Here is a 144179-nt window from a genome sequence, read left to right as displayed (position 1 = left end):
TAAACTCTGAAGACTTTAACACCTGAGACGACAGTCTTGATACTGTTGTGAACAAACTCACAACTGTTTAGGTCACAATCTAAAGCCCAAGATTTGTAATTGTATCCAAAAACACATTCATCTGAACCTGATCTGCTGATGTTCTTGTACGTCACTGCTACAGAAACTCCTCTTCCTGTCCACTCCACCTCCCAGTAACAACGTCCAGTCAGACTCTCTTCACTCAGGACCTGATAAACATCAGTGAATCCGTCTGCGTGATGAGGATAAGACTGAGGTTCATTCATTAATGTCACTTTTCTGTTTCCCTCAGATAATAACAGCTCTGTGTGAGCTGTGTTTGGATCCAGTTTGATTTCCTGTGAATATCTGAAGAACTAAGCTCTAGTCTTTGGTTCTGGTTCTGTCAGTGAAACATCTACTTCAGCCACAGCCAGTGAGATGTCTGTCACGTCTTGGTCAGGACGTCCTGCAGTTGACCTCTGACCTTTGCCACAGCCGCTGTCACGTCCTCAAAGTGTCTCAGAGGACAGATGTGGATGGTGGACAATGATGGACTGAGTGCTGACAGTGAGCGGTAGTTGAGGAGAAACTGGTTGTGGTCGTGTGCGAGTGAGAGCTGCTTCTTCAGCTCAGTGATCTCCTGCTGAAACTTCTCCTCTGCGTCACTGACTCGTCTCAGTTTCAGTTTCCAGCTTGGATCTGATCTGCTGCTTCACGTCTGCTACTTCTGCAGAAGACGCATCATCTCAGTGAAGCTCTCGTCTGTGTCCTTCACGGTTTTATCAGCAGAGAGAGTGAGAGTCTTCCTCTCCTGTTGAAGCACCTTCACATCTCTGTCTATGTCCTAGAGTCTCTGCTGGACTTCTTCTCGACTCAGATCCAGCTCTCTCTGCTTGTGCGTCCTTTCTGCTGCAGCTGAGACCATGTCGTGGTCTTTATGTTGGTCCACAGAACAGAGAGAACAGATGCACTGCTGATCAGTGCGGCAGAACAAGTCCATCATCTTATCATGACAAGGGCAGATGTTCTCCTGGAGGTTCTTGGACGGCTCCACCAGCTTGTGTTTCTTTAATGCAGGTGCTTGAAGATGAGGCTGGAGATGTTCCTTGGTTAGGCCAAACAAACCAAACAGGACTTGAGAGCTTTCAGTTTCCTGCCAGTGCAGACATCACAGGCCACATCTTCAGCTCCAGCATAGCAGTGATGAGCAGGAGCAGCGTGGAGTCCAATTTTCTTCAGCTCCTTCACGAAATCTAAATCTTTCTTCAGTTCAGGCCTCAGTGTGAAGATCTCTCTACACTGAGGGCAGCTCCTCTTCTGCTCCTCTGAGTCCCAGTGGTCTTTAATACAGTTCTTACAGAAGCTGTGTCCACAGGTAAGAGTCAACGGATCCTTCAGAAGATCCAAACACGACAGTTTCTCTTCCTCAGAATTCTAACAGGTTTGAAACAGGTTTGAGCTCTGATCTCAACAACATGTGACACGGCAGTGGGTGGAGTCTGACGGTTCTGACTATTCTCCACCTGTTGGCTGGTGTGTGGGGGAGGGAACCAGGAACCACTCCCACTCTGACATCAAAGTCAAAGTCAGCTTTATTGTCAATTCTGAAAACAGTTAAAGTGCACAGGCACAACAGACGTTTCCTAATACTAAAACTAAAATACAAAAAATTACAAAAATGTAAACAATACAAATAGTGCAAAAAAAAGGCAGATAGTGATAGTGATAATGATAGTAGATGTGTATAGTAGTAGAAAAAATATATAAACAGTACAAACAGGGTAGTAAATAACAGCCGGTATCCGAATCCGAATCAGAATCAGAAGAGCTTTATTGCCAAGTATGATTTGCACATACAAGGAATTTGTTCTGGTGTCATAGGTGAATAACAAGCATACAAAATTAAAAAAAAAAGTTAAGTGAAACAGTAAGAAGTTAAGTGAAACAATAAAAGTTAAGTGAAACAGTAAAAAGTTAAGTGAAACAGTAACGTATATATACACAGTATATAAATGTTTTTTGTTTGTTTTTTTCAAAAAAGATGAAAAAGTGTATGAACAGTGTAACAGTATAGTGTGTGTGTGTGTGTGTGTGTGTGTGTGTGTGTGTGTGTGAGTGTGTGTGTGTGTGGGGGGGGTGTTCAGCTTCCACCCCCCCTCTGTTCTAACCAACTTTGAATGGATTGCCTGATTTGAACAATGTTCAGGTCATTGTCACTTGAAAGTCTTTTCCCTGTTGGCTTTTTATTATATGTTTTGTTGTTAAATCCTTTTTCTACATTTTCTAATGAAGCATGACACGGTTTAAAGTTTTAGAAAAAACTTTTGTAAAAAAAGGTTTGTATTGTATTTGTATTTTATGTATTTAGGTGGTCTTATAAATGAAGGGATACATACTGTGAAGCAGCACTGTAATAAGCGACGGCCAGTTGATGAACCCATAAAAATATGAAATATGTCTTATTAAAGGGGACATATTATGCAAAATCAACTTTTTGACCATTTTAATACTTATATTTGGGACTCTGGAGGCCCTACCAGTCGCCAAAGTGTGGAAAAAGAATACTCAGTCATGTTTAGTGGTCCCCCTTAGTGTAAGTATAGGCGATAAAACACTCCATGTTGAATTCCCTGCGCTTATGACGGCAGCATGCGCATTTCACCGCGAATGTTACCGCCCACCAGTAAGTTTACTTCGAGAGCTCCACCTTAGCTCCACCTTAGCTCCACCATAGCTCCACCTTAGCTCCACCTTAGCTCCACCTTTGCTCCACCTTGTCCCTATAAAATGCGAGTGTGCATGTGAGGGAGGAAGAGCGGTATTATGTCAACGCGGAGGGACAAGTGTGCTGTTGGTGGCTGCACAGTGGAGCACAGTGTTTTACAGAGGATTTTATATATGAAGCTAATGTGCCGGATAAAGTCAGCAAACGTGTGTTTGTGTGTTCGCACCACTTAACATCAGACTGTGGCCAGCGGTCGCCGTATTTAGTCAGGGGATGTACAAACACACACATTGTTAAGAAAAGGTCACATAGAGGTCATAACTGACCATTCTGTACGTCCTAATTAAACATATTTGTTCAGTACGTCCTCCATGACCGGAGCACAGACTCAGTCTGATACAATCACATACAGCAGCTGTTTATGCAGCGATCAGCGGTGGATCAATGGTGCTGTCCCTAAGTGTTTTTAACTGATTTACAGTTGGACAGTGTTCGGCTCCATCCTTATGTAGGACGTCTCTTCCTGTGACGACACTCTCGCTGTTTTCTGCGTATGCTGCCATGTTGATATTGTCAGAGAACTAGTGGAGGGAGGGGGAGAGGAATGAGGGGAGGGAACAGGAGCTGAGCGAGTGAGCGCTGTAAAGAGGACAAATTAAAAAAAAAAGTGGGTGTGTGTTTGCCTGTGTCTCATTTGCATATAAACTGACCATGCACAAAACCGAGTGTTCTGAAAGGGGCGGTTTTGGCAGGGTTATTGAACTACTATGGTGTTTCATCCTTATGGTATTTTGAACAAAGCATATCACTGACATGTTCATTAGGACACCAGGGAACTATTTTAATGGGGGAAATAGGGTATAATATGTCCCCTTTAACTTTTGATAGGATGTGGAATTTGAGACACAGCCTCATGACAGAATGAGCCGGTTATTGTCTTTTTATTTTTTATTTCCCTTTTCATTGCTTAAGCAGGAATGCTGTTGTGACCTATGGCCTTTGTGGACCAAGTGAGGGTGGACCATGGAGGAGAATTTTATCTCTCACTGTAAGTGCAAGAAAAACTGTCAGGATACACAGAGACAGCATTAACAAGGGTATTTAAAAGTGTTTCTAAACATTATTTCTCTCAACACCATATGTGATGTGTGTGTGGGTATGTATTTTTCAGTACTTGGACAGTGGAGTGTCTGGGTGGTTGTGTATATAGCTTCTGTGTGTCTATATTGATACATGTTACTAGATTATATCAGACAGTGGTCATGAAATTATTAGCATTTCTTTTTCCCACAAATCTTTTCTGAGTTATATGGCATGTGAAAAGTAAAAGATAATCTTGAAATAACATTAATATTTCCTAAAATGTGTTCCATTGACTGGGCTTGAAACCAAAAAGCAACAGAAAACTTTTTTTTATTCCCTTCTGCTCTGCATTTTTACAGAACCACAGGAAGTGAACTGCACTTCCACTGAAGGCCGCCTTGGTTCAACTGGTGGACCAAGAGCTTCTTGATATGGAGGACACCACAGTCCGATACTGTGTGTCAAACCTGAGCTGCCAGCATCGGAATCCAACGGTTTATTGATGCTTGGAATTCTCACACAGTTTCATGTATCTGATCCATTTGAGCAGTTGTATCCCCAACACAAAAATGAATTTCACTTAGCAGGGAGCCTGCTGTGAGGATTACTTCCCCCTTGGCAACACCTCAGGTCCACTTCCTCAGGTCCCACTGAGCATTTTCAAATTCAAAAAGTGTGAAGAAAATCAGTCAATACAGTGCATCTGAAGAGCCCTTAATTTATTACACTTTTTGTTGTGTTAGAGACTTGATTTAAATAAATAGCATAGCATTAATTTTTTTTGTCATAAGAAAAATCCCATTTAAAAATTTAGACGTTATATAAGAACTGATCAACTAGCTCATGTATTGTTTTTAAGCTGTATATCCTTTGTTCCTTCACTGTGACACATTCACATGGATCAGATATTACATAACTTAGGCAGCTGACAACACAATACTGTGGAATTACAGTTGCCTCATGGCCAAATCAGACATATACACCAACACAGACGGCTTATGTCAGTGTAAGTAGGCTTTAACAATACTGACACTGTGATATTGGCAGTTAGTTGCAGTACAATAGAATGTGTCTCAACACCAAGAGAAAAATGAACCGATTCAACATTCCCTTTGTCTTTCATAAGGAAGACGGACCCCAAATGTCCTGGCCAAGGGCGCGAGTCAGGTGACGTTGCCGGAAGAACTTCTGCCAGGTTCAGCAGAGGCTGCTGATCTCTACCTGCAAGAGAGGGGGGCAAACCTGACCAGGGAGTCAGCATTTGGCACCAATCCCTTTCAGTCTCTGGAGGAGCAGCAAAATGCAGAACAACAGTTCAACACAGCATACCCAGACTTTGTGTGTGTGACAGTGCTGTGAACCAACAGCCTCGGCACTTCCAGGTTGCTGTGATGGAGCTGATCTCTGTTTCGCGGAGATAGCAAATCTAGAGGGAGAGATGTGAACCGTACACAAAAGTAAAAATATTCAAGTTTTTAACAATGTTTGTCATTTTGGAGTTTAAACTGTGACCATGTTTATTGACAAGTACATAAATTAATTTTATTTCATTTGACTAGATTTGCTTATTTTAGCTGGGAAAACTATTTGCGTTGTAACAGTGTTTTAATCAGTTTAGTTTGACTTGGACTGAGAATTTAAACACTATTTTTGATCAGATCCTCTTTCTCGTAAGATCTATTCACTAAAATAAAACCCAAACAAAACAATGCTAACAAGAGTGATGGGTAATTTATGTGTGTTGGAGTGATCAGTAGTTTGCTATTAATTCCAGAAAATGTACCACTAACCTTACACTGGCATTAGCTTGTTTAAACAAGCTTGTGAAAACATTATTGTTTACTGCAGAGTTAGATATTGCCAATTTGAACCACTTTATCTTTCATATCTGCTGGTTTAATGATCTTAATTACATTCCAGTGTTTTATTAATTTTCAGTTGACAGGTGCTTTATCTGTTTGGTGTTTCTCTGACTAAAAGGGGGACTGATCAGATGAGAAGAGCAGGTAAAAGAGCAAAAGAACACAGACTGGAGCTGAGTGGGAGTGTAAGCCCTGTGACTTATTTCATTTTCACATCAGAGACAAATAAGGGAGAGCAAACACAGAACAGATGATTTTTGTCTGCTTGATTTTAAGTTGTTTAATATTTGAAATTGTTTTAATTTCCATAGTTTATTTTTAATTTATTTTGTTTTATTTTCCAATGTAATGCCATGACTTATATTTCTACTTGTGCATTTTGAGGAAGGTTTTTGGCTCCTGGGTCATGTGATCTGTGAGCTCCGCTGTGAGCGCCCGTGATGCTCTGGTGTCATAGGTGTTCTTCATTCCTTCAGAAGACAATTGTCTACAAATTGTCCTTGTTGAGTCATATGGTAGAGAACAGATGGCTAAAAAGGGCTGATGTTATGATCTCTGATGATTACAATGTTTAAGTTATTTGTATTAGTCTTATGATTATGTTTATGATTGATTGTGTATTTTATATATATAGGGGCATTTTTTACATTCATGCCAAGTGAACTCCCTGGGTTAAGGGTATTTGATTCATGGTTAAGTGTTAGGTATTTGACTGGTTTATTTGTCAGGTGTAATTGATTGGTTTATTAAGGTTCTGTGCTTTATAGTTTGTTTATTGATTGTAGAAATCAATAAAAGAGAAAAAAAGTAAGAGAAAAAAACGAATTATTCTCTAAAATGAGCTGATTACATTCCTGAGCACATCAACTCAGGACGATGTCAGCCGCAACTCTCTAATCACCAAGGCCTCGGTGTAGCACAGGCACCAGTCATTTATCTACAAAATCTGCCTCTTTATGTTTTTGCTGTGTCTGGCCTGACTGAGACAGAAGACTGATAACTCAACTGTGCAGTCCTCCCAAAGGTCAAAGGTCAGCTCTGTGACCTTTGGCCTCCAAAACCCTTTAAACATCTTAACTCAGAGAATGCCCAACTGTTAACATCTACTTGTTCATGTTCATTGAAAAAAATATTGTCCTCTATGGGGGGCATGACAGAAAATAATTGAGGACCACTGCACTAACTGAACAGATCAACTGTATCAAAGCTATTGCATAACTTTAAGGTTAAACCATTGTCGCTATGGTGATGGCAGCTTGCACAAACTTCAACTAGAATAAAGTGCACAAGCTTTATGCACAAATGAACCAATGAGGTTGGTAATTATAAAAAAGAAACTTGACGGGAAACATTCTCCTTCAGAAATGGTATTCAACTGTAATTGCAGGAGGATGAGTAACTGTTTAAAATAATACCACTATGTAAAGTAAATTAAATTATTACTGTTCACAACATGATTTTATTTGCATAAATCGATGAGATGTATTTTTAAATGAATAAACGAATACCTGCTTGACTGATACTCCCTGGAATTCTCACCTACGTACACACCCAAAAAAAACCATTAAAATGAATACAAGATATCTGTTATTGCAAAATCACATTTAAAATCCATCCATCTTCTACCGGTGTATCCTCCACATGAGGGTTGTGTCAATCTCAACCTGACATAGGGTGACAGACGGGGTACACCCCGTACAGGTGACATCACAGGGACTTCTGCCATAGAGACAAACAACCATCCACTCTCACCTACGGTCAATTTACCTAATTTAAGAACCTGCAGAAAACCCACGCACACACAGAGAACATGCTAACTCCATGCAGAAAGGCTCTTGTTCCTACTGGAACATGGCCATAATTATTTACACCAGTGATTTTTCTTTTATTAAAATGGCTTCCACAAAAAAGGGTCCATACCCTCTCATTCAAAGATCTCTAAAACCAGTAGATGGTGCTATGAGACCAAGCAAAATGTTAAGTTCTCCGGGATTTAGAGGGCTAGATTTAAGTGGAAAGAAATAACTCTAATCTCCCATGCCAGCTTAGGTCCACTACTTCTCTTCATAGTTTCAAAGCATCACTTTTAATCCACTTGCAAACTCCTGGTTCTTGTTTCTGATTTTTCATTTATTTATTCCAGATTAACTGTGTGTGCGTGTGTGTGTGTGAGTGTGCACGTGCGTGTGTGTGTGTGTGCATGTATAAGCCCTGTAATTTGTTTTACTGTATATCGTATTATGTGTATCATTATGTTGAAGAACCCCCTCGAAAATGAGATGATTCATCTCAAAGGGCTATCCTGACTAAATAAATCTCCTGATTGAATTATGTTATTTTATCTCTCTCCAAATTTGGTCAAATTTCCTTAGGTACCCTATAAGGAACTGTAGTGAAAAGGCTACACGGACAAAGCTGATTAATGCTAATAAATTACTTTTATAATTGCCATCTTTGCCCATTTATTAATTAATTCACCATCTACCGCTTCATTCTCTCCATCAGGATCTCAAGGGGCATTGGAGTCTGCGTAAAATAATACATTAAATATATTTATTTCTGGATTAATAAATCAATTTGTGAAGCAATTTGCATATTAATTTACAAATGTATTGTTGTTGTACAATGAATAGTAATTGATGAATAGTTATTAACTTTTTTATTGACGAGTAAGACATCAAAATCAAAGTTAGAATATGGGAACATAACACATGTGGTATACATACAATAACAGAACAAAAAGAAGAAAAAATATACAAAGATAATGCAGGGGGTTACAATAAGATATTACAACGGGAAAACATACCAATTGTTTTCAAAGCCTTCTTGTTGTTAGGCTTGAATTCGCGTGTGGAGTTTAATGTCCTTAAAAAAAAACAAGAAACACAGGTTTTATTATTGCCAAATTTGCATTTAAGTATGAAAAAAAAAACAGAATACCACATTGTCTCATACATGCAAAGTCTTTCAATTCATGCACATTGATGAAAGTCTTGCCAGATTGTTTTGGCTTGGTTGGTATGGTCAATAGTAGTAGTTTCCTTTGCGCTCAACTTCTGTCTTCGGTAGGACACTGAAGTCAGCCTCCGATTAAGGGGAAAGTAAAGGGGAAATGAACTGAATGTGCAGTGCGACTGTTTGTCTGTTTTTTGTGACACTTCTTGATGACACTTTAGGCATAGGTAAGATATTAACTTACACCCACTATTGTATTTGTGAAACTTTCATTTTATTTGTGAAAATGCTAAAGGGGAGATTTCAACTTTTTTGTAGACCTCATTAGACCAGATCCAGACTTCTCAAATCTGGACTGGATTATCCTACACACCCTGAAGATTCATAAAAACACAGTGTCTAATTTGTGAAACTTTTATTCTGTTTGTGAAAATGACAGAAACGGGACATTTCCACTTTTTAAACATCTTTATTTTTACATCAAACACCTGATGGATATGAAGAAGTAGTCATTCTCAATTCAAAACAATAAAACATTTTTAAAAAGTTATGTTTATCTCTTGAGAAACATTAAACACATCTTCATCGACTGGTCAATTGGGAAATATCCTATAAAAGTGAGGGTTATCTAAGGAGCAATCTCGCCTATAGGTCACCACATTGGGTAGAGCTTGGCCTGCAATAGATCCACCTACTTACCACCTTTTATTATATTTTCATGTAAACATGTGTTAAATTCCAAAATACTTGGATTTTTGTATGATTTTTTTCATGGGGGATATAGCCCTTTTGTACGGAAGTACATTGCATTCATTTGAAAAAAACAAACAAAGTCGACAAACTAATGGTAATACCATCTATGTGACTTAAGGACAGGACTAGCTCCCAGTGGAGCTAGTCCTGTGGACTAGCTCTAAATACAGAAAAACAATTATTCAGTAAATCCGAAAAAAAATACTCAAAAAAAACAACCATGAAAAAAAAATTCTGTAAAAATGTACATTTATGAATATGTAATTTTGCCAATAGAATTAGTAAATTTAAAATGAAGTACATATTTTCTCTATACCATATTCTCCCATAATAAGACAAAGTCTTTATAAATATGGTCAATGATGATTTTTTTTTTTCTTTATTGCAAAAATGATGAATCTGCTGAAGTTTTGCTCTCTGTGACGCTTTAAAGGTAGGCGCCTTTTGAAACACAACATTGAGCGGGTGGGCGGTGTTCTTCCTGTTCACAACGACAAGCAGCGTGATGTGCGGTGAACCAGGCCATAGGAATCTAACGCACCCACAGTAGAAAGACGTGAGTGTCGGATAAAAGACGTTTGGCTCGGCTGCTAGACGAAAGACAGAGAAGTGCCTGGGAGACTCGTCACGTAGCCGGCTTCACTCTAGTATTGTCTCCTGGAAAACGGACAAGGAGAAAGAAGGACGTTTCTACATATTTTTACAAAATAATCGGAACTACGCAACTACGATTTTCCTTCATTCTCCGAGTTAGCCGTGTATTCGAAGGCTTGCCCTGCGCAGGCAGACGGAAATCCGTTGAAAATGCCTCCTGTCGAAAATGACACCGGGAAGAATGAACTAAAATCCCGGATTCAGCAGCTTATTGACTCAAATCAAGTGATGGTTTTCAGCAAAAGCTACTGCCCGTATTGTACGAAGGTAAGGTGTCTGTGTTGTAATAGGGACGAAGAGTGACTCACTTCACGGCGCTCAGAAACTTCCGTCTTATTCCGCCAAGTATCGGGCTTGGTCTAATTACTGGATTGTCCTTGCTAAGCTAATAGTCTCGTTTTATTGCTACAAAGCCTTCACCGCTGTTCATCGATAACGTCCCAGTTCGTTCGAGAGTTTATGTTGAGTCGACATCTGGTTTATTTACAGTGTTGTAATGTTACATGTTCGTTACATACGTACAACATTTACGTATCCGTACTTGATTTCTACCCGTAGCAAAAAGTGGTATACTTGAAGTATATTTTAAGTATAGCAAGTATACTACGGACCATGCACTTGTAGTGTACTAGAAAGTATACTAATTCAAAACTTATTCGGACCAAATTGGAACATTTTTAAGTTTATAAAAGTATCCTTTAAGTATACTTTTATAAACCTTGTTTTTGAGCACGTAACTTAAAAGCTCAAAAACGTAGGTGCTGGTCGAAGAGGAGACCTTTGTATCTGCGCTCGATTGCTCTTCCTTTACTGAATTTGAATTGTGAGAACTGAATGTGAAAATATATAGAATTTTTTCCAATGCAATGACTCAAATTACACAATACAAATTGAAAAAAAAACTGAATTCAAATTCAGTTTTTTAATGCAATTATCAAGTTTAGCTATTTAAAATAAAATATGAATGATTCAAATTCAGTTTCTGGTGGCACACATTTCAGCCCATATTAATGTCTTGACCTTATTTAGTACTTGTATCAAGATATACTAAGTATTAGTACTTTGTGGCAGAAAGAAGTAAAAAGTATAATAAAGGCCAAGTAAAAGCTTTAGTATTAAAGAGGCCACAGCCAGAAGTGCCAATTAACGCTGCATTTGGATGTGTATCTGCGTCGTTACCTCGTCTATGAAGCCCTAAATGTCCATAACAATCAGTTCAGCCACTGCTGAGAGCGCAGGGTTTCATTGTTTTCCGGAGCGCTACAAAGCGGCAAGGCACTACGTTGACTAAATACGTCACTGGCGAATTTCACCACTCCTGTAAACAGCAGTGTCTCTTAGTCCGGGCACTAGAGTCCGGGCACATCGGGGACATGCTTTCAACCGTAGAAGAACAAGAAGAAGAACTACTCTCGTTGTCGGTAGAGAACATGTGGAAAAAAGCAAAACAAAACCAGATGCTCCACAAGCTCCCTGCCAATGAGCAAAGAACAGCTCAGTTGATATCTTTCATATTTGATGGGAATATCCCTGCTACATTTCCCAAATACCTCCTTGTATGCAGCAACCACTTCAAGGAGGATTGTTACACAAACTATATAAAGCATGACACAGCACCAAACTTAACCTAAAACAATACGTATATTACAATATGGTGTCTTCTGATTCTGGGTCAGACTCCGGAACAAATGAGTAAGGGATTACGGTGAGGGGTCGGAACAATGGCATTATTAGTTCATTGTTAGTTTAACAATCAAATCAAATTTTTATTGAAATTACAATACAGCTTACTGCAATTTTCAAATCGCAGGAGATGCAATATTTGTTCAAGCCAAAATCTTTTTCTACAGACTGAAGAGAACATCTTTGCTTCTCTGCACAAATATCACACATTAGTCCTTCTAAATGAGAATAATGGTGTAAAAATGACCATTTCCTCTGATATCACGAATCATATTGCAATCACATTTCCTGTCAAAAAAATTGCAATTAGGTATTTATTCAAAATTGTTCAGCCCTAATTCCAGTTGAAATGCAACTCGTCCACGAGCCACCGTTGTGCAATCCTTCACTTTTTTTAATAGTTTTAATTCTAAAACCTAAGTACATTTTACATCAGAAAATTACTTTTGATACTCAAGTACAGTAAATGTCATATACTTTAAAACCTTTACTGAAGTAATATTATAAAACAAAGTATCCCCTTTAGATACTTAATAGAAGACTGTTTATTTATCTCAGGCAATTTATTGACCACATACAGCAAGTCCAAAAAGGTTCTTGACTGACAAGGTAAAAGTTAAGCAAATGAATAGAATAGCAACAAATAAAATATTTCCAATTTTCTAGTATCCACTCTGTTTTGTTAGCTGTTAAGTTTAAAACATTTGTGTCTAAATCAAATGTCCCATAATTGCTATAAGGTGTCAAAATTGTTACCTCCACAGTAACACTGTTTACCCTTATGCCACTAGACGTTGCAGAACATGGAATGACAAAAGCCACTTGCCAAATGATGAAATTTATACTTCAACATACAGTGTATTGCAGGTAATTTACTGGCCATTTTATCTTGAATGACAAAGTTAAAGTTAAGCAAGTGACATATATGTTGCTCACAAAATGTACTGCTTTTCTTCTGAAAGATTGTAGTTTTGACAGCCCATCAAATCTCCCCTTGCTGCAGTGCCACATTGTTTTCTTAGTAATGTCAAACTATGAGGAAAAACTGAGCTTGTCTTATATATACATATTGGAAGAATATTTATATTTATGTCACAAAAAGTCAACAGTGTAATTTACAGACCAGCTTTTGAAAAAGTTGCATGGTACTGTCAGGCTTGCGTTTCGACTGAGAAACGTACCTTTACTTGGTAGGCGTTGTGTAACTTGACACGGCAGACAACAACACAACAGCCAAAATTAAGGACATTTGTCAAGCTTTGTATGAGAATAGACGCAAGAAACACAAAAAAAATCCACTCCCACTTGGTGGATCTACAGCTTTACGTACTGTTTCTGAAGCAGAAAAAGTGCTTGCTTTGCAATGCATTTATGTGATATTCAGGGTTTGCGGGTTATGTCGGATTTTATGTTTCTTTTCTGATATCCGATCCAGTGATTCTGATCAGTATCTGACTAGTCCTGATACTGAGTATATCGGCTCACCTCTAGTAATGATTACCATATTGTGTCTTCCAGGTGAAAGACCTGTTCACAGAGTTGAATGTCAAGTGTAACGTGGAGGAGTTGGACCTCATAGGTAAGACTTGGATGTCTCATCATGTTTGCAGAAGGGCTCAACAATTATACTTATTCAAATCATAAAAGTGAACTGAGACAACACAGGTAGCAAATTGCAAAGGCTGCACTTTTGTGTATTATGAATGAATGATGTTTTAACAGAAAGATTCTATTATTTAATTTTTATTACTGTACTATTAATAGTTGCAGCATTTTTGGTGATTTTTCTGTTAGTTAAAATAATGTAACTGACTAGTTTACAGTTGAAGTAAAATTGGTATGCTGTTTCTCTTTTGCCTGGTTTATAAATGTTCCTTAAATTAATATTTAATATTTATTATACTCTATATATTTATTATATAATGTTTTAGAGTTTCTGGTCTTCCAAATTCTGTCGAGTCACTCTGCAATTTAATCTTGGCCCCAGGCCAGATCTCGATACTCCAACCGTTCAGCTTTGCGTAATTTACGCCCCGCCTCAGCTGTTAAGTGACCCTAGTGTGTAGGGATGTATGAAGTGGTAAATGAATTAACCATTTAGAATATAATGTATTGGGAAAAACAATCAAATGGGATGTTAGAGATTTTCTGTTCAAATCACTACTGACCATGTTACATTACATGTAAACAGCAGAGGCTGAATGATTTGTGGAAGTTATCCTGACAGACACCTGAGACACCATCAAAATATAAACTTTTATAATGTAATACAAGCGTAAGAGTTTTAAAGACATTTTCAGATTTAATAACGATTAAATGTTCAGCCCTAATACCAACAACATTGATTCTTCCAGAGGATGGAACCAGTTACCAGGAGATGCTGCTTGAGATGACTGGACAGAAAACAGTTCCTTATGTCTTCATCAACAAGACACACCTTGGTGGTTGTGACAACACAATGCAGGTAAAGAGCAAATGGGTGTAACTGTTTCCTCAGATGAGTAACCCATTAGTATGGGTTACTCATCCGCAGTGCTGGGTGTTACTGTGTTACCTACAAATAAAATAAAATAAATTAAGACCTACATTTAAAGTGATTCAGAGTAATATAAACAACTGTATGGGTTTAAACTGAATGTTAATTAAGAATAGCCTTTTCTTCTTATAGAGTCTATTTGTATGTTGAATATCTGACATGGAAGTGATTTGTAAGCATGTTAATTTATGTGTGGTCAGCCTAAATGACAAACCAAAAAGTCATCGAAAATGGGATCATTTTCCCCTGGGACTCATCTAAAAGACCACCCTTGGGTCCCGGGTCACATTACATTGAGAACATCACTGTCTCGGTTTCTGTCAGGCTCATAAAAATGGCAGCCTGCAGCAGCTACTGGGTTGTGACAGTGAATCATACGACTACGACCTTATCGTCATCGGAGGAGGATCTGGAGGCCTGGCCTGCTCAAAGGTGACAAGATAAGCTGTAACACATTCACTATGGTACCTGTTAAAACCTGCATGGCTGTTGATCTGTGGTGATATTTTGTTGTTTTGTCAGAGAATCAGAGTGAGGTTGTGATGAGTAACTGGTTCAAATTTACTGATTTTAAAAGAAAAAAACATGCGGATCAAACAAATCCTTTCACATAGACACAGAAAGCTAGCTGAAGCTGCTGGTACACCCCCTAGTAATGAGCTCCTAACACCATCATGTCACACTTTGCATGTGTTTTTTTTTATTATTCTTTGGGCTATCATTAACATCAAGCCCTATAGGGCTCCAGTAGCTGATGTCACACCCACTGGCATTACCATGATTTCAATGTGGTTTTAATTGTCTGAGTTATAACTCCTTGATTGCTTAGATGCATTATTAAAGGAAACAACTCCTATTTAATATTCGCTTATTTATATGAATTGTTTTAAAAAATAGAAAGAGTTTGAAACAAATGTCATTAATATAAACAAATAGACATAGAACAGAATACTATTATTATACTGTATAGACATATTAGGACTATCAGCTTTTTCCAAAATTAATTTGGAACTCATTTATAATGACCTGTAAATCATGAAATAAATTCTAACCCGCCCCCACCACCGTCACCACTCAAATGTAATGTTACATCCAGTAGCTGTAAATAAACAAATAATTATATTTCTGATCTTATTTGATAAAAAAACACAAGTCGAGTGACCTATTTGTACACCAGTGTTTATATTATGCAACACTTTTCTTCTGAATGATACAGTGTGGGTTTGAAGAGTGTGCTGTGCAGGTTTACCGGCTACCCTGAGTGGAAAGCGCTTGCAAGTCTTCTAGTGGTCATATGACCCTAGCGCTCACTGCTGCAGCGAGGCGGACTTTTCTGCACACATTACATGTGTGTTACATTGGCTTTCAGTCATTTACATACTAGATATTGGTAATTTGCACATCATTAAAAATGAAATGATGATACTATCGCAGACGATATATACCACCTCTACTAGACGGCACGTGAATCAGGCGGCTGTCTTTATCATAAATGTCAAGATGGTGGATAGCGGTTGAGCCCTAGGATGCTAAAACAGACGGAGACAGGCTAATGGGAGAGCATTTTACCAGATCCCCAAAGACCCAGAGGTAACTGTTAACATGTTTTAAGTCACTGATTTTGGTGCATTAACACAAGTTCCTTCAGTTTGTCTTTTGAACACTGATCTTTTCAGAAAATAAAGGAAACGCAGCTTCATTTATTTTTTATAATTTGATAAATATTTGAAATGAAGCATCATTAACACATTAGTAACCACAGTTGTTTGTACTTATTGTACGTACTGGTTTACAGAGGTAGGAATGTTGCAGTAACTCTGGTTCTGTTGAAAACAGGAAGCTGCCCTGTTGGGGAAGAAGGTCATGGTGCTGGACTTTGTCGTGCCCACACCTAAAGGGACTACCTGGGGTAAGATGCTTCCAGATTGGGCATAAATGAACATAGAGTTGAAGCAGTATTTGTTTGCTGACAGTTTTCTTGTGGTGGTACTGTTCAGGCCTTGGAGGAACTTGTGTGAATGTGGGCTGCATTCCCAAGAAGCTGATGCACCAGACGGCTCTGTTGGGCACAGCCATGCAGGATGCACGCAAGTATGGCTGGGAGTTCGATCAGACAGGTGAGATCATGAATCCAATGCTGACTTGCTATCAGTGGTCACGTATCCTTCTCAGTAGTCACGTGTGCATGTGTGTCTTCAGAGAAACACAACTGGGAGACGATGAGGACGGCAGTGAACGACTACATTGGCTCATTGAACTGGGGTTACAGGTTGTCACTGAGAGACAAGCATGTCAACTATGTCAATGCCTACGCAGAGTTCATTGAACCACACAAAATCAAGGTAAGTGAGTAGTTTTGATATGAGAAGGTCTGTGTGGTTCAACACTTAAATGTGTAGCATTAAGAACAATTTATTTTGCAGAACTTGAACATGATGTTTTTTGTACACGTGTGTAATTGCTTTTATTTGAGTGCGCAGATGGTGTAGACGTGCTTTGCGAGTGCTACCGTGAACACTTAACTTTTTCAATCATTCAGCCTTTCAACTTCCACGCCAAAACAAATCCCCTTTCCCTTTACTGCCTCTCTCTCGAAAGGTGGAAAGTTGGGGGGAGGGAAGATGCTAACGATAGCTTAACACAATTGTGTTTTTTTTTGTTCGATTGATGTTATTGTTATCTGTTCATTTATTTATTTTTTCTTTTCCTTTTGCATCCTTGTCATTTTTCTGCCACCCTCCATCTTAACTTATACCCATTAACTCCATGTTTGGTACATCAATTCATGCTGGAATTGATTTATTCACATGTTCATTTCATATCTTTGTAATGACCATTCAGCAAAAAAGAAAAATCAATGAAAAGATCTTGAATTCAAAAACTGTAATGTTTTCATATCCTTAGAATAAGCCTTTTTTTAATGAATTTAAAATAAAGGCCTTTCTTTATGGTGGCTGAAATATTGCATCATAATGCTCTACAGTCCTCATCAGTTACAATCTGCTGTCTTAACACACATTTCTAAACACTTAACCTAAAAATGGTTAGTGTGTCAAAACGGAAGTGAAAGGTTGTGGTATTATTACGAAAGGCTCAAAAGCTCACGTGTTATTCGCACATTTCAAACTTGACAGGTGTTTTGATAGAGGCACGAGTAAGTGCAGTGCCGAGTTTCGTGTTGTTTGAGTAAGTAATGCAAAAGATATTGTTAAATGTATCGCTAAAAGAAGCACACAGTGACTTTCACCACTCTACTGTAGCCACTGTAGCCTCCTCCCCTCCGGGATGCGTTACAGGTCTCTCTGCACCCGAACCAGCAGGTTCAGAGGAAGCTTCTTTCCTGCAGCTGTCACCCTACTGAACTCGGTGACAACCAACCAGTTTTCCATATTTATTGTATGCCTTTATGTCACGTTTCCACTTAAGCTCACATTATCGCAACCAAATTATACAAATGTTTCACAACATCCTGCACATCTGTGACATCAATCCTAACCTTAATGTTTCTGTTTGAAATGCATGTTTTATCTCTGCTTCAACAGTGTCTGAGAGCTTCTCTTTGTGTTTTTTAACAGGCGACAAACAAACGAGGGAAGGAGACATTTTACACCGCAGCTAATTTTGTCTTGGCTACGGGCGAGAGACCACGCTACCTGGGCGTTCCTGGAGACAAGGAGTACTGCATCACCAGGTGAGAGCCGACATGGTGACTTCACAGTAAAAGCCAATTCTGCAAAATCTCCCCGACATCTCCGGGTGGCTACGCCTCAAGGTAGCAGTTCATGTCCCAGCTGTTTAAGTGTTATGCAAGATTGTTCTCAGGTGTTTCATTTGGTGTTGCTGTCTCAGCAACCTACAAATGGTCTCATCCTGCTCACTTAGTCCCACAAAGCAAAGGCTTCCTGTCTTTTCCTCAGTGCCACTGTCTCTAGTCTCAATCACTGATTAACTGATTAACATAAGGCTACTGACTGCTATGCTAATAAATAAAAAAAATAAAAATCTCTCTGTTTCATGTCTGTTTCTTATTCCACAAGTGACGACCTTTTCTCGTTGCCTTACTGCCCTGGAAAGACCCTGGTGATCGGGGCGTCGTATGTGGCTTTGGAGTGTGGTGGCTTCCTAGCTGGCTTGGGTCTTGATGTCACCATAATGGTCCGATCCATCCTGCTGAGGGGCTTTGACCAAGAAATGGCCAACCGTGCCGGAGAGCACATGGAGGAACATGGTGTTAAATTCCTCCGGAGATTCGTCCCTGTCAAAGTGGGTCTTCACTAGACTGAAGCACAGCCTCTAATGGGAATGATGTCCATTAAAGTCAATGTGTGTTTCAGTATGACTACTCTATGAGCAGTGGAAATGAATATTGAGAAACAGTGTGATTACAGAAATTACGACAGATGTGTATTTTAAACAGGTGTTGTGACTAAATGTATTGCTTCATAAATGTTATCATACAACTCAATTAGTTAAACGTATGATAAAAGGTCAAAGGTTTTTTCCTCCCTTCTGACTCTCTTGTGTCTGTATGCGTCAGATAGAGGAGCTGGAAGCAGGTGCTCCTGGAAAGCTAAAGGTGACGGCTAAGTCCACAGAAACTGATGAGATCATCGAGGGAGAATACAACACTGTATGTACTCCTCATTCCTCTCTTTATGCCCATGCTTTACCTAAGTTTCAATGTATTTAATCATAAATAAATGAGGTATAACAACATCAGTAAGTTGAAGTGTGGCCGTGTGAGGTTCTTATGAACGATCAGGGCTGACTGAAGCGTGCCAACACATAATGCAAAAACATATGTTCTAGTTAAGAAGTTATTGAGAAACATTAACGGTCTAATTTTATCTTTGTACTGCGGTGTATTTACATACTTTCAATAAAAGTAATGTATAAACTAAATATTAAATGCAATTTAAAACAAAGCATTCATAATACTTAATCAGAAGACTACTTTTGGATGAAAACATTTTTTGTCACTTGGCATGATTTATCAAATCTCTATGAATGTGCAATAATTGGACAATATATAAATAAACAATGGTCATTTTATTTTAAAAAGTACTGAAAATATATTTTAGGAAAGTGAAACACTGCTTTGTTTTATAAATTTATATTTATGAATGACATTAATATATGTAGTGTTCTTTTTTTTTTCCTTTCAATCTTGAGCTGAAGTACAGAAACACCACTGTCTTTACTGACTTTTTCCTTCTTTATACTAATAAAAAGCTACCGCTTTGTTCCTCAGGTGTTGATAGCTGTGGGCCGTGACGCATGCACTGACAAGCTTGGTCTGGACAAGACAGGGGTCATGGTCAACCCTAAGTAAGTGTATTTTGTTTCTCTATAGAGTCTTCCTGATTAGTCATGGTGGCCTGTCCCTTTAAGACTCATGATTGAGTCACAGTGATTCAGCAGTTATTGCCGCCCCGTAGATCTCTGTAGGGGAGGCATGTTGGAGCACTGTGGGAATTGAACAAGATATGGTACAGCTGTCTTAGTAACAGGAACGCCCGTGTACTGGCTCACCAGCTTTTCAGTTTGAAAGAATATGATGACTCCGGTAGTGTATAAATGATGGATATTAACATTAAAATAATGTTATGAAATACTGCAGTTAATGATATGTTTCCCCCATAATATTGTAGTTGTTGCATGTAATCACGTCTTTAAGAATGACTTTCCACTCGTCGCAGTTGAAAATGAAATGAAGGTTCAGACTGAGGCCAGCAGGGATTAAGACAGCATGAGTTCACCTTAAGAGTGCAGTGAGTCATGTGATCCCCCCTCCCCATGCTGCCCAACACAAGCTTAGACCCAATTACTTTGAACTCTGTCAAAGTCAAAGAACTCTGTCAAAGGTCAAGTTAATTTAGCCAGATCACAACACAAGTCACACAACAAAGAAAACAGCCCAAGTACCTTTCTGTTGCCCGAGTGCTTTTAAGCTCCTAAATGATTAATCTGATTTTGATTTAGTGTGTTTTATTCTTCCACTAAATTCTCAATATCTATCCTCAGGAATGGCAAGATTCCAGTGAATGATGAAGAGCAGACCAATGTGCCTCACATCTACGCCATTGGAGACATTCTGGAGGGCAAGTGGGAGCTGACACCTGTTGCAATCCAGGCTGGCAAACTGTTGGCACGACGCCTCTATGCAGGATCAAGCCTCAAGGTGTGGGTGGGTGTGTGTGTGTGTGTGTGTGTGTGTGTGTGTGTGTGTGTGTGTGTGTGTGTGTGTGTGTGTGTGTGTGTGTGTGTGTGTGTGTGTGTGTGTGTGTGTGTGTGTGTGTGTGTGTGTGTGTGTGTGTGTGTAACTTGGAAGATAGTATACGTAATGATTAATTGTCCATGTTTTTTAGTGTGACTACATCAATGTGCCCACAACTGTTTTCACTCCACTGGAGTATGGTGCCTGCGGACTGTCGGAGGAGAAAGCTACGGAGCTCTACGGACAGGGCAACATTGAGGTAACACACATACACGGTCAGACACCGTAAATCTGTATAATTTATATTGTAAAGAGCCTAAGTCAAGTTTTTATTTTGTTAGTGGGTTTTCCTTACAACAGAAATGATGATAACATAGCAAATGGAAATGTAGAAATAAAAGTATAAAACCAAATGGCTCAAACAGGACACAACCACTAAAAGTAAAAAAAACAAAACAAATGGAATATAATGAGAAACTACACAGAATACTCCACTCTGCAGAGCAGGTCACATTTAATACTAAAGTCATACACTCAAGGTAAGAGAAGCAATTAAGTGTTTTATTCTTCATTATTATTATTATTATTATTATTGTTAATAATGAATTTTATTTGTAAGCACCTTTCAAAACACTCAAGGTCACTTTACATATAAGAAAATAAATCAAACACACAAAAGTTAAGATTAAAGTTCAACACAGTAGAAGTCTGCTCACAGTAACTCATCTAACATGATTGCCCATTTAAGCCAGCATCACACAGGCATTTCCTGGACTCTGTCTGTTCACTTTCCCACAAATTCAGACACAACCCAAAGAAATAACAAAAAAGTGTTCAAAGATTTAAAGGGGACATATTATACCCTATTTCCCCCATTAAAATAGTTCCCTGGTGTCCTAATGAACATGTCAGTGACATGCTTTGGTCAAAATACCATAAGGATGAAGAATCATAGTAATTCAATAACCCTGCTAAACCCGCCCCTTTCAGTACGCTCGGTTTTCGTGCGTGGTCCCTTTTATATGCAAATGAGACGCAGGCAAACACACACCCACTTCTTCCAGGAGGTTTCTGATTTGTCCTCTTTACAGCGCTCACTCGCTCAGCTCCTGTTCCCTCCCCTCATTCCTCTCCCCCTTCCTCCACTAGTTCTCTGACAATATCAACATGGCAGCGTGCGCAGAAAACCGCGAGAGTGCCGTCACAGGAAGAGACGTCCTACATAAGGATCGAGCCGAAATGTAAATCAGTTAAAAACACTTAGGAACAGCACCGCTGATCGCCACCGGCGTGCGGCGAGCTGAATAAACTGCATGTTGCTGTATCAGACCGGAGACTGTGCTCCGGAGACCTCACCACCGCTGATCACCACTGTGCTCCGGAGACCTCGCCACCGTTGATCGCCAGCGGCGAGCTGCATAAACAGCTGCTTTATGTGATTGTATCAGACTGAGTCTGTGCTCCGGTCATGGAGGACGTACTGAACAAATATTTTTAATTAGGACGTGTCAGAATGGTCAGTTATGAGCTGTGATGAAATACGTCCCCTGACTAAATACGGCGACCGCTGGCCACAGTCTGATGTGAAGTGGTGCGAACACACGAACACACGTTTGCTGACTTTATCCGGCACATTAGCTTCATATATAAAATACTCTGTAAAACACTGCTCCACTGTGCAGCCACCAACAGCACACTTGTCCCTCCGCGTTGACATAATACCGCTCTTCCTCCCTCGCCTGCACTCTCGCAGGGACAAGGTGGAGCTAAGGTGGAGCTCTCCAAGTAAACTTACTGGTGGGCAGTAACATTCGCGGTGAAATGCGCATGCTGCCGTCATAAGCGCAGGGAATTCAACATGGTGTGTTTTATTGCCTATACTTACACTAAGGGGGACCACAAAAACATGACTGAGTATTCTTTTTCCACCCTTTGGCGACTGGTAGGGCCTCCAGAGTCCCAAATATAAGTACTGAAATGGTTAAAAAGTTGATTTTGCATAATATGCTCCCTTTAAGGAGATTAGTAGCGTTGCAATTTCATATACAGATCCAAGTAAAGCCATTAAAGACGGAAATGCACAGTGAATTGTAAAAAAATTTTCCGTACTGGAAGTATTTTGTTTGGTATGAATCAATGTGACTTTTATTTGCATGTAATGCCACTACTGGCTGTATTTGTTGAGCTCTTTTTGTTTTGAAATCTGGAAGTATTCCCCTGGCTGAATACAACATATTGTTTTATACAAAACAAAATACTGAACATTTTAAATGTTTTTCTTCTCCTTGTATACAAGAAATAAAAACTGACCTGAAAACTGTGACCCAGAACGACAATACAAGCCGAACCATGGGTTTGTGACTGGTTGTGTTCATTGTCTTCATTCAGGTGTTCCACACTCTGTTCTGGCCTCTGGAGTTCACTGTGCCCGGCAGGGACAACAACAAGTGCTATGCCAAGATCATCTGCAACAAACTTGACAATGTGAGATTAGTACTGTGACACATTTGTAAAAACTGCACTCATAACATTCAATGAATGTGTCACATGAACAGTAATGGTTTTGTTTTTTGTAGGATCGAGTCATTGGGTTTCACTACTTGGGTCCCAATGCAGGAGAGGTGACCCAGGGTTTTGGTGTAGCCATGAAATGTCGTGTCACCAAAGAACAGCTGGACGGCACCATCGGCATCCACCCAACCTGTGCTGAGGTAACACAGTGGGCAATGTTTATCTGTCTGATAGAAAATTGTCTGAACCCAACGGTACTATCACGATTTTTAACAACCGATTTTTTTTCCTCATATTTCTCTTATTATGAAATATGAGAAAGTTACTGAACAGTGAACAGACCAAACTATTTCCCTACGTAAAACATAGCCCTGAGAATATACTGTATATCTCTATAACAGAGCATTTAAGCCATGGGTGCCCAACCTTTTTTGACCCAAGTTACGAAATGAACGGCCAAATATTTACTATATAATGACTATACTTACTATATGTAATACTACTATTATAAATATAGTGTGAATATCAGTGCAGTCAGTAGTGTAAGGTGTGCATGAGGGATAATGTGTGTGTGACTGACCTTAATATCAACAAAACACAATAATACAACACATACAAAACAGGTAGATATAATATACAGGGACTGTCTGTCCCTTTCTCTCTCGCTCTGTTTCTCTGTCTCTGCCTGTTTCTGTCTCTGCTTCTGCCTGTCTCTCTTTCACTGTCTCTGCTTCTCTGCCTGTCTCTCTTTCACTGTCTCTGCTTCTCTGCCTGTCTCTCTTTCACTGTCTCTGCTTCTCTGTCAGTCTCTCTGTCTCTGCTTCTCTGCCTGTCTCTCTGTCTCTGCTTCTCTGCCTGTCGGGAGAGCTGCACTTCTTCTTGTGCACTTAGCAAGGACGTGACTGATGCGATAGGAAGCAGTAGTTGTGGCCTTACCCTGGGTCTTCGGCTTGGTGAAGATTGACTGCCGTGCGGCAAGCTGTGCTTTCAAGTCCCGGAATTTTGTGGCGCGTAAAGGTGTTTTTGTAGGGAAATCCCTCTCGTAGCTCCTGTGTACTGTTTTAAAATGCCGCTCCAGGTTCCCTTTCATTGCCAACGCCACATAACACACATACACCCAAAAATAAATACTTTTTTTTAAATTTATTCCAACACCCCTCGCCTTGGGATCAGTCCGCAATCTACCAGTAGACCGCGATCGACTGGTTGAGCACTCCTGGTTTAAGCCAAAGTATATTCCTGAACAGATTGGAATCAGTTGCCGACATGTATCATGCATGGCTGTGCTCTATTCATCAGTTCTGCTTTATTAACTCTTGTTTATCTGTAACCACTGATAACTGTTTACATCATCCTACCATTGTTGTGGAGGAAAAGGATAACATCCACCGTGGATGGCTTGAATGGCCTGTGTGTTGCGTTCAGTGAGCTGTTGTAAATTGGAAGCCGTAGGTCTGAACAGACAAGACGAATCACTTATCAGTTTCTATTTATTGAGATACAAGCACACACAGTGTGAGGACGTTACAGTGTAACGGTACGGTTCATAGTTACGGGGGAAAATAAGAAATCTGCTTGTTTGTCAGAACGAACATAATTAATTTAGTTTATTTATTCAGTATGAAACATACAAATAAAATGTATAATGTGCTGCACTTCGGAGTTCTGCCTTTTCATACCATTTATTTTATGTTACGTAACGTTTAAATAATCAGAATTTGAACATTTGTGAATCAATTCAGAATGTTTTTCCCCTCTACTACACGTGCATAAAATGGTTTACACACTGTGGTTTTCTTGTCGACAAATGCGAACGTTGTTGACAAAATTCAGTTGATCAATCAAAAACAATTTTCCCCCGGGGATTAATAAATATTCTGATTCTGACATCGTACGGTTCCCTGACAGCAGCCGTTCCCGAGACATCACATGACCGCACTTTGCTGTGACGTCACTCTTGGAAATAAGACTGTTCTGGGCTTTTTATGGTCTTTAGCAAATTTTTACAAATATGAAACGCCACAAATAAAAAATATAGAATATAAAGAATGTCTTGAGGTGTCCTGTGGACACTTTTACAGGCGTCTCTTTTACTATTGTTTTGGATGAATTGAGACAGGGATCGATTGCTTCTCCCTGGTGTCCCGGATGTTGTCTCTGGCTCTCTTTACTGAATTTTTTGACACTGAATTTATTTATTTTTAAAAAATGAAAGCCAAAAAGAAAATCAGTGCTTGAAATTTGAAGTCTAATTTGATGCCAAAAAATTCAATGTTAGAAATTCAAATTTAAACTCTGATGGCACAGATTTACTTCCATAACATGCATTCACATGTTACGGAAGTTTGACACTATTTTCTGGCCCATATCACTCCACCGTGTAGCTGCGTGTCCCAAACTCTGTCCATGTTTGGGAACTCTGTTCAAAAATCCGAGCTATCCCACAAGTGAACTTCCTTCCATCATTATACATAGTCTTTCTTTTTTTTGAGACGTTTGATTCCAGTGTTGTTACTTGTGTGTTTGTGAACGTTGCAGAGGGCATGACAAAGCTGCTCTGCCTGACTGACGTGTGTCCTCATCCTTCCAGGTCTTCACCACTTTGGAAGTGACCAAGAGATCTGGTGGAGACATCACCACTGCAGGCTGCTGAGGTTAAACCCTGCTAGTTTAGCAGGCTGCTCTCATCCAGATCCTCACTTTACTCAGCACTTGTTTCTCAGGACAAACCAAACAACACAGCAAGTGTCTGAAGCAGTGATCGTGAAGAATGTAGAGCCCAGACTGTGGATATCTGCAGCTCAGGCTCTGTAAGTGTGATATGAGAGCAGCCCGCTGAACAGTGGGGTTACTTCGCTGCTGTTTTTTTTGTTTTTTTACCACTAGCCTCCTGTGTGATGTTCTCAGAGGAGCTCCAACACCAGTCTGTGTGTGTTTGGGCTGTTTGTGACGTCCTGGCCCGCAACCGCCAATGAGGTGGGCAAGGATCGATGTCCCTCTGCAGCAGCACCTGATGGCTAACCTACCCCCCCCACGCACGCACGCACGCACGCACGCACGCACGCACGCACGCACGCATGCACAAACACAACCCCAAACCCGCCGCCCCTTTGTCCTAACCCCAAATGTAAAACACTTGGGCTTAAATTGACTTAAATGAACACACAGAGGGTTGGAATGGATGCTTGGCTCTGAGGTTATTGTAACCTCATTATTTAAGTGAGTGGTTGTGTGGGTGGGGGTGTGTGGATTAAATGTAGGGATGAATTGATACCAATATCACAAACTTGAGTATCTACTGATATGGGATATCAGTCTGATAGTCTTTATCTCAAACATGAAGCTTCAACAGCAGACACGTTCAGCTCTCTTATTCTGGTCACATGGTGGCACATGTCTCTGCCTCGGCCTCCATACAAACTCACTCACTCACTCACTTTTGCCATCCCCAGCTGACAAAGGCCCATTAGGTCTGAGCAATTTATCGAAACTATTGATTTTTCTGCCATATTTGCTTTAAGTCTATAATGTGTTATTATAGATTTAAAACAAGATGAAGCCTTATCACATCAAATTATTAACAGCTAATGCAAGAATGAGAACTCTTGTTTCTAACGTGTATGTAATGTTAAAAAACACTAATTGTAGTTCTGATTTGAAAATGAGAAATTGTTCAGTTCCGATGTTCTCTGTGCTCAGTGAAGCATTTTTGTGATAATTGTGCTTTCATATCAGATCCAGTGATTTTTGACCAGTACCAGGCAGATACTAATATTTAATATTGGATCCACTCGTCCCTAATTATATGCCATCTTGTCTCATTATTTCACACATTCCTCTTCCTGGGTCTTTATATAAAGCTTTGCTGTCTTCATGTGTCAATATCCAAGTCATGGAGAACATATATGTCTTGATTTAAAAAAAAAATAATAATCTGCACAGATTAGGAGCCAGCGCATACAACACCTCAAACCCTCTGCTGTATAAAAACATATGCCTTCATTTCAAAGCTTATTTGTTGAATCTTGCTGTCTGCCTCTGCACTATCTGTATGTTAATGATGTATTCAGTCTTCTAGAGGATACTATTCTGACGGGTCATCTGTATAAACAACTTGTTTGTTGGTGTGGAGCCACTGGAGCTTATGTTTCTCTCAAGATTTAATAAAGGAATAGTTCACCATCACTTCTCTCAGGCTTGTTATCTGTAGAAAACCGTCACATGTGAACTCAAAGCCACAAATCTAATACTGACCCACAGTTCTCAATGTGTTTCACAAAGTAGAAACACACATGCAGACACGTCCTCACTGTATGATCACTCACCACACACACATGCAGACACGTCCTCACTGTATGATCACTCACCACACACACACACATGCAGACACGTCCTCACTGTATGATCACTCACCACACACACATGCAGACATCCTCACTGTATGATCACTCACCACACACACACACATGCAACCGACTATGATCACTCACCACACACATGCAGACCGTCCTCACTGTAGACACGACCGTCCTCACTGTATGATCACTCACACATGCACACACATCACTCACCACACACACATGCAGACCGTCCTCATGTACACACACACACCTCCTCACTGTATGATCACTCACCACACACACACATGCAGACACACTGTATGGTCACTCACACACACACATGCAGACACTGTATGGTCACTCACCACACACACATGCAGACCTGTATGATCACTCACACACACACACATGCAGACACTGTATGATCACTCACACACACACATGCAGAACACGTCCTCACTGTATGATCACTCACCACACACACACACACACACACACATGCAGACCACGTCCTCACTGTATGATCATTCACCACACACACACACACACACACACGAGACCGTCCTCACTGTATGATCACTACCACACACACACACACACACACACACACGCCTCACTGTATGATCACTCACCACACACACACACACACACACATGCAGACCGCCCTCACTGTATGATCACCACACACACACACACACACACATGCAGACGTCCTCACTGTATGATCACTCACCACACACACACACACACACATGTAGACATGTCCTCACTGTATGATCACTCACCACACACACACGCAGGGACAACATAGTGCCAGACCATGTTGTTAGTACACTACACCACCTGTGTGCCGTCTGTGTTTCATATGTTGTAACTGCATGGTAAAGAAGTATTATCTTGAATCACAAGTCTCATACTTTAGGTAAAATTTAAACTACTTAAAACACCCTTAATTGGTTCATCGGTTCCGTAGCAGTTTTTTGGGTTTTGAAGTATTATTTTTATGCTTCTGCCTCCGCAGCTGTTACGCCCCATTAACAGCTGTGCATTTCGTTAACTGTCAAATCCGTCGCACACATTGAAGTCGGCCTGGAAAACTTCAACTCTAGTCACTTTGAAGACTGAATTTGAATTTGAGCCGCCTTGACCCGCCTCTCATCTCCTCAATCTCAACTGCACTTCACCAGGCCATAGGTGGTGACGGGCCATATTGTGTTGTTTCCTAAATCAAACAGTCCAAACCAAGCAGTCCTATTTCCGGTTTTCAAGATAAAGTTCTAGCGAAACCGAACACAATGTCCTGAAAAAGAAAGAGGTTCAATTACATGTCAGAAATAATTATGTCAAGTAAGACATTGGCCGTATTGTATATAGTGGAGCTATAGTCTTTCATCGTGTTTTAATATTTTCTATATTCATGTTACATTAACAAATACCTCGGTTACCTCTGAAGATTAATATAGTTTTGAATGAGGAAAGCACAGTGATTAAATATTAAGAGAGAAATAAATTGTCAAATCAGGAAATCTTTAAATAATGAATGAATTAAAACTTCTAATTTAATGATGGCACTTGTCACCACCTCCTCCCCTCACAGCCAATCACAACTCTTCACATTTTAAATATAGAATGACAGTGAAAAAGGAGCATTGTGAAGTTGTATCATTAGATAAGGAAATGAATTTTCTTCATTGCTTATGTATTTGGATGCTTTACAGTGCAGCAGAGCTTACAGAACATGGAGATGAGAAGGACCAATATTTAGTGTTGCTCATACACAGGTAGGGTGGATCAAAAATGCAGCCTATTCACATCAGAGACATCAGAGACAACATTTATTTCCTCTGTGTGTGTGTGTGTGTGTGTGTGGGACCATTCAGCCTCCATATTAAGTGTTCCTCTTGATCAGGAGCATCTGTGCTGGTGTGAAGCCTTTTGTCACCTGTGCACTCTGCCATGACAACCACAGCTTTGATAGATTTCATTATCTGGCTGATTGAGGACGATGTTTTGTATTAGGTAGGTGATTCACCTATTAAAATCTAATGCTACTGACACAGCTAACAATATTCCCTTAGTAAGGAAGTGAAGGAGAATACAAGAAAATTAGATTAAATCAATGTGACATGTTTTATCTTCCATGTACTTTCACAGCTATTTTCATTAAACACAATTAGGTTCAGTTTGGCCCCAATTTAATACAACAGAACCCCAAAATGACATTAGCAACATAAGAACTGTTCTTCTCAACAAACATGTGAACGTCTCCATGACACACAGTGCTACTGCAGGTGCTGCTGAAAACGACTGACTCATTCTGTGTTCCACCAAAATGGTGAAAATGTCCACATGTGAGCAGAGGGTTCATGTTAATATTCTGCTCACTGCACCTCTGTAGATGAAGTAGTTCTGGATAAAGTGTCTTGATGACTGTGGAAGTCAAAAGAAAGAAACTCAAGCCTGCACACTTAGAAGTGTCACTATGACTTGCTGATTTATCGTATGTCTCACACACATCGTAATCGTAAAAACCCCAGGTTTACGAAACCAAATCTTTAGTAGTGGATCTATATTGGCATGAAACTGTCTGCCAATGTTTAAAACGTGAAAACAATTTAACCTGAAGCCGTCCAGTGAAGTTCACTGTCAGTGAACTGATGTGCTATTTAAGGTGTTTATTGATGAATAGGATACTAACAGTCCATGTGATACAGATACAGTCAGGAAATGGTTCTACCAGGAAATCCATAACCTGAAATGATAGACAAGAGGTTGATAAGATAAGACGGTCCTTTATTTGTCCCACAGTGGGGACATCTTCATTGTCACAGCAGCAAAGACAGTAATGATAATAAATAATTAACATGCATTTCCAAGAAAGTACAATATATAAAGATATTAATCATATGACTATAAAACGTTAAAAAACATAATGTACATTATAAACATTTTGCAGAATATAAACAGTATGAGCTTAATAACTACATTATAAACAAAGATTGAACATGAGATATTATATATGTATATTTGAGCCTGGTCATGTGAGGTTCCTCCCTGCAGTCTAACAGCTGCAGCAGGAACCACCTGTGATAACGTTCCTTCAGACATTTGACGCTGCTTTGTATCATAGAGGGTGGATAATGTAGACTAATTTACCTTAAACACAACAGTATTCATACAATCCAGGAAGTTCATGACCTAAATGAATCACACACCTCAAACTATTTAAAAGACTTATTCTAAGCACAATAATACAAATTAAAACTAGCACCACCTCTCTTCTGTCCCCCATTTTTCCTTTCACCCCAACCGGTCGAGGCAGATGCTGTACATGTGTGAGCCTGGTTCTGTCACAGATTTCTTCTTCTGTTTTCTCTCCACTGATGCCTAGTGCTTGCTCATTGTGTGAACTGCTGTGTTTCTCTGCTCTCCATGATGTTGTCTATGTACAGACCTGAGATCATGTATGTTGTGATTTGGTGCTATACAAATACAATTGAAGTGAATAAATAACTGAAACCTAATTTGTAATTTCATAATAGAGTAGTAGATTAGTCGTTAGCGCTCTTGCTACAGTAGTGGTTACGCTCAGATTGCCACAGCACCCCCACGACCCTCTGGTGGAGGATAAAGTGGTAGATGATGGACAGAGTCTGCACAACTTTGTCAAAGAAACAACACCGTATGTGAATCTATGTGAAAGATAGAGTTTAAGCAAAAGTAGTGGGTGATAGTATTAACCAATTTAACAAAACGAGTACTTGTTCAGTTAATCGATCGTTACAGTATTAGCATGAGTGGTATTATGATTTGGGATATCTTAAAAAAATGTTGTTCACATATGAAAGGGGGTCACACGGCAGTGTAGTGATTAGCACTCTTGCCTTGCAGCGAGAAGACCTGGGTTCGAGCCCCAGTTGGAACAAGGTTCCAGTTTAGCATGTTCTCCCCGTGTGTGCGTGGGTTTTCTCCGGGTTGTCCGGCTTCCTCCCACAGTCCAAAAACATTCAATGTGGGGATTAGATAAATTGGACACCCTAAATTGACCGTGTGTGAGTGTGAGAGTGAATTGTGAAACATTGTTTTTCTCTATGTGTGTGTGGCCCTGCGATGGACTGGCAAACTGTCCAGGGTGTACCCCACCTATCGCCCGATGTAGCTGAGATTGGCACAGCCCCCCCCGTGACCCTCTGGTGGAGGATAAAGCGGTAGATGATGACTGAGTGACATATGAAAGGTTTAGTAAACACTGCTCCACTGAAATGATGTTACTAACTAGATTTGGACCAGTGAACATGTCATGTTTTGACCTTTTATTGATTACTGATCCACAGCAGTCCCAGAAATTGATGAATATTTATTTCCTTTGCAGTGAGTGACAGTAGTGGTTTGTCTGTACCATTCTTGAGTGAGATTGTATTGTCCACATGTAACAATTCACAGTTTCTGACAGATATATATATAACCTGCAGCTACTCTCACTCACTTTGGGCCTCATTCACAAATGCACAAATCTGTGCTTAAACCATAAGTACAAACATCTGACAGAAATCTGGGATTCATCGATGTTCTTGCCTATACTTCAGAACAGAACTTCCTCAGACCATGTAAGCTCAAACAATGAAGGCTCGACTTTTTTATCGTATAGAATATTAACACAGGAATGCAATTTTCCTTTAAATAAAAATTGTTCTCATTGAAACTAATTTTATTTTCATTTTTTATTATGATTATTTATTTCACACACATACATACAAGAAAATAATAACTAAAATATTGATGACTAAGGGTGCAGTACTATACAAACCTATAGTTTATAATTGTTTAAACTAATGGACACACATGTCATTTACTTTAATTTAATTACATTTAATTACATTTAATTAATAACTGATGTCCATTGTCTTCATGTTTAATTTCTCGCGTTTGGTCCTTTTACTGCTGCAGACAGTGTTTGGTCTTTAGATGGCAGCACAGTCTCACTCATGTCTGTCTGTAACAGTATGTTCCACTGATTTATTCCACCTTTAAAAAGTACAGTCAGACACAGTTTCTGCTGTCACCAAGAAGATTGATGAAATTATTCACATTCATTTCACATTTCACACAAATGACATGGCAACAAGGCATCATGCTGAACATGTTGAACATGATGTCCTCTATAAAGCTGCAGAGAATGTCTTTGCAAAGTGTCTATTCCGGCTGGGAGTAGAATCTTCTGCTCTCACTGTTTCAACCAGCGGCGCATTTTTTAGTTCAACATGCAACAAGAAGTCAGAAAACAATTCAATATTAACTCTAATTAACTATGCAAACATTAATGTGTTGAGCAAAGGGGGTTCTGTTTTAGTGGCCATGCTGGCAGTTGCGTTTGAGTACCGTAGGAAAAGCCAAACCTTCACATCTATCACTAAGTATAGTCTCTTGAAATGTGTTTTCCTGTCTGATATCAATGCTGGACTCACCTTTTGTACACCAGAAAAGAACTAAAGCATGTCGACCAACCTGTTAAATAAATAAACAAAAACATGACCTGTCAACGCTGCCTAAATGCATTTATTTGGTATCATTAACATTTTATTTTAATTAATTAATTAATTAATTAATTAATTAACATCTTTCAGTGTTTTCAATAAGACGTTCATAAAAGCCATTTGTGATCTCTCTGGGAAATGTCAGGATTATTTGTTCAGATTAAAGTGGCAGTAAACACAGCCAGTCATTTTATATTGATTGTCATCACTTTGTATTGCCCACATGGCAGACAGGTGGATGTGGTCCCATATCTGTGTCGTATGAACAGACATGCATGTTTGAACCACAAAGAATACCTTTAAAATGTTTTTCTACCTTCACTGGGGTCTCAAACACTTCAAGCCTTTCAGGGTTTATAGCAATGAAGTGCATTCAAATTCATAAACACACATCAGTGCTCCAACACTGTGTTGAGAAATGAAAATCTCTCATTATTCTGAAAATACCTCTGGTGCCTCCCTGACCACCAACCTTGTGACCCCTTCCCTAAGCTCTCATTGGCTTTAGCTACATCCTGTTGTAAAGAACGTTGTGTTTAAATGTGAAGAAAGGAGCAGTGAAAGGCTACGTCCAACCGGTCACTGATGTTGCTGGTGTTTGGACAAATGTTGTTCCATTTCATTTATATTGTTATTTAGAGTAATTTATTCACTTCAAAATAAATGTTATTTGTATAATTGTATTGGTATTTTTAATCTGGGCCGAATACAGTACATTTCAATGTAATTCAATTTTATTTGTATACCGCCAAATCATAAAATTCATGATCTCATGGAGAGCAGAGAAACACAACAGTTCACACAATGAGCGAACACTAGACATCAGTGGAGAGAAAACAGAACCAGACTCACACATGTGAAGCATCTGCCTCGACCGGTTGGGGTGAAAGGAAAATGGGGGACAGAGGAGAGGTGGGGCACAGAAAGGACAAGAGGGAGATGAGGTAGAGACAGAAGAGAGAGAGAGACCAGGAGCAGATACACAATAACTGTATCAAGTTACAAGTTTATACAGTCAATGATGGCATGTTTATACAACTATGATGTCATTTGTATAAGCAGCAGCAGAGAGTGTTGATAAAAATGATACTGATATCGACTTACACAATAATAATGGTGATGATATGTATGATAAGCATAGCCTCGAAAACTGGATCTGGATCCTTCAACCTGCAAGATGAGAATACAGAGAGAGAGAGAGGGAAAGGAGGAAAGACACAAACTAGGGAGAGAAAGAGACAAGGTTAATGACATATAAAAAGTCATAATCATACCCTGAGGGTGAGAGAGTAAATGTGAGAGAGTGAGTGTGACAGAGTGCAGTCTAGGTCTATAGCAGCATAACTAAGAGCTGGTCCAGGTTTCCCTGAACCAGCTCTAACTATAAGCTTTATCAAAAAGGAAACTTTTAAGTCTAACTTTAAATACAGAGAACTATAATTGAGAGCTGGTTCCACAGGAGAGGAGGAGGAGCCTGGTAACTGAAGACTCTGCCTCCCATTCTGTTCTTACAGACTCTTACATGTTGTAATTACATAGCTTGATTAAGTTATACATTAGCGTGACATCTGGTGCCAGTCCAACACAGGACCACCAGTGTGTGTGCAGCTGGCCTCATGCTGGCTCATGTGTGACAGGCCACAAACCACAAATTTATGACATTATTGATCAATAATAATAATAATAATAATAATGAAAAAACATACTTTAAATATAAAGTAAATGAAGTACTACAAGACAACTGTGCCTTCTTGAGGCTCTAGAAGGCTCCCTGTTCTGCAGAAGACCTCCTGTGTGGTTCTCGGTTCTAAGACTGCAAACACTAAGGAAAACCAAACCACTACAGACCTGTCTTACACTTTGGATTTCACATACAACACCAGCAGTTCTCTGGTGACTCAGCCATTGTTTGCCGTGTATCTGAGGGGAATGAGCTGGAGTGCAGGTCAGTCATCATGGACTTTGTGGACTGGGTTTGTGAGCGCAACCACTTGTGCTTAAACACCAGAGGCCTCATGTATGAACTGTGTTCGCACAAAAAAACGGCGTATGCTTGCTTTGGCGCAGATGTTGTTTTTATGGTCATAAACCTCCTCGTCGCTACACACGAGTCGATGTAAATGTCTCATCACTGACGCTCTCATCAGCCGCGCTGTTTCAGACCAAAACCACACCCACAGAACACGGACTGTCTTGTGATTGGTGGAAGCACCGCTAGCAATTATCAAAACATTGAGTAATTCCGTAATCCCTTATGCTTTTGATCCAGAGTCTGAGTCAGAGTCGGAAGACACTGTGACAGTGACACCTGGAGCTTGGATAACGTTGATGATAAACACACATACATGCAAATGAAACACAAGCGTAGCGTGTAGCTTAGCCTGTAGCCGAGTATCGCTAATGCTAAACGACAGAACAAGCACACAAAGACAGTTTTACAGTTTGTAAATATTGTAATATATGTATTGTTTTAGGTGAAGTTTAGTGCTGTGTCCTGCTTTATATTGCCCCAAGTTTGTGGAACAATCCTCCGTGAAGTGGTTGCAGCATACATGGAGGTATTTGGGAAATGTAGCTGGAATATTCCCATCAAATATGAAAGATATCCACTGAGCTTCTCTTTGCTCGTTAGCGGGGAGTGTGTGGAGCGTCTGCTATTGTTTATCACAAACACTCGCTGAACCTTTTTTCCACATGTTCTCAACCGAAAACGAGAGTAGTTCTTCTTCTTCTATGGTTCATCTAAGATGAAAAGATGGCGCCCGTGTGTGTGGCCTGCCGTCTGTCGCTCCCAATGCTGTGTGTGTTTGTGCTGTTTGTGTCACTTTTAGCTCTGAATGTCAACTCTCTGCTGGTGTACGATCACCAAACTCTACTAAATTTTCGACTACAAACGAAAGATTTAGTAAATTTCGATCATCATGGTCATAAAACCTTGCCTCCGCTCCTATCGGGGATCCCAACTTACCTCTGCAGCGCCCCTGCTTCACCTCCGCGGCGTAAGCGCACTCGCCGCCAGGGAAAACGCAGCGGTCGGCTGGTAAGGCTGAAGGCCTGTCTGCGTCTTTCGTCAGCTTGTACGATCAACTTTTCCCGGCGCTCTCCCTGGCTCCACTTGCCTACGGACGCCAGTGTGATTCCTGTCATCGGCCCGATCCAAGTGTCTCAGCTCCGTGGTCGCTGCGCTCCTCGTCCCTGCTGGCGCGGGGTGAATCTCCGCAACCTGCAGCCTCTGTGTCGGGCTCCCCGGACAGCTGACGTCGTTGACTCGCCGGTTCCTACCAGGATTGGCCTGGCAAATGCTAGATCGCTAGCGAACAAGGCTTTTATCTTGAAGGATTTCTTTTCATCCCGAAGTTTGGATTTTCTTTGTGTGACTGAGACTTGGCTGAGTGTTGGTGAGTCCAGTGCTTTCGCGGATCTTTTACCCCACGATTGCGGCTATTTTAACTCCCCGCGGATGTCGGGCCGAGGAGGAGGAATAGCGACTGTTTTTAAAAGTCATTTTAAATGTAAACAGATTTTACCATCAGCCTGGTTTACCAGCTTTGAACTGAGTTTATTTGAGCTGGGTCGCTCTCACACAGTGTTGTGTGCTGTGGTCTATCGGCCTCCCAGATACAATAAGGACTTTTTAAATGACTTTGCTGATTTCTTGGCTGAAATAATGCCTAAATATGACCGTGTCCTTATTGTCGGAGATTTTAATGTTCATATGTGTTGTCCTGAAAAGCCAATGGCTAGGGAATTCCTGCACCTCATCGACTCTTTTAATCTTGTACACACTTGATGTTGTTTTGTCATATGGTTTGCCTGTTTTTAACCTTGAGATTTGTGATGCAGTGTTTTCTGATCACATGCCTGTGTTATTCGAGGTTGCTCTTGCCTGTAACACAGTTAAATCTGGCGGTATTTCTAACCCTTCCACTACTGTTCAGTTCTCGGCTGCTTTTAATCAGAAGTGTGTTTCTCCTGGGTCTGTGTGCGATACAGAGGAGCTGAGCTCATGGTTTCACTCTACCTGTGGCTTCACTAAAAACCAGGCAGCCTAAAACTAAGTCAGAGCTGGCTGAACGAAAGGACTCATGCTGTCAGACGCCGTAGAGTAGAGCGCAAGTGGAAGAAGGACAAACTCCATGTTTCGTTCCAAACATTAAGGGACTGCTGGCGTCACTATCAGACAACCGTGAAAGATGCTAAAAGAAACCATTTCTCTGACATTATCCTGTCAAACAGTCACAAGCCCCGTGTTTTATTTGACACCATTAACTTGGTTCTCAATGCCCCACAGACTGCCTGTATGGAGGCCTCCACCACTGTTTGTGAGAACTTTATGCACTTTTTTATTGACAAAGTCTCTCCTGTTAGGGCGCTTATCTCACCTCCTGCATATGACCCCTCTGTCTCTGTTCCCTGCACTGCTGTTTTTAACCAGTTTGAACCCGTGACATTGTCTTTTTTACAGGAGGTTGTTGGTCGGCTGAAGCCCTCAGGTTCTCCAAATGATGCTGTCCCTCCTCGACTATTTAAAGAGGTTTTCCACACTATAGGGCCATCTATTATTCTGGTTTTAAATAGCAGTCGGTCCACAGGTGTGGTCCCCAGAAATTTTAAACATGCAGTAGTGCAACCTCTTATCAAAAAACCTGGTCTAGACCCTGCAGTTCCTGCAAATTTCAGGCCCATCTCCAAACTGCCTTTTATCTCAAAAATCCTTGAGAAGTTAGTCCATGGTCAAGTAATGGTCTTTTTAGAGAAAAATAATATCCTTGAGGTTTTCTAGTCCGGTTTTAACTCACTGCACAGCACCAAATCAGCACTTTTAAGAGTTTTTAATGATATCTTTTTAGCTACTGACTCCGGTGACTGTGTAGTTCTTGTGCTTTTAGACTTAACTGCTGCTTTTGATACAGTGGACCACGAGATCCTGATCTCACGTCTGGAGGAGCAGGTCGGCATCAGGGGCACAGCTTTGGAGTGGTTCAGGTCATACTTGGCTGATCGAACTTTCTGTGTCAGCCTCGGTGACTCGACATCCTCCTCAGCTCCTCTCACCTGCGGGGTCCCACAGGGCCCAGTTCTGGGCCCCCTTCTTTTCTCTCTATATCTGCTCCCACTTGGATGACAGTCAAATCTACATGCCTATTAAAAAGAACGATGAATACTCTTTTAAAATTTTACTTCAGTGTCTTGATGACATAAAGGCCTGGATGGCTCTGAACTTTTTAAATTTTAATGACAAAAAGACAGAAGTGATGGTGTTTGGTGGCACCACCGGGACCCCCCCAAGTAGATCTGGGCTGCTTGGCACCGTTTTTAAAACACACTACCACAAACCTGGGGGTTAAAATCGACTCTGATCTGAAGCTTGACAACCAGATCAGGTCCGTTGTTAAATCGAGCTTTTTTCAATTGAGGCAGCTGGCCAAAATAAAGCCAATTCTCTCGAGGCAACATTTTGAAATAGTCATTCATGCCTTTGTCACCACTCGGCTGGACTACTGCAATTCTCTTTATGTGGGGGTTAGTGCGTCCTCCATTGCTCGTCTTCAGATGGTACAAAACGCTGCCGCACGTCTTTTAACTGGCACGCGTAAATTTGAGCACATTTCCCCCAATTTAGCTTCACTCCACTGGCTGCCCATACACTTCAGGATCGATTTTAAAATGATTTTTTTTGTTTTTAAATCCCTGAATGGTCTTGCCCCGCCCTACCTCTCTGAGCTTCTACATCCATACTCACCCGCTCGCTCTCTCAGGTCAGCTGATCAGCTGCTCCTGAGTGTGCCTAAAACCAAGCGGAAGGTCAGAGGGGATCATGCCTTCGCTGTCGCAGCTCCAAAACTTTGGAATGCTCTGCCTCTGCACATAAGACAGGCCTCGTCCTTGTCTGTTTTTAAATCCCTTCTTAAAACCCACCTTGTGTTAGTTTGACATCGAAAATGACCCTGGAATTCTCATCACTACCAAAAATGACAAAAATCTACGGTAGACACGCTCCGTCCTCCTCCGTCCAGACATCTCCAGTGAGCCTAGCTTCCCCTAGCAGGGTTTGATCATTGTGTTAAATAAATGTCTGCCTGCATTTGGATCCTTCCCTGACTCATAACATTTAAGGGTTTTTGACCAGTGGGAATGGGGTATTAGTCTTAATAATCCGTATTCTCCGTCAGATTTCTTTAACAAACCTGCCTTTGTGACCTTTGCCCTTGCACAACTGTTTGGTCAGTTGCTTTTGGAATGTTCACTGACTCTTGGCCTTGGTCTTAATCTACCAATGATTAGCCCTCATTCCACTCTGACTGTAATCATCACACCATCTTACCATCAGGCCTGTGGTTTGATCAGTCGCATAGCGGCTAACACGCAGGGACTTCTCCCAGGGATTTGATCCCATGACGTCTGAGAAGGACGATTGGAATGCGGGGAACATCAGAAGCAGAGCAGCAGGATGTCGGCCCTGCTCTAATTAGCTGAACCCAAAATTGTTCCAGTCACATGAAGTCTTCTGTGGAGGTTAAACTCCCTGATGCTCTCATCAGATATTGTGTGTGCCAAATGCATCCTTTCATTATGAGGTTTTTTTTACTCAAATTTTGACACAGTGTGCAAGAGCCAACGTTCCAAAGTGGATCAAGAGTTTATGATGGTTGAACTTATTCCCATTAGACTAATCTTGTCAAGTGATTTTCTGTCTTTAAACTAGCAGAGTTAAGTCAAGAGTTTTATAATCTCTGACTGACAGAAGTTATAATCGTCACTGAGGCCTCACATTCTGCTTCAGGCAAAAAATGTCCTGCGTATAACTGAGTAGAATTGATGTGAATTGCAGGATAAGTATGTCGTTAAAATGTATTCACATTTAAGAATGTTTTTTTGAGTATTTAAAAAAATAGTTTCGTGAATATGTACCTTATGCAAGTTTCATATTTGAACTCATAGCGTGGTTCTTTGTTTTACTCATGACTGCAGTATCCAGTCTCTACCAGTGGAATGTGCTGTGCTGTCCAAGGAACTGTCTTAAAGTTACAGTTTGTAGTATTCTGGGGTTATATGAGCAAAAATTTAATTTAGTGTCCATAAAAAAGACACCTATAATATTACAGGAGCCTATGCAGACAAACACACTGAATGTCACACTGGGAACGCCAACTCCAGCCACGAAGAAGAAATGACGTCAAGTAACAGGAGGAAGTTGTGGAGTTAATGTAGAGGGAGAGTCCGCTGAGAGAAGTTAAATACGGCATGTTTTCAGCGTTTTTGAGGATGCAGGGTCATATCTGTTGTGTTGCCGAAGAAAGAGCACCAGCGCCTGAATCTGCGTCATCAAAGAAAAGGAAACATGCAACGAAAAACGTGCTCACGGCAGGAGATGACAAGAGTAAACCGCTGTTACCCAGCGGAGTCACTGATGAGGGACACACATTTATGTTTTCTGCTGAACAGGTCATTTCACATACTTATCTAAAAGTTCTGTGTAGTTCTATATCTGTAACTAGAAAACAGCGGTGTTGGTGTTTATTTCATGGCTATAGTTACTAATGCACATAACGTTTGAATGGAAACATTGGAAACTCCTCAAATATTCTACTGTGACATAATAACAATGATTAGTCTTGTTGTCCCAGTGGGTCTGTGTTTGTGTCGGTGAGCAGCAGACCCTCCCCCACTTTAGCAGGCAACACATTAGCTGCTTACTTTAGCGGGCAACACATTAGCTGCTTACTTTAGCGGGCAACACATTAGCTGCTAACTTTAGCAGGCAACTCATTAGCTGCTAACTTTAACAGGCAACACATTAGCTGCTAAACTGTAGCGGGCGACACATTAGCTGCTAAACTTTAGCAGGCAACACGTAAGCTGCTACGTTGCTAACTTGGCAGGCAAAAGCTGCTACTTTGGCAGGCAACATGTAAGCTGCTAACTTAGCAGGCAACACATTAGCTGCTAAAAAGCGGGTGGCACGCTGAGCTGCAACATGCTTAGCGGGCAACACAAGCTGCTAAGCTTTGGCAACACATTGGCTGCTAACTTTGGCAGGCAACACATTAGCTGCTAAACTGTGGCGGGCAACACATTAGCTGCTAAACTTTTGGCGGGCAACACGTAAGCTGCTAAAATTTGGCGGCAACACATTAGCTGCTAAACTTTAGCGGGCAACACATTAGCTGCTAAACTGTAGCGGGCAACATTAGCTCTAAACACATTTAGCAGGCAGGCATAAACTGCTAACTTTAGCAGGCAACACATAAGCTGCTAAACTTTAGCAGGTAACACATTAGCTGCTAACTTTAGCAGGCAACACATTAGCTGCTAAACTGTAGTGGGCAACACATTAGCTGCTAAACTTTAGCAGGGAACATATTAGCTGCTAACCTTAGCAGGCAACACATAAGCTGCTAAACATTTAGCTGCTAACTTTAGCAGGCAAGACATAAGCTGCTAAACGTTTAGCCGCTAACTTTAGCAGGCAACACATAAGCTGCTAAACTTAAGCAGGCAACACGTAAGCTGCTAACTTTAGCAGGCAACACGTAAGCTGCTAACTTTAGCAGGCAACACATTAGCTGCTAAACTTAAGCAGGTAACACATAAGCTGATAAATGTTAGCAGGCAACACATAAGCTGCTAAACTTAAGCTGGTAACATATTAGCTGCAAAACTTTAGCAGGCAACTCATTGCTGCTAAACTTTAGCAGGAAACACATTAGCAGCTAACACTTTAACGGGTAAAACATTAGCTGCTAAACTATAGCGGGCAACACATTAGCTGCTAAACTTTAGCAGGAAACACATTAGCTCCTAAACTGTTTTGAAATAGGTTTGAAATATTGTTTCATACAGCTGTGAGAGAAGTCCCTGTCAAAGAGACAATGTCTTCATGTCACAGGACCAGCACTGTCCAGCAAAAATGGGACAGACAGTTACTGAATGTATGCAGTAGTGTTTTATAATTGTTCACAGTGTTTTATATGAAAGTTAATTCATATTCAGCTGGAGTGCACCACACTTTTGTTACACAACAATAAACCATGAATCATGTTTTTTTTTCTGTTACAGTATAGATATGTATGTGATAGTATTGAAGTAAATACAGCACATATAACTGTTTATCTTTTTAGCCGCTAACTTTAGCAGGCAACACATAAGCTGCTAAACTTAAGCAGGCAACACGTAAGCTGCTAACTTTAGCAGGCAACACATTAGCTGCTAAACTTAAGCAGGTAACACATAAGCTGATAAATGTTAGCAGGCAACACATAAGCTGCTAAACTTAAGCTGGTAACATATTAGCTGCAAAACTTTAGCAGGCAACTCATTGCTGCTAAACTTTAGCAGGAAACACATTAGCAGCTAACACTTTAACGGGTAAAACATTAGCTGCTAAACTATAGCGGGCAACACATTAGCTGCTAAACTTTAGCAGGCAACACATTAGCTCCTAAACTGTTTTGAAATAGTTTTGAAATATTGTTTCATACAGCTGTGAGAGAAGTCCCTGTCAAAGAGACAATGTCTTCATGTCACAGGACCAGCACTGTCCAGCAAAAATGGGACAGACAGTTACTGAATGTATGCAGTAGTGTTTTATAATTGTTCACAGTGTTTTATATGAAAGTTAATTCATATTCAGCTGGAGTGCACCACACTTTTGTTACACAACAATAAACCATGAATCATGTTTTTTTTTCTGTTACAGTATAGATATGTATGTGATAGTATTGAAGTAAATACAGCACATATAACTGTTTATCTTTTATTATTTATTTCCTCTTCAGTTTGAACCAGAAAAACTATACAGGTATAAATATAAGTAAATTAGTGTAAAATTAGTATTCTCTCCTCTAGATGTTACCAGCAACTACCTTTAAGGAATTTTTTTTTCCTATTTTAGTTATTTCGTTAAGTTTTCATTAATTATAATAACTGCGGTTGCCAACCGTCCCGTAAAATACGGAATTGTCCTTTATTTCCCCAATATGGGACACGATGTTCCGTATTTCCATAAATGTCCAATACATATGTCTGTCACAACAATCACGATCAAAATAGACGTCTGTGCTGAACTGCGGAACAACTGCCGAAAAAGTGTGGGTGTTCCCACGGGTGCGACGCGCTTGAGTGCATGGTCATATTTTTTATTTAATTTTATTTAATTTTATTTTAGTAAACTATTGTGGTTTATAGTTCTCAACGGGTAAGGCCGGCCAGTTAGGTCAGAAAAAAACTGCAAATGGGTTGGGTCGGGCCTCTGGCTTCCTTTGTTCCACTCATAAAACACTTTCTTGCAGGTTGTAAATGATTTGTTGTTTGTTTGCAGCAGCAGCAACAACAGCAGCAGCAGCAACAATAACAGCAGCAGCAGCAACAATAACAGCAGCAGCAGCAACAATAACAGCAGCAGCAGCAACAAATAAAACTATTGTGGTTTGATTGATTGTTTAGGATGTTGAGTTTTTAAAGTCTAATGAACAATAATTTATTTAATGTACAGTACTAATGGATTAACAGTTAATACATTAGAATAAATGTTTATTCTTTAATATAAATACATTTCCTAGATTAGTCGGCCTTTATTTTCATTTGTGATAGGTGGAAACCCTCATAATAACTGTGATTGTGACCAGTCCAAGACTCACCTGTGCAATCATCATGCTCTTTAATCAACATCGTCACATAACTCACCTTTCAGGTGGTACATTGTACCTAGTGTGTAGTGCTTTTAAACAACATTTGTAAACCGAATTTAAGAGAAATAAGGCTTTTGTTAGCATAAGGGAAATCTGCCATATTTTACTTTAATTCATGGAATACAGTCATCAAATACAGAAGATTACCGTAACCTGATGTAGCCTATATTGTGGGCATTTTATTTTGAAAGGTCAGACCGGAAACTTGACACGTGTTCTCTGGCTCAGTTAACGAGCCTCTGTTGAGTTCCAGACCGAGGGCGTTCAATGATTAAACCAAGCGGCTGCTTGACCCCCACATTGTCCCCTGACAGTGGAACAGAGAGGCGGATAACGGTCCTCGGTCTGTCGCTCTGCGTGCGACCGTCGACGGCCTCGTTTCCCCGACAAAGCGGCAGCGGCAGCGGGAGAAGGAGAAGCGCCCGGCTCCGTGGTTGCTCTGTCTTCGCTCCGTCCCTTTTCACTGCAGCGACTCCCGGGCTGGACTATGCCAGGATGTACTGGAAGATAAGGAGCAGCAGAGGTCAGCGAGCCCGGTCACTGCTGCTGCTGCTGCTGCTGCCCGTCATTAAGTAGACACCGCCGGCCAACGTCCGAACACACAACGCATCCTTCCCTCTCTCCTCGCATGAACACCGGCTGGGTTTGGCTTCTCGGTCGCGACCTAAGACTCAGGATGTGGAAACCTAAAGTGACTCGTATGATTTTTGCCTTTTCTCTGGCCTTTTTCATGATGGCCGTCTTCTACTTTAACAGCAACCTGAAGCCAGGTGAGAAAATACTATAATAATAATTCTTAATATTTATATTAAAATGTCAATCGATTAAAACAAACAAACATACAATTCATCGCACAGTTTTCTGCAATTAATCGCGATTAATCATGAAAATAAACCTGAAGCTTAAAACAGATACTTATTATATAACATCATGGAATGAATGTAGAATCAACACAAAAAAATATTTGAATTCAAAGACTTTCTTTAAACTTTAAACGGAGTTTCTCTCATGTGAAGTATAAATTTAGCACAAATATCTTTCTTATATTCTCAAATAGAAATAATAACAGAACTCAGGCCCATGTTAAAGGCCAAGACCAATAAAATTAGACATCAGCTGAAATGGCAATTATATTCTTATATTATTAACTAGTAATATAAATGATAACAACAAAATACAGTATGTTCCATCTTTGTGCCAGTTCCATTTGAAAAAGGTGCACGTATGCAGCCAGTGACTGAGGCAGACCAGTTTGTTTACATTATCAGGGACAAAGAAGCTCACTTCTGTTGAATGATGTGGTCTAAGAGTGAGAAGAGTTAAGTGGGCCGTGCAAGACACCAGGGCCACTACTAAGCTTTTGGAGGCCCTAATCATAATTGGTCAGAATGGATTCCTGCTTTCGCACACTTTGCATGACTTTTGTCGTCGCCTCATTCACGCAGAGGTCATCAGTTATCAGATGCGAGCTGTGTGGTGTTGCAGCGCTTCTTTTGTGCAAACCTTTGCCCAAGGATTGCACCGAGAGAGTCCGAGAGCCGGGCTGAGTTTCGGTCAGCCGTGCGGCGTGCACACCTGATGTTGACTGACATGTCAACATCAGTCCGGCAGACTTACCAGCAAGGCACGCATGGGTGTCATCCTGCAGTTTTCAATCACCACAGTCATGTGTCTTACCCGCCATTATGCCAGCTTCACCATTCAAAAACAACTTGATAAAGAAATATGGCAAACTTCAGGCTACTACAAGAGAACTGGCGCTAACTCGATACTACGATAATTTTGAAGACTGTACCATTTCGGGTAAAAACAACTAATTTGCCCGAAGTGAGGGATAGGGTCCATAATTACAAAAAAAACAATGTTGGACCTGTTCATAACTAATTTATATATGTGTTTCATGTAATAATGTAATTATTATCATGACATTTTTTTATCAACCTTAATTTTGGGGACCCCCAGCAGGTACTCAGAGCCGCTGCTCTCATTAAAGGGCCAGTTAATGGCCTTTAATGAAGGCCATTACAATGATGGAGAAGATAGTTTTATGTTTCATATTTGAACTCATAGCATGGTTCTTTGTTTTACTCACAGTTAGTGCAAACGACTGCAGGGTCCAGTCTTTATCAATGAAATGCACAGTGGCTGTTGACAGAAGTCCAGTTGTCTCCTGTGAGAATGGTCTCTTCTGGTTTTGGAAGATACTTGCTGAATGTACAAGCACGCCCACAGCATATGCATCCTATAGAACATTTGTTGGCTTACAGGAATCTTTGTAGCGCTGTCCTATTGCGTGCAGAGAGATTTTGAAAGACAAGCGTCTATCCGACCCCTCAGATTGAGCCCAGACCAAACATCTTGATGTAGATCTGGTTTTCCAGGCTTTGAAGCACACACACACACACACACTCATGACTCAATCTGTCGTTTAACTTCCTCTAGAGCTGGAGAAAGCCGAAGAGAGTCTGACTTGGAACTGTTAAGCTTAACGCTTTGTGAGTTAGTCCTCCTGTTATGGCCAAGCCAAATCTGAATCAGTAATCCACCGGAGCTGAATCTGATCCACCATTATAGCGATCACATGCTAACAGGATATGAACAAAAATAACAATAAGTTTCGCTATCATACACGTCTATGATCGATACAATATATGATGATACGGTCACAGATCACGAGGACGACATTTGAACGGTAGAGGCCACCGTAGCTCTCAGGGAAGGGAGGGGATGAGCAGAGGAACATTTCTTCTCTAAACTAACAGTTAATGTTTATTTTCAGTACAATTTAATATTTACTAAATGATACTTTACATGATTCTATGAGATTGAGGTTATTGATTTTATTTTACCCACCTTTACTTCATGGAATTGTGCAGTCCAGTTTTCCATTACCATGGTACCTCTGCAGTGACATTGTTTTACATGTGACACACAAACTAGTGACTTGTAAAGCAGTCGTTTTCGGGGCTGAATCATTCGGCTCAGTTAATTCAAAAGATTTGTTCACAGAATGGTTCAGTACTTTCTGTATGACCGGAGCACAGACACTGCAGTACTGTCACTAAATACACCAGACTCCACTGTTAAATGTGGACATGTTTAGACATTTCCTTTGGATATCTATGGCCCTAACTCCTTATCTTTGTGTTGTCATTGAGTCAGTACAGCAGCTGCATTTGATGACCCGCTGGAAAAGCTAGACCCTGTGAATAAATATACTGTATTCAAATATTGTCATTTACTCTGTTCACGAGTCCTTTTGAACTCCCCCATCATATTCATGAATAAGTGTTGAGCTCAGGATTATGACTATGGCAGATGTGTTGCTTTCCTCCCTCAGGGAATATTAAACATTTTTATACAACTTTAGTCTGCAAATGGACTGGTATGTCCTGGCTGGAACATGGAGACATGTGACGGAGATATGTGACGGAGACATGTGATAGGCACTCAAGTTTCAAGATAATGATAATTTTAGTATTGGAAAGGATCCAGCAGAGCAAAGGACACAACAGATTACAGCTGCTGCAAAAATGTGATTTGCTCTCGTGTTTTTACCTTCACCCTTTGCAGAGTGACATATTCAACAGTGTCAGAGGTTGCAAGTGGAACATTTTAGTTAGAAATGATGATTCTCCCCACATCTGCAGGTATTCTCTTCAAAGGCTCAAGAAACAGACACTACACCACCATGACATACCACTTTTGCACTGAAACCCCTTAGACACACATGTGTAACCTAAAAGGATTGGGGTTTCTCTTGTACAGTGTGTCTCTTAATTAAACTGCTCTGTGGCAGAGAGGCCAAGAAGGTGTGGGCGGGGGGGTACCGGGGTTCCCAGTGGGACCTAAACAGAGCTCTGTTTATGTCTTGGACTGGAGGAACACATATCACCCTTTCTATATTTTCTACATTTTCTCAGGCTTCATTCCTGTAGGAGCTGACAGGAATGGTGGAGAGTTTTGGGTTAAACCAACAAAAGTAGTGCTTCCTTTGAATAGTCCTTAGGTAAGGTTGGTGAATCTCTTTAGTGGAGGTATTTCAGCTAACAGTTGAGACAGTGTTGCTCAGAATAGCACATGTATATATATATATATATATATATTAGGGATGCACCGATATGACTATTTCTGCCGATACCGATATCCGATATTAATATTGCTGCTATGGCCGATAACCGATATCTACCGATATCGATATATGTTTTAAAAAAAAAGTTTCTGAGATGATAAAAGTTTGTACAGAATGAAAATCATGCAAGCTGAATTTTTTAATGTCTTCCTTTATTTTCAAAACATGTTTTACCTCCAAATAACAAGGTCACATAAGACACAAGTAACCAACTACAAGTAAAGGTTTTTAGAAACCTTTACCACTTGTAGCAAGTGTGTAGCTAAATTAAAGTACAGTTTAACGCCCTCAACTCACTAAACTCCTGTGAGAAAGTTTGGATCATAAATTACAAACATGAATATAAATAAAAATAATACCCTGCCAAAGTTACTGTAACCGAGATAAGGGCGTCTATACTGGGTACGTAAATAAAGTCAACAACCCTTCCTCCCAGCAACAACAACCGCACCACTTCCCTTAACAATAAAACTACACAACAGATATGAGAAACAATACCTGACAAGACAAAATACCTGCCATAATAAAACATGTTAAAATACTTTATCAAACTTGCCAGTATTCATGGCAACCAGATATTTATTCAATTGCAAAACATCGGAAAAGTAGCGCCGACTTGGCAGGTTGTTGCGGGGTTCAATATGCGCTATCAACCGTCGGAACCCTTGGCTGGTCGTCAAGAGCAATCATTTCCATTACCTTGATCGTTATTGCCCTGGCCAATGTCTTCCTTTGGTCGAGTCCCAGCTGCGCTGCTCTCTTTTTTGTCTGCTGCCTAATGTTACTAGCGTTAGCTTCCTGCCGTTGTTTTTGTACTTCTGCGTGGCGGTTTTTCAAATGACATAATCAAATTTGTGGTATTGAATGACTTGACGCGGAACCCTCCGCGCATTACCTTGACTTTGCAAGTGTTGCATAATGCTTTTCGCGTATCTTCTATTGACACCCTGAAAAATCGCCCACACCGCTAATATTCTCTCTCCTCAACACACACACACACACACACACATCTTGTGCTGCGCTTGCATCACTGACGCTGTCCCCTTCCCGACACACATACACAAACAGCAATTAGACGGGTATAAACATCGGTTGTTAAAATCGGCGCAGTTTTACTCATTGGACCGATGCCGATATGTTAAAAAATGACGAACATCGACCGATAACAATATTAATGCCGATATATCGTGCATCCCTACTATATATATATATATATATATATATATATATATGCTCTGTATATGTAAACAGTCCTTGTTTTCTGCTTCCCCTTAGCTCAACAATTTAATTAGCTAATTCCCTGACATTTTCATCAGCTTCTTTGTTGAATACCTTCTGAAAAATGTAGATTGTACTTTTCTTGTCTAGTTGAGTGATGCCACGTTAACAGGGCAGTAATGACACACTGTATTCCTTCACTGAATTTTGAAACCTGCAGTCTGCTGGGCATTTGTTAGTGATCTCTGCGGACTGGTGTGTCATGTAAGATGGGGAAAGACGGCTTTGGGAGTGGTCCTGTTGGGAAATATGTTACTCAGTTGCTGGTAATTTCCATTAGGAAGTGGCGATGTGTTTAGACAACTGGCCAAATTAAGAGTGGACTGTAGCGAGGACAGGGAGGACAAACTCTCTTTGGCAGCTGCATCACTGACTGTTAGTTCCTGTAATTAGGTAAAAGTAAATGTTCTATTAAGAAGATTATGCTTGTGCCGTGAAAATGTACCATAATTACTATGACTGGCTCCCTGTGCAAGTCAAATGAGCATCACTACATTCTACAGTTTTATCTGTTATTATGAACCAGGCTGGTTGTGAATCAGTGGTAGATTGTATCCTCGCTGTGCTGTGAAGACACTTAACCCCAAGTAGCTCCTGATGGCTGTGCTGGCAACGTGTGAATGGGTGTGTAATAGAATGCGTAGTTGTGCTCTATGAATGTGTGTGCATGGAAAAACTGTAAAGTGATATAAAACCATTTGATATCATAAGACATCTTATTTACATCTACATTTTATTTTATTATACCACCATAATCCACTTTTCTATGAGATAAGACGTGGACTGAGCAGTGATACCAAGTTCATTTAAAGATTACAGAACCAACATCATAAAAATAACCACAATCATTGGATTAAGAGTTTGAGCCCCAAGTGTGTAGTATGTTGTCACTGCTGTTGGTGCTGTCCCAACAAAACACCTGGAAATCTTATCTTGACGACTGATTAGTGACTGTCTGATTACTTATTTGTTATTGGCTTTCCAGGATGGGCCTGTGCCTGTGGCCTTCCATTTCCTGACAACATTACTTCCAGTTGAAATTGACCGTTGAAACCTTTGTGAAAGCTTCTTGTAGCTTTCCCCTAAACCATGATAATGAACTATCTTTGTTTTCAGATGGTTTGAGAGCTGCTTTGATTCTTTCTCACTTCAATGCATTTTCTCATGATTGGACACACCTGTCTAAGATGTCCAACGAGCTAATCCAACCCATTTGGTGTTTCATGTCATCAGTTTTACATGCTGTTACATCAAATCATATCACATTTAAATTCATACAACTAAATACTGCTTTACTAAAAATCTTTGTTTGGAAAACACCCCAGTACTTAGATGTTCCTCGTAAATGAAAAACATACCACTTCACCACATATCATATCATCACCGCTTTCATCACTGAGCATGTTGCTGTGTTCAGAACAAGAACACTGGTTTTAGAGCCACATGTGTCTCCATGCAGTAAGAAAGGTTTAGTTTAGCCAATTTCCAGCCAGATGGAATGTGACAGTGTCCATGCAGCCACACATACTGCCTTAAAGAATGTGCCGATGTATAGTGCAGAGGGGCATTACCCTTTCATAAAGATGGAGAGGAATACTACATGCCTGTTGATTTGAGATCAGTCAATAAAAAAAAACCTTTGTTAGAAAAGAGGACATAATCTGTGAAGTCACAAAGGTCTTTTGAGGATTTAAAGTCCTCTTCATAACACATTGGCTCAAACAAAACCAAAGACATGAGAGGAAAAACTACATTTTCTTGATAAAAATATCAATATCAACAACACAAGAGCAGAGCCAGAAGGTATTCAGTTAAAATATGAACTGTCTGACCATCGTTATGGAATGGAATCTCAAAGAAAGCACTCATGGCCACCTGGAAATGAAAGCTTTACACTGTGTGGAGTTTATAAGTCAGCCAAATCCAGCTGAAACTATCATGCTATTAATATTCTGCAGCCTAATTTTACTTTATCTGGTTAAATATATCTTAATGCATGACACATAAATAAAAATAATCTATACTTTAGGATCCAGGATCCTCATTATCCTCATCATCAATCATCAGTTGCTTTTGCTATATATGATTTGTAGTTATTGTACCACTGCATCAAATTACAGGTACAGTCTTTGAAATTTGTTATGAAATGTCACTTATAAGATCTGCATGTCGTCATATATTACAGAGGGGGTAGAATGGAAACTTGAATTAACGTTACGTCCTCTGAACAGCAGCTCCTCCTCCTGCTCCGGAGCTGCACAAACCAACACTAGACACTTGATAAGCTGCTAAACGTCTTCTTAAGGACTCAGCACCAAACTCAGTCTGAAGGTAGTAGTGTCAGCTCTCCATGATGGATTCTTGATGACAGAGATAACTATTTCAAACATTAAATAATTATACGTGTGTGTATTAGGGCTGAACAATTAATTGAAATTTTGTCGAAATCGGCGTACTGCAGTTTTCAAATTGCAGGAGGCGCAATATCTGTTAAAGCCGAAATATGTGTCAAAATATAAGATATCAGATGAGACAAAAACGTGCCAAGAGCTTTGGGTAGGAGGTAAATGAGGACTGTCTGAAGCTGAGAACTGCCAGCCAATGAGAACACCACACTCTCAAATATGGTGGTAATAGGCATGGAGACCCCTTTTATCAGGATGTTGGCATGGTGGATAACAGCCAGTCCCCCACCACCAGTGCAAGGCTTCTGTAGGTAAACACAGCCTGGAGGAGTGGCTTGATTTAATCAAAAAAGTCCAGTTCTTTCTGCCAAGTCTCTGTCAAACAGAGGATGTCAGTCCTTTGCTCCAAAATTATGTCATGGAGGCGAGTTCAGGAATTGACAAAGTGGAGCTATATTTGAGTAGACTGATTTACTATCATTCAAAATGACCACTTACAGTTTTGGCCAATCACAAGAGAGTGGGAATGCTCTTAGTAGCTGACCGATCACAAGACAGAAATCGCTCTGCTGAGCAGGAGAAGTAGACTGACAGAAACTTTTTTTGATCATAAAAAAGGCTAATGATTGTAAGTAGACTCACATTTTAGTTTGAAAAGACCATTCTTCTCTGTTTTTAGTAGATTTTTTTCAAACCATACAAAAAAGCCATAAAGGTGTTACCATTAGTTTTACCACTCGTCAGAGGCTGTATTGCAAGGTGATCCAGGGAATAGCTGCCAAATATACTGTCATCAGTGATCAGTTGATGCAAGATGATCAGTCATCATGTATCCAAGTTTCTCCACGTGTAATATGCCAGTAAGCTCAGTTAACCGGGTCTTACATTTCCAATTTTCAGCAGGGAGGGAGTTGAGCCTCCTGACCGTCTGGTGGATAAAACTGTCCTTAAGCCTGTTGGTTTTGGCCCGGAAACTCCACTTCTACTTAAATATCCATAAGTGAAGGAAGAGAGACACCAATAATCCTTTCAGCTGCTCTCACGGTGCGCTGCTGAGTCTAGCGGCAGGACATGGTGCAGGCATCGCACCACGCGTTGATGCAGCTGGTCAGGATGCTCTCGATAGTGCCTCTGTAGAAGGTGTGCATGATGGGGGCCGGGACTCTTGCTCTTCTCAGTTTGCGGAGGAAGTACAGGTGTTGTTGGGATTTTTTGGCCAGAGATGAGGCATTGTTGCTACAGGACAGGAATTATTTGGAGTTTGACAAAAGAACACAGTGGAATGTAAATGGCTGCATCTGTTCAAGTTTGTTAAAACAATAAATTACTTTATAAAACCACTTTTTGTTATATATCAATCTTTTGATCTGCTGTAATAATGAATTTAAATGAAAATACATCAAGTAAAGGGCTTTTCTCAGCAAGTTGCAAGTTGTGAATAAAAAAGAGATTAATTTGATTCATTAATTACAGATCATAATTAATTAATCTCTCACTTTTGTTAATCGCTTGATAGCACTAAATAGGACACACCGGGGCGATGGTAGCTCAGTGGTGGAGCGAGACGTCTTTCAACGCAAAGGTTGTAGGTTTAATTCCCGGCTCCGCTAGTCTACATGCCGATGTGTGAGTCACATGTTCCAATACTTTGTTCACATGAAAAATGTGTGGGTTCAAACTAAAGGTGCTATCTTCTTTGTTGTCTATCAGACCCAGATGTAAAAGCTGAAATGTTCATCTTTTGTCTCATATTTATCTTTTGATGTCAAACCCAAATGTTTTCATTTTATGGCAAAAGTAAAGGAATTGGCTCAGCATTGCTCAGCCATTGCTTTAGGGCTCAGTTAGAGATGTTCCGATACCATTTTTTCCCTCCTGATACCGATTCCAATACTTGTACTGTGGGTATCGGCCGATACAGAGTACCAATACCGATACCAGTGTGTTATAAAAAAATATATATCATATATAGACTGTGATATGATTATCATTGGTGGTAAGGTTTGGCTCAGGTTAAACTCTCTGTAAAACATGAACAAATACAGCAAATGGACACCATTTATTTTTACCAGTGATATGTTATTTCAGCTTGTACGTTTGTTTTCACTCTGGTCCAAACACCGCAGCACTGGCAGAGCTTCATGTTTCCATGACAACTGACATGGAAAGGATGCGCGTGACATCATTTTTACATGACTCCAGATTGTTAAAATGAGTCTCTGAAGTAACGCTAAACTTTAAAAACAGAGGCATACATACGCAGGACTAGAGATGTAACGATATGAAAATTTCATATCACGGTTATTGTGACCAAAATTATCACCGGTTATCAATATTATCACGGTATTGTTAGATGTGTTCAAAATGTTCAAAAAGTACTGAGCACACACACTGAAATCTTTTAACAAAGTTTTATTTTAGAAAATATATTTTATATTATATGATGATTATTATTATTAATTATCATCTGACTGACTGACACGCGCGCACACACACACAGGTCCTCACTCTGTTGTATAATAATTAAGTAGCAGCGGTCGTACACAGCATGAAAATAAAAAAAAAAACACAGAAACAAACATTTTGCTCTGCTACGGTACGTGTCGTCTGCACACACTACTCGCTTTTGCTGATAGCGCCCAATAACATGTATTTTTACAGGAGTAACGTTAGGTAACACTTCACTTAGATTTCCTTTATTGAGAAAATAGGAACGTTTTACAGACAAACCATGACATTTCCCACTATTCCGAAATCCCGTTTTCGTTGACTTACTTTACACTCGCTGAAAGGTTGTGGGTGGTGGTCACGGAAGTGTTACCCCCCTTCGCGGAGTTTTTTTTTTGTCTTCAATTATTTTACCGTCAACATCATTTAAAAATGCAAAATATGCCCAGACTTCTGATCTTGTTTTTTTACTGGGGGGAAATCTCTGGAGCGCAGGTGGCTTCAGCCGTGTTGTCACAGGACAGTGGAAACTGCGCATGCGCGCCGGCTTCTGAGCGAGTGTCGTTCAGGTGCCGCTGCTTCTTCAGGAAATGAGCAGTATCACTGAGTTTTTCGGTAATCAGTTGCGGTAATCAATCACGGTTTTATTAAAAATTAAAATTTGAAACGGTAGTACTAACCGTCGGGAATATTACCGCGGTTTATCGTCATACCGATAAACGTTACATCCCTACGCATGACACAGGTACGCTGCTTAGTTGTCGCGCTGCTCTTTACGTTTAATAATCGGCTGCTCCAGTTTGACTGTAGGCGCGCTAACGGAGCTAACTGGTAAATGCTGCCAAACATATGATGAGCTAACGTTAGCTCCTTGTCTACAGGTGTCGGGTGATCAGTTCTTCTTCACACCTCTAAAACAGCGCAGCGCAACTGTTTCAAGAGCGGCGAAGAGGAACCGTGTCAGAGCTAACGGAGCTCTAATAAATTATGCGGTATCGGATCGGTGCATGGACTCCAGTACTTTACCGGTCTTTACAGTATTTGGAAAACAGTTTGTTTCTCAGTGAGTCTGAGACCCATCGATTGTCTCTTTGTGAGCTCAGCTCATGTCAGCGTGACAGCTCCTAAAAATATAATACCACAGCAGAAAATGTAAGAAAACAATTACAGAGAAAAAAAATAATTTAAGTAATAAATCACAGACTCACACACATGTGGAAATGTGATGCTATACAGACAAGAGACAGCTTTACTTCACACATTAAAAAAACCCACAGTTCACTGTTTGCCCTACATTCATTCAACAGTGATGTACCACCACTAAAAACAACTGGGATAATTCATGATTATCACTCATAACCTGCAAAACCATGGGGAGACTAAGGGGTTTGCTGCTGCTGCACAAGCTAGACTCGTCTCTTATTTTTTTACAGCAAATACTTTACTTTGTGTTTTAATAACTGGTTGGGCCACCGTTTGCAGCAACAACTGCAATCAAGTGTTTGCGATAACTTGTGTTGAGTCTTTTACAAACGCTGTGGAGGAATTTTGGCCCACTAATTTTTGCAGAATTGTTGTCATTCAACCACATTAGAGGGTTTTTGGGCATGAACCGCCTTTTTAAGGTCATGCCACAGCATCTCTAAAGGATTCAGGTCAGGTCTTTGACTAGGCCACTCCAAAGTCTTCATTTTGTTTTTCTTTAGCCATTCAGAAGTGGACTTGCTGGTGTGCTTCAGATCATTGTCCTTCTGCAGACCCCAAGTTCACTTCAAAGATTGTTGCCAGCAGGGATTTGTGATGAGATGAGAGAGAAAAAACAAGTTTCACATCACTAGCCATTATTAATGGTGCAGAATGAAATATTGCTGGTTTTAATGTTTGATGATGTATGATGAAACCTTTTGAAACCATTGTTCAGGTAGTTTGTGAGATTATAACTTTATGAATCCTTGTTATTCAGAGTGATGGTTAATGAAGTCAGTTTGTCAGTGTATGACACACTTGGTAGTTTTTTATTTGTTCAATTGAAATTGTCTGTTTTTCCTCAGCCTCAGAGTCTGTTGGTGAAAGAAGCAGTGGTCAGAAGTCCAGGAGAAGTCCACTACAGACACTTCTTGATGACCAGGTCAGTACACTTTGAAATATTTTTTTCCATCACCTTCAACAGCCTTTTCCGACCAAAATTCGTAGAGAAAATCAACATTTGTCGTTCGCAGGGTAGCTACTGTTAGGATCCAGTTTTCGAGGCTATCCATATCATACATATCATCACCATTATTATTGTGCTATAATTAAAAGTCGATATCATTAACTGTATAAACTTGTAACCTGATACAGTTGTTGTGTATCTGCTCCTGGTCTCTCTCTCTCTTCTGTCTCTACCTCATCTCCCTCTTGTCCTTTCTCTCCCCCCTTTCTGTCCCCCACCTCTCCTCTGTCCCCCATTTTTCCTTTCACCCCAACCGAGGCAGATGACCGCACATCTCTGAGTCTGGTTCTGTCAGAGATTTCTTCCTGTTAAGAGGGAGTTTTTTCTCTCCACTGATGCCTAGTGTTTGCTCATTGTGTGAACTGTTGTGTTTCTCTGCTCTCCTTGATGTTGTCTATGTACAGTGCCTTGAGATAATGTATGTTATGATTTGGCGCTATACAAATAACATTGAATTGAATTGAATTGAAATTGAATGTTTATACAACTATGATGTCCTTTATATAAGCAGCAGCAGAGACTGTTGATAAAAATTATACTGATATTGACTTTTAATTATAGCACAATAATAATGGTGATGATATGTATAATAATAATAAGAACCAGCTCTAACTATAAGCTTTATCAAAAAGGAAAGTTTTAAGTCTAACTTTAAATACAGAGAGAGGCTCCGCCTCCTGAACTGTCATTGGAAGCTGGTTCCACAGGAGAGGAGGAGCCTGGTAACTGAAGGATCTGCCTCCCATTCTACTCTTACAGACTCTGGGAACCACAAGTAAACCTGTATTTTGTGACCTAAGTGGTCTATTAGGGTGATAGGGTAAGACTAGGTCTTTCAGGTATGAAGGGGCCTGACCATTAAGTGCTTTGTACGTGAGGAGGAGGATTTTAAATTGAATTCTAAACTGTATGGGGAGCCAGTGTAGAGAAGCTAACACTGGAGTTATATGGTCTCTCTTTCTCGTTCCTGTCAGAACTCGTGCTGCAGCATTTTGAATTAACTGAAGGGTTCTAACAGACTTGTTGGTAAATGGCAAAAAAGTGTTGAATACAGCAGTTGTGAGTGGTCATCAGGACTAGAAAACCACTATATAAATGCAGACCATTTACTGGTGCTGTTTATTAGCACTCGCCCAAATTCACAGACAAAAACCAGTAGAAGACAGAGATGGGGCGGGGCTTCACCTCCTGCATGGTGCACACAGGAGGTGAAGCACCATGGTGTGTGTGTGTGTGTGTGTGTGTGCAGCCGACATGAAGGTTCACAGCAGTGGTTTATTCTGAACGAGGTTCACAGCAGTGGTTCATTCTGAACGAGGATCACAGCAGTGGTTTATTCTGAACAAGGTTCACAGCAGTGGTTTATTCTGAGCGAGGTTCACAGCAGTGGTTTATTCTGAACGAGGATCACAGCAATGGTTTATTCTGAATGAGGTTCACAGCAGTGGTTTATTCTGAACGAGGATCACAGCAATGGTTTATTCTGAATGAGGTTCACAGCAGTGGTTTATTCTGAACGAGGTTCACAGCAGTGGTTTATTCTACAGCATCCATTGCAAAAGGGCCAGGTGTAAGGTTTTATTTCACCAGTTTTTCCTTCACTTGTTAAATATTTTTTGTCTCCCTGCAGATTGAATCAGCAGCACAGGGGATCCATCATGGCCGACGGGAGCTGTTAGAGGAAGCTTGCCACTCTTACACCCGCAAACGCAGAGTCCTTATCCCAGAGGACCTGAAGCACATAATTGTTGATGATCAGCACGGTTTGTTGTACTGTTACGTGCCCAAAGTGGCCTGCACCAACTGGAAGCGGGTTCTTATGGTACTGACAAGTGTTGCTGGGTCCCAAAGAGATCCATTGGCTATTCCAGCCAATGAGGCCCACATCCCAGGAAACCTCCGCACCCTGTCAGAGTACTCCACCTCCCAGATCAACCAACGGCTGCGCTCCTACCTGAAATTCGTCTTCGTACGGGAGCCCTTTGAGAGGTTGGTGTCTGCCTATCGCAACAAATTCACGCGAAGTTACAACACAGCTTTTCATAAACGATATGGAACAAAAATAGTGCAGCGGCACAGAGCAGACCCTCAGCCGGAGGCTCTGGAAAGGGGAAATGATGTCTCCTTTGAGGAGTTTGTGTATTATCTTGTGGACCCTACCACTCAGCGAGAGGAGCCCTTTAACGAGCACTGGGAGAGGGTGCACTCACTGTGCCATCCATGCCTCATTCACTATGATGTGGTGGGGAAATACGAGACGCTGGAGCAGGACTCCCGCTATGTGCTGCAGCTGGCCGGGGTGGAGGACCAGGTCAGCTTCCCTGCCTCATCCAAGAGCACCAGGACTACAGGAGACATGGCAGCACAGTTCTTCCACAACATCAGCCCTTTTTACCAGAAAAAACTCTACGACCTCTATCGTATGGACTTCCTGCTTTTCAACTATTCCAAACCATCCTACCTCAAGCTCAGATGAGGCTGGGACGTTGACCAGCCACAGATTCCACTGGACTTATGAAGCCAGGAAGAGTCCAGTTCTGTTGTCTTATTACTGACACTGTTTTCCAAGAAAGCTGCTCCAGAAAAGACGAGGGGAGGGGCTTCTATCATGAGATGAAAGCTTCAGCCTTACACAGTATTTTTCACTGAACAGTGACCAAGTAGAAGTTGGTCATTTCCTCTGAATGTGTGAAATGCTATTGGCCTTTTAATTGTATTAGTTTTCTGTTTCAAGTGTGTGTACAATGTGCAGTAACACAATGAAAGTATTAAAACAGTGAACAGGTGCCTTTAACAGTGGGCCTTGTTTTGATCCCAAACGATGGCAACTGTGAACTCTTGTTAGCTTGTTTTTGTGTGTGTGTGTCTGTGATAATGTCTGTATTTATTGGAATTTTGGACTCATTCAAACTTTAATAGGTATATAGTTCTCACAGTTTTCAAATAAATGCATTTCAGCAAGAATGTGTTGTTTTGAATATTTGACTTTTTAAGCTTTTGCTTATTTAGTGACATGGAAACATTGTGACGTTTGGCTAATGTAATGTAAGACAGCTGGCAGCACATGAGACATAACATGGCAGTTCAGTATTACTGGGTCTGATGATCGGATAGGCACTTAGAGTACATGTGTCTTTGGTGTGAACATGGTAAGAGACACCATATTGGTCAGTAATGTGTCCTCAGGCTAGCTTGTGTAGAGAGAATAAGACTGATCCTTGCAGCACACCATACAGGAAAATGAAAATGAAAAACCACATTTCCAGTCCAAGGCTGTACTTGATATCCCTGTGTAGTACCTCTGTCTTTCCACAAAGATAATGTGAGTGACAACATAGAAAGCTGTACTAGTTCTATTCTATTCCATTTTCTACCACCTCATAGGGCGATAAGGTGGGGTGGAGGATGAAGCGGTAGAAAATGGATGGATTTTTAAAACATGTTGTTTTTTAATGACACAACAAACCATTTAATAAACAAGACTCATTAGATTCTTTGAAGTGTTTCAAGAAAAACAAGCTAAAAGTAGCACATACACAGTGCATTTAGTTGACCTACTTACCTACAGACTCTATCAGTTTACCTCCATAATTATGGGTGCAGGTACTGCTTTTGTGTGTTCACTAATAAGGATGTTTTAATGCACAAGACAAACTCACTATCACTAATTGGTGTGTGCAAAAATGACTTATTCTCATGGCAGTCATGGCTGCAACGAGGTGATGGTACCACAGAGTTAACAATAATGCTGTGTCATAGATGATCTTTCTACAGAGCTCAATAAATACACACAGTCTACAATTTTAATATTAGGTCTATAAATCTAGTTTAACGTTCTGTACCAAAGTCCATAGAGAAAGACAGATTTTACATCAGAGCACACTGGAGATGTTCATCCACTCAACCCTAACCCATTCACCTGCAAGTACAAATGTGTTATTTTGTGACTGTGGGCTTTTGAAATTCTATCTTCAGATTTAGCTATAGGCTATAATCTGCTGAAATGCAAGGAAAGCAAACATATTCCTAAAATATCCAGGCAGCCATGTTTTGAGTAACGAGATTAGCATCATGATTGAATTTGAGGAAAGAAGTTTTAATTTTAAGTTTTAATAGATGTCAACTTAATTTGTGAGGTTTATATTGTGGGACAGTAGAAACTCCAGAAAAATCCAGAACTACGTTTATCTCAGCCTAAGCCTCTCACAAAAAAAACACATCCAAACATTAAAATCACTGCAAAATCATTTAAAATCATTTTATAGACACAATCAGAGATTCAATGTAGTAAAGTAAATTGTATTTCAAGTCAAACGATGTAAAAAGTGCATAGGATAACAAACAAAAGTAAAGGCAATGTTTCTGTGAATATTTAATCCACACTTGAATTACTTTGAATCTCCCCACCTTTGTTTAAACTACAACATGACAAAAACAGCAGACTGACATGTTTCTGCTCTTCTCACTGTGAGGAAACACTATGAAAATGATACATTAATCATAATCAGCGTACCAGTGAACTGAACCTGTAGATCAGTTCAAAAGACTTACTATTCCAAAACATGTGTGATAAAGTCCAACACTTAGCAAAGACATTTCTACAATCTCTATTTAAACAGAGGGGTTCGGTGTATTTAGCGACAGCAGAACTGTCGCTAAATACACCAAACCAAACGATTCAGTCAACGAACAAATCTTTTAGTTATCTAGAACTGATTCACTGTTTTTACCATCACTGACAAATGCATTTTGCAATATTCAAACCATGAATGAAGTATAGTATGAAGTTTTTTTTTTAAGACCATAAAATAAAGGTGCATCATGATCAAATCTAGGCAATTTACAGGTTAAAAATGTAAAAATGAATTCACGGTTGACTGATGTTGGTTTAAAAATAAATAAACAAAATAAATAATAATTTATACAAATTTTATAGCTTAATTTTTTTAACCCTTTTTTTACTCAAGGGACATAACTTTTTTGAAGGCACATCTAACGATTGATCACATATTTTGGGTTTTCTGGGCCTGTACTAGAGCAGCATATATCTGTCAAACTTATCTGATGTGAAGGTCAGGGGTGGGTTTAAGTAATTTGAGGCCCTGGTCAGAGGACAATTTGGAGCCTCCAAACTTAACTAAGAAAAACAGACCATCAACGGAAAGGACAAGAGGGAGATGAGGTAGAGACAGAAGAGGGAGAGAGACCAGGAGCAGATACACAACTGTATCAAGTTATAAGTTTATACAGTCAATGATTACATGTTTATACAACTATGATGTCATTTATAGTGTTGATAAAAATGATTAATTATAGCACAATAATAATGGTGATGATATGTATGATGAGAATAAGAATAATAAGAACCAGTGCTAACTATAAGCTTTATCAAAAAGGAAAGTTTTAAGTCTAACTTTAAATACAGAGAGAGGCTCCGCCTCCTGAACTGTCATTGGAAGCTGGTTCCACAGGAGAGGAGGAGCCTAGTAACTGAAGGCTCTGCCTCCCTTTCTACTCTTACAGACTCTGGGAACCACAAGTAAACCTGTATTTTGTGACCTAAGTGGTCTATTAGGATGATAGGGTAAGACTAGGTCTTTCAGGTATGAAGGGGCCTGACCATTAAGTGCTTTGTACGTGAGGAGGAGGATTTTAAATTGAATTCTAAACTGTGGGTGGAGCCAGTGTAGAGAAGCTAACACTGGAGTTATATGGTCTCTCTTTCTAGTTCCTGTCAGAACTTGTGCTGCAGCATTTTGAATGAACTAAAGGATTCTAACAGACTTGTTGGAACAGCCTGATAATAAGGAGTTACAGTAATCTAATCTAGATGTAACAAAAGCATGAACTAGTTTTTCAGCATCCTGTAAAGACAGAATGTTTCTAATTTTCATAATGTTGCGCAGGTGGAAGAAGGCTGTTCTGGAAATTAGTTTTATGTGTGAATCAAAAGACATTTCCTGGTCAAAAGTAACTCCAAGGTTCCTCACAGTGGAACTGGAAGTCATGGTGATGTCATCTAAAGTGACAATGTGATCAGAAAGTTTTTCTCTGAGGTGTTTAGGGCCGAGTATAAAAGTTTAAAAGTAGAAAGTTACAGGTCATCCAGGACAATGTCTCTGAGACATTCCTGGAGTTGAACAACCTGATTTATTTCATCCGGCCTCATCGATAAATATAGCTGTGTGTCATCTGCATAACAATGAAAGTGTATGTTGTGTTTCCTAATAATGTTCCCTAGAGGAAGCATATATAAGGTAAAAAGTATAGGCCCAAGCACTGAGCCTTGTGGAACTCCACAATTAACTTTTGTTTGTAGTGAGGCTTTATCATTAACGTGAACAAACTGGAATCTATCAGATAAGTATGATTTAAACCAGCAGAGGGCAGCACCTGTGACACCAAGAGTCTGCTCCAATCTCTGCAGTAGAATATCATGATCAATGGTGTCAAAATCGATCACTTCCATCTTTGCAATTATCAGTATGATTATTAAAGTCACCCACTAAAACAACACAGTCAAAATCAATGCATAGAATAGACGAGCATTTTAACTAAAGAGCAACATATTCAAAAGAGTCAAACTTTCCATACGATATCTTCTTGTCACAATGGCTGTGATTAAACAAGATGACAACTCCCCTCCATTCCTATGTAACCTTGCTAAAGTTTAGTAAGACCTGCTGTCAAGTTTCACTTAAAACCATAAAATCAAGGTTTTGTCTTTGAATGAAATCATTAATTAAGAATGATTTGCTTGCTAAAGACCTGCTATTTACGAAAGCTAAATTGAATGTGCTAAAATCCTTCTCTTTCTGTGTTCTGTGACTGACATGTCATGAATATTACATTTGATAATGATCTATTTCTTTTCCTTTTTTATCAAAACATAATTGATGACGCTTCGGGCACATTGTTTTACCATGGAAAAGTCAGGAAGAACATGGAACACATTAACTGAGAGATTTGATCTGGAGACTGGATACGATTCTGATGTAAAGGGAAGTAAATGATCTCATTCACTCAAAAGTGCAAATGAAATAGTGATACATCTTTCTTTAATAACAACATAAATGATTGGATTTTTAAAAACAAATCCCATATATACAGCAACATAAAAATAAAATGATCCCATAGGAAACTAAAACTGTTATTTTAGCTAGCTCCTGTATTACCAGAAACACATGACTTGCCTTTTATCTAGTTTTATTTACCATTTTATCAAATGCAGAAATAATGCTTTTTTAAAAAAACTAATCCTTTCAAAGAACTAAAGACTTGTGTGGAACTAATAGGTTCTAATACTAAGCTGAGATCCCTGGGAGGTTACAATGTCTCCTGCTGCTGTGGTGACATGTGCAGCAGTTACAGCTCACTCTTCTCCTCCCTCCTCACTCCTTCACTCTTGTACCTGATCATTCATGACATCATTGGTCTGTACTGCTTGCAGTCTTGTTGAGATCTTAGTCTTGTTGAGAGTGTCACACTGCAGTGACACTTGTCTTTGTCTTGTGACTTGCTGTGTTTTATTTTGAAAGAGTAACTCTCTTCTCATTTCAGGACACTTTCACTTCCTCCATGTGTCATCTCCCTTGATTGCCCGATTGTTTACTGCTGTGGCCCCGCCCTCATGTGTATTTAGTGTCTGCATCTCTCTCTATCTCGTGCCAGAGTCATCGTTCATGTCATATCTTTGTTTTTCACTCTTTGCCTTGGTTCTGATTTTGTGTTCTTCGTTTCAAGTGAGATTTTTGTTGGTAAATTGTGTTCCTTAGAACCTGCTGCTTTGTTTATCGTAGCATTGTTTTCATATCCTGGTTATTGAGTACTTGGGAAGGGGCTCTCACTAAAATCACAAAGGAGACAGAGTAGTACACATCTACACATCTGCTTGACACTTTTTTCATGACACTCACTGTGGTGCAGGTAACATACTGTTGGGTTCTGTTCATCACTGTGTCATCACTCTGTCTCCAGATGTTTGAGAAGTTCAGTGATGTCCTTAGCAGTTGATATGTTGTCAGTGTCTTCCTGTTTTAGTCGTGTCTGTATGTTTCACACCACTGATTTAAACGAGCTCCGAGCATCGTCTATATTATAATTACAGTTTACTGCTGCCATGCTGAACCCTGACTGAGTAGTCTTATATGTTCCAGTGACGCTGAGATCATATCTTTTGGATCGATGCATTGTTTTATGTAAGTTGTTGTGAACTGTCACACATTTGTATCGTTCCATCCATGAATGTTGACCCATCTTGAATGAGCTGATCCCCACTCTCTGTTTGAACCAAGAAACGATCAATGACAATGATAAAGACAACATAAAAAAACAACTGTGTTTTTGATCCAGGTGAAAAAGAATCATCACTTCACATGAGTTTTTGTATGAGAGGGAGATATGTGCAGAAAATAAGAATATAAATATTGTGGCAGTGACAATCAAATCAGTAATTAGTTGCTGAGAGGCCGCTATGTCTAATGAATCATCATTCATCAGTGCATAGACACACAGGTTCTCAGGACACTGCTTTGAACAAAGTGTTCCCTCTAACCTGAACTATAACCAGTGAAGGCCCCGCCCCTCTCGTCACTCTAACCCTTGGACAGTTCATATTCATTAGAACAATGTCCTCAGGTGAGTGGTGATGAAAAGAACAACACCGACCTCTAGTGGAGAGTGAGGTCTGTTTATTCATATAAGAGCTACAAAAATGTGTCACTGTATGTCAAATAAAATATGAATTCAACTGCAAATATGCATCTTTTAACACATTTATAGCAAGCATAGTTATTTGTGACAAAACAAACAAATATTTACATTTATTTCACTATTTTAAAGACATTGTGTCATATTTATTTCAGAACCATGTATGATCCAGTATATACAGAACAATCAATATGATGAAAAAGAATTAAGGAAACATAATCATATACATCACCTGTGTTACTGTAACAGTGTGTAGTTGGTGCATGGGTTAGAGTTCAAATAAAGCTTTTTGTCACTAAATGTCACAACAGCTGTGATTTAAGTGACTCTTCTCAATAATTTAATTCATTTGTTGTCAAACGTTTTATATCAAACACCAACCGAGGAAATACTGAGCTCTCAAAGTAACACCATTACTACTTCAGCACATTAAAATACAACAGCGCTGTAGGCCGTCCAATATTCTTCACACACGGGTTTAGGGCCGAACGGTATTTTTAATCGGGATGGTACACAAGCTTTCTCTGGTGGTACGCGTACCAGTTTGAGAACCACGGCTTTAACCAAAACTTGAAATCCATAAGATCAATGTAAAATGTCTGTTTCAGTCATGACATTTTATTGCCAGTTGTACAATATTGTGTTTGAAAAGTTGTACCCTGCTTTTGTTAATCTGGATAATCTGTTGATCAATTCAGGATTCGGCTTTGTTTTTTTTCTGTCATGTCATGATGTCTTGGGCTAAACTAAGTTAGTGCTGCAAATTTTTTTTATATTTTAATAAAATATAACATAAAAAAATGAACTGATCTTGAAAACATTTCGTTTTTATTCAGTTTTTTTTAATGCACTGCTGAAAATAAGACAATCCTCCATTACCAATATGGCTGAATGTTATCAAAGTCACCTCAAAGAATCTGACGACCACTTCCATGCAGACTCAACATGTACATCTTTAGCTTTGCTGCGGTGAACGAAGTTGCTGTGGCCCAGAGAAGTTTTTTTTATATGCCAATTAGATAGAAATGTGAGGATCAGTGGATCAGGGGGAGAATGAGCCTGAGTCTAAGACATCTATTGAGTCATACTCATCAGCAGACTCTGTAAGGGCTGGGTACGGCCGTGGCTGGTCCAAGTTGACGTAGGTTACGTTGAGGCTGATGTAGTGTTCCCCCTCCAGTCCTGACAAGATAGTGGAGATGGACGACACTAATGTAGCGAAACTGGGCCTCAGCTCTGAGTCCGGGTCCCAGCACTGGAGCATGATGCTGTACCTGGAAAATATCATGATATGGTACACAAGTGTATATACTGTTATATATCACTGCTCTTCATGCATATGATTTATAATCTATGACAGGATTATTTTCAGCCGAGCGGGTAATTAACATTGTCTCACAAAAATTTGATCATTTTAAAAAAACTTTAAACTTTTAGGACAGATTAAATAACACGTTCATTTGTCAGGTTTATAACAAGCTAAACAAACTCAGCTTGTTTCAGACAGAGATTCACAGTAGACAACAAAACATGCTCAGCTAAACGTCCATTGTCGTGCTATCAGCGAACAGAGAATCAAAGATTATTCCCAGTTATATTAAACTTCCCCTTGAATATTCTGCATGAAGACACAGACATTGCTTGTGAACAGTTGATGCTTTTCAAACTACTGAGTAACATTTGAAGGGTTTTTTTTACTACTTGGTTGTATTGTTACCCTTTCTCCTCTGCCTTGTAACAACATGTTTTTTTTAATTGTATTTAAATACTAGCATTACATTAATTGTTATATCCAAACAAATCAATTATTTCTACTATATGAACATGGGGACTCACAGAGGGTCAGGGCAGTACTGAGGCTGGGGCAGCCGTCGGCCCTTCAGTAAGTAATGTGTGATGTCATAAGGGTCCACCTCTGGGTAGGGGCTCGCTCCTCTGGTCAACATCTCCCACATCAGCACACCAAAGGACCACTGCATCACAGACAAGTGAAGGTTACAAGTCATGGCCTCACTTACCATCCTGGAGCTTACAGTGTGCAGCGAGGATGGAACTGGTACCATGTTTTGTAAGGATATCAGTATTAGTCTGACACATGCTTCACTATGCACAGACCAGATCAGCAATAGCATTTTAGCGGTTTATTTCTTCTTTAGTGGAACAGTTGGAGAATAATGTCTTGAAGCTGCTCAAATGCGTTGGTGGTTCATCGAGTCTTACGAGTATAAAATGACTTTATTGAACTGATGTCAGAATCGGTAGATGCTTGGGCTGATATCAGTATACTTTGTAAAGTGTAATGAAAAAATGTATAAAATGAAGGTTTTGATGAAAACACTGATTTAAAATGTTTAAGATCTTGACGTTGACTGATCTTCGTTTGCTCACCACATCTGACTTTGAGGTGAATTTCTGCGTCTGCAGACTCTCAATGGACATCCATTTGACAGGTAGCTTAGCCTTCCTGTGGTCCTGAACACTGTAATACTCCTTATCAAATACATCTCTGGCCATCCCAAAGTCGGCCACCTTCACTGTGTACGACTCGTCCAGCCTGAGGGCATAAAAAGCAAGTGAGTAATGTGATGTAAAAACATTTTGTACAATAATCAGATCTGGGCGACTCACATGCAGTTGCGTGCTGCAAGATCTCTGTGTACGAACTTCTTCTGGGCCAAGTACTCCATCCCCTTTGCAACTTGAAGCCCAAAGCCGATCAGATCCTTTACAGTAGGGTTCTGAACAAATCCCAACGATACAAGAGAAAGAAAAAACACAATAATAAATGAAAACACTTGCAAATGTTACATATTTTGCATATTTGTGCATAAACCATATATGATTAATTTCCACTGTTTAATGTTGCTGTTGCACCCTCTTCTCGCAGCGGATAAAGTGCCGCAGGTCCCCGTGCTTCATGTAAGGCAGCACCACTAGAGGGAGCCCTTCCTGTGGCAGCAGGATGCCCAGCAGAGAGAGCACGTTGCTGTGGTGGAAACCCTTCATGATGATACCTTCTTTCAGAAACTGCTCCACCTCCTCCACATCTGTAATTCCTGTGGACACACACACACACACTTCAACTATGAAGATTCATCTAAAGGAAAAAAAGACTTTAAAAAAGTAATACAGGACAACATTTTAGATTTGGGACTCACAAGCAGTTTCCAAGTGGAATTGAATAATAGTGGTAAACACAGCTCAGACACTACACGCCTCCTCCATTCACGACTCGGATCAGCACAATGTTGCAGAAAACAGTAATTTTTCATGTTTTTATTACTTATATTATTACTTATATTATTACTTATCTCACGCAGTTGCATTCCTTTTTTTTCACCTAAAATAAAGATTAACTCTTGTTTCGTCTCTCGCTCGATCACACTTTCTTTCTCAGCCTCTGAAAGTATCTGCTTTGGTTTGTTGGCTCTGCCACGATCTCAGCTGTGTGCCGTAAAGTGGATCACAAGCAACAAAGTAGGAAAAATGCTGACATTGTGGAAATGCTAGCGTGATCGTTGACTATATCTCCAGTCAGTATAACAGTAACATAACTATGATGGATCGTTGTTAAGATAAATTACTTGAAAGTAGTGTTGTAGTACTTGAGATCGGACTTTTTGAAGGTCTCGGTCTCGTCTTGGACAAAGCGGACTCGGGATTTTATTTCAAGACCGGTCAAGACCACAACTGTGGGGATATCAGTAAATTGCCTGTGCATGTTTGGATGAACTTGTTAATATCATTACTGTGATTTTGCGTAAATCGTATTGATTTGGGTAAAACCAATAACTTGACTCATTTATCATTTGAAATTGTTGTCACCGTTAACAGCTGTCACCCCTCCTGCCCCCTTTCACACGCCCCCCACAAAAGTGCATGTGAGTGACAGGAGAAGATGTCAGCCGACTCATCTAGAATAAAAAGTGGTTACCTGAACCACAAAGACTTTTTGTGCATAAATACCTCCAAAAGAAAACACAGTGCAACGTGTAAATTCTGCAAAGCGACGCTAACGGAGATGGCTGGGACCACGTCCGACTTTTACTGCCTCAGTCTTGGTCAAGTCTCAGTCTCGACCCCTCGAAGTCTTGGTCTAGTCTCGGTCTCGACCCCTCGAAGTCTTGGTCTAGTCTCGGTCTGGACCTAGTCTTGGTCTAGTCTGGACCTCAAGTCTTGGTCTAGTCTGGGTCTGGACCCCTCCAAGTCTTGGTCTAGTCTCGGTCTGGACCCCTCCAAGTCTTGGTCTAGTCTCGGTCTGGACCCTCAAGTCTTGGTCTAGTCTGTCTCGACCCCTCAAAGTCTTGGTCTAGTCTCGGTCTCCCCTCAAAGTCTTGGTCTAGTCTCGGTCTCGACCCCTCAAAGTCTTGGTCTCGGTTTAGGTGGTCTTGACTACAACCCTACTTAAAGGTTCAGCACAGTTATTACTCACTGTTGAGAGACTTGACAGCACAGTGGATGTCTCTGTTGCTCTGGTCCGTGAAGTAGCCGTGATACACGGTGCCAAAATGACCTGCAACAAACAAGTCTGTGGTCACTCGTCTGCAAGTCCAACTTTCACCAGATGCAATGTCAGGTTTTTTTCTCACCTTTCCCTATGATGCGATGATGCTGCACAATAAGCATCTCCGCAGGAATAAGAACATCCTTCACCTCCTCCAGCAGCTCTGGTCTAAAACTTGAGATGGATATTTTTTCTGGAGGTACGAGGGGAATGACCGTAGCATCTATGCTGCCTGCAGCATATGCAGGCCTGGGGAACACCATCTGACCACTGCCCACAGAGTAGGAAGGACTCAGGGATACTAAAAAAGTCCAGAGGAAAAAGTTCAGCATTTGTCAAAGCACCTGAAGCAGGACAGTGTATGATGATCTGTTCTTACTCACCTCTCCTGTAGTCACCAGCAGGAGACACATCCACATTATTTAGTCCAGAGCGGTTGGCACTGTGGGACAAACGGGTCTCTACCATGGAGGCTGGAAAACATTTTAGATTAGATATACAGTACATACATATGTGTATATATATCATAATTCATTCCATGTCCAAATAACAGAGAGAGAGAGAGATAGCACCTTTCTTCTTCTTCCTCAGGTGTTTCATTACAATGAAAGCCAGCACTGCTCCAGCAACCAGAGCCGCCAGGATCCCCAGAATAATCCCCACCATGTAGTGGTTACTCACTCTCACCACTGTACCAACATTGTGGACTTGGCCATTGATGGAGATCTTGAAAACAGAATCATCACATTTAAGACATTTAAGACTGATTTAAGATAAGTGATAGTTATTGTGGTTGTGCACATGCATGCAGCGACACAAGGAAAAACATACATTACTTCGATGAACATCATATTATGTTACGACATGTTTAGGATCAAATATTCTGGTGATATATCGTCGTCCTTCCTTGCAACATGATGAACAACATTTAATGAACAAATGAAAAAGGCGCTCTAAAGTAAACAGTCTGCCAGTTTCCCTTGCTACATTGCTACCTGATGTCAAATGAATAACAGTTAGTTTAGTATTTAGTTTAATGACAATGAGTCAGTCGCTTATAACTCAACTATTCCTTTGTCTGTCTTCATTTACTTTAAAGGGGACATATTATGCAAAATCAACTTTTTAACCATTTTAATACTTATATTTGGGACTCTGGAGGCCCTACCAGTCGCCAAAGTGTGGAAAAAGAATACTCCTTTTTTCGTGGTCCCCCTTAGTGTAAGTATAGGCGATAAAACACTCCACGCCGCTTATGACGGCAGCATGCGCATTTCACCGCGAATTATATGTATATATATATATATATATATATATATATATATATATATATATATATATATATATACACACATAAAAATACACAAACTTCCAGCCTCAGAGGATTTTATATATGAAGCTAATGTACCAGATGAACGTGTGTTGGTGTGTTCGCACCACTTCACATCAGAGTGCGGCCAGCTGATCACTGCATAAACAGCTGCTGTACACACGAACACACGATTGCTGACTTTATCCGGCACATTAGCTTCATATATAAAATCCTCTGTAAAACACTGTGCTCCACTGTGCAGCCACCAACAGCACACTTGTCCCTCCGCGTTGACATAATACCGCTCTTCATCCCTCGCCTGCACTCTCGCAGGGACAAGGTGGAGCTAAGGTGGAGCTCTCCAAGTGAAAATGAAAATGAAAATGTGAAATGCGCATGCTGCCGTCATAAGCGCAGGGAATTCAACATGGAGCGTTTTATCGCCTATACTTACACTAAGGGGGACCACGAAAACATGACTGAGTATTCTTTTTCCACACTTTGGCGACTGGTAGGGCCTCCAGAGTCCCAAATATAAGTATTGAAATGGTTAAAAAGTTGATTTTGCATAATATGTCCCCTTTAAAAGTTTGGCAAACACTGATCAACACAACATTTTTCAACATTTTATAGATAAACAACTAATCACTTCACCAACAGATTAAATGAAAATGATGATTAGCTGCGGCCCTTTACATCGTTACATTACATTTGTTGTTTTAACAAAGGTATCATGATTGTGTGAGTGACAAGTCAACTATTAAGTGTGAACTAATCTTACACTTGAACATTTCATGTCGACACATATCTGCTGTGAACACCAGATTTATGACATGAGTATGTGTGGGTCAAACTCACTGATAAACAGTATAAGACCAACGTGAAGTGACATCATTCCAGTCCAAATACCAGTGATCTTAAAAACCACAAAGCTGCTGGTGCCATTAGCTTTTGCTTTATATATCATGAGTTTTAATATGATGAGACCTATGAATTATAAGCTGCTTGACAGATTAGTTGTCTATGTAAAGGCAGTGGTCAGTGGCCAAACTCGGGGATCATTTAAAGTGCATTTGTAGAATGTTGTGCTCATTACAAGCCTGACAAACCTTGACTGGAAGCCCCTCTCTGGGGATGGTCATGTTTTTAGGAATCCTGCATGTAATCTCATTATCCAGGACTTTAGCATCACAGTCGACACCTGCCACTGTCATGATGATGGCCATGCAGGAGCTCACCAGGTTGAGCTTCTGGTGCTGTGGACAGAGGTGTCGAATCACGTCATATCATTAATTTTTCATTCATTCAAAAACAAATGGCATTCGAGTCAAGTCTTACATGCAGTGACACTTCATCAAAGCCAGGGTACAAACTAAGAACACGCCCCTCTGTTTCAAATGGGATGGGCTTGCCGTATGGGTGATAGGAGAACTCTTTGTTCCACAAAGCCACTGCACCATCCATGTCAAAAGAAAGCTCCCCCTTCTCTGTCTCATCCCTGGGGAACACTGGGGTGACACACTCCATCCTTGTAGGGAAGGACTTTCCTATGCATTCCTAAAAATAATAACAATAAATAATGATCAGCTTCAACTATTAAGCACTACGACTATATTCTACTGTACATGACAGAACAAATGTACCCTGGTCACAGGCTTCAGGTGGCTCTCATTGGGCTTAAAGCGGATGATGGTGCGATACACAGAATCCAGGTTCTGCCCTTCAATCACAATCTTTGATCCTCTACAGTTGAGACACATGTGAGAGATATTACATCGTCACTGTGGCTCAGGAACCACATTCTTTTCATGAAAATCAGATTATATTCATTTAAAAAACTAAAATGATAATAATGTTACTGTCAGTGTCAGTCACTGGTCTACCTCTCAAAGCTGCAGTCAGGCATCACAGCTGTAATCTTCGGATTTTCTTTGTAGTAAAACACCTTTGTGGTGAGGACAGGAGACTTGTCAATGAAGACACTCAGAGGGACGTCCCTCACCTCTGAGATGGGCTGGGACTGACAGATGATGGACGACACATTTCCTTTGGGCTTTGTGACTCTGTAGAGAAACAATAACTGTAGCTAAGTCCAGGTCTGACAAACCAGACTGACATAATTCTCCTACATGCGTTGGAACATGTTTGTTTGTTCAGTAAGTTAAGTCCATAAAGATGCTAACTCCTCCCCCAGCAACAAGGGGGAGTGGCACAAAGCTACACAACAACAGTTTTCCAAAAAAGCAAAGATATTTATAGAAAAATTGCATTTTCAGACCTCTTGATTGGACAGGGCATGTCGTTGAGAGTGACTTTTCTGCTCTTCCCAGCATTCAAGTGAGGCCCAGTCACTGTGATGAGTGTGCCCCCGACACGAGGCCCATAGTTGGGTTGGATTTCTGTGATGTTTGGAATCTGAAGCAACAACATTTTTGATTAAAAAAAGAAATAAGCAAATTAAGCGAATCAAAACAACCAAATCTTTAGTTTGAAATACAAATATAAAGCTAAGTTTACCACAAATTTGAACCCTGGCATATCCGCTTTCCCTTCAATGAAGTAGCGTCCCTCCATCTTGCCCTCATTCACTTCCACAGTAATTTTGACTGGTTTGGACAGTTCAGTGGCCCCAGAGCGAATCTTACACACCAAGCTGGAGAACATCACAAAAACACAACACATGTGAGCATAGAGTTAGTGCAACAACCATTTCATGTCAGTTTGGATTAAAAGTATGAAACATTACACAGCAGCATGGTACAAAGGTAACATATCGTCATCAAATGAAGACTTGAAGAAACACATCTGCTCTCAAACATATTTGACTAAATTCCCATGAGCCTTCATCACATTCCATTATTATTATTATTGGAGGATTCAAATGTGGACACACAGAGACAGGAAAGCAAAAAAAAAGAAAAAACAACTCTAGGAAGATGTTTGGTCACACACACACGGGGAATGTATTGTAGTATAATAATAATAATAATACATTAAGATATTCAATATATGTTAATATGCTGCACTTTGTTTTTGTGGGGAACTTAAAACTTGAGCCACTCAAAGTTATTATATCCAAGATTGTCACAGATCAACAACTCATGAAAATATTCCAGTGATGTACAAACAATAACATATTGCTTAAAAAACCTTTTTCACAGCTTCTCACACCGGGAATGACATGATCACTGCATACTTTAATTTGTTTCTTTATATATTATTATATCTATTATATATATATTCATATATCTTATAGCTATTAATGTTATAAAAGGTCCATAACACCACATTCCTTTCCGGAGCATGCTGCATTGTTATTGAGTGAGTTAGCAGGCTAAACTAAAATGCAGTTTATATGTACTAAATGTAAACTTTATTTTAAGAATGAAGATGAGAAATGTCATACATTAACTCATCAACATTATCAAATAAGTTGCATTAACAATGCTGCATACAAAGTAAACAGTGTGTAATTAAAGCTGCATTATGTAATAAATGTATCAAAATGATCATGTTGTGCCATCAAATATCAAGAAATACTGGTTTCACTCATCACAGTCAGTTTAGCCACAACTGAAAATGAGTTGTGTATGTGTGTAGTTTATGTTTTGGTTGCATGGCCTGTCATTGTGTCATTGTGTCATTGTGACTCACTGTGTGTTGTTGCTTTTGACCGGCTGCACAGTACACACGGTCTGTCCCAGTCGCACCAGGTGTGTCCTGGAGGTGATGGTGGGTCTTAAAGGCGACTGGAACTCCCATCCACACACTGTGAGCTCTGTTTGACCGTCAGGAGGAGCAGTCCGTGGGAAGAACTGCAGCAATAAGGCAGAATAATAAGATAAGGGCCACCTGATTTCACTTAACTAAGGGATGTTTGCAGACTGGATGACAGAAAACACCTTACCCCAGCAATTCCAGGAGGACAGGACTCGTTCCTCCAGCGACTATGACATTCACTCTCCCAGGAGCAGGTGCCAGAGCACCAGCCACAGCCCATGAACTTAGGAGCTGTTAGACACATGGCACAGGTCAGGAAGTGTTGGCAGCCTGGTCCTCTCTGTGGCACCTGAATCATCTGAAACACAGATAAGCTTTCTGGTCACATGCTCACTCAGATTAATGAGGTTATTCATTTACAGCATATTGGAGAAAAGATGAATCTGGTGTATTTTCATCAATGGATTTCTTGCCATATGACGTTTGTCATTACTGACTATCAGGAACATTTCAGGTATACATAAAAGTCTCAAACTAGAAATATGCAGCTCATCCAATGCTAAAAGGATTCCCTTCTCTGTTCGTATACGACATACATTTTATAACAGGCCACATGGACAGCGTCAAATCATTTTACTTTTATTTTAAGTTTTGTTTGAAGTTAAACTTTGGTCCTGCTACCAAAAACAGAGAAGACGACGTTGTAAACATTAGATCTAAAAACAGAAATGGAGATGATGTCTCGTTCCGTGCTGTTTTCGTGTGAATTTTTAGCGACTTTACAGACCGCAGTGACTCATCACCGCCAACAACCACTTATAAACTATTAAATACGATCCTGCTGCTGTCGTGCCTGTCCAGCACCGGCACTCAAGCGAGTGCTCGCAGGACCGAGAAATCCCACATTTAGGGTTCTGAGAAAATGTCGTCTCCTCGGTTTTTCAATTCAATTCAATTTCAATTCAATTTTAATTGTATAGCGCCAAATCATAACATACATGATCTCAAGGCTCTGTACATAGACAACATCAAGGAGAGCAGAGAAACACAACAGTTCACACAATGAGCAAACACTAGGCATCAGTGGAGAGAAAAAAGAGAGAGCAGCGACTTTCTAACCTGAAACTTGTTATTTTACTCATTTGGTAATTCTTCCTCGTTCATCTTGGCGCTAGCTCAGTGTTAGCTCAGTGCTAGCTGAGAACACATGCACAGTGGGGGGGCCATGTGACAGTTATGTGACAGCTGCAGATTCATGAATTCACATTTGTGGATCTGTATTCATAACTGTGGGTTTGCATTGTTTTTTTTAAAGTGATAACTTTTTGAATCGCAATCCCATGGTTGTCAATTCATAATCATGTTGAATAAATCACAACCGAGTATGGTCACATCTTTTTGACAGTTATCTGACCCCATATTTAAAAATAATGAAAAACATTTGACTGTAGCCTGATGATGTTCAGGAATAGGTTTATTTACTTCTTGTGTCTCAGTCTCTATCACACAAGGGGACCAAGAAACTGGTTTGCACTCATGGAGCCAGTCGTCTTCAGAAATATGACAGTTGATTAATGCATCTGTGATTGTTGCTGTACCTTATCTCCAACCACAAACAGAAGATACTCAGAGGAGTAAACAGCAGCGATGGATGAGACTCTCTGGTTCTCCTCCAAAGAATAATTGGCAAAAATAATAGGACTGGATCTGGTCAACACCAGCTGCCAACACAGACACGTCACATGATCATTATATACCACACATCAAACAATGATAAATGTTCACAGCTCGCTCGTTACTTGTAGCAGGCGTCCAGTTGAAGTGCCAATATGTGCCACAGTCTTGTTCTCTATCGTCGTGACCAGCAGAGAGGTGAGCAGCACATCTGTCATCTGTCTGTTGAAGAGGTCGACTCTGTAGTAGGGCTTCGACACCATGGTGGGATGGTCTCTGCATGTGGCATTGTTCTCCATGCTCTAGTAGCCAAAGCAGAGCAGAGGACAATGAAAGGAAGTTAGAGTAATACACATATTAACATAGCACATGTATGAGTTTGGCACATCTCATTTTCACATCCAAACTTGTCTGAGCATGAACTGTTTTTACAGCAGATCTTGTTTATGATACAATCATAACTCCATGTGTAGATGTTGCTTTTTGTTCTATTTTTAGATGAATAAAGAAGCTTCAATGATTGTTCAACCACTCTCTGATCATAAAGTAATAATTACACATGCCAGCTGTTTCCTCAGCTGCACTGGTCACCATAGTAACCACCAGAAGCACACAGGGACTATGTTACTCTAATAAGAGGCTCTGATAGAAAATCATGCTTAATCACTAACAGAAAGATTGACAATGGATCATTGGTTTATTTATTGTTATTATTATTATTATTATCTATCTAAGGTCATGGATACAAAATATAAAACAGTTCTTACTTGTTTTCATAAAATATAAAAGTGTCAGCAGGAAATCTAATTCATGAACCTCCAGTGTCTCAATACAATAAGAGCATGACTGACGCACAGACAGTATGTGAATGTTGCAGCACATGTGGAGGATTTTTTATCTTTTTGCTGAGAAATTTAAGATTTGCTGGAAAATTACAACCAAGTCAACACTGCAGAGTTCACAGGTCCAAGCAGAACGATTTCTCTGAATAAAAACAGGGAAAAGAATATCCAAAACTTTTCTAAACCTTATTTGTAAAGCTGTGAATGTAACAACTTAAATCTAAATAAACATTTAGCTCAGTTTCATATAATGACAAAATCACACTTGTAGATTCATCTATGAATTCAATCACACACATTCTGAAACATTCTGAACTGTGACCTCACTGTTTTTCAACTGTAGTGTTTTTGAAAGAAAGATAAAAAAGCTAAACCAATGTTTTTAAAACATCACGCAGTAGAAATCATGATTACATTTTTTATATAAAGACCTCAACTTTGATGTTTATCTGGCAATTAGTGTCTGTCGCACTTTGTTTGTCTGTCAGACACTAAAACTGGAATCTGTGTTATATAATGTACATATATATATATATATATATATACATATAATAAAATGGGACATGTGTATGTTTGTGGACTGAAGAGCTCACCTCATGTGGACAGCTCTCACAGGACTGGAAATGGCAGAGTCCTCTGGAGAGCTGCTCTGGTCCAGATTCACAGCAGTCATCGACCCCATCCACGATTGCTTTGTTCACATTGTCCATTGGGAAGGCGCACAGTGCTGAGTCATGCTCTGTGACCCCACTGTCACCAGTCACTGCAAAAACCCCGTAAAGGATCTCGTCCTCTTCCTCTGCACCTAACTCCTCTGCCAGCTCCCGGCCTGCTTTTCCAAAATGAGCAGCCTGGATCACGTTGTACACAACGTCCTTATAAGGCTCACTGGCCACATTTCTCCTGCGACGCTTCGGTTCAAAGCGACACTCCAGGATCACCTCGCGATACCTCTTCATCTCCCATTCATTCCGAGGGAGACGGCCCAGGCGAGTCTGGAATGGAGACGAGTCCTGATCAGGGCTCTCTCTTTGGACAGAAAGGAAGTAGACGAACTCCTGCGTGAAAAAGCTGTAGATGTATTTAATATGGTACGTTCTCCGAAGACCAGGAAGGACCGTGAGGCCTCGCACGTCACTGTAGAAACCGTCTTCAGTGGCCAGCGGCCGACGGACCGACAGAGACTTCCTGCCGTAACGCTGGGTAACACTGTCATTTACAGTCGTTGCAACAAAGAAGTAGACAGTTTGACCTTCTTCAACCATGGTGACTTTAGTTCCAAGAGGACTGGCCACACAGTCAGGACAGTAGGCAGCAGAGTTTGAATCCCTCCGGAACAAACACTTAGAAAGAGAAGGCGGCTCTTTGTTTGGGTTAAGTTGGTGGAAGTAGCATACGCCATACTGAGAGCTTCCACATGAATATAAATACATAAATAGTGTATCCAACAACAATATCTGATTGTTTGTGTCCTCCAGGAATTTAGGGTCCTTGTCAATGTCACATAAATGACATATCTGACACTGCGGGCTTCCAACTGGCCCAGTGCGCAGCTCCCACACCTTCTCCAAGCTTCTGTTCACAGCTTCTATCACGTTCTTAGATGCTACATACACCTCCTGGTAATATGAGTTGTTGACAATGTTCTGGATGTGGCCTTGGGCCTGGAAGAAGGGCATGGTGTAAACCACAGAATAGTTGACAGGACTCAGGGCCAGTGAGGGACAGCTGGCCACAGCCATGGTCAACACAGTCGGGAGCCATGCACATGTCCCCCACAGCACGGTACAGTGTACCATCTCCACTCTGGGGTGTGGACAACGTGGGGTTACCTCCACGTCCGATGTCAGGACCAAAGCATCTTAAATAGCAGCCACTGATGCCTGACGTCACACAAACAAGGAGATATTAGAGCGTGTCATAGAATTACCATGTTCAACACAGAGGACTGAAGACACAGTATGGACATAAACATTCCTTATGATATAAGACACTTAGTTGTGTTTGGTCTCAACTCATTCAAGATTCTTCATTGCATTCTTGGTGTTCACCTTGGAGCAGGAATCAGTGAGACTCTCCAGTCTGCAGCATTTCCCATGGTGATCTAAGCAGGTGACTCATGTAGTCATTCATGAGCACACAAGTGTTCAGTCTGCCTTACATATGAAACAATACTGAAGCACAACATTCACCTGACCATGTCTTCCTACGTTAGTACGAAGTGTACAATTCCCTCTGAATATATAGAAGGTGCTACGGACATGGTTGTGTGAGCTGAGGCTTCTCTGAATATAGCTTTACACTGAGTGACTGATTAAGCTTAAACATTTACCATTTAGATTAAACAGTTAGACATATCTTTAACATTTTTATGAAGCATTTAGGCAGGGATTCAACATTTAGATTTAGAATTTACATTTGACATTATTTTTTTTTACATAATGTCGTCACCTGAACTTCTGACTGAAATCACAGGAAAATGATTCAAAGTGAGCAAAATAGGAAAAAAGTAGTAGCTATCACTCAATCAGTCTTTACTTAGTACTTTCCATACAAATATACATATATATATATATTTGTATATATCTCTATATATATATAGAGAGATATACATATATATAAGGGATGCACCGAAATTAAAATTGTTGGCTGAAACTGAAATCGGAATTCTGTATCATTTTTTTTTTAATCTAATTTGTTGTTATGGCTGTGGCATTGCAATTGTATAGATTAATATTCATGCTTCAAAGAGTAAATCCCTTAAGTATCTATGAAAATATTCAGGAGGATCTCATGGAACCTATCAGACAACGAGGGTGCATGTCTGGATTTAGACAGACGAGCCTGTTTTTCTGTGTGCTTCTCTGTATCCGGCCTGGATCATTTCTCGACGCGCTGCTTTTCACGTCCCAGTTAATGATCTTTATGACGAGGATCGAGTGCAGACGTGACAGAGTGCAGAGTTCATAATCTGAAAAAGTTTCACTTTCCAGCATTTAATAGATGCAGTTCCACCGTGTACTCACATCTTGTTGGAAGTGTTTTTTTGGTGTTCCAAACTGATCTTGCTGGCATTCGTCATCACAACACCCTGTTTCGGTTTTAAAAGTCTTTTGGCCAAAAACCTTAAATGCCTTTTGTGGCCATTTTAGGTTGATAAGTTTTAGTGGCTGAATTTTCAGTGCATTTCTAGTACATATGTATATATCCCAAGACTTGAACATGTGATCAAGATCTGATAATGCTGCAGGAGAGTTGCTGTAACGTTACACGTGGTTACGCCCACAGACACGCCCACTACACTTACGTGTGTCGTGAATTGCTCGGACATATGTAACGTAACTATTATTAAAACTTCATAAAGTTAAGAAAACTGTGACGTTTGTGGATTATTGGGGGAGGTGGTAACGGCGGTGAGGGCCGGTGGCGTGTGGCTCGGTGAGGGGGTAATATTCAATTAATTCTAATATCCTTATTTATTCATTCAAACTTATTTTGTCCTCATGTAAGCTGGTGCCTCTTCAGTAAACATTGGCCCTGGTGTGCTTGTGTGAGAGTGAGTTTTTGGAATTTTGTGCTACATATTAATAATATGTAATTTAAATAGAGTTCTAATGAACTCTATTTAAAGATGTCCAAACATAATGTAAACTGTAACCATAATATGCTTTATTCTTTTCTTTTTATTTTTAAGTTAATTTCACAGCTGAATCATAAATGTCATGTGACTAACATCATCATCATCTTGATTGAGCTGTTGATAAATGACAGGTGGGCAATACATATCATCTATGATAATATCAAGAATTATTGTTATACGCAAATTAACATTATCAAGTATTTAAATGACCCATTTGCTTAAGGTTGTTTTGGGTCCATTGATGCAACAATTAATCAGTAACACCTCATACAATGAAAACACATTTTTTAAATAACTGCTTGTTATCGTCAACATTGAAAACACATATGAAGATATTATGTTTTGCTACAGGTCATAAAGATAAAAGCTTCATCAAAGAGGAGGCTCAACATGTGGGCAGTGCCTGGACCTGCTGTCTGTCCATGTTTGAACAGGCTAATGTGCCAAAATAAGTGATGTTTGTTCATACAACAACGCACTGGAAAATATGTATCAATAAAAAGACACATGTTGTCACTTATTCTGGTCAGTTTTTGAGCAACAAGCATGACATTGAAAGTCTCTGAGCTCTGTGTGTGTTTGGCAGATCATTAACTACACACATCACAGTGAAGCTGCATTGAACACCTTGGCCTCTCTACTTTGCATTCCTGTCACAACCACTACGTGTTGTTCAAGGGGAAAGATGTGCATGGACTGATGAACACACAACGACATCAGTCTCTTTCTGCTTTTCAGCTCACTGTAGAACATCTCAACTCTGACTTGAGATGTTCAACTCATCTCATCTCTCTGCTATTAAACAAAGCAGAGAGAAAAACACTCTTTCAGCAGTGATGAATGTATAATGGTCTATGGTCATGTGGAAAGGTTTAGTGTCAAGAGTCTGGTGTCTGTGCATCAATAATTCATAGATGTGTTACATTTTAACATTTGTACTTCAGTGTGAAACTGGGGTTAAGGCAACAGGACATGGACACACATAGTAATGTCGAGGTTGTGACGACGAGTTTGTGATATTGTGTTATTTACAGGATCAACAGACAATTCACGTGCAGTTTTGAAATAAAAGACACCAAACCTGATGCTAGTATTTGTTTAAAGTTTCCATTAACATGTATTCACCTCCCTCATTTTTCAACAAGACATCTGAAAAGTGACCCCAACAACAAGTGCCTTGCTCTCAGACACTTTGAAGTAAAAGGAGTTTCCCTCCCTTTAATCCCAACGATCAACCATGTGTTTTTGTGGCTTTTTAAATCGTATGTCCATGTTCATGCTCCTGTTGTTATAAAATGCAATGACCTGCATGTGTTTCACCCCAACAGCTACACCTAACCTGTGCAGTTGTTCACTGAGCTTTGGAATATTCATGTACTGACAACAATGTAAACTAGTAATAAATACAACAGGTCACTAAAGCACTCTGTTTAAACTGGCCTAAGACATTCCTCAGTAGCATACTACACATCATTAACTACTGCCTTATTAAACCAAACACTAGATTGTCACTTTAATACTAACACCATACAATTATCGGTGGTATATAAGAGCGCAATACACTTGATTCCCATATGACAGAATCACTGTGTGTGTGTGTGTGTGTGTGTGTGTTTTATCTAACTTACCTAAACGGTGTGCACTTCAGGGAAATTAAACACGTGCCTGTAAAAATGCGCAAGAGGGAGTAATCTCTGTTTCCAGCGTCAGTCTGATCCTGGCGCGTTCCTGCGCGCTCTCACGCTGCGGTCAGTCCGTCAGTCAGTCCGTCAGTCGGTCCGTGTGACTTCAGTCAGTCAGTCCGTCAGTCAAATCCGCCGCTTCTAAAAGTAAAGTGCGCCGAAATTCTCCACTTTACGTCATCTCCACTCAAACCACGCAGTCTATTTTCCGGTTTTCAAAATGAAGCGCTGTTTATCTTATCATTGTGATTACATGTCAAATGTGTACTGTACATAGTCGAGCTACAGTCGTTCATCTTGTTTTTATATTGACTGCATTTCTTTGCATATATTTATTAATACTCATATTTCCTTACCTTTACATTAATTAATTTTTCTTCGGTATCCACCTTGTTGCAAAAATATATATATTTAAATAATATGGGAGGAATAATTTTTAAAAAATAATTATTAGTAGTATTTTATGATTTCAGTTTTATTGGATAGAGTACCTCCTGCAATTCAAGTAGTATGAAGTACTGTGTAGTTTCGGCGAAGTAATCACTGTTCATCTTTGAAGTGGAATAAAATACACAATTTTCATTAGTATTTAACCTCTTGTATATTATTGCGCAATATCCAACCTGAAACTAACTTCTCTGCGGTAAATTACACGTCAAAACAAGTATATTTTATCATTGTGAAAAAATGTGTTAAATAAAACATTAGTAAAAATGTATTATATGTATGTTTTGCTTAAATATGCAGGTGTTTTTTTTATCATATGTGTGTGTGTGCTTTTTTAATGAAGAACAATACAGTGATTTGGTAAAATCACTGTAAAACAGTAAAACTTAACTTAAAGTGTGTTTTACAATCCAACAACATGAAGCTGGAGAAAGATGGACTGGTGATGGAAGAGTGTTGGAAAATCACCTTTCACTGTCAGATGATGTAGTTGATGAAAAAAAGCATTACCTCTGTCCTGGTATCATTGATATGCTCATGAAAAACGATGGGGATTTTTCCCACTGTGGAGCTTGTTGCTTGACAATCTGTCACAGCGTGGAAAAAGCACAACTTGTAATAAAAAGACAACAGAGCCAAAACAACTGTGGTTTGATTTGCTCAAACACACCATCCTGTAGACCAGCACAGTTCATTTATGAAATGTTTTCCTCAACAGAGGGCTCTCAATAGATCCACAGTTGATACAGCAAAGGCCTGAAAAGCATCTGAACATAAGGAGTCTAGGTTTAATGAGAGTTTGGATTTCACAGAATAAACCTGATGTAATAACATTTTCAGAAACATGGCTACATAGTGAAATTCATGACAATAATATTAATATTGATCATTTTGCACTATATAGAGCAGACAGGCCTACGAGACATGGAGGTGTGGTTTGTTTTGTGTCAACTCGCCTTACATCTGAACCTGCCATCCCTAAAGTGACCTCATCTCTCTTTCATTAAGTTAAAACTTCATGAGAATAAACATTTAATTATCAGCACTATCGATCAACTTATTCCTATCTTTCTGAAGACATGCATAATCCAAAAAAGTTCTGGAAAAGATTAAATAATATTCTTAATAAATCAAATCAAAGTATCAGCACTCAGATTCAGGTCAACAATGACATAATTCAGGACCCTGTTGTTATTTTCAATGTATTCAACCAGCATTTCTGCACTTATGTGTCACTTTCCCATTAAGCAACCTGTTTCATTTGTCCTTCTCATCTTGTAACCTCCCTTCCGCATGGAACTACATAAGGGAGGGCACCACATGATATTAACCCTTACCGCCCCATCTCAGTTATCAGTTTGGTGGCTAAAATCCTGGAGAAACTAGTGTTCAAACACACATCACATTATGTCTCAACTTTCAACAATCTACCTCCATGCCAGTCCAATCACTCCACAACGACATCTCTGTTAAAACTCACCAGTAAAGTGTTCACTGTTTCTGAGGATGGTAAACTCACCGGTGCCACCTGTCTTGATTTAACCAAGGTCTTTGATGTTGTTGACCACTACCTACTTTACTCTAAAATAAACTTTACTCTATTGTTCTTTCTCAAATCATACCTTCATAACAGGCGCCAATGTGTCACCTTTAATGGAAGTCAGTCCAATTCCTTAATTGTTGAGAAGGGGGTCCCACAAGGTTCGTCTTTGGGACCACTCCTTCTCTCTATCTCCATAAACGACCTCCCTAATATCTGTTCTGACTGACAAACACAACTACTATATGCCGATGATGCAGTACATCTAGTATTAACAAGTCTGACATTGAAAACATCCCTTCAACTAGAGCTTACTTCTATCTAATTTGAAATAAAAATATGAAGGATGAATAAAAGGATCACCATTAAAACAAGTATTAAGTTTCAAATATCTTGAAGGCCACTCTAATATGTTCAGTTTTATCACACAGCACTGTTGGGGATCAACAATAGTGGCAATAATTTGATTGATAAAAATGAAATGAAAAAATAAAAACAATAATTGTAATATTTTTATTTATTTAATATGTATATGAAATTGGGGCACCACCCTGAAAACAGAGAAAATACAATCAATCTATGCCTTTTAAAAAAATCGTCTAAATAATCACTGTAATTGACTATGATATCAAAGATATCCTTATTAAACAGTATTGAAGGTATAAATCTGTGCGCTGACTCTTGTCACAGTATTCATGTACAAAAGACACAGAGTATTCCTTCAAGTGAATAAAAGTAATCATTTATTAAATCAAATAACATAAATCACTTAAACAATCATAGTCACTGAAAGTGAACATTCACTAATCTATTCATTTGAATCAACAAATATCACTTGCAAAATCTAAAACCACACAAGCTGAGCACCTGATTCTAAGAACCAGACATACCGTGTATGAGTTTGAGGACAAAGCGGGCAGACTTTTGGCACTTCAGGGTCCACAGTCACTCACCACAAACAAATGAATGATACATTTGCTCAGTACTATGGTAAATGATATACATCTGAGTGTACCACCGGCCTTGAGGAAGCAGACTCTTTTTTACCAGGAACTGAATTTACCTAGATTGACCAACACTTGGAGGTCAACTCTTGATAATCCATTGACAGTTGAGGAAGGAATTAGCCTACTCAATGTGGATTACAGTGCCTAGCAAGCGCCTTGATAAAACAGGATTTATTCAAGGATGACACTCCTTCTCGAATGGGGCTTCCTTTTTGACACCTTTTCAAGAGTCGCTCCTTCGAGGAAATAATCTGAAGTGACGGGTGCACAAGGTGTCACTTTATGCAGACGACCTTCTCCTATATATTACCAACTCTGCAATGTCCCTTCCATCTATTCTATCTAAGCTGGACGAGTTCAGGAAACTCTCCGGCTACAAGCTTAATATGCAAAAAGGTGAAGTTTTCCCCTTTGAACCATTATTACTGGGCCAGCAACATTCAGAAAGTTATCACACATGTCCAAAGCAATCCTCCTGAGCATGCACCTGAGTGGGTAAGGATAGAAGAACAAGGTCTCCCTTTTCACTCTTTAGTTACTTCTCCATTTAGTTACTTCCCTCTATGGCAACTCATATATCATTATGTGTATTATGTGTGTTTCCCCCCTAGGGGAGGAATAAAGTCATTCAATATCATACATTAATCTGGTCATTGCTCACACACTTAAAATTTGGTCACAGTTTAGGAAGCAATTCGGCCTGCAGAAAGCCTCCTTAATGGCACCCATTGTGTCACCAGACCAGTTAGATCTGTCTTTTTGTGCATGGAACGGAATACGAGTGGTTAACAATTTGTATATTGAGGGGGTATTTGCATCAGCTGTGACCCCAATCACATCACTTTCAGATCAGGGACTTTATTTGAAAAGGTTACCATTCTTCCCTGAGTTACCTCCAGAGACACCCCTAGATACTCTTCTAGCCACAAAGACAAGTCATAAGGGTGCCATCGCAAGGCTCCATGACACACTAACCAACATAAATCCTCAGCCCACTTCCAATATTAGGACTCTTTGGGAGGGAGATCTTGGCACACCTCTCTCTGATGATTTGTGGAAATCAGTTTTAGAGCAAGTCCACTCATCTTCTTCATGTAGTAGATATGGCCTTACTGTGTTCACATAACCAAAGCCAAACAGGCTAAGATTTACCTCAGTATTAATCCTATATGTGACTATGACATAAATACACATGTTTTGGACTTGGTTCATTCCGGCTTACAATATTTAACTCCTTGAGTGAGGTGTTTAGTATGGTTATTGATTCACCTGCTTTGATAGCTTTATTTGGTGTAAAACCTGGGGACTGTGCCATTGTGATGTCACGAGAGGCACATCACAATGGCCAGTCACACTGGAATCCTCCCAGTGAGTGTTTTTTGTTCAAGTTTTTGATCCTCCTTGAGAGTGTTTTTGTATCTACTCTTATTAAATAAACTTTTTGTTAAACCTTATATTGTCTGGAGTCGTGCATTTCAGTCCACCAGTCTTGTGCCTGAAAGCATAACAGTGATTTGTATTTGTTTAACTAAAAATGCCAATAAACAGTCTTTCCAGTGCATTTTCAAAAAAAGAAAGAAAATGAGCTGCACACATGTAGTGTACAGCAGCTTTAAATGGTCATCAAGACTAGAAAAGTGTTATAATACATAGTCGTCTACATACACATTCATCATTTGACATCTTTCAACTTTCAGCTAATAAGTATTAGCTTGGCAAAAACTGTGTGCATGATACCAGCAGCAGATTCGTCCCACAGCTGCTCCATCAACTATGCAATATACTTTTCAAATTTTGTCACTTTGTACTTTCACACACGTTACAAATGTGTTTACAAATGAACATTTGTAGATCTTGCACCTCATGTTCTATTTCAGTAGAGTTCTCCCCCATTTTTATTAGAGGCAGATGCTGGTCTTTAAATCAGGGGAAGTTGATTTCAGGTCCTGTTATTTATACATAAATTCTGCCCTCCATTCTTTTTGTATAAATGTTCTGCATCATGTCATAAATGTTGTGTTTGTGTCAACCCACCCGATCCACATAAATCACATTGATAACTAACAACTGAAAAAAACAAATGTGCTAAAACTGTAGTGCTTTTATTTACAGTGTGTAATATATACAATCAGACATGGTCTATATCACTGAGGTTTACTCTTTGATTCATGACTTCAACTGCAAAATCCACATGGGACTGAGACAGAAAAGGTTCCACACCCACCCACTGCTCCAGTGACTCCCAGAGAAGCGGAGCTTCCTTGGAAATGAGAATTTTGCCGAATTTATTCAATCACTGTTTAGCTCACCACGGTGAACAAAGCTATTCTGTGCTGTCTGGTGCAGATCTCAGTGTCTTTTTACAAAATCAAGAGTGCACCGCCAACTGGACTGGGAAGTGTAGTGCAACAGGGAGCATGTGCACTGAGTACACATGCTCCCTGGGGTCCATCCACAAAGGGTCACCATGCACCACTGCAGACATAGATGGATAACAACAGCAGGAGACAATGACATTTACGTCACACAGACCACAACAGACCTTTGCAGGTATGTAGGTGTAAAAAGTATGACCCAGACCTGAGTCTAACACTGAACAGAGAGCTAGAATCTACAGAGACTGTCTACAAGCTGATCCATGGGTGTTTAAGACACTGAGCAGCTGTGGCTCTTTTCTCTGGTAGCAGTTCCAACATAGTCAAGAGGAAAGAGCTGAACCTGGCAGCTTCCTCCCGTGGCCACTCATACTTATCTTGTAGGATTTCAGATAAGCTCCATGGCTTGAGCTTTGAGATGTGTCGTAATTGTCCTGGACAAGGTTAAAAGAAAAGAAAATATACTTTATTATATAAATTATTATTATATTATATTTTTAGTATTGGAAAAGTGTCCAAATTATTTTGCATAATTGGTAACTTTTTACATTACAATAAAGTTGTAATGTATTTGTATGGTTATCACCAGCTAATAGCTTAGCAAAGGTAATAAGGAGATAGTATTTTAGTAAATAATATCCAGGTAACAGTTCAGTAATTAAGATGAATATAGACCTCATCAGTGTGATACCTTCACATGAAAATGTTTGTAAACCAAAATGTATGATTAAAATATTATAAAATTCAAATCTATCCTTCCTTATGTCCCATACCATAATATTTCATACTGTTCATGTGAAGTTTAAGTTAAAATCAGCAATTAGATCACATTTCCAGAGTAACTTGCCGTACACTGTTTTTGTGTAATAAAATGTGATCTAATTGCTGATTACTCCTTGAAAGAATAATCAAATTACTGTACTGATTACTCTTTTACAAAAGTAATTAGTGACATTAAAATGAACTTTATTAGTTACTTTTCCTCGCACACACACACACACACACTAACGGCTGGTGTAGGACAGGAGACGGCATCCACTGGCTCTGGCTCTGGAAGTATAAGTGAAGGCATCGCTCTCTGCACCGGATTTTTTTACCCCACAAGTTTTATCGTGCTGAAAATGGTGGCTACTCGTGGTACTGCAACAAAAAATACTCATGCGGTCCAAAAAGCAATTTTCCCCTTGACAACAATACCTATTTTCCACTGACTTGCTGTTGGCCAAGAGCACACATACACACACACACAGAGGATGTTGACCCTGCCCTCGACCCAGCTGGTATGGCAGTATTGTTTTTAGTGATCCGCATATTTGTTTTGGCAAATGTTTTATGCCGGATGCCCTTCCTGATGCAACCCTCCCCTGCACTAGGAGACCAATAGATGTGGCCCTCCCGTGGCTGGGTTTTCCAATAATACACAATATATTCAATAATATACTGATTGTCAACTCAGATTCACAAACCTTTTGTTATGTGAAGGTATTACACTGACATTAGTCTTGACAATAACATGGCATTACTGTGATGTTATCTCCTCATTATACACTAATACATTGTTATTATGAAGCAACTTCTGTGTAAGATGTATTTCAATAAAATCACCTCTATTACAAAATTAAAACTATTATATTACCATGTTGTTATGAAAAGTGTTTCGTTATTAAATTTACCTTTTTGGTTTAAGTATTGTTTGGAGTTTCTCCCTGATAAAGCAAACTGTAAAGGCAGGGGTCCCAGCAGCTCAATAATGTGGGCAATGTGATCTGGGATGGAAAAAGGCAGATAATGTATTGGTATGTACATTTGGTTTATTTAAAGACAAAGATGTGACATGAAAGAAACAAACCTTCCTCTCTGGAGAATGTGGCTCCCGACTGGGGATCAAACAAATAGTCCCCAGTCGCCAGCTCAAACGCCTGCAGGACAGAGGAACACATGTATTCAACAGTGGAAAACGTTAGAAAGAAAAGTGTTTGTCTCACCATGCAGGCAGCGCTCCAGATGTCAGCTGGTGTGTCATAATCAGCACCAATCAAGACTTCCACAGAGCGGTACTGACAAGTCTGGATGTCTTCAGTGAAGTGTTTATGCTGACAACAAGATAGAGTCCAGTTTATTTGGTTATAATTAAATGCATCTAAATGTAGCAGCTACTGGATACTAAGTTTTAAAAGTGTTCAGTTTTAAATGTTTAAAATAAAAAAATCTCTTTTACATTCAATTGTCAAATGAGTTCACACCATGCTGATTGATTCTAACAGCTTCTCAGTTTAGATCTCATTTCATCCGCTAACATTCCTGGGCTGCACACAGTGAATGAATCGTTTGATGTAAAGACAGACGGAGGCAACAGCAACATTGTACTTGTAAAGTGAGACGGACTGAAAACACAAAGAAAAAGTTGTCTGGGGTTGTATCAACCTATAACATCCCAGTCATACACCGTGTTAGTATTAACACGGAGCCTCTCCCTGAGGTAAGCTGCAGGCTAAACCCTGTTTCCAAAAACTCCAGGTAGTGCACCCCCTTGATAGTCCTAACCAAGAAGGCTCCCAGTCACAGTAATAGACCAAATAACCAGCTTAACACAAATATAGTAAAGGTACAAAAAGGAAAGAAAAAAGCACATCCAAATATACTAGGTTAATACTTGTACCAGTTTTTATCTCTTCCAAAACAGGGATAACAAAAGCTGAAGTCACCATACCTTGTGATACAAGTCTGTGGACAGGATGACTACAAAGGTAGTAACACACCAAACTGTGTAGAACAAGGCAAACACCGTGTTTTACTCTCAATTGATTCTATGGTCATAGAATTACATTTGCAGTGCTTACATCAGGTTTGAAGATCAGGTTTGACTCACCTGATCTTCATCAGGTGAGTCAAACTCCTAATGACCACACTGCACATTCCATTTTTATTGACTTTTCTTTTTATCTTATTGTTTGTATTGTATTTTGAGGTGACATTGAGAGTCGAGAATGGCGCCAAAGATAAAATGTATAATTATTAGGGCTGTCAATAGATAAAAACAAAAACATGGACCAGGGCTCTCCATCACTTCTCATCCTCCTGGACCTCACAGCCGCCTCCATCGTCTCCAGCACATCGTTGGATTTTCTGACACCTCTCTGGATTGGTTTTGGGTCCTCCATGACCTCCTTCACCTCAGGAATAATGCTAAGCTCCGCCCCTCCTGTTACCTCAGTGATGCTGAAAGGCTGGTCCATGCCTTTGTCTCCTCCAGGCTGGATTATTGTACTGCACTCCTCAGTGGGATCCCTGGCAGGAGTCTTCAAATGTTTAAACATATCCAAACCAGTGCTGGCAGGATACTGATCACACCTACTACACTTCACTGGCTCCCCATCCACCTCAAATACAAAATCTGCCTGCTGACTCACCAGTGCATGCATGGACAAGCTCCACAATCCACATCAAGAAGCCTCCAATCCACAAATACATAAAGTCTGTGTTCCCCTCATGACCAAACTCCACACAATGGGAGATCAAGCCTTTTCAGCAGCCTCTCCACGCACACAACAATAGGGCTGTCACTGATTTTTAATGTTTTAATGTTTTTCTTTGTGCTTCTAACCTGCTTCTGACTTGCAAATTGTTGTTAAACTATTGTTGTAGAAATATTGTTTTATTGCTGAAGAAATTATTTCTGTTCAAATCATAAATTGTAAATCATATTCCAGGTTAGTAACATTTAAGGAACATTGTTTTTCTTGTCCATGTTGTCTCTCAGTATGAGACACATCACATTTATTTCAATATTACATGGAATATTTACAATATTTACCATATGTATATATATATATATATATATATATATATTTACCACTACACCAACTGTGTGGCCCTATTATTCTTATTATTCTTCTCATTATTATTACTTCCTGTGTGCAGGTCATGGCTTGCAGACGTGTTCAGTGCAGGTCCCTGGTCTCACATATCAAGTTTCGAGCCAACCGGTCAATGTACGAGCGAGTCATAGGGCACTTTCTGTCTGGGAAGACCTACAGGAAGGATGTACTTCCTGTGTGCAGGTCTCAGGCCCTTTCTCAATGCCCAAGTATTCAAAGATGTGCTTGCGTACTTGGGAAGTACAGAGTACACAAGTATGATTCTTCAATTGGAACAGCAGCTACTTCCTTGTTCTACTGTTTGAATTACCGCCACCTACAGTGTTGATAAATTAAAATATGAAATACTTTTAGTAAATGCATATATATAGTTATTATTTTCACATTTTCAATATTTAACTTTATTTATTAATTTAATTTTAATAAAATGTACAGTACAATGTGGAAAATAAATATATTACAGCAATGTAGTGTGTATGTATATATATATATATATATATATGTACATATTATATTTAAATACAGGTGCAACACGTCAACAACAAATCTATGGATCACACCGAGCATCCAATGACAGCGTCGTCTGAGCCAGCGGATCATTTCATCAATACAGGCCGAGGTAACGCTGCTCTGCATCGGGCACTGTGAGCACCGAGTGTCCGCAGAGGCGGAGCTTATCACCTCAGACAAAAGTCGCTGTCAAACTATAAATACGTCAGATCTTAGTACACAAACCACATGCTTGAATTCTAAATGACTGATTTCTCACCTCAAATTATCTTAAAACTTTGTTCGAGGACAGAGAAAAATATTTACTTATTTGTATTATCTGCTGCTATGTTCCGCTGAAATGCATTCTGGGATACATTGCTTTCCCAAGTACGCTCAAGTCACCACCCAATGAATACTTGGTAAAACGGGCGTGAGAACACTTCCGGGTTTGAGAACCGTACTCGCTGCTCACAGACTTGAGAATTGGAACAGAACTTGAACAGATGCTACTGATGTTTCACAAGTATGAGAGTACACAAGTATGCACAAGTATGCACAAGTATGCACAAGTATGGATATTGAGAAACGGCCATAGTTTGCAGATGTGTTCAGGCAATTGGTCTCACATATCAAGTTTAAGAGCCAACCGATCAATGTACGGGCAAGTTACAGGGCGCTTCCTGTATCGGGCGACCTACTTCCTGTGTGCAGGTCATGGCTTGCAGATTTGTTCAGGGCGGGGTCTTGGTCTCACATATCAAGTTTCAAGCCGATCAGTCAATGTACGGGCGAGTTAAAGGGCACTTTGTGTTTGGTGGCGAAACAGCAGCGGAATTAAGTGTTTAGTACAGTTTGATAAGTCGGTGGTGGCCAGTGTTATCCTGATTGCTGGGGCATGCTGGGGCAGCAGTTTGAGGGCAGCAGATGCCAACAGAATCCATAAAGTGAAACCAAGGGTTTAGGTGATATAGGTGACGTTATGGGTGGAACTGAGCCTTGGGTCAAACAGGAGGATGCTTGTTAAGCTACTGAGCTTCCCACCTCATCAATGGTGTGCTTGTTCACTACATTCATCCCTCAGAGGGGAATTATAAAGGAGAAAATGTAATTCACCCAGGTATTCTGATGCAGATTTTGATGTAAATAAACCTCTAACACCTGTTGCATTGAATCTAGATTGAAGACTGTCTAGATCACTCACCACCCAGCAGGCATTGCCCAGGTCAGCAATCTTGATCTTGATGTTATCAGCGTTCTCTGGATTTAGTAAGTCCAAAGGAACATCCAAACCACTGAGACCTGAAACACAGTGAAGAATTTGATGTGTAAGAGAATGTATAACTTTCATAACCAGAGTTTAGAGGGATTGAAATTTACCACTGGGAGATGACGATGATGATGATGATGATGATGGTAACTGTGCAGTATGATTTAATAACACTGATCTAGAGTGAGAGACAGACGCATCTGTATCAAGGTCGGGCCATGAGCAGATGGAGTCTCTGTGGTCCAGTCTGTCCTCTAACAGCAGGGTCCGCCTCCTTAACGTGAGATTAGCGCCCATGAGGTGAGACTGTGCGTGTTTGTGCTCCGGTGTGGACTCTCGCCCTCGATGAGGCCTGTCTTTCTTCATCAGTGGGTTCATCTTGCTGGACTGCAGGGCGGAAAACCAACACTGCATTAATCAGGATATGTAGGAAACGTAAAGTGACTCATCATCATGTTCTTAAAGTGCTGCAACTCATGCAAATGAAAGGTGGTGTCAAAAAGACACTGTATATTAAAGGTGTAAGGTGAAAGGTGAAAATGTATTCATCATTGTTCGTGTTTGATTATATACAGATTATACATATTTTAGTTTAGTTTAGTTTAGCCTGCATTTTAATCCCTTCGTCTACATGTTGTACAGCAAACTAGTGGCTATGTTGAAACTACTTGGAGGTCGTTAGAGGGACATTAAAAGAGCAGTGTATGGATTCAGTGACATCTCGGGGTGAAGTTGCACCCAAATGAAAACCTTTTGCCTCACTTTTCCCATTCAGTTGTATATAAGACGCTACAATTGTCCTCAGGTCACATAAAAACATGTATTTGTATAGCCACTATTTCATTGTTCATTCTGTGCTAATGTATGCAGGAGAACATACTTCCAATGTCATATGAGAGGCTCATTCTAAGGTTATAAAAAACGGCAGTACTAAATTATCAAGTTAGTGAAAACTTGCATACAAATGATGTTTAAAACTTCAGTTCATAGATCCTGCTAAATTCTACAGAGTGGACCTTTAATCAATGACAGTGGGTCTGACTGGATTGCACTTCACTTTGAGGTGACACAAGATTCTCTCCAGACCGAGACAACATGATCACAGATCATTTCAACATTTCTTTTTTTAATTACAATAGTGATGGATACATCACATTTTGTGAATGAATGCAGAACCTCAGCTGTCTTCTATAAATATGGTTTATTAAATGTATGTTACAATATGGAGCCAGGCTGTCCAGGTGAGATAGCAGGATGTACAGCAGTACCTGTCCTGCAGAATTATTATATGCCTCAAAGTTAGTTAAATGTCTGATGACTGTAGGTCATCTGGTGTATCCCAGGTTTAATGCATCATCAAGGTGTAAATGCAAAAACCCAACAAAACATCTTACCCACTCCCCGAAAGTGTGAAAAACTCCGGTCAGCTTCCCCCAGAAGTTGGACGAACTCTTCAGAATTCACAGCAAGACAACACAAATCATCATGTGTTACAACGTGTGACAATGACATGATACAGAACAAAGCATATTTTGATGCGACAGACCTTCTTTTCTCTGCAGCCCCTGTGTACTGGAAGAAAGTGACAAAATTAATGAAAAATTATGCATTTAGCTCATGCCTTCCCCTTTAATTTAACTTAGACACAGATGATACTGAGGATATACATGCACCTCATCACTAACCTGAGGAGCTAGTGGGGGACGCTGGCAGTTGCCAGATATTGTGAGTGGCAGCCAGTTTCTGTAGATAAAGCTCATCCACCCTCAAGAGGATGTTTTCTGGCTTGATGTCAGTGTGGATTATCTTGCATTTAGTGTGCAAGTAATCTAAACCTTGCAGAATCTAAGATGATGAATGAAGATGCAGTCACTGTCAGTCAGGAGCAGTAAGTGATGAAAGACACGTGTAATCATTTCAAAGAGAATAGAGGGCTGCACAGCACCTGTCGGATGATGCTCTTAATGCAGGGCAGGGGGAGGCCAGTGTAGTTGGATTTGATTATCCAGCTCAGCAGCTGGTGACCAAGAACCTCCAGAACCATGCATACATCTGATAAAAGCAATTAAGGACCTTAACTACTTACTGTAGTGAACACACTCACTAAAATGTCTTGAATATTTTCTTTCCTCCTATTCCTTTGGGACCATGACCTCGACTCAACAAGAAATCGGCCATTTTGAATTTGGCGTCCATCTTGGGGTTTTGCAAATTTCGTAAGTGAATAAACTCTACTGAGGGCGTTTATCGTAGCAACACAAAAAAACGTGTCGATTTGTACTCGACCCATCCAAGATCAAAAGTTACTGAAACGTTATTGAAATGTTTCACAGATTCAGAATTTTGGCGAATTTTAGCGATTCACCACAAAACAGGAAGTGCGCTATAACTTTATCGTACATTGACTGATCGGCACAAAACTTCATATGTGACACAAGAGACCAACCCTGAACACATGTACAAACACAGAGTTGACCCAATGTGATGTCAGCCATTTTCAATTTCGCCACCGTTTTAAGTGCCCTGTAACTCGACCGATCGGCTCGAAACTTGATATGTGGGACCAAGGGCTCGTCCTGAACATGTCTGCAAGCCATTGACCCAGACAGAGAATAACCATAACTGATTGGCTGGTTCTAAACAGCCAATCTCTTAACAATTAACAAATAGCATTACCAATTCAACAATTCACAGCTGCCCAGAAGATGACAACCAACCATCAAGGTGGTGTTTCTCAGGCTTAAAGGATACGTTCTCCATTGGCTCCACAGATCCTGAAGTCATCAATGAGCTGCACAATTCTTTCTCGTTGAGGGTCTTTGGGGTCACTGTCCCTGACCTGATGTTCATTTAAAAAATGTTTAATGTACATAAATCAGATGCTGACTATGTCATCCTTGTGTTAAATATACAGTATATATATGTATATATACATATATTAGTAATCACTTGGCTTTTTCTTTGTCAACTACAAACTCAAACAACAAAAAAGTCTACATACATAATTATAGAGGTGAGTCATGTAATTACACTGACACATTTCAGAAGCTTGATCTCGTCCAGTGCTGTGTCTGTGAATGTTTTAGCGCTCTTCACCATCTTCAGAGCCACAAAATGCCCTTTCCTGCAGGTAAACAACCACTGTATTCAGTTATCTTACTGTGTATTATGTAAAGTTAAAAGGTTAAACTTGTACTTACACCATATCCCAGCCAAGCCACACAGTCGAGAAGTGACCCCATCCCAACTTTTTCACTACTTGATAACGGTCAACAAAAATCTCTCCAATCTCCACAAGGTAATAACCACCTGCAACATACGATGCCAGCTGCATCAAAGAAGACACCTCAGCTGTGTGTTGGTGTTTGGCACTGCCTTTGATGCCTACCCGTGTCATAGTCTGCGGGATCCTCCTGTTGTTCCTCATATGATCCTAAAGGATCTGGTGACTGAGGTCTGTAGGGCCGAGGAGAATGTTCAGGACTCCTCGCTGTGCCTCGGGAGAGTTGAGGGCTGGGACTGACCGGTGAGGAGCTGGCTGTGAGGAGGGCTGATATAGCAGCAGCATATGACGACGACATGAGGCCAACTGTAGGGAGAGAGCTACAACACAATTGATTTGGAAGTTAAAATGGAAGATGGTCTTGTATGTTTGAAAGAATAATTCTGTTGCTGTTTGTTCTGGTTCATGCTGATAGCAGTAGGTTGCATTCAAAGGGACCAGTAGCTGTGTGTTTATTTATAGCTTGTTGAATGGCAACGTAAACTGACCCAGCTGCAACTGAACTCCTCCTGAAACAGCACTGCTACAGAGCAGCCCCCACACTCCAAACTCGAAGGATTAACTATTCAAATTATTTGACTATTTTAGTTTATCAAGAGAAATGTAGATACCGATACTGTCAGTATTTTATGAGAAAGTAAACTGATATGAAATGCAAACTCTTTAATATACAGTATCTCTCACTGCACTCAATAAGTAAAACTGGCTTATTTATGATTATCTATTACATTTATGTGCAGATGGATGAAGTAATCAGAGAGAGAAAACATCAGTCATGGTTATAGTGGATACAAAACCCTGCCACATATTGACAGTGCAGCGTATTCATTATGAGCATTTTTATTAACTATTTGCTGTCAGTTTCCTAACAAATATAAATATGTGACAAGCTAATGATCACTATTATTATTTTGGTACAGTATGATAAAGAAAAGTGAGCTGGGTTTTAGTAGATAGTTAAACAGCTAAACTACATACAAGTACACTCATCTGCTGGACTTAATTCATGTAAACTGCCTTCATGTAATCTGTTTACTGACTTCTCTTGGCTTTTGATCTCACAGACACATGAAGTAAAATAGTATCATTTTTTAAGGTGTTCTATGTCTTACTTAGTATCACAAAACATTAAAGAAACTACTCACCGCTGTGAATAATAAATCCAGGGTTTAATATTTGGTGGAGTAAAAAAGGAATTTGGCACGTGGACAGTGGAGCTGCTGGACTGCTCTGCAGCCTGTGTCTGACACTCAGTCAGGTCCAGGAATAGCTGCTCTTGCTTCATGGTGTGTTAGTGTCTGACAGCATTTTTCACTTCATGGCTGCCAGCTCTAAAGGTGGTGACAAGGTCAGTCCCTCATCTATTCAGGGGTGTTTTAAGAAAAAGAAAAAGACACCATGGTGACCTACTTGGAGCACTTTTATTCTTTCCTGATTATTTTCTTTGTTTGTACACTCTGAACATATGAAGCAGAGATTTAACATGATGCCGTGTTAGATTTTTGTTTGTCCAAATACAAACAAAAAATCATTTGAAACTTCATTTTCATACCTAGTGCACAGATTGTATAGGCAGCAAATGGAGATGCATCCGTGTTGGTTTTAAATGATGTGAAGCATTTTAAGCGTATTTTAAGCACTGCAACATTATTAGATATGGTCAATATTTACCTTCCAGGCATTGGATGGGGACGTCCTTCACCACTCCTCCACCTCCTCGTCCTCATCATCACTTACATGTCCTTATCCTGTGCAGTCTTCAGTGGAGGCAAAGGGTCATGACCTGTATCATCATCATCATCAGAAAAATATAAATCACACCATACTCCTCTCCCTCTTTTCACACGCACTCGTGACTGTGTGTGTCTATGTGCTATTGTGCAGAGACACGTGTGTGCCCTCCCCTCCCATCAACTCTGGTGAGTTCTTCACATCTAAGTTCCTTTTTTTCAGCTCTTGTTTTTTTTATTCAGCATTTTTTATCCTCAATCCTGTCACTCCTGTTTTTTACTTGCAGATATCACAATCATCGCTGAACCAACCCAGGAAAGTGACAAGTGAAACCATGTGTGGAGGTCGGACAACCCAGAGAAAACCTACACACACACACAGGGAGAACATGTATCCAGGTGCACTAATCACTACACCAACCGTGTGGCCCTTAAGTTCAGCAGCTCTTTTTTCTATGTATGTCTATGTATTAAATATATCATTGACACCCAGGGAATCATTTTTCTGTAAAACATTTTCTAATAAATAAGTTAATATATTTTTTTTTGGGTTGAAGTTATGTGCGTACAACGTCCCTCCATTTTCTACTGTGCACCACAGGAAAATCCCCCAAGAGTTTAGTTCTATAGCAGCATAACTAAGAGATGGTCCAGGTTTCCCTGAACCAGCTCTAACTATAAGCTTTATCAAAAAGGAAAGTTTTAAGTCTAACTTTAAATACAGAGAGAGGCTCCGCCTCCCGAACTGTCATTGGAAGCTGGTTCCACAGGAGAGGAGCCTGGTAACTAAAGGCTCTGCCTCCCATTCTACTCTTACAGACTCTGGGAACCACAAGTAAACCTGTATTTTGTGACCTAAGTGGTCTGTTAGGGTGATAGGGTAAGAAAAGGTCTTTCAGGTATGAAGGGGCCTGACCATTAAGTGCTTTGTACGTGAGGAGGAGGATTTTAAATTTAATTCTAAACTGTACGGGGAGCCAGTGTAGAGAAGCTAACACTGGAGTTATATGGTCTCTCTTTCTAGTTCCTGTCAGAACTTGTGCTGCAGCATTTTGAATTAACTGAAGTATTCTAACAGACGTGTTGGAACATCCTGATAATAAGGAGTTACAGTAATCTAATCTAGATGTAACAAAAGCATGAACTAGTTTTTCAGCATCCTGTAAAGACAGAATGTTTCTAATTTTCATAATGTTGCGCAGGTGGAAGAAGGCTGTTCTGGAAATGAGTTTTATGTGTGAATCAAAAGACATTTCCTGGTCAAAAGTAACTCCAAGTTTCCTCACAGTGGAACTGGTAGCCATGGTGATGTCATCTTAAGTGACAATGTGATCAGAAAGTTTTTCTCTGGGGTGTTTAGGGCCGAGTATAAAAGTTTAAAATTAGAAAGTTACAGGTCATCCAGGACTTAATGTCTCTGAGACATTCCTGGAGTTGAACAACCTGATTTATTTCATCCGGCCTCATCGATAGATATAGCTGTGTGTCATCTGCATAACAATGAAAATGTATGTTATGCTTTCTAATAATGTTCCCTAGAGGAAGCATATATAAGGTGAAAAGTATAGGCCCAAGCACTGAGCCTTGTGGAACTCCACAATTAACTTTTGTTTGTAGTGAGGTTTTATCATTAACATGAACAAACTGGAATCTATCGGATAAGTATGATTTAAACCAGCAGAGGGCAGCACCTGTGATACCAAGAGTCTGCTCCAATCTCTGCAGTAGAATATTATGATCAATGGTGTCAAATGCAGCACTAAGATCTAACAGGACAAGGTAAGAAACTAGACCATTATCTGAGGCCAAGAGAAGATCATTACTAACTTTAACTAGTGCTGTTTCTGTGCTATGGTTTAATCTAAAACCTGACTGAAAATCTTCAAACAGGCCATTAATGCGCAAATATTCACATAATTGATTAGCAACTGCCTTTTCTAAGATTTTAGAAACAAAGGGAAGATTAGATATAGGTCGGTAATTAGCTAAAATATCTGGGTCAAGGGTCGCTTTTTTGAGAAGGGGTTTAATAACTGCTATTTTAAACGTTTGGGGCACATATCCAGTTAATAAGGATAGATTAATTTGAGTTAATATAGAGTTGTTTATTAAAGGAAACACATCTTTGATTAGTTTGGTGGGGATAGGATCTAACTGACAGGTTGATGGCTTAGATGATAAAACTAATGATGTTAACTCAGGGAGATCTATAGAGGAGAAACTGTCTAACTGTGCACCTGGTGCTTCTAAAGCTCTTGTGCTAGAAGACGAGTCAGTCCCAATATGAGGGAGGAGATGATCCATTTTTTCTCTAATTAATGTAATTTTATTCACAAAGACGTTGATAAAGTCATCACTGCTCAGTGTTAAAGGAATAGATGGTTCAGTGGAGCTGTGGCTCTGTGTCAGCCTGGCTACAGTGCTGAAAAGAAATCTATGATTATTCTTATTTTCTTCAATTAAAGAAAAATAATAGGCAACTCTTTGTGTAGGGCTTTTTTGTAAGCTACAAAACCATCTTACCAGGCTATATAAAATTCCTCTAGGTTATTGGAACGCCATTTTCTTTCTAATCTATGTAACGCCTGTTTAAACCACAAACTTTGTTGAATAAGTGATTCGGAATACAGTACCTATGTTTGATCCGAGATTGTAGCTAGTTTATTTTCAATAATTTCATTTTTGTCTTTCACCATATATAAGAAAGTGTGTTTCTCCAAATGTTTAAATTTAGTTGGTTAATACATTTTAGTCATTTATTTGGGATGGCATCAGAAAAAAATCTATTTTAGTAAGAAATTTTAGTAAGAAATGGGATAAGTCTCTTTGAGCCACAGAGTTAACTTTGCCTCATATTCATTAAACACAGCACAGAAACGAGAGACCACTTTTTCCTCTGCATCTCCATCACTGCTACCAGCCAGGGTAGAACAGAGCAGATAAATGAGGCAAAGCAGCCCAACAAGGAGGTATAGTGACGAGAGTCCAGGTCAATGACAGAACAATCCAGTACGGGTTTTCTCTCCTGTTTTTCCACGGGGAGCGATGACTGGTGAATGGAGTGATGCTGTGGATAAAAGAGTTCAAATCAAGAGCCGATTCTTCTACAAACATCAGAATAGATGTTAAAACCAGCAGCAGGAACCAGGAAGAAAGCACTTTCTTTAACCATGAAGAGACCAGGCCCATCATTAATCAGCGACACATCTGCACAGGGCAGCCAGCAGGATCCACATGATCCATTAGGATCCAGATGATCCAGATGATCCAGCAGGATCCAGATGATCCAGCAGGATCCAGATGATCCAGATGATCCAGCAGGATCCAGCAGGATCCAGATGATCCAGAAATGAGGAAAAGTATGCCATGCTTCCAGTAAGCTCCCGCACAAGCGAGATGGACAAATTTACTTCTTCAGACTGGGATTTTAAAAATGTCGTGACTTTCCAGGATGTGCTGCTGTGTTAACATAGTCCGTGTTAACCAGGTCCCGACTTAAACCAGATCTATTTGCATCAGTAACAACTCTTACAGTACAACATTATACATACTACATTAGTAGATCAGTGGTACTATCAGTCATTCAGTCACAAACAGACAGTCAACAGACTGTCAATTACTGCCCTCTACAGTTCAAAGTCCTGAATCACAGTTCTTCTGCACATAAGAGCAACCCTGCATGTAGCATATTGGTAAACTAGATGTCAACTGATGATTATTAGTTATGAAGTAGTTTCTTTCTACTCTGTTTTGGACATGTTCTTTTCTTTTTGGTTTTCTTTTTTTTGTCTAGTTTTTCTTTCTCCTTCTTCAAAAGAAAATGTTGTTCACGTGTTAGAAATAAAGCCTTCATTCAAAACCTAGTTGCACATTATGTGACACTAACAAAGCATCAAACCATCACTTTAATGTCTTTGTCTGAGAATAACATACTCAGGGAGCAGAAATGTGATGACAATAGCATGTTCCTCTCATTCAGTGTTCAACCATGAACTGTGTAAAAAATGACAAAAAAAGACAGAAAACCACGAGATTTGACCATCCTGCCATGTCAGTTTTTAAAACAGATCTGCAGGCTCTGATTGGACAAAACCAGCTGTCAATCACATCGATGTCCACTCATATAGTTTATTGTCTATTTTCCTCTAAATGGGAACATAATTGTTTTAAACAGTGATGGGAGTAACGGCGCTACAAATAAACAGGTTACTAACTGTGTTATTTTTTTCAGTAACGAGTAATCTAATTAATTAGTGTTTCCATCGTGACACGTTACCACTACTTCCAAAAATGTAGCGTTTTACTTTAATTGAAGCTGTTTTCATCAGAACAACTAGAACAGAGAGGCAAAGTTTACACTTCTTCCTCATGAGGAGACAGAGTGATGATGGTAACATTTCATCGTACGCCAATCACAGGTAGAGTTGGGCGAGTGTTGTTGACACATGAACGAAAGCAAGCGCAGTCGCACACACAATGACACAAGTGAGTAAACGATCAACAACATGTTGAATGGCGAGCTCGGTAAATGTTAAACTGGAAGTATAGTATTTTTGACAAAATGTAGCCAGGTCTGTTGAACATTAAAACCATTTAGATTTTTGTTCACTGTTTCTGTATTCAGTGTCAGTTTTATGCTAATATCCAGATTTATCATAAATAATTGCACTTGAAAGTAATGCAATAGTTACTTTCCCTGGTAACTAGTTACTTTTATAATTTGTAACTCAGTAACTAATTCAGTTGTTTTTTTGGGAGAAGTAACTGTAACTAATTCCTTTTTTAAAGAAATATTTCCAACACTGGTTTGAAATCAAATGAGAAGCAGAAGCTCATTTTCATGGTTAACTGAAACTTTTCAAACTGGAACATCAGGACATTAAGAGATTAAAATCATTACATTACATTACATTACATGTCATTTAGCAGACGCTTTCATCCAAAGCGACTTACAGTAAGTGCATTTAAACATTTGGGTACAAATAAGAGCTAGAAGTAAGTAAGAGCTTCAAGTAGATCAAACTATGAAGTGCTAATCATAAGTGCGATGTATAAGCAAGTTTTTTTTTTGTTTTACTCGTCGTCGTCTTAGTCGAGGTAGAGTCGGAAGAAATGTGTTTTAGTCGGCGGCTGAAGATGTGGAGGCTTTCCACTGTCCGGTTGTCAATGGAGAGCTTGTTCCACCATTTGGGAGCTAGGACAGTGAACAGTCTCGAGTTCTGCGAATGCCTCTGCCATCCTCTCAATGAGGGGGCAGCAAGCTGGTTTGCCGATGCAGAGCGGAGTGGGCAGGCTGGGGTGTAGGTTTTGATCATGTCCTGGATGTAGGCTGGACTGGATCCGTTTGTAGCATGGAATGCAAGCACTAGAGTTGAAGCGGAGGCAAGCAGCTCCAGGAAGCCAGTGAAAGGAGCGAAGGAGCGGTGTAGTGTGGGAGAATTTTGGTAAGTTGAAGACCAGTCAAGCTGCCGCATTCTGGATGAGTTGCAGAGGTTGTATGGCACACGCAGGGAGACCAGCCAGGAGGGAGGTGCAGTAATCCAAGCGTGTGATGACAAGAGCCTGGACCAGAACCTGTGCTGCCTTCTGGGTCCATATCCTTCTGATGTTGTGCAACATGTATCTGCAAGATCTAGCTGTTGCAGCAATGTTGGCAGTGAGGGAGAGATGGTCATCAAGTGTCACACCCAGGTTCCTTGTGGTATGAGAAGGAGTTACCACAGAGTTGTCGAGTGTTATGGTTAGGTCTGTGGTGGGAGACCCCTTTACCTGGGAGAAAAAGAAACTCAGTCTTGTCGAGATTGAGCTTCAGGTGATGGTCAGACATCCACTGAGAGATGTTGGTCAGACAAGCGGAGATCCGTTCTGCTAGATGTGTCGGAGCTGGGAAAAGAGAGAATGAGTTGGGTGTCATCGGCGTAGCTGTGATAGGAAAAACCATGAGAGCGAATAACCGAACCAAGAGAGTTGGTGTATTGAGAGAAGAGGAGAGGGCCCAAGACAGAACCCTGAGGGACCCCAGTAGCTAGAGGACAGGGTTCCGACACAGATCCTATCCAAGTTACTCTATGTTTGGTTTTGAAGATAGGACGAGAGTAGGGTAAGTGCAGAGCCTGAGACACCTTGTTCTTGAAGGGAGGAAGTAAGGATCTGGTGGTTAACTGTGTCAAACGCTGCAGAAAGATCCAAGAGGATGAGCACAGAGGAGAGAGGCATCCCTGGCAGTGTGGAGTTGCTCAGTGACAGCAAGAAGTGCAGTTTCGGTCGAGTGACCTGCAGTAGAAGAAGTAGATTGGTGACTTCTCTGACTGGATGTTGAAGTCACCAAGAAGAACAAGTGGTGGACCATTTTCTGGGATGTTTGAAAGGAGGACATCTAGTTCCTCCAAGAAGTGTCCCAATGGGCCTGGTGGACGGTAGATGACAACAATGATGAGTTTTACTGGGTGAGTTACAGTTACAGCATAAAATTCAAACGACTGTGAAGAGAAGTGTGGCAGTGGGTAAAGAGTGAAAGTCCAGTTGGGGTTGATGAGCAGACCTGTCCCGCCACCTTCCAGTGGATCTGGGTGTGTGGGAGAAGGAGTGGGCGGAGGAAAGAGCCGCAGGGGTGGCTGTGTTGGAGGGTGTTATCCAAGTCTCAGTGAGCGCAAGGAAGTCCAGGCATTGCTCACTAGCAAAGCCAGAGATGAACTCAGTCTTGCGGGTAGCTGACTGGCAGTTCCACAGGCCCCCTGCAACAAGGTGTTGGATGTGTGTGGAGTGGGTGGGATAGATAAGTGAGGACAGGTTACAGTGATGCTGTGAGTGATTGTGAGGTTTGTAGTATCTATGAGAAGAAACATGAACAGGAATGGAAAAAGTGCACATATGTGAAAGGTAGAAAACACTTGCAGACAGGTACTTAGCCTCGTTAGCCTCCTTGTTAGACTCCTGAGTCTTCATCTTCCTGAGCCTTCGTCTTCCTGAAGCTGCCGCTTCAAAGTGAGTGCTGTTTTTTAAAAGACACCTGATTAGGGGCTGATTGGTTACAGCTGTGTTGGCCAGTACATGTCATGTGTGGCGTGTGAACTTATTGTCTCACGCTCTGTTCATTTGTTAATTACATGTTAAATAAATACCTGTAATGACATTTATGATGTATTCTACCTGTCATGTGATCAGTTCAATAAAAACTACATTAATGTCACTGCTTTGGATTCTGTTGTTTATGTTAACACAAATCTTTCTATAATGAACAGTAATTCTATAAAAATGTTTTCATGAGCAACTAAGAATGCTATTGTAAGGGAAATATTCCTAATTAAATTAGAATTGAATCAAATCGAACTGAGACCTTGTGAAATCACATTCTATTAATATGGTGCATTTTAGCTACAGCGTACCATGATAATCAAGGTCCAGTGTATACATTTAAGGTCAAGAAATTGGATTTTAATGAATGGACGATGATTTGATGGTGTTTTTTTAGCCCACAATGAGTTCATCTGAGCGCTACGGAGGCACCATGTTTTTACAGTGGCCTACGATGGACAAACTAAACATCTGTTGACATTTGATGCTAACTGAAGGCTACATAGTTTCTCTAGAACTCGTTTTACACGTTTCATCTGAGATTGAAGACAAAACAAAGTTTGTTACAAACTGAACACGTGTATTGTGCAGACAGTAAATACAAAGTGATTTCTGTTTGAAGAACGTTTACACTGTTGATATGAAATGAATTCATCATCGGAGTGGCACTGGTCGACCGTCACATGCACAAAAAAAAAATCTTTCAAAAAACAAAAGAAAACAAAAAAAAGGAACGACGTCGCTGCTCTTCTGTGACAGGGTGAAGTGAGAGTCATGATTCCTCTGAGCAGAAGTGGAGCTCACTACATGTCCACTGGTGGCTCAGTTTCCAGAGACATAGCCTCCAAGGGTGACTGGGACCCTGATATCAGGACACCCACTGACTGTGGGCCAGGGTCCAGGTCTTCACTGACAGAACCAGGTTTCAGCAACTCTTCACAGAAGAAACCTTGCTAAGGCCGGTGGAACCTGGTGAACGTGGGTTAAAACAGTGTTGTATTATTATCACAGTAGGCTGCACTCTTAAAGAAAGCTACACATCATGATGACACAGCCATCAGCAAGTCACTTTCTCATCTCCAGGACCTGGTTTCAGGTCAAATTCAGCTCACCATTGTGTAAGTGAGGGTTTAGCACGACCCTCCTGAGACATGATCTGTGAACAACAGACAAGAAAGTACTGACCTCGTCAGATGTTTGCTCAAAGAGTGAACTTCCATCTCATGACTTTTAAACTCGTTCAGCTCCTTTCGTATCGCCGCCTGCAGAAAAACAGACAAACAAGCAACATCAGGCGTGAGCTGAGGTGATGAAAGGTAGCAGTGTCTGTTGTTTTAGTAGAAACAGGAGAATATGGAAAACCAACGGTTAGATTAGTAATGACATTTAATATCTATTTATCGAAGCTTTATATATAGAACCCAGAACACAACATTTTTTGGTACCAACCAGGAGACGTTTGAAGCCTCACTGTTACATTTCTGTTACAGCGTCCACTCATAAATCTTTTTGTTTTTCTCCTGAAAGAGACTCTTCCCTCTGTGGATGTTTATGAGACTCCAGCACTTCCTTTACACAATCATCAAATCCATGAGGTACTGTATTTAAGACGCTTGGTTGAGATCCTTTTTCTAAATGATTATTATTACTTTGTCATGCGTGGCTATGTCTATAATGCAGCGTTTCCTCTACATTCATGAAGGAGTGGTGGGCCGCCCATCTTAAATCCTTGCTGCACCAGCGCCGCATGTCTCCACCCTCACAGCAGAGTCCTGCGCCGGGTCAGGTACTCACGAATTCTACGGTAAACTACAGATAAATATCTTGCTCAGTATTTACTATTGAAGAGAGAGACGTCTGATGAAGATGAAGACGAATTACTTTTACATTTACTGTTCACACTTGTAATCAGATGTGATGTGAGTGTAAATGATGTGACGTTCATGTTTTATGTAATCGTAAGACAAGTAACATTAGACAGAGATGAGCAGAGGAAGAAAGTGAAGGAGAGCTGAAGGGAAGCACAGGCCCCTCATGGCTCTACCACAATGATGATGGTAAGTGTTGATCAACCTTTTTTAACATACATGTCAATACTTCTGTTCAATAAATAAAAAATAAAATAATTTTAAAATTGTATTTCCATTGTACAAGCAAGGATCAATAATGCCAGCTCTTCTATAAAAAAATTAATTAATCTTTGCTACTGATTATCCATATATTTATGTAATTACATCAATTTATATCAACAAATGATTATTTATTGTTTTTATTTTTACATTCAGCCTTTAAAAAGCCAAATTTAAGCCATTCAGTAAATAGGTTGTTTCGTTCCCTGATGGAGGAAACACTGTTGTGTTTTGATGGTTGAATTTTGTGTTGTTTTTTTAACACAGAGAATATTGAAATTCAATATTCATGTAATATCTGTCAGATAAATTCCAATCAGATATTTCTCCCAAATCTTTCTGCCCTATTTTAACCTTTAACCTTTAACTGGCCTCTATTTACAAAATAAAATGGAATAAAGAGGAGGAGACCGACCAAATGTAAGTTTTCTACTATTTTAATCATGATAATTCCAGTGTGTCTGCTTTGTCAGAGGTGTCGTTTTATCTACCTTATCAGCGGCTGACAGTCTGGTCCAGGGTTTGTCAGCTCGCCTGTCATAGTCCTGAGCTTTGGCCACTTCCACGTAGTCACTGAAGCGGATCAGGATCTTTCTGTCCCGCAGTTCGTCCACCGTCGGCCGCTGGTTCAGCTGGAGGACACACATGGATGTCAGTGGCTCTCCTCAGCTCATGACAGCATTTAAAGCACGAGTGCATCACATTTATCTTGTATTTTGTATCCAAACAACTTCACAGTCGGCACTGCACACACTGGTGTCCTCAATAAGTCAACTGCTGAGTCTGAGACCTGTGAGGTGACCCGGACAGTTCACAGACAGACAGACAGAGTCATGTAAAGGGACAGGGTTAATATGAGATTAAACTGAAATAGCTGCGTACCTTTCTGTTTAAACGCTGTTTGATTTCTCTCCTCTCCTCCTGCTCTGTCTGGTCATTTCTCTCTGTTGAAACAAGGAAAGAGATAAAAACATGACCCTGGAATGGACTGTGTTTCCCACAGTGGTGAACAGCTGCTCACTGTGTGGACTCGTAAACTAGCTGGATGGATCAGAACACCACAGGGAGTGATGAAAGGTCACTAGATGTAACGTAATCTTATTTATTCCCCCAAAAATATTAAAGCTTTTGAACTAGAGCTGCAGCTTAACATGAGGCAGACTGGTCACCATGTCATCGACAGCTGTTTTACACTAATCAACACACGTTTATTTGAAGCCACCACAGCGTTTTTAACACTGAGTGATTTCTGTGATTATGGATAAAGATATTTCATGTTACAGCAGCACAGAGCTTTGATTCACACACACACACACACTGACATCAGTGATATCTGTACAGTCGGACTTGGTAAAAACAGAATTTTAGGGCTGGATGTCGCCACCAATTTCCTGAATCCATTCGATTCTGATTCACAAGGTTTCAATTGGATTTGATCGATTTGATTCAATTCGGAATATTTCAGTTACAATACTACTTTTATTATTTTTGTTATGAAAACATTTTTACAGAATGAATACTGTTAATTATACAAAGATTCCTCACAGCTGGCATACGGAGAATATTTGTGTTTACATTAATAACAGAATCTGTGTGTGTGCCCTCTGACTCGCGAGCACGTTAGACTCCTTGGTCCTTGTTTCAAGACGGGTAGAGTGTGTTGCCAACATCGCCGCAGACCTCTGGCGTAAATGTTAGAATGAAGCAGAGAATTTGTAATGTTCATAAAAGGCTCCCACTCTTATTGAAGCTTATATTTGATGTTGCTTTTATTAAAGAGGCCAATTAACGCTGTGTTTGTGTGTGTATCTGCGTCATGACCTCATCTATGAAGCCCTAAAAGTCCATAACAATCAGTGCAGCCACTGCTGAGAGCGCAGGGTTTGATTGTTTTCCGGAGCGCTACAAAGCGGCAAGGCACTGTTGACTAATTACGTCACTGGTGAATTTCACCACTCCTGTAAACAGCAGCACCACCTAGTCCGGGCACTAGAGTCCGGGCACATCCGGTGTGGAAGAAAGGTTCAGCGAGTGTTTGTGATAAACAAAACCAGACGCTCCACAAGCTCCAGCCAATGAGCAAAGAACAGCTCAGTGGATATCTTTCATATTTGATGGGAATATTCCTGCTACATTTCCCAAATACCTCCATGTATGCAGCAACCACTTCACGGAGGATTGTTACACAAACTTGGGGCAATATAAATCAGGACACAGAACCAAACTTCACCTAAAACAATATGTATATTACAATATTTACAAACTGTAAAACTGTCTTTGTGTGCTTGTTCTGTCGTTTAGCATTAGCGATTGTCGGCTACAGGCTACGCTACACGCTCATTTGCATGTACGTGTGTAACCACAACGTTATCCAAGCTCCAGGCGTCCTGAACCATAAAAACTACTTTATGTTTGTAAGTACACCTCCATATCTCACATAGAAGTGAGACAGAACCATACTATGGCCTCTGTAAGTCAGTCAGTCAGTCATCATCTAACCGCTTTATCCTCCACCAGAGGGTCGTGGGGGGTGCTGTGCCAATCTCAGCTACATCGGGCGATAGGCGGGGTACACCCTGGACAGTTCGCCAGTCCATCGCAGGGCCACACACAACTAGAGACAAACAACCATTCACTCTCACACTCACTCCTATGGTCAATTTAGAGTGTCCAATTTACCTAATCCCCACATTGCATGTTTTTGGACTGTGGGAGGAAGCCGGAGAACCCGGAGAGAACCCACGCACACACGGGGAGAACATGCAAACTACATGCAGTAAGGCCCTTGTTCCAACCGGGACTCGAACCCGGGTCTTCTCGCTGCAAGGCGAGAGTGCTAACCACTACACCACCGTGTGGCCCGCCTCTGTAAGTAACATTATATATTGTTATTGTTAGGTGAAGAATTTATTAGTTGAGTACTTTAATGGTGTATTTCCACCGGTTCTACTCAGTGCGCCTCACCTTTAAGTAGCGTTTCCATTACATGTTTCCACTAGTATAGAACCTGGATCTCTCGGGCGGTACCAGGTACTATTTTCAGCAGCCTGAGATATCCAGTCTCCACGACTCAACTAATGAATGTATATGACATAAAACACTGAAATGCAGGAAACCAGCCAGCTTCTAATTAATCTGAGGTTCTCTGAACCAGTAATAGTATCTCTTTTTTTTTTTTTTTTTTTTAATATTTTTATTGAGAAATATGGCACATTTACAAAAACAACACTGTAAGCCACAGTTGTGAAAACAGAAAAAAATAAATACTTGTAATGTAATGTGTATCACAAAGGAGTAGTAAAAGAACCATATTACTTTCTTGTTTTTTTTCCCTCTTTCAAGGTGAACAAAATCCAAACAAATTTTTATAAAACATACATTTTTTATAAAAAACAAAAGGAGAAAATGAAATAAATAAATAAACTAACACAACACATAATCAAACTAACTACCTACAGGGGGGACCGTCAATCGAGAGATAAGGATGGAAGAGACCTGAAAAAATCTAAGAGAGACTGCCATTTAGAATAAAATTTAGCGGAATCAGATCTCAGTGAATATTTAATTTTTTAAAGCTTCAGAAAAGACATAACGTCCTGGAGCCATTGGGTACTGGAAGAAGCTGTAGTAGATTTCCAGTAAAAAAGAAGATGTCGCCTTGCCAATAGAGAAGTGAAAGCAATAATATCTAATTGCACAGAGTTGTATCTACTGTAATCCTCTGGACATCCAAATATGGCAATATAGGGAGAAGCCTTTACAGTTATTAAAATTATTTTGGAAATGATGTTGCACAACTTCTGCCAGAAAGATAACACTAATGGGCAAGAATAGAACATGTGAGTCAGATTACAGGGAGAGGTATGACATTTGTCACAAATGTCATTGACAGTATGATAAATTCGTGACAGACGGGCCTTGGAAAAATGAACTCTGTACACAACCTTGAATTGTATGAGTGAGAGACGGGCACAGGATGAGCTTGTGTGGATCTTTTTTAGAGCTGCGTCCCACCAATTGTCACCAAAGATCAGCCCTAGCTCAGTTTCCCAGGCAGCCTTGATTTTAATGATAGGCGAGCTGTCGTAAAATAGAAGGCTAGTATAAATTCTAGAAATTAAACCCTTCTGAATGGAATCAGAGCAAAAGAGCTTGTCCCATGGTTGAGCTGGGGGTAGAAACAGAAAAGTTGGAAACAGAGATTTGACACAGTGTCTAATTTGAAAATATTGGAAAAGATGAGAAGGTGGGAGTTCAAACTCCAATGCTAAATCTGAGAAACTACGGAAAATTCCATTCTTATAGAGAGCTTCAAAATTGACCAAGCCTTTATGAAACCATATTGAAAAAGTGGGATCAGCTAGAGCAGGTTTAAATAAGTGATTCCTTAGTAACGGAGCCGAGGTGGAAGTGGACACAAACTGAAAATGTTTTCTGAATTGGTACCAGATTTTAAGGGTGGAATTCACCAATGGGTTATCTGGGAGGCCAGGGAGGGTATTAGAAACAGAAGAGGTAAGAAAAGCCAATAAAGAGGGTGTGTTGAAAGACTTTACCTCAAACTTACACCAGGGGGGGTGGGATGATCCTGTCCAAAATGAGATTTTATGTATATGTGAAGCCCAATAATACAATTGAAAATTAGGGAGGGAAAGTCCAGCATCTAGCTTACATCTCTGAAGAATGGACTTGCGTATTCTTGGGACCTTCCCACACCATAAAAACCTAGAAATATCCTGATCAATGGTCTTAAAAAATAGGAAGACATTGAAAAAAGAACAGAAATTTGGGCAGGATATTCATTTTAACTGTATTAATTCTTCCCACAAGTGATAAAGGCAAACTTTTCCATCTTTGCAGGTCAGATTTAATTTTAGCCATTAATGGACCGAAGTTAGCAGACGAAAGAGTGGTTAATGATCTAGTTACATTGATCCCTAAATACCTAAAGCCAGAGGGGCTCAATCTGAAAGGGACGTCAGCTTGATCCAGTTGTAGTGCTGAGGCATTAACAGGATAACAGTCACTTTTAGCAGTATTAACCTTATAGCCAGAAAAAGACCCAAATTTATGTAGAAAGGATAAAATTGCTGGTAATGATCGGCCAGGGTCAGAGACATATAACAGCAAATCATCAGCATAAAGGGATAATTTGAAATCCATTCCTAATCTGGATATCCCAGTAAAAATAGAGGAAGACCTGAAATGTAATGACAAAGGCTCTATAGCGAGAACAAAAAGTAAGGGAGATAAAGGACACCCTTGCCGAGTGCCACGAGACAGAGTAAAATATCTGGACTGAATGCCATTGGTGAAAATACTGGCCTGTGGGGAAGTGTAAAGAAGCCGTATCCATGAGATAAAACCATTGCCAAACCCAAATTTACGCAGTACAGCAAGCAGGTAGTCCCATTCAACCCTATCTCAGCATCAATAGAAATAGCTACTTCAGGGGTTGAAGCAGTAGTTTTGGAATAGATGATGTTTAGCAAAGTGCGCACATTGTAAAAAAGCTGACGTCCCTTAATAAATCCAGTTTGCTCCTCTGAAATTATGTATGGGAGAACATTTTCTAGAAGGCGAGCAAGCGCCTTAGCAAGGATCTTAGCATCAACATTTATCAGAGAGATAGGTCTGTAAGAACTGCAGAGATATGGATCTTTATCTTTTTTCAAAAGCAGACTTATGGAAGCTTTTTTAAAGTAAGAGGAAGAAAGCCATTTTCCAATGATTCCATATATACAGAGTGCAACAGTGGGGCCAATTTAGATTTAAATCTTTTAAAAAATTCTACCGGAAAACCATCTGGGCCAGGAGCCTTATTATTCTGCATAGTACTTATGGCAAAATTAATTTCCTCCAAGGTTAATGGTGCATCAAGTTTTTCCGCATAGTCTTGGCTTACGTTGGGAAAATTAAGACTATCTAAGAAATCACCCATTTCTGAGGCATCAGGTGGAGATTCAGACTCGTATAACGAAGAGTAGAATGAACAGAATACAGAATTAATAGCATTAGGGTCTTCATGTAGCAAGCCTGAAGAGTCTTTAATCTGAGGAATCATGCAAGAGGCGGTTTGGCGACACAATTGGTGGGCTAGGAGACGGCTCGCTTTGTCGCCATGTTCATAATATGTAGCACGAGAGCGTAATAAAAGGCGCTCTGCTTCACTGGTTGATGTGAGATCAAAGTCAGTTTGTAATTCAACATGATCTTTAAGTAAGACAGGAGAGGGGTTAATAGAAAGTTGTTTATCAATGTCACCAATTTTATTCAAGAGCCCCTTAAGTTTGGTAGCACGAGCTTTATTTAAGTGTGCAGAATAAGAAATAATTTGGCCCCGTAAGAATGCTTTCAGTGATTCCCACAATAGAGAATAAGAAACAGGTTCAGCCTCATTGCGGTTGGTGACCATAAAATCCTCAATTGAGGTTGCAATAAACTTATTGAATCCGGTATCAGACAACACTGCATCGCTGTTGGTTGCTTGGATGAGCTTGAGGTATTCAATTTTAATCTTTGCTCTAGCTCACAGAGCTCAAAGCAGACTTTCAGTATCAGGAAACCAACATGAGAGTAAAGATGAACCAAATGGAGAAATCACACAAAGAGTCTATGGAGCATCAGCAGGTAGGAAACTTCATTGCCATTGTTGCATAAATATGTATGTCATGCATTTACATGGTTTAAATTCTCTGGTGGTTGAGAAGACATGTAACCAGAATACTGGGGACTGATTTCCATATTGACCTACCTACAATCAGTGTTGATAGTCTTAAAAGTACACTAAAACCGACTGGCACACATGATTTGGTTTTGGACTAGTACAAAGACTCAGATAAGGTGTTACTGCATTGATAAGATGAATATAGCCATATATGGCTCCATCCTGATGAGAAAATCCTACACTTCCTCACCCCAGCATAACTTCAACATAAGCCCCACAGGCACTTAAGGTGTAAATCTGCATTCACACAGGACGCAAACATTTTACTTATCAGTTTGAGTCCGAGATGTGATGGATCCATTATTTGCTGCTTTTCCTGTCAAAGGAATGGTTGTTCTATAAGTGTGAATCAAAAGCAGACTGACTGATGAGTACCTTGTAAAAATGCAGATGTTTGTTGACATGGGTATGGAAATGACAACAGTCAATCCCATTTCTAACAGAGCTGATCTTTTTTTTTTCCACAGTCCAAGAACAGGGAGCTGATGAAACAAGTGGCTGCTCTATCTAAAGGAAAAAAGTTTGACCGGTCAGGAAGTTCACTGCTGTTACCCTAACAATAGGTTTACCAGCGGGTAACAGCACGGAGCGGCTTCATTGTTGTAACACTGTGAAAGTCTCCGTCCTGTGTTTCCTCATTGCCATCAGCTTAATCGGTAAAGCCAGAGACCATGTTGTACATGGAAATCAATTGCTGAATCACAAAAACTTTTCTCTAAATGTCAACATATTTTAGATATCTTATGGTGACTTTTCTCCTGGATCGTAGGATGTGACATGAGATGGAGAGGAGGATGGAGCTCATTTTTAAACACTGCCGGGCCAAAACAAACACCATGGTGTGCATAAGTGGATCACATTCTGTCAACTCAGTGTGTCCACTTAATTTTTAAAGGATATCATGCAATTTATTTATTCAAGTGTATTTCTAGCTTTTTTATTTCCTCACAACATACTAAGAGACTATCCTACATTTTGGGGTTTTCTTCAATAGCAATTAGTTATATTTTTCTAAATGGACGCGATTTGTGGAAGACAGGTTCTCCTTCATAGAGACCCTGTGCAACTTTATAATTTATGCAAACAAGGAAAAAAATGTAACCAGTGACCACTGAGCTGCTGCTCAACAACACAAGAGCTGTCTCAGTAAGTTTTCACAAAAACCAATGAACACTTTGAAAGACTGTCTGATAAAGAGACACCTCTTGGCTGCCCTCTTACTCACCGTGTGACAGCTTTAGTGCTTTGTTGTTTCTCTTTAGTGGAACGATTGTAATACTGCATGATTTTACTGCCAGATACCAGATGGCATTGTGGTCAAACTTATTTTTTCTCCCCTTTTGATTAGTTTTTTTATGAATCACTTGTAAAATGTATCACTGGGGTCAGCCATTGTATTTAAACTATTGCTTGTATCTGTTTTAGTGAGTATAGTATGTGTATGGTAAGGCCAGTTGAAATTAACATGTCTGTAGAAAATGCTTTTTAAAGGAACACACCTGTCACCATGCATTATTGGACTGGTTTCATACTGTGGCATCCAGGATCACTTTTGTACTTTTTTCCAAACCAAGTGTTTTAAAACTATTAAAACTGGCTAAACTGTTATTGTACGTTTCTTTTATTACTGACCATATAACTGTTTAACTTTGAGATGTTTTGGACCAGAAAGTAAAAATATTATAGTTGTGTCATGGAGGGAACTTTCAAGTTTGTCCCTTTTCTTTTTTTTTATCTATGCCAAGGACACTATGATTTGGCTACGTTTGTTGTTGTTTCATTGAGCAACACAACTCGGAAAGGATGGAATTGGGTGAAATGTTTGGTGGGTGTAGGTTATAGCCCAGTAACAACAAATGATTAGATTTTAGAGGTTAATTTGGGCTGCATAATAGGTTTATATGTACAGTTTGTAATCCCTGCAAGATCAACAGTCCTCTGCATCTGTACTGTAAAGTTTGATTTCATTACATTAAAAAAGAAATCTAAGAAACTGCCTTGAAGGTTGTTACAAATTAGAAATAGCAAGTTAATTACTTTAGTTAATCATACATATGTTATGGTTATTAGAAGCTAATTTTTTTATGCTCGTCGTCCACCTGCAGTACCTTCCCCGACCACTGAGGAAGTCGCCAATTTTACAGGGAGTACCTGAACGCATCAGCATGTTCTTCCGGGTCACTCGTGAAACTTCCCTCGCTGACATATTGGACTAGTCCATTTTGAAACAAATAAACATCAATGGCAAAGATCAGTGTGTTCAGCTAATGTTAATACAATACAAATGTTTTTTTTTTCATTTATATTACGTTTTACTCGCACAGCACAGACGGAGGCTCCCGTGGAAACATGTATACAAAATAAACATAAGATAATGTAGCCAACATCTAGCTTTCTTCCCCCGCCTGAGCTGGTTAGCTGGCTACACACTTTTAGCTTCCACGAGCTACATAAACCTGGATAAAGTCTGAAACGCATTAAACCAGGAGGAAAGTTACGTCAGGTAAGTACATGTTGTTCCTGTTAATTTTCTGATGATTGTTTTTAGCCTAGCAACGCAACAAAGGCCGAGCAAAACTTAAGCGAAATCCAAGCGGCGCGAGCCACTGTGGATGTTATTTTGGTGGTCAAATATGTAGGTTAAAACTAGCAATGGACGTGCAGTTATTGTCACAGCGCCTTATAATCGAGAACGAACTAATAGTTCATTTATATCACAGTGAACTATAAACTGCATTTAAAAAAACATACACGTGTTAACACGCATTATGTGCTGCCCATCAAAGCTCTGAAAAGCAATACCCTCAAAGCAATGTAATGTAGAGAAGTAATGTTTGATGATTTATATTTGTATGTTAATATTAGATATTGTATGTACCCGAAGCACATTTTCCTTCAAACAAAAACGTTTGTTATCTTTCATACAATTCAGACTATGTATTTCGTTGGGCAAGGTTTTTTAAGTCTCTCTCTCTCTCTGCTTTATTACATCAAAGTCAAAAAAGTCAAAAAAAACAAAATGCGGTTACTATATTAAAAGTAGCAAGTCTTGAGTTGACTTTGAGCGTTTTTTCCATACCATAGAGGTCATTTCAGAGGCTTCAGGTAAGTCATTTCATTTAACACATACGTAATTGAGTACGGAACGAAAATGACTCCATTCAGTGACTGAATTCAAAGCCCCATATATCTCAGCAGACGCTTTGACTCATCCCAGGTGATGATCCTCCAGATGAGGTATGGAAGTGGGATGAAATTAAAAAATTATGGCAAGATTATCCTAAATTCTAATATGATTTTTATCAGTGTAAAACATTACATTAATATTTCTTAGTTTGTAAACATATACAGACAGAGCCTCATGTCTGCAATCTACCTTCTATAGATTTCATCCCCAAGCTTAAAAAGTAAACTTTAAAAATCCTTAAAAACTTTACAATTATGGATTAATCCATATTTATAAATTAAAAGCTCACAGATATGGAGGAAACAGATGAATTAATATTAGTGAAGTTACAAAAAAATATGACTTGTGCTGTCAATTCAGATGTGCTCACAATTCAGATGTGATTGATTTGATCGGTCATTCTGTATCCAAATGTTTTGGTTTGTTGTCATACTGAAAGATGAAATGACTCCCAGAAAGTTATGTTGAATTTCGCTGGATCTACTGTATGTTGTTTCAAAACTAGCTATTGTAGAACCAGCACCATATTTGATGAGTGAAATGGTGACTTTCTTCCATGATCTGTTCCTTGACCCTCCCCTTTTCATGTCATTTATTTTGATAGGCAATACATTTTGTTCATCTAGCCAGGCCGGTTCATACAAAAACAAACAGCATGTAAACCAGGGGTCTCAAACTCACGGCCCGCCAGTCGGCCCTACACTTATTTTAAAATGATTAAATTCAACATTTAATTATATGTAAGCTTGTCTATTTTTTTTTTTTTTTAATTACAGTTGTCTGTGTTGATTTAATGTTTTAATTCTGTTTTTGTTATTTACAGATTCATTTTGCATCATAAATGTTTTTTGTTGTGAGCTTATATATCAAAACAAACACTTATTTGTAAGTTTTTCAAAAAAAACAAATATTTGTAATTGCAACATCATGATGGATTATTAAGATATCATTTTAATTTCTAATCACTAAACCGTTAATTTTTCCCCTAATTGTTGGACTTTTTTCCCCTCCTGATCAGACTAGCAGTTCACTAGCCCCCAGGTCTTTTTGAGTTTGAGGCCCCTGATGTAGACTATGAAAGGTGAAATGTGATGAATGAAGCATCACAGCAATGTCTCACTTAGGTTTCAAAGTCAGTAAAGAGTAGCAAATGAGCTAACTGTGTCTCTTGACGTTTTAGGATGTCTGACTCTGACAGCGATGAGGATCAAGATCGTCCTTTCTCTATCACAGGATTTCTCTTTGGAAATATCAATGAAGATGGACAGCTAGAGGATGACAGTGTTTTGGACAATGTATGGGTTTAAAAAAAAAGAGTTACTTTTAAGTAATTTTGTTTTGAAGAACGTCAAACATTTCAATTATCAAACCTGCTCATGGAATGATTCTGTATACTTTGGATCTTTTCTCCTTATTTCAGGAGTCCAAAAAGCATCTCGCTGGTTTGGGCTCTTTGGGTCTGAGCTCACTCATCACTGAGATCACTGCTAATGAAGACGATGATCAAGTGGGAAACAGAGACTCTGCTGGTGTGGATGCAGAAGGTGAGGTTAAATAATGCATATGAAGAAACATTTAATTTATTTATATGTAAAGGAAAGAGGATGGAGTAACATTTTTGATATTTACTGTATTTCATCCAGGTTGGGTGAAAAGCACAGAAGATGCAGTTGATTATTCTGACATCAGTGAAGTTGCTGAGGATGAGACAAAAAAGTACCGTCAGGCCATGGGGACTTTGCAGCCCAGCAGGAAAGCAGGTGAAAAATGCACAACAGTAATGTTTGATTTATGAGCTTTTGTGGCATCTACTGGTGATATATATATATTTTTTTTTTGCTTTGTTCATTGTGGGCCACTTTAGAAACATGGTTGTGAAAAGTGGCAGGTCCTGAGGATGAGGACCTGCTTGTTGTGTGAATAGTGACACACAGCTTATTATGTACACAAATGGAAATCTGAAATATTATAGATTTTATTTTCACTATTTAATTGTTTTATTGATGTTTGTGAAAACCTTTTGTTACCCCTTTATTTTAGATGATGAGGATGACTATGATGCAGACTGCGAGGATATTGATTCTAAGCTCATGCCTCCTCCTCCACCACCAACTCTCCCAACACCCATTAAGAAAGAAGAACCATCCTCTCAGACCACTACTGGTAAGAACATGTTCACATATGGTTAGTTTGGTGATAAGTTTTGTTTGGCTGTAAAGAAGGTTGATATCTCTGCCTCTGACAAATGTGTTCACTTAATAAACTTACACGAATATATTAATTCAATATCAATTTAGGCTAGATGAATGCATCTAATATCACAAATACTGATCATTAAGTTTGATTGTCTCATCTGTTTCTATGATCTATATCACTGTGGTTCCTTGTAGTTGGCGAAGAGGGCGATGGCATCATCCTGCCCTCCATTATTGCACCATCATCTACGGCTGATAAGGTTGACTTCAGCAGCTCCTCAGACTCTGAGTCAGAAACTGATCGTCCCGGTCAGGGGTCCGGTGATGGAGGATCCCCAGACAGGCTCACCCTTCCTCTTGCTGGCATCATGCAGAAGGATGCAGCTAAAGCACTGCCCGGTGTCACAGAGCTCTTCCCAGAATTTAGGCCTGGAAAGGTAAAGCAGCTTATTTTACTGTTGTCCCTGGGCAGGGAGGAAAGATGACAAAATGAAATCAATAATACCAACAATGCATAATGTCTAGTCATAATAAATATTACTTGGCATTATTTCAGATTATGAAAATAAAATCTATGAACTCTATGAAGCTGAGATGTCAGATGTATGTCTGCATTGTTTGTTAGCATGATTTCATTCTGCTTAGCTTTGACTGTTTTCTTACTCAACACCAATACGTATTAAATGAATGTGTGCGTTGATACTTATTTACGACCAGGTGCTTAGGTTCTTACGACTGTTCGGTCCTGGGAAAAGCATGCCATCCGTGTGGAGGAGTGCCCGCAGGAAGAAGAAGCGGAAGCACCGGGACCATCAGCCTGGGACTCCTCCTCCAGAAGGAGAACCTACAGAGCAAAGCCCGGATAAGAAGTCTGGTTGGATTTATGAATATGCACCCCCTCCACCGCCAGAGCAGTGTCTCTCTGATGATGAGGTAAGTCACTTTGTGTTACAGGTGACAGCAGGCTCTTGTAATGTGCCCGGGTAGCAGTGTGGCACTACATCATTGTGTTCAAGTCTTTAAATGCTTCTCTGTGTTATCCAGATAACCATGATGGCTCCAGTAGAATCTAAGTTCTCACAGACCTGTGGTGATGGGGATAAGGAGATCGAGTCTCGGCCTAAAGTAGCAGAATGGCGATACGGTCCTGCGCAGCTCTGGTACGACATGCTGGGCATCCCAGAGGATGGAAGCAATTTCAACTATGGGTTTAAGCTAAAAGATCTAGTCAATGAGCCTCCTGACCAGGACACACCTAAAGAAATCACAGAGACTGCTCAAGAGGTACAGACACATGCGGACAACTGCAACCATAACACTGACATTATACTGATTGCATTACTGATATATGGTGTTTAATAAATCTGTTTTTTCAGACCTCAGCTGATGACAACGTGGATGGTGATAATACTGATGGCGATAAAGACAGAGCAGACCTTGAGAATGAGCTCTTCCTGATGGTCACTCAACTGCAATGGGAGGATGATATTATCTGGAATGGGGAGGATGTAAAACACAAGGGCACCAAGACTCAGAGGGCCAGTCTGGCTGGATGGCTCCCTTCGAGTATGACACGCAATGCCAATGCTTATAATGCTCAGCAGGGTAAGATGGCGGGGAAAAGAAAATACAGAATTATGAAGTCATTCATGTACAGAGATAACTGTTGGTGAAGCTGCCATTTGGAATAATTCATAAATTAAATTTACTGATCTTCTATAGGTCTGACGAGAAGTAATTCACAGTTAGTGCCACCTACGCCTCCACCCTTACCCAAAGCTTCCTCGATATCTGGCTCCAAGCGGGACAAAATCAGCCATGACAATCAAGGTGAGTGTATTTTTAGGTCACATTTAAAAATTCATAGGTTCATCTCAAACTCACTTGTTCCATCTATTGTGTTTATCTGCGTTTGTTCTCAGCAGCCTCTCTGGAAGAAGACTGTCCCTGGTTCTCCATTTTTCCCATTGACAATGAAGAGTTAGTGTATGGACGCTGGGAAGACCACATTATCTGGGATGACCAGGAGATGTATCGCATGCTCTCACCACCTGTTCTTACACTGGATCCTAATGATGAGAATATTATTCTTGGTAGATAAAAAAAAAAAGAAAAAGAAATCATTATGTGAATTGAAAATTGGCGTCTTTCACTGTCTTCCCATCAACTAGTATCCAGCGATTTTACCCTTTGCTTATTTTTCTCGTGTTTCTCATCGTCTTGCAGAGATTCCAGATGAAAAGGAGGAAACAACATCCCACTCCCCATCAAAAGAAAACAAGAAGGAACCAGCACTGAAAAAGAGCCGCATCCTGCTGGGAAAGACTGGGGTGATAAAAGATGAGCCACAGCAGGTATGCTGCCTCATCAGTGCTTGAAAAAAACATTTTTGATTATGAGAAATGGCAGATTAAAATGGGTGCTGCTGCTGCTGTTGACATTTAAAACAGTTCATGGTGAAATGTGTCTCTAATAAGGAGGATCAAGGTGGGGAACAGATGGGGTGAAGGGATATTTATGGAGCCCTTGTGCCTGTGATTACAACATTATTCTCTCAACCATCACTTGTGAGCCATAACTATGAAATGATAGTTAAACATTGCAAAAAAATTAAATTTTTACTCCCTTTCCTTTCAACTCAGAACATGTCCCAGCCTGAAGTGAAGGATCCCTGGAACCTCTCCAATGATGAGTTCTACTATCCCAAACAGCAGGGCCTGAGGGGAACCTTTGGTGGGAACATCATTCAGGTAAATTAACATGGTGACAAACGGTTGGCTCCCCCATTTAGTGGAGCTGCCATTACTGCAGTGGCAGGTGGTTGTGAAAGGCACATTGTGAATCGTAATGTTATTAAAATAAACTGTTGAGACAATAGCAATAAATTAAAGAAAAAGACACTTAACACCGTACTGTGTACATTGATTTTACAGCGCAGATACAGAAATTAAAGAAGTGCAAACATGTCAGTCCTCTACACACCCGAGACAATACACCGAGACAATCCTCATGTATTTTAGGCTTGTGTATTCCACTATTCCACTACTAGTTTATGTTGGTGCAGCCAAAAATGGCACGTGGCTAAAAAAAAAAATAAACACATTTAGCACAAAGGCAGGTTATAAAACTGTACATTCTGGGAGCTTGCATTTAAAAAATGCCAGGACAGTCATAGCACCTTGCTTACTTTCAATACTTTGCCAGACTCGTCGATAGAATAAACACCACAGAATTAGTTGAAATCTGAAACCTGGTGACATGTTAAGTATTGTGTTGTGTTATTAACTTTTGTGTTTTTCACAGCACTCCATCCCAGCACTTGAGCTAAGGCAGCCCTTCTTCCCCACACACATGGGCCCCATGAAGCTACGCCAGTTCCATCGAAATACTCTGAAGAAGTACTCATTTGGAGCTTTGGCTCAGCCGGGTCCACATCCTGCCCAGCCACTGCTCAAACAGATAAAGAAAAAGGCCAAGGTGGACGAAACAAGCCTTTTTTAAAAAATTTGTTTTAACAGGATGAATATCCAGTTTTTTTGTTTTGTTTTTACTGACTGCCGCATGTGTTGTTTTTATGTGTTTTTCTTTAAAGATGAGAGAGCAGGAACGGCAGGCGTCAGGAGGAGGAGACATGTTTTTCATGAGGACTTCACAGGACTTGACCGGCAAAGATGGAGATCTGGTCTTGGCAGAGTACAGTGAAGAGTACCCCCCTCTCATCATGCAAGTAGGCATGGCATCCAAGATCAAAAACTACTACAAAAGGGTGAGTCCAGTCTTTGAGTCCCAATTCTGGTGTTGGCTTCATATCATGTCATTCAAAATCTGGACACACTTGTTGTTGAACTGTATTGTTGCGTTTTGCATTTCAGAAGCCTGGAAAGGATCCTGGAGCACCTGACTGTAAATATGGAGAGACTGTGTACTGTCACACGTCTCCTTTCCTTGGTTCTTTGCATCCTGGTCAGCTGCTTCAGGTCAGCATGGTCACAGCCTAAGATTCAGTATTCAGACGAGGTGAACGTATGAAACATCACTGACCCGGTGTCATGTTTTTTTGTCTTACATAAATATGTTTTAGGCATTTGAAAACAATCTATTCCGTGCTCCAATCTACCTTCATAAAATGCCAGAGACGGATTTTTTGATTCTGCGGACACGACATGGCTACTTCATCAGAGAGCTTGTGGACATGTTTGTGGTTGGTCAGGAGTGTCCCTTGTATGAGGTTCCTGGGCCCAACTCCAAACGAGCCAATACCCACATCAGAGACTTCCTTCAGGTTTGTTTGACTTAACTGGTCCCAGAAACCTAAGCTGCCATTGTTTGGATTGCTGAATTTGTCATGTTTGGGTTCCGCAGGTGTTCATTTACCGCCTGTTCTGGAAGAGCAAGGATCGGCCCCGGAGAATCCGCATGGAGGATATAAAGAAAGCTTTTCCCTCACACTCGGAGAGCAGCATCAGGAAGCGACTGAAACTCTGTGCTGACTTCAAACGGACAGGTAGACTCTGCTCATTTATGCAATCCACATGCTCCATATTCACCTGATCATGATCATTGTCATCACCCTTCCTCTAAACGGTGTGTTGTCCTTGAATTGACAGACAGGGGAACACATTTTAAACAACTGCAATGGATATAATTCAGAAGGTTAGGTGTAGCAGAAGGATAAACAAATCGAATCAAGCAAGGGATTCTACAATATACCTCTGTTCAGTTTTCATTAAGATCTGGACACTGGTCACTGAGAAACTGACACTTTCTCTAGTTCTCATTTACAATCTCGTACAGATAGCTTTCTGTTGTGTACTATGTGGCTTTTATTCCATCATGAATGTTGATAAACTTGCTGTACCTATTCCAGGGATGGACTCCAACTGGTGGGTGCTGAAGCCTGACTTCAGATTGCCAACAGAAGAAGAGATCAGAGCAATGGTGTCTCCAGAGCAGTGCTGTGCTTACTACAGCATGCTGGTAGCAGAGCAGCGACTCAAGGTAACTGTGTTTTTATCTGAAACTAATTTAAACAAGTGAGAATCGTGTCCACGGCTTCACTACAAGGTATTTTCCTCCTGCTAGGATGCTGGATATGGTGAGAAATCATTCTTTGCTCCAGAGGAGGAGAACGAAGAGGACTTTCAAATGAAGATCGATGACGAGGTTGCGATCTACGTTCTTCCTAATAATGATTGCAAATGTTCCACACATGAAGAAACAAGAAGCCTTTCAAACTTACACCCCTTTGATCCTTTCTCCCAAATCCTAGGTGCGAACCGCTCCGTGGAACACAACAAGAGCCTTCATTTCTGCCATGAAGGGGAAATGTCTATTGGAGGTTACAGGTGTGGCTGACCCCACAGGCTGTGGAGAGGGGTTCTCCTATGTCAAAGTGCCTAACAAGCCAACTCAACAAAAGGTTTGATGAGCTAAAACAAAACCTTGGCACTCTCGATTTATGTGTATGTCTGTCTAGAGGCTAAAAACATTGATCCTGTGTGTGTTATCAGGACGACAAAGAGCCACAACCTGCCAAGAAAACAGTGACTGGAACGGATGCCGACCTGAGGAGACTTTCACTGAAGAATGCCAAACAGCTGCTGCGCAAGTTTGGTGTTCCAGAGGAAGAGGTAAGAACATGACAACAGCCAGTAATGATAATACACAGATAATAACATCTGCCTGCCTTTGATCTGCCATCTCAATTCAGTTTTTATGGTAGAGAAATGCTGAAACTGTTACACGTTTTTAAAGTATAAACAGCAGAAAGAAATGTGAATGGTCCCGAACAAGCTGAACATTTTAATGAATACTTTCCAGTAGGCTGTACACTCAGACGTGTAACGCTGCCCCGCACAGTTTGAAGTTCTTAGATCCAACTATAAATTGTGTGCTTGTGGTAAAAGATGAGGGGATTATTCATAGAAGAAAAAGAACTGCCAAGAGCTTTGAGTGGAACTGTGATTAAGATCATCAAACCTCAGTGTAGTCTGCAGAGGAGAAGAAAAGGAAGAGAAGAATCTTCATGTCTTTGATGTGTGCTTTGCCTTTTATCTGCCCTCAACATTAGTTTATGGTGGCAGTTGTGGTATGGGTTTCAGCTAGTCTTTCAAACCCCCAAGAGTGATTGTGTTTATGTTTTGTGTTAGATCAAGAAACTTTCTCGCTGGGAGGTGATTGACGTAGTCAGGACCATGTCCACGGAGCAGGCCCGTTCAGGAGAGGGACCCATGAGCAAATTTGCCCGAGGGTCCCGTTTCTCTGTTGCCGAACACCAGGAGCGCTACAAGGAAGAGTGCCAGAGGATCTTTGACCTGCAGAACAAGTGAGGCTCTTTCTTAGGGTCATCTGTGATTGCGCCCGTTTGTGCTCAGGTGGAGTCATTTACCCCCGTTGCATCTCCTCCACAGAGTTTTGGAGTCGACAGAGGTGCTCTCCACTGACACGGACAGCAGCTCGGCAGAGGACAGCGACTTCGAGGAGATGGGGAAGAACATTGAGAACATGCTGCAGAACAAAAAGACCAGCTCCCAGCTTTCACGTGAGAGGGAGGAGCAAGAGAGGAAAGAACTGCAGCGAATGCTAATGGGCGAGGAGAGTGACCGTGACCACAAGGGACGCAAGGAGCGGCGCAAAGGCTTGTGTACTGATCATATTAACTTCTCATGACACACTGAAGACATGTTAGCTGTGTTAAGTGGAAAAAAGATGTAGTGTCTCTCATTAAAAACGTTTTTCTATCTCTCCCCTATAGCCAGTTCCTTGTCCACCAGCTCACACAAGGATGATGACACATCCTCTGTGACGAGCCTAAACTCCTCGGCTACAGGAAGGAGACTCAAAATCTACCGCACGTTCAGGGATGAGGATGGCAAGGAATATGTCCGCTGTGAGACAGTACGCAAGGCTTCCGTCATCGATGCCTACACCAGGATCAGGACCACCAAGGATGATGAATTCATGTAAATCTTTAATCTTTCTCTAGTCTTTCTTTTCATGTTCAGATCACAGAAAAATAGACAGTGAAACACTGTCATTGTCAGTGTGTCACAAACACTCTAAACCCATTTCAAAGTAAGAGCACTTTAGCATTTCAGGGTCCCTAAAGGCCTTTATAACAAGGCCTTTATTTTGAACAAGAATGTCCTAAATGATGCACACATTTTTATGTGTGAAGGATAGTGAAAATAGAGCGGAGGAGGAGGAGGAGGAGACCAAGAGCCAGAAAAAGAATTGTCAAGTGTCTACAAAGGCATCTCTTGCAGAAGGCTGAAATGCTCTGGTCAGCTAATGAAGCTGAAGCTGCTGAGGTTTCAGCCAATTGGATCAAAGGCAGGTGAAATTATGTTACCACGGTTGCCACAGCAACCCACGTACAGATCAAAGGTGGACAAGGCTGGCATCTTCTGATTTCAATAAGTTCCAGCAGCCTCCTCGAAATCATTAGAGGAAGTAGGAGTTCTGGCAGGAGAGGTGCGATGTTGCCCTCCACAGTTTTAAAGATCACATTTGTAAGTCTGGAATCACAGTTTCTTCATAAATATCAAACAGTCCATGTGACTTGCTAAGGGCACCGTGCGAGCAGTGCCAACACCGACATTGTTCAGCTAAGAAAGGCAAGAGATTTGGGTGGAAATCCACACACCATTGTGCTACTGTTTGTCAATCACACAACTGTCAAACAGGTTGCTTGAATGCTGCAGGTGACTTACAAAGGGCACCAGTGTTTACACTGCAGACTTTGATTTTGTTTGAATGCGAAATCTAAGACAACAGGTACGGGGACTGCTCTAGTTCATTTCAATCATTTCAAACATAAGAAAACTGTCTCCAGTGGAGATGAAGTGTTATTTCTTGGCGGCGTCCCCTACTTGTTGTATCCCCACAAACGGTCCTGTGACTTTTGAATGGACCATTTGTGATTTAGTCGTGTTTGTCTCCGTTTGCAGACGCAAGTTTGCACTCTTTGATGAACAGCACAGAGAAGAAATGAGGAAGGAAAGAAGACGAATTCAAGAGCAGTTGAGGAGACTGAAGAGGAACCAAGAGAAGGATAAGATCAAGGGACCCCCAGAGAAGAAGGCCAAGAAGGCCAAGGAGAGACCAGACCTCAAGGTAAAAGTAAGCTTGCCGATTCACTACTATATTCCTCTTTCTTACCTCCTCTTCACCAGCTTTCTGGTACCCATCGGAAGGCACCTTAGATGATCAATTTTTTCATACAGCATAGATAATCTATCAGTTGTCTTGTTCCTTAATGTTTGCCTGTTTTCCCTAGCTAAAGTGCGGCGCTTGTGGAGCCATAGGACACATGAGGACCAACAAGTTTTGCCCGCTGTACTATCAGACCAATGCTCCGCCTTCGAACCCTGTTGCCATGACAGAGGAGCAGGAGGAAGAGCTGGAAAAGACGGTTATCCACAACGACAATGAGGAGTTGATCAAGGTGGAGGGCACCAAGATCGTGCTGGGCAAACAGCTTATTGAGAGGTAATGGATTGAAGTGTCTATGACCCCGGGTCTATGCACAGCAATAATCACAGCAATAATCATCATTAAAACAAACAAGTTTTAATAATGTTTTTCTCATGCAGTGCTGATGAGGTGCGCAGGAAATCCTTAGTGCTGAAGTTCCCCAAACAGCAGCTCCCACCAAAGAAGAAGCGGCGTGTTGGCAACGCTGTGCATTGTGACTATCTTAACGTAAGCACCGTTATCGTGCATCTTGTTTTAACACTTGTTGAACTCCGTGCCTTCAGCTGATGCGTTACTCCGTTTCTTTACACAGAAACCACATAAGGCCATCCATCGCAGACGCACTGACCCAATGGTGACCTTGTCCTCGGTGCTAGAGAGCATCATCAATGATATGCGTGATCACCCCAACGTAAGATCTGTCAGAAACACACACCATCGTCATAATATCCCAGTTCCCATAGACTTCTCTTACTGCTGTTCTGCCTCGTCTTAACTTATTTCACCTCTTCTGTGTAGACTTACCCGTTCCACACACCAGTAAATGCCAAGGTCGTGAAAGACTACTATAAGATCATCACTCGGCCGATGGACCTGCAGACGCTGAGGGAGAATGTGCGCAAACGCATGTACCCATCGAGGGAGGAGTTTCGAGAAGCAGTGGAAGTGATAGTCAAAAACAGCGCCACCTACAATGGTAAGGTTTGAAAAAATGTGTTTAACAACATCTTTGCACATCAATGATGGATTATGAGGTGTTACAGTGTCACAGAAAGAAAGCGGTGGGGTCAACAGGTAGTGGTGATGAGTTAGTGCTAGTGAGGAAGAGAGGGGGGTAAACTCGACAACTGAACAGTGTCAGATCTTCAACACGTATTCTGATTGGTTAGATGTTTTCCCGTCGGTGGAACAACGTTGAAAAAGGTTTGAAAGAACTGAATCAACCAATATCGCTCAGTTAAATTCCATTACTACTGCGAAAGCCCTCACAGACTGGTTTGAACAACATACATGTCTTAACATGAGTTTCTTTTTTGTTTGTTTGACCAGGAGCAAAGCATCCAATAACTCAGGTAGCACAGTCCATGCTGGACCTGTGTGATAATAAGCTAAAAGAGGTGTGTTTTCATTGGATATTTTTGTCATATTTCACATTTTCCTGTCCCTTTATTATCTTTCTATTGGCTGTGAAATGTAATGTGCTTGTTTCTCCAGAAGGAGGACAGGCTGGTGAGGCTGGAGAAAGCCATCAACCCCCTGCTGGACGATGACGATCAAGTGGCTTTCTCATTCATCCTGGACAACATCGTGACCCAGAAAATGATGGTGGTTCTCGATGTGAGTCTCCTTTTTTTTTTTATGTCATGTTATTTATTAAATATCAGAGTTGATGATCTTGGAGCTCATCCTTAATCCCTCACCTCTCTATAGTCATGGCCGTTCCACCATCCTGTCAACAAAAAGTTTGTGCCTGATTATTATAAGGTGATCATAAACCCCATGGATCTGGAGACCCTCCGTAAGGTGAGCCTCAAACAAGACATCCACCTTAAAGCAAAATTCATTTGTTTACTAGTTTTAATATCAGCAAAATAAAGACGTTAACAGAAGTGTCCCTCTGTGTCTATTCGTCCTTGAACAGAACATTTCCAAGCACAAATACCAGAACCGTGAAACCTTCCTTTCAGATGTCGGACTCGTCCATGCCAACAGCATTAAGTATAATGGTAAAGCCGTAGCATCATACTGCGTTTTTAAAACACTGTTGCTAACATCAAACATATCTGTAGTTTGGGCAAATGTTAAAACATTATTACTTTTTGTGTCTTTCGCAGGCCCAGACAGTCCGTACACCAAGACTGCGTTGGAGATCGTCAACGTATGTAAGCAGACATTGGCGGAGGTACGGCACTGTCCACTTCTTAATTCCTCTCTAAGAAGAATCATCACTATGACATAAAGGACTGAGAACAAGGGACCCGGTTAAAAGAAATAAGAAAATGTTATAATGAATGAAGTCTGTGTAAAAAACACTAATCATTGCTGTGTTAACGGCCTGTTCTTGTGTTTCCAGTATGACGAACATTTGACCCAGCTGGAGAAGGACATTTCGACTGCTAAGGAAGCAGCTCTGGATGCTGCAGACTTTGAGAGTCTGGACCCAATGACCCCGGGGCCGTACACACCGCAGGTAGGGAAGCCGCCAATAGACTTAAGGCCTCACCCATTGCTTGTAGTACTGCGCCTGTCCCTTGTACTATTTTTCCAGTCATTTTCTGCACTAACTCTCCTTTCTAGACTTTAATATTTCCTGTTTCTTCACTATAGTCTTATCTTCTTTATCCCAACCTGTTTTTCTCCTTCACTCCCAATGTCTTGTTCTGTCCTTCCTTCCTTCTGTCTGTGCTGCTCTGTGTGGTGTGGGCCAGCCTGCTGATCTGTTTGACAGTGGGCCGTCAGCGAGTCTGCCCAGAGAACCCAGCAGCCTTTTCTCTGAGGGACCTCTAGTGGTTGCTTCAGAGAAGAGAGGCGGGCAGGTACGGAGAGAGACAGAAGTGAGGCGTACAATCACATGCCACCTCTCCTCACCCAGCGTGTTGACTTGCTTAGTTTATACATGGAGCAGAAGCATTCTTTTAATGTTTTGTGTTCCCGCGAGTGTTTTCTCAGAACTTTATGATCATTTTTCTCAGGGGCGTCACATGAGAAGACCTGGGGAGGAAGAATCTGATGTGGACATTGAAGGCTTTGAGGAGGAAGATGACGGCAAACCAAAGACTCCGGCTCCTGTAAGACAAATAGATGTGTTAAAAAGTTGTTTGGTGTTCCAACTGGGGGTGGGCATTTCAAGAAAAAATTTGCAAATAATGATAAAACATTGTTCAGTTTTATAATAACAAATCTAATCTTAATAGAATCATGTAATGGAACTATTCATTATTCTATCTGCATAACGAGCTTGCTTACGGCTGTCTTATTCACCTCGTGTTCGTCTGACCTGTCTCTGTAGGCAGAAGACGCAGAGGGAGATCTGGAGGACGAAGACGACGAAGAGGATATGCTGCTGCCACCTCGTAGGCGGTTGCACGACCACGATGACGAAGAGGAGGAGGAGGATGAAGGAGAGGATGGCAGGTCTAACCGCCCCGCGCAAGCCAGCGTGCTCTACCAGGACCTCCTCATGTCTGACGGCGAGGATGACGCCAGTGAAGAGGAGGGCGATAACCCATTCTCCTGTAGGTTCACCTGTGACAGAAATTAGACCATTGACCATTGAATATGACATATTACACTCATAAACCAAATAGTTATACAGTCAGTAAATATTAATTAGTCCTCTGTAAACGACGTGTGTTGTTTTATATTTGTCTTGACGGGTTGCTTGTGTGTCCCCTTTCAGCCATTCATCTGTCAGAGAGCGGCAGTGACTCTGACAGAGAGATGGATGTGCGACCTCCACCTCCACGGCGAGCTCAGGAAACGGCCCGCATGGGTATGGAGCAGGACGAGAGCATGATGTCATACGATGGGGACGGCGGTCCTCACATGGAAGACAGCAACGTCAGGTACAAGCACTTTATTCACACGGGTTATCAATCAGTTTCTTAAACAGAAACGTGTTTGCTCAGTAATATATTTATACAGTATAATTACTTTACCCAGTAACAAGCGGTAATATACAAAACAGTAATGATAGTATGATTACGAACAGTGTTTTAGTAGGTTGTGATTTTGCAGGTTTTTGTGACAACAATACATTATTGTTGCTGTAAAATTCAGTGTATGTGACGCTTAAAGACCAGCAGAAAGTTGCTGCTGAGGACTGACGTACACCTGGTCTATGTATAATAACGATTGATTATTGTGAACAAAAGTCAGTAATGACACACTGTCACGCACAACTGAAGGATAGTTATTCAGCCTTTATTTATACTGACAGCAACGGAGAGGGAGAGAACTGCAGCCGCAGGTGTGTGCGCTGAAGATTTTTATTTATTTTTTATTGCACCTGTTGTTACCTCAAGGGAAATGCAGTAAAAGTTAGGAGAGACTGATTTTTTTATTTGTATTTTTTGCTTTGAGAGAGTGCCAGTTCGGCAGGTGGGCAGCTGATTTTCATTTCAATAAAGTCAAGTGGATTCAGTTCCAAAAGAAACTTGTTTCACATCACTTTTTGAGTTTTTGAGTAAATAAGTAATCATACCTTTTAAAGGAGAGATATGTCATGAGCTAACTCTTAACACGACACCTACAGCTCATCACGCTCGACTAACTCTTAACACGACACCTACAAATACCTTCTTTTTCCATTTTTACTGAATCTTTTAAAAAAGTGTGTTTAAATCTGCTAAATCTCACTAAAACAGCTGCACGTAAGGACCTTTTTTTTGACATAAAACACTGACCTTGTCAGGACCAGGAGTCCTCATGGAGACCAAAAACCTGGTCCTAGTGAGGCAGAGTATAGGGCTAAGATTTGAATTGTGGTTATGGTTAAGGTTGGGGATAACAATTTGGTGAGGCTGCCCAAATAAATGGCGGTCAATGAGTGTCCTTAAAAAGACAGCGGTGTGTGTGTGTGTGTGTGTGAGAGAGACAAGAGGGGTCATGTTGGAGAGAGTAATCTCCCCAGGATTAAGAGTGCTGCTCCTGTGTTAATGTGACTGTCAATGAGAATTAAGTCCCTGGACCGATCCCCTTGCCCTCTCTCTCTCTCTCTCTCTGTCCCTGCCTTCCTCCCTCCCTTCTGTCCTCCCTGTCACACTAATGACACCACTTTCTGTGAAGTGCCAACGCTGAAGTGCCGCACGCCCTGAAAACAATAGGGGAATAATTACACACACTCTCTCAATACAGTACAAACTGCATGGTCGAGCAGCGGGACGAGAGAGAGAGAGAGAGAGAGAGAGAGGGAAGGAAGGAGGAGGAGAAGAAGAAGAGGGGATGGGAGTGGGAGGAGTGAAGGAGACAAGGATGACTAACAATTACAACACCATAGGGGTTGGGTCTCATTACTGCACCATTAACATGCACAGTCAACCACCACCACCACCACCACTTTGTGTGTGTGTGTGTGTGTGTGTTCTCGTTTTCGTCAACTCTTCAGGATCTACCACAGGATTCTACGCTGACCTTGCCAGGACCACTAGTCCTCACGGAGACCAAAACCTGGTCCTTATGAGTCACACGACCTGATTTCTGAGGAACTGGTTAAATTAAGGGAAAAAAGGCTTTGATTGTTCTAACATGCAGTATCCGCACAAACTGGTGTGTGTGTACGTCTTTGAGACCTTTTAGAGCACAAACACTGACCTTGTCAGAATCAGTCGCCCTCAAAGAGACCACAACCTGGTCCTAATGAGGCAGAACCTCATTTCTGAAGAACTGGTTTAAGTATAAACTACTAGTTCTGGTTAAATCCAGGGCTGAAGGTTGTAAGCAGATCTAATATATTTGTTGCCTCTTTAGGACCTTCACTGACACTGACCTTGTCGGGACCAGTGGTCCTCATGGAGACCAAGACCTGGAGCAAATGAGGCAGAACCTTCATTTGTTCCGGGGAAACGGTTAAGTTTATGGCTGTGATTTGGTTAAGGTTCAGGTTCAGGAGTGTCCAAGTCAAAAAAGGTCCTTCACAGGGTAGCTGCCAAAACCAGTGTGTGTGTGTGTGCGTGTGAGAGAGAGAGTGAGGGAGAGAGAGAGAGAGAGAGAGAGAGAGGGGAGGGCTGTAAGTGCGAATTCTGCAACACACCTCCCTGCTTCTGTGCGCAATCTGCTCGCAGAGCCCGACGGCAGAGCTCAGCTCTCCTCACTTCTCACATCTGTCTCCTCCTCTCCTCTCACATCTGTCTCCTCCTCTCCTCTCACATCTGTCTCCTCCTCTCCTCTCCTCTCACATCTGTCTCCTCCTCTCCTCTCCTCTCGTCTTTATTCCCTCAGCCAGTCACGATCCACGCGAGGAGCGATTAGAAAAGCAGCGCGGTCAGCGGAACATCATCACAGATCACTCTCCAGGCGCCACGAGCAGCGACGCGGTCGTTTATTCAACCGCACACCGACCGACCGACGGAACTGACTGACTGACTGCATCAACCCCACGCAGCTCAATCTTCCCCGCGCTTATACGCGCCTCACACACACACACACACACGGTCAGTGACACCGCTGCTGCGTTTGTGCCATTTTTACGCACAGAGAGTTTTCTTTTGCTGCTGTTTATGAAAGAAAGATAAACGAGCCACAGACATCAAAGTTCCTGTTTAAGTCATTTAGTCAGTCAGTCCATCAGTCCCTGTCACCCACGGAAGAAAGAGCAATGTCGGGGGAAAAGTCTCATCCACACATCCGTGCGTCATGGAATGATTTACGCACGGAATCAAAACTGAAAATCTGCACTAATTGCAAAGAAAATCAAAGAAATCCCCTTACCTCGAAATCTATGAACTCGATGCCATGATCTCTGCAGTTAAAGGATCCAGGTGATGAATCAGAAAACTGTTAATGTCACTTCCAACTTCAACTCCACTGATTTGTCTTTTTATTTGTTGTTTTTTTCCACTAAATCCTTATTTTTGGAGCGTCTGCAGCCCACGTCCCACACACACACACCCACCAAACCCCGTGAGGCAGAGGTGAGGAGGGCGGCTCACTGCTACACCGGAGAACCAGAGCCGCGGATCCCGCACAGAACAAGTGATGGTGAGCGCCAGATCTCACCGCGTCCCGCCGCAGAAAGTCACGAAAAGTGCGTAAATCCTGTCCAAAGAGACGCAGAGCTGGTGTTTCTGAGTCTGTCACACTCCACACGCACAAGTTCACCAGCCACAGTGAAGGCGTTAAAGTCACCGCTGCTGCTGCTGCCGCCGCTGCCGCTGCTGCTGATGATGATGAGGAGGAGAGTGATGGTGCTGTGATGAAGGGAGCGATAGTTGCGCTCCCGTCGCTCCTCCCGAGCGCGGATCGATTGGACGCTAGGAACGCGAGGCGAGTCCGTCTTCCCCATTCAGAGCACGTGCAACAGCGCCCGCCCAGTTCACCACACACACACACACACACACACCTTCCCCTTCCTCACTGATGTCATGTAGTTTACAAGTGCAGGCTGCACTGTTGGAGTTTAGGGGGAGGAGACTGGAAACATGACTTCATCTAAATCTGCGAAAAGTTCATCCTGACGAGTCCTTCAGTCTGAACATTGTCGCAGGAGCATTCCAGTTACAGTCTGAAGTCCACGTTTCTGAGTAGAGTGGGAGCTTCTTCCACTGGGACAACTCAGTCGGAAAGTCGGAGCAATCTCGGCTACATTTACGCGGTTGTCTATTTACATCGGAAGTTGGAGGTCTGGACTGGGAGTGACCGAGAAGTCGCTAAACAACATATCTCGGTCGCAAAGAACGCCCTACAAGGAAGTTCAAATGCAACAAAGGTGACATCAAACAGTAAAGTCGTGCTGTTTGTTGGGGAAGTTGAAGACACCTACTCGACACCTACTCAACTCAGAAATTACGACTTCCGAGGACAACTGGAACGCACCATCAATTGCACTTCCGTCTCATGTGCTCCACATTAAATCACTCGTACACGCACGTAGTAGTTGTCCATTTTTGTCGCTAACGCCGTTTGTGTGCGCAAAATACAGCGTAGAGTGATCAACTCGGACGTGACGTCACTCCCAGTCCTGACGACCTCGGATGGAACACACCGGACATTCCTGTTACAAGATGTGTGACCAGCTACAACTCAAATCTTCATCACGTTCATCGCAGATCACATTCTTTGCCCGTTATTGTTTAACTTTGCCGTTGTTGGCGCAGGTCGATGACATCAGCGTGTTATAGGTCAAAGGCGCAGTGATTCATGTTACAACAACATCAGACACTGATCAAAAAGCACATGCTGAAGTGACTCAGATCTGATCTGAAACTGGAATCAGATCAGATCTGTATGTTCACACTCAGTGGCATGAGTCACTTGAGTGTGGTAATGGCAGCAGAGGCGTCCTGCTGCTGTCGTCCATCTGTTCACGGCCTTCTTCACGCGAGTGGTTGTTAGAATGACTGTTGCCTCTTTATCATGTCAGATCAGCCCCGGTCATTCTCCGCTGACCTTTTCTCGTTCAAAGTCACACTTTGACGCTCGGTTTTGAATGTGATTCATTAGCTACGAACGCAAACAAGCGGTCGATCAGGCGTACCTAATAAAACGGCTAGGCATCAAATCGAGTGAGTTCTTCTGGGCTTTACGTTGTCCTTGTTTGTGTGTGTTTTTTAGTAGTCCACCTCACGTCTCCACACGTGTACGGCGCGGGTCTGTGGACGTGGGGGTGGTGTGGGCTCCCCGCTCCACCACCCCCACCATCACCTCCGCCACCTCCACCACCCAATGAGATGTTAAAGAGAATTTAATCACAGCCACCTCTCCATTACGCGCTCAGAGACAGCCCATCAATTATTCCATCCCCGGACTATACACCAGTGTGTTGATGGCAATTGATTGCTTTGCTGTATATTTGCAGTCGTTAAGACAGAGAGGAGGTCTGTGTCTGCTAACGACCCGAGGTGAGGACTGTACATTACGTTCTGATACAGATATACTGCATCTACACCACAGGCCCGGCGGTGTCACCGCGGGGTTCGTTTTCGTTTGGATTAAAGATCTTTTAATTAATGTCGTCTAAAAATAAATAAATATGACACGTAACGAGAGCAACATCCTTGTCTTCCACCCTCGCCTAATGAACCACACGTTCTTTTTCTGCTGCCTCGGCACAGAGAGAGAGAGAGAGAGAGAGAGAGAGAAGGTGTTGTATTTTATCTTCTAACCGATTCATCTGAGCTCGAATCTGTTACAAATCGATCCGTCTGTGTTTGAACTGAGCACAGATTAGACGCCGCTGTAGGTTTGCCAGGAGAGAAGCCCTTCAGATGTCAGGGAGTCAGATAAACACATTAAACTGCAAAAAACCCTAACAAAATAAAATCAAAGTTTGAGCACGACGGAGACAGCTGCGGGGCCGCTCGCGTCCGTCACCGAGGGTTTCTCTGTGCTCGTTCCAGGGGCTAATTCAGTTTGCAGACAAACTGGGACAAATGCAGTGTGACTGTGAGGTTTAAGTGAGCGGGAGAAGCTGATGAAACAGAAAATATCCTGTCTGCGTCGGCCAGGTACGGCCGCGTCGACAACAACCAGCGCGTCGCAGTGGGAATCAGAGGCCCTTTAGAGTGGGGGCAGCTAATGGATGCAGCATCCCGGAGCACTTATCTCATCTATGCTCACAGGGAGAGAAAAAACACATCATGTTACATAAACACTCTGCTGGACTTCAAAAAATGTGACTTTGAACGCTATGGAATTCAATTCACTTACACTCCGAGTAACAACACACACACACACACACACACACACGTAGTGTCAGGGTCGTATCACGGACGACTTTTACCGTCCCGATGCATCGTCGATGTGGAAAACGCTGCGGAGACGAGTAATGAGGCCCCACCCCTTTTCTTTTCTGTGTTCACGGCAGCCATTTTGACAGGTCACATTAGGAAAAACACAGGTGAAAATAATCAGAAAAAAAAACAACTAAAATATCACATAAATATGTTGCCGTCACACACACACACACACACTTATCTTCCTCACTTCCTGTCCTCATTTACAGGAAGTGACTGAGCCCCGTTAATGTGATCAGTAACATGCTGAAACACATGAGTCAAAATGGCCGCCGTGGAAAAGGGCAACATGTAACATCGCTAATTATTTGAGGGTGTGACGAAAAAGACGTCACAGTGGTAACGTGACGAGAGGCGGGTCCTCGTCTGTTAGTTTGTGACTGGCGTGTGCTGGCAGGCAACACCTGTAACACACACACACACACACACACAGGAGAATGTCCCTGAAACTCTCACCTCTCACGTCTCCTCTTCCACTCCAGAGCTGCACATGTGGACACAGCCGGCAGCCGAGCGGGCCTCGCTTGGTGGGACGTGGATTTTGAAGGCACCACGGAGGTCAGAGAGAACAGACGTCCTGGTTCCCCATTTCCTGCGCGGAGATCCTTCACTTGTTCACGAGGTCACCGGCAGTAACCCGAGCAGCGCCATAAACAGTGGCTCAGTGTCTGTCTGTCAATGCTCGGGAAGTTCAGACACAACATCTGCAGAGAAGATGCAGCAGCAGCAGCAGCAGCAGCAGCAGCAGCAGCAGCTCGACTGCAGACACCAAACACAGCTGATCAAACGTTGCCCTCTTGTGACACAGTGGATTTATTTGTGCATAAGTTAGAGCAGGACCGTCAGGTTCCATCACACTGAGCAAGGAGTGAAGATTCAGCTCATGCGTGGTGTTGTACTGCCCTCATGTGGCCACAGCGCACAACTGTTTCCTCACAGTGGTTTTTGAGGCCATCTAGATTTATTATGGTGACAGTAAAAACTGAACTAGGGCCATTTTGCAAGGAGGCCCCCTTAACCCCGCCCCCCCGGACCTAAACTTAGTAAAATAATCAGGCTGTCTGACATCAGCAAGAACCCGCTTCACAAGGACAGACATCAGAAGATGATGGATTAAATTAAGATGAATTTCATCCCTCATGCCTAATATGACAGACACAGACAGAAGACATGCTACAGCAGCATTTTAGGAATTATTTATTTATTTATTTATTTAAAAGAAAGTTAACACAGATAAATGAAACATGAATCTGACAGAGAGGTCGAGAAACGCACAAGAAACAGAGAAAGAAATTCATCGTCTGATCTCCGCAACTCTCTCGTGAGCGCTGCGCCGCATTACAAACTGTGCTCATTAAACTTTCAAAGTAGTTTAAAAATACACAACGCACTAACAGCAGCGTCTCATACAAACTACACTGATAATAACACTAATGATGATGATGAAAAAGAAAGTGCAAAAACATCCAGAAAAAGCACATTTGTTTAAATAAGTGTGAAAAATGGGTTTACGACGTTTAGACAATCATCAGACAAAAGATGACAAATGCATAAAAGTCTGTTTTATAAGACTGAGCGTCTTAATGTGTCTCACATACCGACCGTCCCTCATTTTTGTTTTTCTTACAGTTTCTGCAGTTTCGGTCTTTCTGAACGAGCGTCCAGGACGTTGTCAAGCAAAACTATCAGACCTGACCAGAGCGAGAGAGTCGAGGAGCGTTTGTCTCGTCAAAACTCCGGAATGACAATGAGGATTGTTTAGCGAGCGGAAGACTTCTCTGTCTTCACGTGAGACAAATCACTTCCTGTGTGCAGCGCGGGGGGGGGAGCGACGTGTGGAGGTGACAGCCTCAACCAGGAGTGTGTGACGCGGTGGAGATGATGAAGAAACACACGTCTCACTGCTGTCCAAGCTTTTCAAACCCAAACACGAGCTTTCACACTAACATGTTCACATGAAGGTCACGTTAAAGGTCCAGTGTGTGACTAACTGAACTTTATACACTTTCACACGAGGACCTTGCTTTACAGAGGCTCCGCCCACGTAAACCAGGTGCATAAATCAACAAAGGTGAAGGAGGGGAAAGATGCTTTCTGGTACGTGAAGGCCACCGTACTTCTGTAAACTGCAAGACTACAAGTGAGTGGACAAGGGGGCAGAACTTCATCACCTGTCCCACACACTGTCGTCCTGCGGCCTGCAGACAGACCCCTCCTCTGTTTGCACTGTGCAGTTTTCACCACTAGATGTCACTGATTCCGACACACTGGACACTGTACGAGTGTTGTTCCTCACACCTCTGCGGTCACAGAGGTCAGAGTTCATCATCGAGTGTTGTTCCTCACACCTCTGCGGTCACAGAGGTCAGAGTTCATCGCTCAGCGCTCGGCGCCGCCATTTCAGATGTGTGTGCGTGACGTGATGGAGTAGTTGGGGAAGTTTAGGGTGTTTGTTGAGGGTGGGACTGTGTTAGAGGACAGTAAATACTGTGTGTGTGTGTGTGTGTTGTCAGGCTGTCGTCTCAGGTGACAAACACGTAAACAACAAGCCCGTACGTTTGTTCTGCCGTGTGCGTAATTGCACATAATTAAACGTGTGCCTGCTGATGCATGTGTGTGTGTGTGTGTGTGTGGGGAGCGCTCACGGCGGGAGATTCCCCTGCCTCGTCCTGTGAGACCACTTTGTCCTTTTTCTGCCAAGTCACGTATCGTGATAGCAGCTCTCGTCCTGACAGTTATATCTGAGAAGGACAGACGCACAGGCACTTTATCTCTCCTCCTCTCAGTCTTTCTAATCCAAAAGTGTTTCCACACTTCTTTGTCTTTGGCCGTGTGTCCGGGGCCTAATTTATGTGTTTTTAAATACAAATGTAGTGGCGTGGATGAAGCCTCGGCGTGTTCTGTCGGTCGGTTTAAAAAGGCGTTATTTCACAAGAACATGTGGAAACCACCGCTCTTTCCCCCCATTTCTCTTCTCTCTCCCTCCCTCTCTCTCTCACACACACACACACACACACACACACACACGCTGGCAGACAGGAAGTGTCACTCACAGCTCAAAGATGACAGTCAGGGAGGAAGAGGAGGTGTGTGAGGCCGGCCCCGTGTATCCCTGTACAGATGTCAGAGTTGTGGGTGAACATCCCTGAGAGACAGACACACATCCATCATCATCATCATCATCATCATCATCATCCTCGTGTCAGCTGTGCGGTCATGTGACATAACTGAAAACACTGCAGTGATCTGCAGAGCGATGAAGGACCTAAACACACTTTCACAACTCTCTGTTGGTTAATGCAAAGCTGTTATTGTGTATTTGTGAAGCAAGTAATAAAATAATATAATATAATATAATGTAAAATATTAAAGAAACACACGCAGCGGCACAAAATGGCTGCTCCGCAAGACCACTCAGGGGACTACGGTGGCCTTAGCGTACCAGAAATACTATTGGAGCCATTTTACTTTACTTGCACCACGTGCTTCTGTAGCTGGTTTGTCCATGCGGGCTCCTGTAGAAACAGGACCCCCCCCCCACACACACACACACACACAGGACAACACTTTACTCTTCTACGGCACTGTGACACGAGCCGTGAGCAGCACTGACTGTGTCTGCTGCCATAATGTGGCTAACGCTAACGCTCCGTCACTCACCACAGTAAAGACATCGTCTTCAGGACATTTACCAGCTGTAAGACCAACAGAGGGGGCGCTGTTGTCTGTAACCACACACACACACACACTGTTTATAGCAAGTAAGATTTTAAACAGGCACTTAATGGCAGCAGGCAGTAAATCAATGTGGGAGGGGAGGGGCCGAGGGAGTGGGAGGGTTGTATAAAGTGAGAGAAAGAGAGTCAAAGGGAGGACAGGTGGGAGAGCAAGATGGAGGGAGAAGAACAAAGTGCACGAGGCAGGAAGAGGGAGGGAGAGAGGGAGGAGCCTCGGCTTGGTTTAATAAACGTCTGTATTCTGTGCTGGTGCCAGCGCGGCGACACGAACACACGCCTGAAAACAGCAACGCACTCGATAATCAATCAGCCAAGGACGGAGGAGACAGACGAGGCTCAGTCACAATAATCTCAAGCCTTCTCGCTCTTGTTTTATATTCTTCTTCTTTTCAGTCGTCTCTGTCTGAACAGCTGAGAGAGAACAGACACAATCACTTTAGTCAGTCGTTTCTTAAGTGGACTTCTTTTGATATGATCTTCCTAATTCACACAGAGAAGTTTCTCCCTCCTTCTGTGGCCCACTGCTGCCACCTGGTGGTTTTATTCACTAGATTCACTAGAAAGGATCATATAAATCAAACTAATGACAATGACAGGCATCTACGGTACCTAACAAATCATCTGTGCATATACTGGCCACTTTATTAGGTACAGACGACACCTTATAAAGCGTTCTTCTCCACACTTTGAACGTAATGACTGGTCATTTGAGTTCTTGTTGCTTTTCTGTACTCTGGCTCTCGCACACATTGTCTCCAGAGAGACGTTGTCACCTCTCATCCAGGAAGCTTCTTCAGTTCTTCTTGTGCTCCTTGGATGAGAGGTGAAAAGTCTTCATCTTATATCACCTGGAGGACTAAGAACCTTCAAAAACAGTCGATTCCTGTTCAAATCTGAAGGTGGTTGTGCGTGAAGATCCCAGCAGATCAGGCTCTTCTGCAGAGAGCTGGAGGCGGCTGGACACGCCGTCCATTACACTGTCCATTAAAGGGCTTTTCTATTCTGTTCTATTTTGAACTTTCTGCTTTTACACCTCTCTTTTCCTTTCTCTCTGTGTACTTTCTTTGGTTTTGATTTAGGGTGATTCTTTTGGATTTTTGTTTGTTAATTAAAAAGTCATCTCTATTTTGAGCTCCTCAACAACGACCTAAAGAGTGGCTGATCAAGTGTTTGTATGCAGACCACGTCATTTCACGTCAAAAGTTGCCATTAAAAAACGAGGAGGAGCAGGAGGAGGAGGAGAAGAGTCGAGCCGGATGAATAGAACACAATACAAGAAAGAGACGGCGTGAGACGTGTCATTAATCTCGGGATGAAAGGAGGGATCGGGGAACAGGGTCAGGGCCGAGATGACCTCTCATTCAGTCGCCGCGCTGCTATCGCCAGCAGCTTCTTTACATAAATCCAGCGAACGCCATGAATTCCCAATGACTTCCTCCACGAGCAGGAAGAAGTTATCTCAGTTTACAGGTCGCACAGGTACATCAAACCTGCTACTGCTTCTATGACAAACACCCTGTACCTGAATCTGCACAGATATATACAGTTTATTCACTAATGCTGTGAAATAAACCAGATTGTGTCCGCACCTCCTTTAACAAAACACCAGTGTCCTTATTGCTGTGTACTGATACGACTCGGAGCTTTTCCCATTGTTTATCGGAGCATTAATATTGCACGGTTTTACAAGTGTGTCTGTGGACTTTCAACAATTTAGTGGACGCACACACACACACACACACACACATACGATACATACATACACATACTTTAAAAGGCACAAAAAGACTGAAATAAAACCCAAGTTCAAATGAGATGAAGTTCACGTCTGTGTTTACTGTGCGTGATAAATGAATGTAGGATTCCAGAATGCAGAATTCCCCCTACGAGAGAGAGAGAGAGGGAGAGAGAGAGAGAGAGAGGGAGAGAGAGAGAGCTGAAGACGCACAACAAGACCACCGGGGAGCTGTGACTGCTCAGGAGGGACAGACTGTGTTTAAACCTGTCCAACGTTCATATCTCAGCTGTCAGCGGGGCATTAAAGAGCAGAATGAGGGTGAAGATGAGGTAAAAGTAGACAGAATACACAGGGAGCTCTTCTTCATTAATGACAGGGCATCACATAGGTCGACCGCTGTGTCGGTGAATATAATATTAATGAATATAAGTGTAAAAGTGTTAATGAGGGAAGAGAGTGGAGCATGCACCATAAAACTGTGGAACTCAGCCAACGTGAATTTGATGGTTTTTCTCACAGTGACCGTGTGTCACGACGTACACACGGTCACAGGTCATGTTTGCCGTCACACTGAGTCACATGCTTCTTTCACTCGTGCTATCTTTGTACAGGCGTTAAAGGACTTCTAGTAGTTGTTCGCTGATTTGACTTTGATTAGGTTACAGTCGGAAAACCACAGGTAGGAAATCATCAAAGATCAGGGTTTTGGGGATGTCATTTGGAACAGAGAGGGTGAGGCCGATCTACTGCAGTCATCAACATTCAAACCACTAGGTGTTGGAAGAAAGTAGCCTACAGTCATGTTTGTTACAGCTGTTGAAAAATACATGTTGCAGGGCCTTTGTTGACAAGCCAAAGACACCAGTGAGCTCTTCAATAGGTACAGTAACCTACATATACTATGTACTACGTATACTATTTGTACACTACGGCCGAGTGCTGAGATGTTACGATGTTAACAGAGGACTTATTTTATTTCTTTGTTCCAAGTGGCCGATGTAAATGTGTAAATGACTCATTCTTGACAAAAGGCAAAAGAGCTGAATTTGAATAAAAGCTGTCAATCAAAATGTACTTGTCGATTTCAGCTTCGATGCAGACAGAAGTGACATTCACACGTTCACCCTGCTGTAAGTTGATGTAACCATCAAAATAACCTTGGAGACGTAAGATGAAATCAGTTGAAATCCTACGTTGATGTTGTCATGGATTTAGGACACAATGAAGAACTGTGATATGAAGAAGACAAGACACGTTTACGGACACGCCTTTGATTCAACAGGAAGTCGGCCATTCTAAACAGGAAGTACTCTTTAATAACTTTGTCGTACATAGTCTGAT

General features: G+C 40.9%; 5 protein-coding genes and 2 long non-coding RNA genes across 15 annotated transcripts; 4 read left to right on the top strand and 3 right to left on the bottom strand.

Moving 5' to 3' along the window:
- The first annotated feature begins 9918 nt into the window (after positions 1–9918).
- txnrd3 (thioredoxin reductase 3) lies at positions 9919–27167 on the top strand. The gene is made up of 16 exons (XM_044023901.1): positions 9919–10302; positions 13237–13297; positions 14073–14182; positions 14579–14686; positions 16091–16163; positions 16252–16371; positions 16454–16596; positions 17830–17945; positions 18292–18517; positions 18792–18884; positions 19506–19582; positions 20279–20435; positions 20623–20730; positions 22860–22955; positions 23048–23182; positions 25573–27167. The coding sequence occupies exons 1-16, from the start codon at positions 10186–10188 to the stop codon at positions 25633–25635; spliced, it is 1803 nt and encodes a 600-aa protein (XP_043879836.1). The 5' UTR covers positions 9919–10185; the 3' UTR covers positions 25636–27167.
- A 16568-nt stretch (positions 27168–43735) lies between these two features.
- LOC122767749 (carbohydrate sulfotransferase 11-like) lies at positions 43736–58986 on the top strand. The gene is made up of 3 exons (XM_044023212.1): positions 43736–44317; positions 55862–55938; positions 57653–58986. Exons 1-3 carry the CDS (start codon positions 44176–44178, stop codon positions 58496–58498), a joined length of 1065 nt encoding a protein of 354 aa, XP_043879147.1. The 5' UTR covers positions 43736–44175; the 3' UTR covers positions 58499–58986.
- Positions 58987–64695: 5709 nt separating this feature from the next.
- LOC122768096 (macrophage-stimulating protein receptor-like) lies at positions 64696–82249 on the bottom strand. Of its 3 annotated transcripts, none has more exons than XM_044023792.1 (21): positions 82052–82247; positions 77377–78666; positions 76067–76243; positions 75866–75988; positions 74455–74625; positions 74202–74362; positions 73065–73200; positions 72826–72962; positions 72431–72610; positions 72191–72305; positions 71886–72104; positions 71657–71803; positions 69808–69961; positions 69619–69708; positions 69321–69536; positions 69164–69244; positions 67606–67787; positions 67360–67469; positions 67120–67285; positions 66568–66704; positions 64696–66005 (listed from the first exon to the last, which is right to left on the bottom strand). In XM_044023792.1, exons 2-21 carry the CDS (start codon positions 78580–78582, stop codon positions 65774–65776), a joined length of 4140 nt encoding a protein of 1379 aa, XP_043879727.1. In that variant the 5' UTR covers positions 78583–78666; positions 82052–82247; the 3' UTR covers positions 64696–65773. The 3 variants fall into 3 exon arrangements, with proteins under 3 accessions (XP_043879727.1, XP_043879728.1, XP_043879729.1); XM_044023793.1 differs by having other exon boundaries at positions 72191–72290; XM_044023794.1 differs by lacking the exons at positions 64696–66005; positions 66568–66704; positions 67120–67285 and having other exon boundaries at positions 67402–67469; positions 67585–67787; positions 82052–82249.
- Positions 82250–84815: 2566 nt separating this feature from the next.
- Positions 84816–98219, bottom strand: LOC122768097 (SRSF protein kinase 2-like). 2 transcript variants are annotated; one of them, XM_044023797.1, is made up of 16 exons: positions 98066–98219; positions 97540–97755; positions 96500–96714; positions 96312–96420; positions 96148–96235; positions 95863–95950; positions 95057–95163; positions 94797–94956; positions 94658–94683; positions 94506–94562; positions 93222–93498; positions 93046–93143; positions 89460–89567; positions 89324–89393; positions 89148–89240; positions 84816–87908 (listed from the first exon to the last, which is right to left on the bottom strand). In XM_044023797.1, the coding sequence occupies exons 2-16, from the start codon at positions 97677–97679 to the stop codon at positions 87724–87726; spliced, it is 1821 nt and encodes a 606-aa protein (XP_043879732.1). In that variant the 5' UTR covers positions 97680–97755; positions 98066–98219; the 3' UTR covers positions 84816–87723. The 2 variants fall into 2 exon arrangements, with proteins under 2 accessions (XP_043879732.1, XP_043879731.1); XM_044023796.1 differs by having other exon boundaries at positions 89324–89567.
- Positions 98220–105757: 7538 nt separating this feature from the next.
- Positions 105758–108400, bottom strand: LOC122768587. The gene is made up of 4 exons (XR_006360324.1): positions 108210–108400; positions 107819–107959; positions 106384–106460; positions 105758–106167 (listed from the first exon to the last, which is right to left on the bottom strand). It is a non-coding gene; the product is annotated as an uncharacterized LOC122768587 (long non-coding RNA).
- A 5401-nt stretch (positions 108401–113801) lies between these two features.
- On the top strand, positions 113802–114567 carry LOC122768383. Its single transcript, XR_006360300.1, has 2 exons — positions 113802–113957; positions 114522–114567. It is a non-coding gene; the product is annotated as an uncharacterized LOC122768383 (long non-coding RNA).
- Positions 114568–116244: 1677 nt separating this feature from the next.
- LOC122768442 (transcription initiation factor TFIID subunit 1-like) lies at positions 116245–131535 on the top strand. 6 transcript variants are annotated; one of them, XM_044024457.1, is made up of 40 exons: positions 116245–116557; positions 118422–118536; positions 118662–118785; positions 118885–119001; positions 119282–119404; positions 119632–119873; positions 120154–120369; positions 120481–120720; positions 120813–121041; positions 121159–121266; positions 121362–121529; positions 121663–121790; positions 122079–122186; positions 122740–122913; positions 123029–123202; positions 123309–123413; positions 123518–123718; positions 123799–123940; positions 124304–124434; positions 124519–124599; positions 124706–124855; positions 124947–125066; positions 125586–125761; positions 125847–126079; positions 126191–126398; positions 127386–127557; positions 127715–127926; positions 128031–128139; positions 128225–128323; positions 128431–128608; positions 128962–129029; positions 129127–129249; positions 129343–129435; positions 129554–129638; positions 129747–129814; positions 129986–130102; positions 130341–130448; positions 130605–130700; positions 130922–131147; positions 131312–131535. In XM_044024457.1, exons 2-40 carry the CDS (start codon positions 118423–118425, stop codon positions 131518–131520), a joined length of 5775 nt encoding a protein of 1924 aa, XP_043880392.1. In that variant the 5' UTR covers positions 116245–116557; position 118422; the 3' UTR covers positions 131521–131535. The 6 variants fall into 6 exon arrangements, with proteins under 6 accessions (XP_043880392.1, XP_043880394.1, XP_043880393.1 ...); XM_044024459.1 differs by having other exon boundaries at positions 121359–121529; positions 125847–126073; XM_044024458.1 differs by having other exon boundaries at positions 121359–121529; positions 127386–127551.
- Positions 131536–144179: the final 12644 nt, after the last annotated feature.

This window comes from Solea senegalensis, linkage group LG4 (genome assembly GCF_019176455.1).
Source record: "Solea senegalensis isolate Sse05_10M linkage group LG4, IFAPA_SoseM_1, whole genome shotgun sequence".
Classification (NCBI taxonomy): Eukaryota; Metazoa; Chordata; class Actinopteri; order Pleuronectiformes; family Soleidae; genus Solea; species Solea senegalensis.
Note: the sequence above shows the minus strand (reverse complement) of the source record. Positions and strands in the feature narration are given on the sequence as shown.

Bases quoted from the DNA above. Each gene is read 5' to 3' on its own strand.
- txnrd3 (XM_044023901.1), top strand. From the start codon at position 10,186: ATGCCTCCTGTCGAAAATGACACCGGGAAGAATGAACTAAAATCCCGG. The intron at 19,583-20,278 runs GTAAGTGTATTT...ATCTATCCTCAG, and splicing joins GGGGTCATGGTCAACCCTAA to GAATGGCAAGATTCCAGTGA. The intron at 20,731-22,859 runs GTAACACACATA...GTCTTCATTCAG, and splicing joins ACGGACAGGGCAACATTGAG to GTGTTCCACACTCTGTTCTG.
- LOC122767749 (XM_044023212.1), top strand. From the start codon at position 44,176: ATGAACACCGGCTGGGTTTGGCTTCTCGGTCGCGACCTAAGACTCAGG. The intron at 44,318-55,861 runs GTGAGAAAATAC...GTTTTTCCTCAG, and splicing joins TAACAGCAACCTGAAGCCAG to CCTCAGAGTCTGTTGGTGAA. The intron at 55,939-57,652 runs GTCAGTACACTT...GTCTCCCTGCAG, and splicing joins AGACACTTCTTGATGACCAG to ATTGAATCAGCAGCACAGGG.
- LOC122768096 (XM_044023792.1), bottom strand. From the start codon at position 78,582: ATGGTACACTGTACCGTGCTGTGGGGGACATGTGCATGGCTCCCGACT. The intron at 71,804-71,885 runs GTAAGACTTGAC...CTCTGTCCACAG, and splicing joins TTGATGAAGTGTCACTGCAT to CACCAGAAGCTCAACCTGGT. The intron at 67,788-69,163 runs GTGAGTAATAAC...GTGTGTCCACAG, and splicing joins TGCTGTCAAGTCTCTCAACA to GAATTACAGATGTGGAGGAG.
- LOC122768097 (XM_044023796.1), bottom strand. From the start codon at position 97,679: ATGAAGCAAGAGCAGCTATTCCTGGACCTGACTGAGTGTCAGACACAG. The intron at 89,241-89,323 runs GTTTGTTTCTTT...TTTCCATCCCAG, and splicing joins CACATTCTCCAGAGAGGAAG to ATCACATTGCCCACATTATT. The intron at 87,909-89,147 runs GTAAATTTAATA...AACCTTGTCCAG, and splicing joins ACAATACTTAAACCAAAAAG to GACAATTACGACACATCTCA.
- LOC122768442 (XM_044024456.1), top strand. From the start codon at position 118,423: ATGTCTGACTCTGACAGCGATGAGGATCAAGATCGTCCTTTCTCTATC. The intron at 122,187-122,739 runs GTAAATTAACAT...TGTTTTTCACAG, and splicing joins TTGGTGGGAACATCATTCAG to CACTCCATCCCAGCACTTGA. The intron at 130,449-130,604 runs GTACGGAGAGAG...CATTTTTCTCAG, and splicing joins CAGAGAAGAGAGGCGGGCAG to GGGCGTCACATGAGAAGACC.